Source organism: Cyrtonyx montezumae, unplaced genomic scaffold (assembly GCF_038088225.1).
Source record: "Cyrtonyx montezumae isolate F1298 unplaced genomic scaffold, pur_monq_1.0 scaffold_31, whole genome shotgun sequence".
NCBI lineage: Eukaryota > Metazoa > Chordata > Aves > Galliformes > Odontophoridae > Cyrtonyx > Cyrtonyx montezumae.
In genome coordinates, this window is record NW_027072036.1 from 4,076,414 (window position 1) to 4,219,822 (window position 143,409).

Consider the following 143,409-nt stretch of genomic DNA (forward strand, 5'->3'; position numbering starts at 1 on the left):
GGGAGTGACTCCAGGGCAGGCTGTGCTTGATGAGGAGGCTTTAATTAATCACCCCATTAGCATGGAGCTGAGGCAGGGCTTCAGGACCCCCTTGTGCTGCTGTGCTCACACTCCAGCCCCCACCACTGCCTCGGACCCCACTGTTCTGCCATGGGAATGAGCTGTTCATGTGTTTATTGCCATTTTTTATGTTGTTTCTTTTTTACTTTTCTTGTTATTTTATTTTTGCCTGCAAGTCTCTTTGATGAAGGGTGTTATTAGCGCAGCAATTAACCAACCCGGCTATCAAACTTGTGCAATGCGGTGTTAAATAAATCTCAGTGATGATTGCTTCCCAATTCTGAACTGTCTGTGTCTATGTGTGCATATATATATGCAGAATCTCTGTGCCTATGTGTGCCTGCTTGATTGTCAAGTGGGGATGAATCAACGAAAGCTTGATTTCACTCAGAGACACCCTGGAAAAGAAACACTCTTGGAGATCAATGATCTCACTTATGTGAAGTATTTCCTAGAAAAAATATCGTGTTCTTAGCACAGTGTGGGTTACATGTGGCCACAGCAACCCTGATCTACCCCGAGGGACATTGCAGGGCTGCAGCCCTCAGTGGGGATCTCTCAGGCATTAATAAAACCCATTCTCAGTTGGGATGCAGCATGGGATGCATCACTCAGCCAGGACCCTCGCATGTGATTTTCTCTCCTTGGAGTCATTCACAGGGAGTGTTTCAGGCCCATCTGTGTGGTGAGTGAGCAGAGCACGAGCACCAGTGTTTGTTTCCTGATGGACTTTGAGCCACGCGTGTTCTGAGCGCTCACCCACTGGGTCACAGCACCCACTGCTGTGTCTTAGATGGACTTATCCCACTCACGGCCCCAATTCCTGCACAGGGGAAAGTCCTGCAGCCTGAAGAAGATGAGGAGGATCTGCCCCACGCAGAGATGGTTTCCATGTCCCCTCTGCCTGTCCCCTGTGAGGCTGTGCTCAGAAGGAAAAGGACAGTGCAGCTTCACTGCTTTCAGGTGCATCCCAGCACCGCTCCAGGTCTGGGGCTGCTCTGTTGTGATCTGCAGCCGGTAGTGATCTTTCATCTTTGTGCTTTAATTTGTAAGTCAGACAAAGAGATCCTTCAGCCTTTCATGTGCTGAATGACACGCTCAGCTCCCTCCCCCAGCATTTCCTCGCTGACTCACTCATTAGAAGCTATATAAAAGCGTGCTAATGACAAAAAAATATGTTTTGATCTTTCCTTTTCCAGGCAAATACAGAAGCTCCCTTTGGGGTACATTGGTGGGTGTTGTCTCTTCCCACTCCACATCCACAGACCCCACAGTGATGGCCATGAACGGCACAGCCCTGGGGCTCTGGGATGCCAGGGAAGGGGCATCCCAGCATTATCCCTGCTCTCCATCAGCTCCCAGGAAGATGCAGGAGATATCTGCAGGCAGCTGAAAGCTGCAGTGGCAGCCTGTGGAGGGCCAGAGTCAGCTCGGAGCTATTCTGGATGGATCCACGCAGGTGTAAAGGAGAGCCAAGCATTGCCCAAAGTTTGCAGGATGCTTCAGATCCTCTGGAATGAAGGGGAGATATAAACTGCTGGGTGGATGCCAGCTGGTAGCGGTGAGCAGATGGCAGGGAGGCTGCTGAGAGAGGACTGCTTTATTTCTTTGCTTATTCCTTTACAGATCATATTCAGGAGGAAAGAAAAGTAAGCTGCCTTTTCTTTAACCTCACCTCCAACACTGGAGTCATCCTCCAAGAGCAGGACAGCCCAGAGAGCCCAGACAGAATTAAATCCCTGAGTGACACGGGGGCTGGAATTTGGACCCATCCCTGTCTGTTATTTGAGGAACAAACTCTGGAATTTGGGAGTGGAGGGAAAGCAGCCCTCCACCCCGACACGGACCCCTTCCCACCCTGCTTCTGCAAAGCACAATTCCCCTTCTTGATGAAAAGAAGTTCTTTTCTGATTGAACTAATTATCTTGATTGAATTTCCTCCTTCTCTCTGTCTACGAGTGTGAAAGGTGTCCTTAATTTGATGGGGGTAATTGTTATGCACACACTGTCAGATGTTAATGCAGTTCCTTGACTGACAGGTAATCAGCACATCAGCTGTACAAAAAGAGGGGATAAATCTGTAATTTCATTTCCCCTGATTCCACGGGGTGGGATGGCAGGAAAAGAGAGATGAGCACTTGGGGGGGGGGGGGGGCTGCAGGGTCCCACCCTGGGGCTCACTGCTCCTCCTGCAGGAGTGTGCTCAGAGGATGGATCTGCTCCCACCACTGCAGCATCACTGTGCTCTGGCCCACGAATGTGCTTCTAAGGTGGAGTCTCACCAACATCATGCAGTTTTGGAGCCCCCCCTGAGCAGTGTGAAGCTCCGTGGGCTGCACGAAGCTGGGGAGGGCTCCAGTGAGGATGCTCTCAGCCGTGCATCACAAAGAGCTTTCCTGGGCCATCCAGGGAGGAGGGATGGGAGCGGTGCTGGGGTCTGCTCTGCAGTCCCGTCAGTGCTGGCAGGGCTGAGTGATGCAAGGAACCGGGCCCGGTGCTCCTGCCAACAGCCGAGGACGCCCTCCCACCCCGTTCATTTACTTCTTGTCAGCTGCTGACAGGCAGGAGCCAGGAATGCCAAAACATACATTTCTCCAGAATGTTTTCTGAGGCTTCCCGTGTGCTTGCTTTTCTTTCTTTCACAAGACCCTGGTGTAATTTTATTTTATTTTTTGCCCATTTTCTAGTTTGCATCCCTGGGACGTCGCTGTGTGCAGGGCACAGCTGGCACAGACACTGCCCCGGAGGTGTGTAAGGCCGGGCTGCATGGGGCACTGGGCAGTCTGATCCAGCACTTGATCTAGCAGCTGGCAACCCTGACTGTGGCAGGAGGGCTGGAACTTGATGATGCTTGAGGTCCCTTCCAGCCTGAGCTATTCTGTGATTCCGTTCTCCAATTCAGGAACACCTGGACCTGAGCAATTCGCCCTCGCTGTGGAGATGGAGGTGCAGAGATGAAAGCAGGGACACCCCAGGGCCACCCCTAAGGTGAGGAGTGAGCCCCCAGCCGGGCAGCAGGAGCATCCCAGGTCCCTCAGGTGCTCAGGGCAGACAATGGGAAGAAACGGAGAGCAGTGCCAGCAGCATCCGCTGAGCACCGGCATTAACATAATAAAGGGCCAAATCCTATGTATGAAGAGCAGGGAGTGAATAGCCGGATTTACCATTAGTAAGGTTTATCTGAAATATTGAAAATCCCTTTTGGAAGGATTTCTGCCTTTCAGGAGAAGGTTCTGTTCCCCGCAGCCTATTCAGGGCACAGAAAGGCAGTGCTGCCACCGAGTTGGATGGAGCAGGGCATGAGGCAGCAGAGCTCTGCCCACAGTGATGATCCAGAGCTTCGATGAGCTTAGCAGCTGCAGGGAAAAGGACAGGGTGCGAGAGATTAGTGTTGAGTACCTGCTGTACTCAATAAATCCCATGGAAAAGAAGAGACCGCCGTGCTGGTGGAGCTCCCATCACATTGCACAGCTCACAAAACGTGGTCTCCAGCTGAAGGGATGTTTGACACGAGGGAAAATCGGATATTTTTTTAGTCACGTGCAAAAGAAATTGCAAGAGGCAGCAGCAGGAGCAGCTGGTAAAAACAGATTACAGATCAGGTTGAGACAAGCATCTCTAGGAAAAGGAAAAGGAAAAAAAAAAAAAAGAAGATGGGTTGGATTAGGCTGCTAATTCGCAGCCACAGATGGGGACAGGGCTGCCCAGGAGCTGTGTTTCCAGGCAGCACAAACAGGGGGAGAAGCAGGGCTGCAAACACCGTGCACGCTTCTGCTCCCACTGCACTGCACAGCACTCAGCGCGTGGGCCTTCGTTTCCTTTACAGCACATAATGAGTGATTAAACAGCAATTAAGCCTAACTCTGAAGTGCACCAAGGGCCTGAGTGTGGGGTCGAAGGTAATGTAAACACTTCGGAGCAATAGAGATCCACATAAATTCTTTTCCCTTACGACGAAAGTGATTTCCACTCCAGCACAGCTTTCAGCTGTTGTTTTTTTTTTTTTTTTTTTATGACCTAAATCAGATTTTTTCTGCTGATGTGTGCCCCAAATACTGCGGAATATTTGTGAACTCGGGGTCAGGGCACGTTAACCTAATTGTCTCTGAGTCTTCTGATTTCCCCCCTGGCTGTGGTTGCTCTGTCCCACTGCGGGCTGTGGGCAGCCACGGGGCTCTGTCTGTACTCAGATGCAATGTGGGTCACATGAGTCATCTCTACTTTAACCACCAGCACCAGAGGAGCTATGAGGGCTGCAGCAACACAAGCCAATGTGAAGAACAAACAGCAGTGAGGTCGCAGCAGCTCCAGGTCCCAGTGGGTGTCTGTACCCTGGGGTCCTGCAGGTGGATGTGACGCAGGTACTGTGCTCCCTGGCTCCTCTCTCCCACCAACCCTGATATTCCCCTAGGCTGAAAAGAATGAACCCATCAGGCTTTGCTTGGTTCTGATGGATTCACTGGCTCATTCCTCCCTTCCCCATCCCAGTTCCAGGGCATCCCAGTTCCCCCCCCCCCGGGCAGAGCACTGCCTCCAGCACCACTGCATCCCACAGCTCCATCCCATGCATCAGCCCAGCACACAGCTGCAGGCACACAGCTTGCAGCTCCAGGCACCTTTTCTCACAGCAGTGGCGAAATGCAGCTGCAGGGTCTGTAGGTGGCAATCACACCGTGTGGAGCAGCTGCAGACACACAGTGCCCCAGGGCAGAGAGCAGGGACACCTTTCCTCCCGCAGCCCTTGCACGCTGGGTGTTGCACCCAGAAGCCTTTCTCCCAGCCCAGGGCTGCTACAAAACCTGTGTGCCTCACACCGTGCTCACAGAGCTGTGCTGATCCCCTTCAGACATTGCTTTCCTGGTATGGCCCTCCCCAGACACAAGCACTGCCAAAATGTGGGTCACCACCCACCCTGCACCACGACCAGATGGTGGTCACAGCACTGAAAATAGAAGGACCGAGAGGCAGCGATGCCCGTAAGGTGTTTCTGTGTCAGCACCTGCCACGCAGCCCTCTGACAAATATTTGCAAATCAAAACATCTCCACAGCAAACGCTGCTCTCCTGCAAACAAATAAAACACAGAGAAAACACGGAGGTACTCAGAGATAAACCGCGGCGTTATTTACCAGCCATGCTACGACAGAAGGGAACTAAGGCATTAAAACAAAAGGGAAGTGCAAAGCATTGCCTACAGGATGCTGCCGGCAGCATGACCTGCAGATGTCCCATGACCTGTCCCATAGGGACAGCCCACAGCACAGCACTGCTCCTCACAGGTCAGGGGAGAAGCTCCGTGTCCTGGTTCCCATCCCTTTCCTAACATGAGAATTGCAACCCCTCCCTCCCAAGCTGGCACAGTGGGCACCCCAGTTCTCCACCCCACTCCCTTCTCCCAGAGAACAACTTGATGGGGAAAGCAAATCCCCATCCCCACACACTGGAGGCAGCTACTAAGGCGAACATCAAAGTGAAAAAGCACTGAAGGAACATCTGCTGAGAGCCCCCAAAGAGGAGCACCCCACGGCCGATGTCACACGTGGGGACAGAGTGCGTGCGCCTGCCATTCTGGGGGGCTGCCCCCTTCCTTCAAAATATTTAAGATCTTTGTCCAAAAATTGAATTAAAAAAGAGGCTGACAACACCCAGACGTGCTCTCTTGGACTCGCTTCTCACTCTCTGCAGCTTTCAGCCAACATTTTTTCAGTGGGTTTTGGCAGAGAACCTTCGGGTTTTGACAGTTGTTCTTTTCTCAGCGACGAGCTGACATCTCCCACTAAGTTTTGTGTTGGTTTCTGTTGGTTGGTTTTTGTTGTTGTTGTTGTTTTTGGGGTTTTTTTTTTGAGTTTGCTGGCTGAAATCTGACACGAGGAGATCTTCCCCGAGCTCTGCTATGGCAGAGGTGCCCTCGGGCTCACCTGGAGCCACCAGGTCACGGACCACTGCACAATGTCATCACTGCACTGAGGCTGCAGACCCTCCTGGCTGCAAACCTGTCCATCCTCTGTGCCCATGAGCATTCACACCATCCTGATGTGGGGTTCTGCTGTTATTGCATCTGGACAGACCCTGGATATGTGGATGTTTTAATTACAGCGGTGAGCTCGGCAAGATTGGGTATGCAAGCCAATAAATCACTCGGCTGCACTGATTAAACAGGAGTAATATTTTGAAGAAGTGACTGTCTCAGGAATGATCATTACTATATTACATTATCATTCCCCTCTACGTGTATATTGCAAACAAAATTAAATGAAGATGTCAAGTCGCAACAGAGACCAGACACTAATTAAAAGAAAACCTTCTTCAAAAGGGGAGAACCAGGCAGCAGCACAGACCATGGGATGGGCAGGAACATGGAGAGGGGAAAAGGCAGAGGGTGTTCTTGCACTACATGGGCACACGACCGTGGGGGGGCAGCTCTCCACACAGGAGGAGCCTCAGTTCTGCTTCAGGCACTGCACGAGAAGTTTGATGGCTGTGTTATAAATGAGGTGAGAGCTGATGAGCTAATGGTCCTCCCTTAAACACTCAGAAATTATGAGTTATGTCCCGGTATTCCAGGAGAACATTATTTATTTGATCTGATTTTCAGTGATAATGAATCTCCCTGAAAATAACCACCGGTGCCTTTAGGAAACATTGGCATTTCATTATATTTATAGCTTCTTCCCAGGTAATCACTAATACATGAAGGACCGACGGTCCCTGTGCTGAAAGGCATTGGTCTCCTGGGAGGGAGCAGATCACCCTCATCGGGTGGGAGAAAAGCCCACATCAAACCTTCCCAGAATAGAGCAGTAACAGTGCATCTCAGCCCACTGCCAGCAAGGATACAAGAGAACATCACAAAGGTGAATTTTCCTGATGAACACCTCTCATCCTGCAGAGCTCTGGTGCCAGAAAGCCTCACCCCAGTAAGGGCTGCCAGCAAGCAGCAGCCTTATTTATAGGGCTGGTGAGAGGGAACCTCTGTACAAGTCAACAAACATTTGGTGTCAATAAAAGATTCACAATTCTGATGAGGAATGCAGAGCAGTGGAACAGCAGAGGGTGGACACATCACTGTGGTTTGGCTTCCAGAGATGTGTTCTCGTCTTCGTTGTCTTTTTGGGCTCGTTCCTGATTCTGTTCATCTCTTCAGGAAAGCTGCTTTCTTGCCCATGTGCACGTTTACACCCAAGCAGCATTTGGCAGAGTGGGATCTGTTAAGAGCATCACAGGCATGGGGAGAAAATGTGGCACATACGGAGCACAGAAAGTGTTCTGGCTGAGAAAAGGGAGAGAAAAAGGAGAGTGTGCAGCACGGGGCTCCGGCTGTGGGACGGCAGCGCTCAGCACCACAGTGCAGGCTGCCAGCAGAGCCTGAACCACGATGAGCTGAGTGGCTGCAGCGATGCTGGCACTGTGCAGCAGCTTCTGTAATGGCTGTGACACAGCTGGGATCAAGGCAAGAGCAGGGCAAGGACAGGACCAGGCCAGGACTGGGGCAAGACCAGGATCAGGATCAGGACAGGATAAGGACCAGAGAAGGACAGGACCAGGGCAGGACCAGGACTAGGTCAGGACCTGAGCATGACAAGGACATCAGCACCAGGACCAGGGAAGGACAGGACCAGTTCAGGACCACAGCAGGACTAGGACCAGGACAGGACAGAGGCCTGACCAGGATCAGAACCAAGGCAGGATCAGAACCAGGACCAAGGTAGACCAGGGCAGGATCAGGACCAGGGCAGGATCAGCAACTGCACCAGCATCAGGACAGGAATAAGACAAGGACCATGGCAGGACAAGGACAGGACCAGAACAAGGGCAGGATCAGAACCGGGACCAGGACAGAACCAAGACCAGGATAAGAGCTGACTCCTCCTGCTGCCTCCAGCTTCAGATCTTCAATGGTTAAAACACAGATATTGCCTTTCTGCTCAGTGAACCAAGTGATAGGATTGCAGTTAATGGTAATTCGAGCATGTTTGGTCAACTAGAAATGCATAACTAGATTGAAACATGAAAATGCCCTATGAATTTATACAACTGATGTATTTGAACGCAGTCAGCTGTTAACTTCATTGCAAGAAGGATGGTAGAAATAATTTGCAACAACCCACACATTTTTTATTGAACCTTTGCAAATAGGAATAATGTATCAAACGTACATATATGTCTGCCTCACACCTACACACAGCATCACTGCTCAGATATTAGTAAGCTGCAGTGTTCAGGAGGAGCTAGAGGAGGTTTTCAGCTACAAAAGCTCTCTCCCATCTGACCTTGCTGCTCTGATTGCTGGTGCCGACAGTACACGCTCACAGCTTCTCTTCCCTCCTTCCTGAGCCAGGGAGCTCGCTCTGAAGCATAACTTTGGCTCTGTGACCACCAGGCAGTCCTGCCCATCAGTTCTGCCATCTAAAGAAGGCCCTGCTGGTGTCACGGATGCAAGCAGAACAAAGTACCCAAACCTTTTTCCATCTGCACCTGTTAGCGATGCTGGCTAGGATACCACTTGTTTTTTCTAAGAAAGGTCTGAGTGAAACATAAGCTGTGCTGCCTGCCCCCCAGCTCCCAGGAAAGCAGCTGGAAGCAGCTCGAGCTGGGAACTGCCCCACAGAAAGTGCTGCAGAGCTTGAGCCCTTGGTGCTCCAAAGACCTGGATGTTCCCATGGGGATGTGCTCGTGGTGGGGCTCCCAAACCTCCCCTCACCCCAATGGGTGCCCTGGTGCTCTGCTGGGCCTCGTCCCCCCCACTCTGTATGTCCCCTGAGATGGAGATGAAGCTCCCGGGTGGGGCACAGGGCATGCAGTCAGGCGATGCCATGCAGAGCCAAGCTGAAGCCCAATGAATTTCTGATAAGGGCTCCAGCTTTCCTTATTTAGACTTCACCATTTTCTTTTCTCGTCTTGTTAAAGGATGTAATTTATGTTGTATGTGTCCATTTATGAGCCATTATATCCTAAATGAAAGAAGAGACGAAACATATTCTCTATCTCAAGCTTCCAAAATAGGCCTGATTAATATGTCCAATTGATTGTTCAGCTGTTCTACTTGCTAATCTACAAAAACTAATTAGGCAAGTGGGAAACCAAAATACTGGGTCATTTCCATAGCGTGCTAATGAGTGTTCTTCAGTTTAGCAAATGTTTTGTTTCCACCATGGGAAAAGAGTAACACTGGAGACAGATCTGTGTGCACGTAGGGAAGGCTGTGCCAACAGTTCCCACTGTTATGGAGGGACCCAAATAGTGCCCTACAAGCAGTATATGCTGTGGGGGCCACATATCTGGGGCCACGATGCAAAGCTGTCTTTCTGGGTTAAATCCATCCCATAAAGGTTGCATTTTAATCAGATTCCTATCATAATTATTTCAGGGATCGTTTCCTTCAACTTCCCATTTGCAATCTGCTGCTGAAAAAGTGCATTTGTTCTCGGTGTTCAGAGCCGGAACATCTGTGCATCACATCCTTAATTACCCCAATTGCTAACGAAGCTGATGGGAGCTGCCCGACCTCGGGCCTGAGAATGGGCACCCGAAAATGTGGGCACTAACAATGGGCAGAGGAAGGGAAAGAAATGCAGGATATGGGGAGGAAGGGGGGGTCTGCCTTCCACCCAGCAGCACTGAGAAGCCGAGTGTGCATCTCCGGTCTCATTAAGCTGAGAAGAGCTGAGATGTAAATGTATGCACTTGGTAAACAACCTTTTTACTGCAGGTTAAAAGCCAGTTTGTGGAATTACACAGAGAGCAGACAACGAAAGCAGATCCTGGAGAAAAAAGAGCCTGGCCCAGATCGGCGTTATCCCCTCTTGTTTGATCTGGAACTCACAGTGAATACATAATGCTGGCGCAGACAGTGCTGGGGACTCCTTAAAATTGAATAACTGATTCCATTAAAAGGGCATTAGCGCTGCGCGTTCGTAATTAATCTCCTCGAGAGAACGAATAGTTCAAAAGACTTCTATGGAGCAAGGACGTTCCACACCGCACAGCTCGTTTTTCCTAATTGATTAATTTAAGGCAATCTCTGGAGCAGAGCTCGGTGGTGCTCCATGCTCGAGGACCACGAGTAGCCAGCAGATGCTGGCCCGTGTCCCCAACCCCAGGGACAAGCAGAGGTGCGACCAATGGAGCATGGGGACAGCGCAGAGCAGCAGTACCTCTTCTGCACAGCTCTGCTCCATCCCCCTCTGTCCAAGCAGAGAGCATTAGCAATACACTCACTGCAGCCTTTGCCCTTCCACAAGCGTGTTTTGGAGAGCAATGGCCCTTTCCTTGCAGGCACAACTCAGCCAGATGAGAGGAGAGTGCGAAGGTCGCAGCTGGAGCCTGTGTTATCGCTCCGCAGCACTTTCCAGGGAAAACTGCTCCTTTGTATCTCCTCTCCCAACGTTTCCAACCAGCACGCTGCTCCATCCTCACTGCCAGCCCCCCTGGGTCCCACCTCCCTGGTACCGTGGGGATGCGGCGTGCCATGGGGATGCTGCACACCGTGGGAATTTCTGCTGCACAGCCTGGAGATGCTCTCATTTTCTGCTTGGGTTTTACACCAGAGAAGTTAGCTCTGCCTTCATCTGAGCATCCCGATCCGGCAGCTTTGCAGGGCACCCTGGTTCAGGGCACATCACCCTCAGCAAAGCACAGCAAAGAGGGACTCTGTCCCCATGTTCCTTTCTGCTTCAGGGCAGAGCTCACATAACCCAATGGCACTTTGCTGCATCCCACAGCTTGCCAGAGAAAACTTTTATCATGAGCAGCGAGCTTCGTGCAGCTGATTATATCAATTACTTTTCAGAGCGTGATTTTGATCCCAATGCTGCTTCAGTGGATCAGTAAATAGAAAGTGCTCTCAGAGAAAAATGGCCTTTTTACAACCAGCAAAACGCTATTGCTGCTGATGAGAGAAACCACCCAGAGAGAGTGGTACAGCACGTATGATACATAGCTAACCAGAAGTATCATCTGCTAAATTGAAAACCGTAATGTTTGTGGCTAGAACTGAACGTTAACGTGGCTTTGTGCTGCGCTCACACTCCTGGGGGTGCTTACTTAGCGGGACGTTGCCATCATCTTTAAGTTATTTCATTATACTCTTATCATCAGAATTAAGAAACGCCATGTTTTATTGCAGAGTAAAGGCACGGGAGTGATGAGATGGGGGCTGCAGGGTCTGGGTCTGGCCCCACCACCCCCTCTTCCAGTGCCTTCCCACCTGACCCTGGCTCTTTCCTGCATCCCTCACCTCCTCCAGCTCTTCGGAATAGATCAAGTGCCTTAAAATGGCAATTGGCTCTTCCACAAAGAACTGAGGGGTTTAGATGTGAGACAGCATCATGCAGCAGCAGGGAAGGACGTGGCTGGGTGCATCAGAGTGCCCCTGCACTGATTCCCTCCATCACTGTCCCACTGTGCACACCCACCTCCAAACCACAGGGACACAGAGAACAGCAGGGAGGGGACGGCCTTCCCATCACCAAAATCACTTCATCAAATGGTAGACTCACTGAGGTCAGGAACGACCCCTAACATCACCACATCCCAGCCCAACCCATCCCACCACGCCCTCCCACGGCCCTCCATCTCACACAGAGCAGCTACGTGCAGGTGGGCTCTGTGCCACACAGCCTCATATCTACAGTGGTGGCGAGCAGGATGGTCAGGCATTAACAGCCAGCATCGGATGCTCCGTAATAATTCCCATTATTCAATTCTCCAGGAGGTTGGATGGCCTTCCATAAGTCAGGGTTTTATTTGCCTTCCCTTGGACGTCACATGTGATTCCTGGGGATATCTTTATTTGCCTAATGCAACTCTTAGTGTCCAGGTTATTTATCCCTTCTATTTATCAGCTGGGAGGAAGGCTGCCCAGAGCCCTGAGTCTGATTACTTAAAGTAATACAGCGGCTCCGGCTCTTTCATCTTCTCAGTGTGACTGAAATGCATTTACAGCTGAATGGCTTATAACAAAAATGTTATATATATATCTAATTTTAAAAAGTATGGTACATTTTAACACGCCTTGCATTGTGTAGAAGTAATCCATGTGCTGAAAACTGACCAGAAAGTGCTCGTTGTTAACGGGGAACGCAGACTGGAGCACAACTGATTCCCATTGCTGGTGTTTGCAGGTGGGACACGGCTGAGGAGCTGCCGACCAGCACCCACCTGGGAAGGAAAAGACAGAACGCCCTCTTAGAAGAAATTACTGCACGTCAGAAATCAAACTTTGCCTCCGGACTTTCTGCTCCCACTGATGATGAATCATCTCTCAGCATTAAGCAGCCGCCGTGTTATTATTAACCATCAGTGCCAACTCAGAGCACCTACAACTTGACAGAGCAGTGACAACACGGTGGTTGAGGACCATACAGAGCGTGGGGCTGTGGGGGGACACATGGATGGGAGCAGAGCCTGCGAGGGGCACACAGCTTAATTCAGACATCCAACGCCGCGGAATTAACTCGCTGCAAAACAGCAATTAGCATAACAATCCTTCCTGCAATTAAGTACAGAAGAGCTTTGTCCAAGAGGAAATTAGAGAGCAGAGTCTTCTGGCGTTGCTGCTGCGGTCCCATGTGCTGCCATGGGACGGGGACAGTGCTCTGTCTGTGGGCTCATTTGGATGTGTTATTTGTGCATACATTAAAAGCACCGCTTTGTGCACGGTGTGAAAACGGATCAGGCTTTGCAAGTGAGCTGTCACCTGCTCCGAGAGGTGTGAAAAAATTATGAGCTGCGCTGTACTGGAAACCACAAACAGTGCTTGCTCCCCAGAGTAAACACACACATCGGAGCTACGCAGTTGAAATTAAGTTGTACACAGGACGTAGACTCCTTGGCAAGGAATTGGCACATCGCAGGGTTCCACCCACAGCTCCTGGCTGTCACACAAAACCAGTCCCATCCACGACCCTCCTTCATGGCTCCAACTATTTTGCTCTCTCTTGGAGCCTCACCTCTGCAGCAGACTTTGAGGGACACCGTGTCCCCAAAGTCTTGGGGTCGTGGCACTGCCATGATGCCCTCAGAACCCACACAGCATGAAGACCACCCCCCAGTCCCTGCTGTGCCCATCCTCTGGGCCAGACCTGGGGCTGCTTCTCCCCTTCTCCTCTTCACCCCACCCTCAGCTGCATTCTGCCTCGTTTCTTCCTCTAATGCAAATGGCACAGATGGGGAAACGTGGCCTATTTTCATCCTCCTGCTCTGCACAGAATGTTTTCCTTCGGAGAAGTGACACAGCTCCGCTGCTCCCCGGGTCCTCACACCTCTCTAGGAGCAAATTTGGATGTGAACGCAGGGAGAGAGAGGTGCCCTGAGTGCTGCCAAGAGAGGAGAGCATGGCCAGAGGGACCGAACCCACATGTAGGAGCCTCACAGTTTGGGTTTAAGATATTCGTTGTTGGCTGGTCACGAAGGAGCACTTAACATCATTTCAAAACACTGAGTTCTTGTTTTGGGGTTTGTTTGGTGTTTGTTAGGTTTTCTTTTCCATGCCACAAACAAGCAAGGAATAGATGCCTGCGAATGTCCCAGTTCTGCTGTAATAGCAGAATTGCTGATCTCAATCAGCCAGTGGCAAATGTGTGTACCCAGGAGAGGCGTCAAGGCTGCCCAGTGCAAAGCATTATTATTTTTAAAAGAAGCATTAGAAAAAAGGACAGCACCATCTTAAGCATTAAAACTGTTTCCACAACCACACGCTTTGTGATGGGCTATTTGCCTTGTGGTCTGAACTGATCCCCTCAGGTCTGAAAATCACCTCTGAAAATCAATGTGCAAATGCCATCCTCGCTGCACGCAGATGGAAATCCCCATCCCAGCTCTGGGGCCACTCTGCAGGGGAAGGAGCAGACAGAGCAGGGAATGTGAGCCCGAAGAGCAGCCCTGCAGCACCACGAGCTGCCCAGCACACAGAGCCCACGCACTATTGCAGAGCATCAATGTACAAACCAAGGGAAAGGAGCTGAGGAGCCGTGGAGGGGCTACTATGTAATTAATCTTCAACCATTAAAACCTGAAATTACATCTTTCTTATTGGAAGCAGGCATTTAAGAGCTTGCAGTCCTGGAAGCATCTCAGAGGTAATGGCAGCCACTCATTAAAGCAGACAAAGGAAGCACAAACTCTAATTTGTCTTTAGTCAACTGTCTTGGGCTTGAAGGCCCCGGAGTTGGTTGGAAATGCAGTACGGTAATGAAGAAATTATGGGGGTTCTAAAATTAACCAAAAAGATTTTACCTCTGTGCGTGAGGTTGATCTAAATATAAGCAGAAAGGGAAGAAAACTCTGTGTTACTTATCTAAAGCACTCCCAAGTTATCAGAATCGATCCTTGCACTTTATTTCCTAATTGTTATTAAGTAAGGTCTAACCCATCATCGTGACCACAGTGCTGGATATTTTCTAAATTTTGCTTAGTTTTGAATATTTTGATAGAATGTTATTTAAATAGAGACCTCAATTCCCGTTCAGTGTACTACTAAACGGGTTAATGAAGGATGCCACTTAGCAGCTTCTTCCAAAAATGAAATCTGGCAAGGACGTGCATGTGGGACTTCTGATAGACTCTAAAGATAAGAAGAAAAACACCCATCCCATCCCATCCCATCCCATCCCACCCCATCCCATCCCATCCCATCCCACCCCATCCCATCCCATCCTACCCCATCCCATCCCATCCCATCCCATCCCACCCCATCCCATCCCATCCCATCCCATCCCATCTCATCCCACCCCATCCCATCCCATCCCATCCCATCCCATCCCATCCCATCCCATCCCACCCCATCCCATCCCATCCCATCCCATCCCATCCCATCCCATCCCACCCCTGTGATGGGTCCAGGGCCACTTTACTGCTCCGAAGGAAGGGGAGCTCCATCAGCTGAGTGCAGTGATGTCCCCGCTGCAGGCAGCCCCTGAGCCCTGCTTGCAGCAGGTGCCCAGCATTGTGCTCAGCACCCCAAGGAACAAAGCTTTTGAAATCTATAGGTTTTTAAGTGGCCTGTATGGATTTTCGATTTCCTTTGCATGTTAGAATGGAGATTACATGCTCATTTCTCAGAAGCTGAGGAGCTGCACACAAAAGCCTTAACAACGCCTATTGTCAGGGGAGAAAAACACTCCCCATCCATCTTCGATCAGCTTCATCTGAGCCCTTTCAGAGTGAGATTGTGCTCCAGCACAACGAGGAGTACGTGCTGATGGGGGGACGGCAGCAGGCAGAGAATCATGACGTGGGAACACAGCATTTCTCCACAGAACCCAGAGGGCAATTCACAGAAGCCATCCCTTCCCTTAAGCAATAACCTGTAGTGCATTTATAGGCAGGATCAGGGCTTTGCCATGGAACAGCTGCACCAGGACCTGCTCTGTGCTGCTCCCTTGCACACCAACCCTGTGTCCAGCCAGGACAGAGAGGTCCTGCAAGGGAATACTGCAATGATAGCACGGCTGTGGTTGGAAGAGACCTCCAAGACCATCAAGTCCAATCACCAACTGCGTTCCCCCCAAACCACGTCCCTGGAGAACCACAGAATCATTAAGTTTGGTAAGGGCCTCTACAATCATCCAGAATGTGCTGGAAACAACACCACATCGGTGCTGGGGCAGTAGGAAGTGCCTCTGTCCTTCACACAGATTTCAGTTGCTAGTGAAGCATTGCCATATGTAAGATGTGCTAATACAGAGCTGTTACTGCTATGTAAATCCTCCCTGCTAATCCCCCACATTTAGTGACTTGCACAGCACACTTGTGTGCCCACATTAATGGCTTATTGCCTTTGCATTAATGCTGAGTTCATTCTTCAGAATCAGCATTGAGAGGTTTGATGATTGGCTACTTACTCGAAAATAATGATTTTTATCATCTCTCTTATAAATCTAGCAAAATAATGAAGCATCAAGAGATTAGGCACCGGCAGCAACCAAACACACCGCAGGTGATCACGATGCAAACAAAGTCCAGGGAACAACACATGTGACTATTTCTTCCTGCACTTAAATGCAATGACCTTCACGAGGCAGACGGTGCACGGATGCGTTGCTCTGTGCATGGGCTGCGTTTGCTGTCTCGCTTTTTTTTCCCCACCGAGGAAGTCGTGGTGGCAGCAAGTGATGCTCCTGTCCTTGGTGCTGCTCCAGCCAGCCGCGCTCATTCATTCACCATTCAGCTCCACCTGTGCACGGGGAAATTAGCTGCCGAATTCATTTTCGCACGGCACGTCAGTTCAGATCTCGTGCTTGTTCCTGGGAAACAATTTTATCTCCGGCCACGCCGCTGAGAAGCAGCAGGAGAACATTGCTCCCCGGGGTGCAGCACCCAGCCCATGCACGGCTCCCATCCCGCAGCTTTGTGACCAAGCAAAGAGCAGCAGCCTCGTCTGCTGAGCCAAAAGGAGCATCCTGCTGGGGCTGGGCATGGTCTGCAGCACCAAAGGATGCCCAGCTCTGTGCACCACGCAGAGCTCCTTTGCAGAGTGCAGCCTGCACGATCCCCTGGGCCTCCTCCTGCTTTTGAGATGTTCTGACCTGTTCCAGCCCTGACAGCCCCATATATCGTCTCCTCATTTAATGAGAGTGACATCGCCGTGAGGAGCTGCCCCTCCTTTCATTGCAGTCCAAAGGGGTGAGAAAACTGCTGACCCTGGCAGTAAAATGTTCAAAATCCTCCGAGGCGGTTTGGTGGCAGATCATTACAAGTACATTTCTGCCCAGTGATTAATTTAATCACAGTAAGTGGCTCTGCTGTTCACTTTCTGGGAGCAGATGAAATAAGAGAATTCATATCCAGCTTATGTTCTTGAAAAGCAAAATTCTGGGCACAAAGAAGTTGTTTAATCTAATTACAAAATGAGATGCACTGGCAGAAGCACGACTTCCTCAGAAATGTCAGAAAGCAATGATGGAAGAAAAAGCCTCACAGCATGTGGATTGCCAGCCCAAGCCCAACTCTACAACTGCAAGCATCAGTACAAAGCAAAAACCTACAAGCATCCAAATAAGCAGGCCGCTCCTGCTGCCTGCTCATCAGTGAGACACGAGTGAGGGAAGGAATCAGGTTCTGTGCAGACATCTGCAGAGCACGACCCTGCTCTGAACTCAGGCTCTGGCCGTGGTACCCACACGGCAGCAGCTCTCATCATTTCCATCCCGAGTGCATTTCAAGCAATTTTCTTTCCTCAGAGCCATCCCAGCTCCCCTTCCTGAGCCAAGCAGGCTGCTGATGCTGAAAGCTCCGCGCTCCCACGGGCCAAGCAGGCTGCACTTCTCTGCAATGTGCCTCGGAGCCACCTAATGCCAGTCTGAGAAAAGAAAAAAAACCCCACAAACAATCATTTATTGACTCATAATTTAAGAAAATGTTTCGTCTCCCTGGCAGAACAAAGGAGAACCAGGCTCTAATGCTACTTCTCCCACTCTTCAATCAATAACTTCAACAATAACTCAGTCCTGCTCGGCCCATCCCACACACTCAGCCTCATTTCTTCGGATGAGCCTGGGAGGAAGAGGGGACATTGAATTACCCCAACTGTCTCATACATGAGCAGTGTGAAAGCTGCTGCCCAGCCCTCCCCACCTCACAGGCACTCACTGCAGCAGTCCCAGACACTCAGCTCCAGGATTCACCACTTTGCTCTGTGATGGAGCCAAGGATCCACAGGGGACAGCAGGGAGAAGCCCCCCTCCTCCTCCCCAGCAAAGCCCACATTTGAGGATCCATCAGGAGATCCACTGGGAGGATTTGGAAGCCAATCATTAATATTTCACATCTCAATAAATCCCTGAGCCCATCACAGTGCTGACAGCACCCCATGGCATCCTCCAACAAAAAGCACCCGGCAGTGCCACAGAGGTTTTGTTTCAGAGAGCCACGTCCCCCACCCCTATTAACATGATTAACAATTAGGGGAAAAGAAACACACCTCAGCTCGGAATAAAATAAATATTTGAGTTAAAGACAGATCTAATAAAGCTGGACAGAATTTATGATTTGTTCAGACATCGCTCTGCAAGAGATAATGTTGCACAGTAATGTTGATTTGCTGGATGAGAACCATATAATTTATCCTGTCACTGCTCATAAGAAATCTTATCTGTGTGAAGCAATGACTGATGGCCTCATGAAAACCGGCAGGGAAGCAAATAAAATAATTTTGTCCCTTTAAAAAATACCCAATTATCCCATCCTTGTTTATGACAATGCGTGAGGACTGTGCCAACACCCACAGTGCTGAGTTCCACTTTGAAGCCGAAAGTTTCCTCTCCTTTCAACCCCTTTTAGATTCGATAACCTTAGGTGGTCAGACCGTGTGGGTTTGGAAGCAGTGCAACTTCTCCTGGTGCCCAACCCAGGTGCAAAGTGTGGGTCAGGTCAGCCTGGGATGCACAGCTGTGGGAAGCAGTGAGGCATCCCACCCTGGGCAAAGCTGCACGGCAACAACAAACCTCTGTGCATCAGTGGCTGGGAGCTGGGGCAGAAATTCACGTTTTCTTTTGCTTTGGGAGTTTGGGAAGAAAACGAATCCTGCAATGTGTATTTGCTCCCCACATTTCCCCTCTGTTTGCTGCTGGAAGAATCCACTGCAACAAATGAGGCTGGAGAGAGGAAAAGGAGCTCCCCATCACTCCTTCCTTTCTCTGTTCAAATTCAGATGTTACTGAGCAGGAGAAAGTGATTATTCATTTCATGTGAGGCTGTGGCAACCGAGGGAAATCATCATCAACAAAATCCTGACAAATCCTAAAATAAAAGTGCCGTTTCTTTTTTAACTTTCCGAAATAGGGACAGTTTTTAAATTACAAATGTTTCCCCGTGCCGTAACGCTTCTGTTTTCCAGCGGTGCCATCTCCTTCTGCACTCAGAGCTGCAAAACGTCGGCCCCTGCCCCATCTCAACCGGGAGCAGCACCCACACGGGGCAGCCCCGGAGCAGCTCCACGCAGGAGGGGGCACTGAGCAGGCAGCAAAGGGAGCAGAAAGGCTGCGTGCACTGCAGAAATCACCCGGCGCTGAAACTCCAGGGGAGAAACGGGGACTGCTCCTCCCTCCCACAGTCCTGGAAGGTCACAGGTTTTGCATTTGTCTTGCTGCTGGAACGCTGCTAATCGCTATTTAAGCAGGGTTCGCTGGTGAGGAATGGTTTCGGTGGCAGGGCTCGTTCCTTGCTGGGAGGAGGAGAGCTGGGTTAATAACACCTTATTTTGCAGAAAATTCCACTTCACTGGAGCACGGTTGAGAAGGACTTTGATTGGAATGAGGATTGATATCAGCCCTGCAAAGCAGGGTGGCTAAAACAGCGACGAAATGAAGCATTTATCACTGGACTACCGGGTTGTGTGCTAAACTGTGACCGTATCCCCCGGCCTGAGTAGTGTGCAATAAGCACAGGAACAGCCCCGTGCTCCTCTGCCCACCACGGATACATTGCCAGGTCACAGAGCCTTCCTGGAGCCGCGTGCATGAGCTAATTAATTGACATAATTATGTCTGATTGATTGCTCAGAGCGAAGCCACCCCCAGGGATCAGAGGAGCGTCTTCATCCCGTGTCCCATGGCACTGCCATCATCCCAAGCAGCCCCAGCACCGAATGCAATGCAGAAATCCCTTCTGGCACAACCCAGGGGCAGAGAGCAGACTGTGGTGGCAGCATCTTTGTCCCCAGGGCTGCACCCATAGGGACATGGGAAACTGGGGGGTCCCACCACTGCTCGCCCATCACCACTGGGCCACGGGCACAGAGCTCTGCTCCAGGTGGATGTGCAGCACTATTTTTGGCAGACGTGTGCAGGTTTCGCGGTGTCTATTTTCTTTTTATTCTCTCTCTTACTTCCATATGAAAGCAGGGAATGACACGAGCACGCCTCACTGTCCTCACACGGAGGGTCTGATAGGATGGGAAGTGGCAGGTGCAGCGAGGGAAAGTGCTGGGAAGAAAAATTGGAAATAATAAACAGGTACAACAGCGCAATAAATAAAGGGGATTAAATCGGAACAAAATCAGGTGACATTTATGTAGAGCATCTTCTTTGCAGATTATTCATGTAAAAGATGTGCCCGTATCATCACACACATCACTTTAGCTCCACGATTAGATAATACTCCGGCAAACAGCTCTCATATTTCTGCATTTATGTGCCAGGAGTGAATCCTGAGGGGCTCAGCAGTGCAGCATGCAGCAGCAAGCCGTTGATCTTCAATGCCTGTGGCCCTCGTGGGTCACCCCCATGCTATGGGGCAGCAGCAGGCTTGGCATCCCATTGCAGTGAGGTGTTTGGAGCTGCTGCAAGTGAGCGATAAGGGCCATAACTTTCCTTTCTTTTTTTTTTGCCCATTCCTCTCCTGGCTGGCATCCTGCATGGCTCTGTGTGTCATTTTTATGGTGACTTACAATGGCCCCAGTGGAGTCGGCTGTGATTCACTTGGACAAGAGGTGCTTCTGTCTGCTTAGAGCTGAAGTGGAAACGTTGCCACCACTGAGACCTGTATGGCACTCAGCTAAAGAAAAACAACAAGTAGCCACCAATAGCTTCTTCTATGCTCCTGCAACAATAGCATAAGGACTGCAAAGTGCTCCTGAAATGCTCCAGATGCCTTCACAGGCATGAAGAACGAGCTGCAATCCCATTGGACCCACTGCATTGAGCCTGGCCGTGTCCTGCACCCCACAACAGCTAAGGCAGTGCCCCAAAGGCAGCAGTGCCCCATGCAGAACACTGCCCTGTGCAGCACAGCATCCATGCTGGCTCTTTGTCAAGGTTCATTTGCAAAGTCACCGAAGCCTGTGCTGTCCATCAAGTATAAATGTTTTTTTGCAAGAGAAGAGCGGGAGATTCCACCACTGTACCCTCTTTAAAAATTGATAAAAATCAGATTAACAGATGCCTCTGGCAGCGAGCCTCCATCACCGGTGAGTCACCATGGCAACTCTCACCGTGGCCTGAATCGAGGAGGTCAGGAATTTGGGTTCCCTCGCCCCACAGTGCCAGCCACGTGCAGGCACACTTGGGTGGAAGTGTGCTGATGGATGCTGTGCTTCTCAGCATCCCACTCATCGCTCTCATCTCACACCGTGGCCGGACCAACCCCTGACACCCATCTGCCATTGCCATGGCTTCACCTCCAGCCCCTGCTCAGCCCTGGGAAACCATCCAGAGCTTCCCTCCCGCTTCCAGCCAAGCTATCCACTTCATTCTGGCCTTGCCTAGCACTGTTTTTTCCTTCTTTAACATTCTCCTTCACCCAAACTGCCTTTACACCTTTTGACAGTTTTAACTTCTTCCTCTTGATAAATTACACTCAGAAATGCACGTGCTAATGAGCTGAGGTCCTTCATTTCACCCATGAAAAGATTCGTTATTGACAATAAGTACAGAGCAGGTCTGGAGCGGTGCAAGCTGAGTTAATTCTGTTACACAGAAGAACATTGATTTGTTGTCGCAAAGCATTTGTTAACCAAAAAGGCTTTTCCAGCTGAAAGGGGTGAAAAAATCCTGCTGGAGTTTAAACTTCTCACCAATTTAACACACTGCTTCACAACCAAGTGCACATTTCCCAAAGCAGCGAAGCCCAGAGACCGACGGACGCCGCCTCTCATGATGCTCCCATCCACCTGAGCACGTGCAAAGCAGCATCACCACACCGGGCACTGTCTCCTCTCCCACCCTTGCAAAACCCATTGCCACTGTCTGTCTGCCCACCCAGGCTCTGCCCCACCTCTGCTCTCATGCAGCAGCAGTGTACCCCTGCACGCAGCCTCCATTGCAGTGATGGAGGAGCCAATGCTGTGCCTCTTGAGTCCAGCACTGGTGGACACCGAGGGACACGGCCTGCAGGGTGGCACCAGTGTGAGCATCTCTGCTGGGATCCTGCAGGGACGTGGGGACACCCCTCACCTTCCCCTCTTTGTCATCCCTGCTCTCTGCGGGAGCATTAGCTTTGCTTTCCAGTTACATTTATTCAAATGTAAAATCCTCAGCTTAAATTGCAGCGGGTTTCGTGATATTTAATATCCAGAGCTAGGAAAGGTCATCTCTGCCTGAAAATAAAACGAGGTTTAATCTGGAGATTGTGTGTGGCAGGGTTTTTTTTTTATGAAAATTTGGTTTAGAAATAGATCTTAAATCCATAAGGTCACGAAGAAGAAGGTTTTCCTTTCTCAGAGACTTATCGTGCTGGGATCTCAGAGGAACTGAGGGCATTTCAAGGGAGGAAAACAAAACTCTGCACCTTCTGTTCACTCCTCACCTGCACGCAGAGCTGCCTCCTTCAAGACCTGCTCGGCTCTTTTATTTATTGGGATATTTGTGCTTAAGATGCACCAGATAAAAAATTTATGTTGCATTTTAATGCTGTTTTTCAGCACCCATATGTTAAGCCTGGGACATCCTTCAGTGACTGCCGGACAGCCCATGCTGAGCCTGAGAACTTCGTCACAAACCTCATTCTGCATCACACCCTGCAGAGAACACAACACTGCTCTGGTGGAGAAAGACACAGCAATGCCACCACAGCACTGCAGGGCTGCCCCGTGAGCCAGGCTCCCCTGCAAACCCCTCCTGCCTCGAAGATCAGCAGAGAGCTCCACGGAGCTGCACTACACAGCATCACAACAGCATCCCACGCGTGCAGGCAGCACTGGGTTTTGGTGCACAGATGCACTCAGCCCTCCGTCCCCGACCACCACTCCCTTGGCCTCGCACAGCCCCGTGCAAACACGCTCAGAAAAAAGCCCCTCTGCCCACATTTCCTTATCAGCATCAGCTCTGGAGGCGTTGTCTGATGCTGCAGAGCACTGCCCTGCAGCCAGTGCTGCTTTTAAGTGCGAGAGGCAGCCGCACCTCGTGGAACCTTCCGCTGAAATTCCCGTCGTCCTGTTTGATCTCGTCAAGAATCAAAGGAAGCGATTACATCCTTAATCTTGTTCTCTAAAACTGTAGCTACAGATGAAACCACCACGGGCGATGCATACCGTAGCATCAACACAAAACAAAAGAGCAAAACTGATAACGCCATCTTTGATGTCGGACTTGTGACACCTATAAAGGAGCTTCAGAACTTCCGACAACTTCAGATCCTCTGTGGCAGCTGAGCGTGATGTTTGTGCACTTGCAAGACGTCTTCTGGCACTTGTGCACCAACGACAGCAAACAGCAGCAAGGCCTGGAGATGAAGCCTCCTCCAGCAGTGGGTGAATTACATGGTACAGCCACGGATGCGTGGAAGGAAGAGAAAAGGAAAGGAAAACCCAATGAGGAGCGTGGGGACAAGAGTGGACTCAAAGAGCTGTGCGTGTCGCACGTGTTTTGGTGAAAAGGGACTTTTTTCTGTTCTTGTGAAGCTCTCAGTGCAGCTGAAGCACTGATGGGTTCTCAGCAGCGTGCAGGGATGGCACAGCCCTGCACGGACCTGTGGGGTGTCCTGGGCTGCTGTGCTCGCAGCAGCGCTCCTACGCTATTTGCTTTGCACAAAGCACCTGAATCCTCGAAAAATATCTGCTTTAAACCCAAGAATTACTGCTGGCAGGGTGCTCATTGATCCTGGTACTGCAGACACCTGGTGTCCTTGTGCAGGGGACCTCATGGCTGCTCCCCAGCAGAGAGCTCTTGGGCAGAAACCCTTTGGGAAAGCCACAGGGACCTGGTGGTACCCAGCACGGCCCCAAGCAACACCAGGTCTGTGGTCCCAACCATCCCCACTTCAGGCACATCCCGGGGCGATGGGTACAGGAGAATGGTGGCACCCAGCTCAGCAGAGAGGGCTGGGAAAGCATTAAGGCAGGGGCTGGGAGAGGAAATGTGACACCTGGATATTACACTGTGTAATGGAATCAGCCAAGTGGTAAATGTAGCTCTTAAATAGGTTTTGTGCTCCCCATTAGCTCCTGTGATGCTGATCAGTGCTGACGGGGAAGGGGATGACTGCAGTGCTCCCCCCCATCTCCAGGCAGCACCACGCTGCAGCAATGGGTCCTCGGGAGCAGCAGAGCCCATGGGAGAGCAGCAGGAAACTGATGGATGCAATTTGGGGGAAGATAGTGGAATTGTGTAATTGTTCATGAGTGCAGGTAAGCAACGGCTCTGAAGACTGCAGCCTGATAACAACACCACTCAGCCCCGAACCAGAAGTGCCTTCTGTTACGTTTAACACCTAAATGGTATTCCAGAGTGTTTCCAAACACAACCAGGAGGGCAAAGAGAGCACGGGAGGAGGGCACAGCACCCACACAGCACTGTCCCCAGGGGGGGAACCTGGCACCTCCCCACTGCAAGTTCACCAGGGGCTGTTAACTCCACACCCTGTTCCCTCCATCCGTGATTTGTGCAAAGGTTTTATCTTCATTCACAGTTTCGTGTCAGAGCAGAGCTAATGTTTCCTCATGGCTTTGCTTTTTGACTCCGTGCTTCCCAGCACTGAACAGATTTTCTGAGCGGTGCAGCAGCTGCCTTTATCCTCCTCACTCACAGTTAGTGCTCTCATGTTTTCCCAGGATAAAGCTAATTAGAAATGCGTGCAGAACAGAGGCTTACGGAGGAAACAACCCTATGAAAAACATCCAGTTAATTGGAATTTGGAGAGAGTTGTATGATCGCAGGTTGGAAACCCAAACCAGATTCCCCACCCCGAGCTGCTGGTTCGATTTGCGTTGGCCCCAACCCCCTTCAGAAGAAACGCATTCAATAAAGTGTTACAGGAGGTGTTGGAGTCCCTTAGAATTCTGTAGCAGGGATGTCCCAAGTGAGAAAGCCATTTGGATCCAACACCTCCCAGCTCTGAACACCGACATCTCCATGCAGCACCATGCCTGGGAGATGGGAATGCCCACTCAGGAGCACCACACTGCATCACTGCTTCCTTTTCTTAATAAACAGCACATGGTTTCTCACGTAAAAAAAACTGCTATTTGAATTGTGCTGCAAACATCTTTCAGAAGCATCGAATCCGCTGACTTATTTCCTTTTGAAATGAGAGCATTCATTCCAAGTAGGTAGAGCATCCTCTGCCCAATGCGATGCTGAGGAAAGAATTTTGCTTCTTTTATTTTTTCTTCTCTGGAACAATTCCTGCTATTTATGCAGACACCGATGTACTGCTGCTACGCTGGGAATTTGCATCATCTGTTTTATGAACTTGTGAAGCTTGAAATCTTCCCCATTTGATATAAGGCGAGCACTGCCTTACACGTGTGCACTGAGTTCCTAACCATGCTCTAAAACAATAGCTCAGAGAACTAATTAGAGTCCTTGTTAAGCAACAAACAGAACACAAGGCTCCAACTGCAGCGGGCTTCGGGAGCACGCCCAGCCAGGAGCTGGGTGGTGTATGGAGTCTGTGCTCTGAGACCTGGAAAGCACAGAGAGAGCTCCAGTTCTGTTTTCCATACCCGGCCCCACGTTCCCATGCTGTTGCCCTCACAGCACTGCAGAAAAGGCAGCAGAAGGACTCTGCCACGCAGCACAGCAGCTGGAAACAATGACATCCACTGGAACAAACCCAAATCCTTCTTTATGGGCTCAAGGGCCTCACGTCATCCATAAAACATCACTGCAGATGTACCTGTGCTGCAGCCCCATTGCCTTGGCTTTGTGCTTCAGCAGTATTTCAGGTTTCTGGCACCAGAACCCACTCTGCATTGCTCTGCCCACTGCAGGGGGCTCTGGTGGGCACGAGCCAGCCACGTGCCATGGAAACACACCCAGCTCCAGGGCTGAACGATGGACTGCTTTCTCCCCATTGCTTTCTGCCAGTAATATCATAAATAACATGTTCTCTGGCCTCGGGCCCACTTCAGGTGCATCTCTGCTGCTGCGCACCCAGGGCTGTGATGAGGCTGTTGTGGACCAGCCATCATCACCCCACTCTTCCCCACCATCCCATCCTCAGCCCAAACCACCCCACACTCCCGCAGTGAGGAAGCACTCCCTTGGGAACGGCTCTTTGCACAGCAGCAGTAAATTTGGGTAGGACAGTTACCTTTTATTAGGCTAATGAAATAACAGCCCTATAAAGCTCCCGGACCTTAAAGGTCACTCAGCCAAGCACAGGGCACAGCTGTGCCCCCCTGCACTGGGAGAGGGTGGGAATGAGAGTGATATGCTTCACAGCACAGAGGGGTCTGACACACTCCTGGGTGGCATCTCTCCCCTATGGGGCCGTCCTAATTCACCTGCCAAGCTTCTCATTTTCCCTATTTTTCCTTTCCCCTTTCCCTCCCTTGCAGGAGGGGCAAAGCTCATTCCCTACTTGCACAAAATCCCCCTCCCTCCATCACCCTGTTGATATTAACCACACATTGGCCGATTTCCCCTAACATGACACAACTCACATCAACGTGCCACATTTGGCTGAGACATCAAGCGCTCAAAATCTGGAACTGAAAAGTTATGGTTCCCACAGCAACCACAGGTAGCAATTATCCCAGTGCTGCACATTTCCAGAACAGAAGGACTATTTGCTCTGCCCGTACAGCCAGCAATGTGTTTGAGCACAGAATTCAATCTCAATGCGTTTTTCTTTCTCTGTGTTTTCAGCTGTTTGCACCTTGGAAGCCTTTTCTTTATCAACATTTTTTTTTGAACAGCTTTTTCTTTTTCTTTCCTTTATTTTTTACCCCAATACAGAACACAGAACGTCCTACAACACATCGTGTTTCATTTATTTCCACTTAGCCCCACTCTTTGCCACTCCTTCAAGAACAGCAGCTGCTCACAGAGCACTGTGGCCGTTGTGGATTTGCACACTCGTGTGTTTCCCAGCAGGGACACACAGCAGCACCAGCACATGGCAAAGCAGAAAAGTGCAATGTTTCCACCAGGATTTTTAGGAGCTGCTGGGGCTCCCTGAAGTGAGCTCATGGCATCGCTGTGGGTAACAGATCAGCAGCTTGCTGCAGGGTTAGTGCTTTAACTTGCCTTTAATTAGCCAAGCACTCCTAATGAATAGCCCCTTATCTTCACCACCGGCTCTCCTGATTGCAGATCCATCCCAGCAGCGCTCCATGCTGCTCCCTGCCCTACTTTGGAAGATGCTCTTTCATTTGGCAAAGTTCAGGAACGTTGCAGTCACTCCTGCCTTACTCCATGCCTCCAGCTTCAGAAGCAGTCACACGCTCTCTCTGCTTCTGCAAACTGCCTCTGGTTCCCTCCCTGCACTACCAGATATGCTGCAAAGATTGAGCCTTGCTTTCTAACCCAGCTCTGCTTTCTGCCTGCCTTGTTGGTGGCACTCCTTAGGACCAGGAGCATTCCCAGCACCTCCATCCTGCACAGCTCAGCTCGGCTCTTCCCATGGCACTCAGCTTGGTGGCAGAGGATGAATAATTAAAGCCCACAGCTCAGCAGCTCTCCTCTGTTTAACGTGTATTAATGTTGCAAACTGTCTCGCTGAGTTTAGTACATTCGTTATAGACTCAGTCCCTCTTACAGCCACGATGCAGCGACTGAATTAAATTTCTGCTGTCAGATTTGATTAAAAATTAAGCTGAACACAGTTGTAGGGAAATTAAATTAACATTCTTCTTGAATAATACCATATAATTTAGTGCAACAATTAATACAATTGAGTCACGCAAGAGCTGATGTATGTGTAGTGCAGCCCGGGCTCAGAGGCAGCAGAGAAACCTTGCCCAAAGGAGCCCAAAATGGAGAGTGGACCCAGTGCCACGTGAGCACCCCCAGCACAGAGCAGTGCTGCCATGGGGGCACAGCCATCCTGCAGGGTGGGCTTCTCCTGCCACACCATCACATCGGCCACTGAAACCAAAGCTGGAGGGAGGCAGGAGGGGTTCATCCTGGGGATGAGAGCAGGCACAAACACCCCATCACAGCCCAGCTCCCCGGGGCTGCCTGAGTCTCTTCAGCCCCCTGCACTTGGGATGGCTGCTACAGAGAGGAGAGAGCCTTTCCCTGCATGGCAGCCCCACACTGCCCCACACTACACCCCAGCAGCTCACCATGCCAAGCACCTCGCTCTGATGCTCCATGTGCCACAGCCCAGCAAAATACATGGGGATGGTGATAAGACCCAACACCCTTCACCTGATCACAAAGCCACAGAATCATCATGGCCCGGCAACAAGATGTCCATAGGGAAAGCACTGCCTCTCTCCAGGGGCTGAGCAATTCCGGATGGTTTCTATTTCTTTGCAGCTTTCACAGTGAATGGAGACAGCTCACACACCAGGCTTTCAATGCACGGCCCATTTAGGATTGAAAAATAGAGGTAGGTTTATATACAGAACGGGAAAGCTCTGCCTCTCACTATCTCTTCAAGAATTATTGTTCCTTATTATCCCCCGACAATAGCAGGATCTGCTTTCTTGCCAAGGTGAGCACGATCGCTTCTCCCATCACTCTGCAAAACGGAAAGGGAAAATAATGCCAACCCCAGGGCTGAACCATGGGCTGGGGCACAGCCCTACACTGCTCCCACCCCACACTGGGCACCCCAGTGCCACCGAGAGCAGCGGGCAGAGGGGCCCAGTGCTGCCCAGGCTGAGTCCCCCGCAGCAGGTCCGTGCCATGAGCTGCATTCAGCAAACATCACTCAGACTGCCCGTCATCCTGCGGGTATTTTTGGCTGCTGTGAGCTCTGAGGGCCGTCACACAACCCGCTCATTGCTGTGCCTCTGAGCATCTATTTATATCTGCATGCACAGAGGTCTGGCTCTTCAGGCGGCCGTGAATTAGCAAGCTGCTGGTCAGCCTGATTCCTATCGCTGCCTTCAGTGCTGTTTTCAGCCCTTCCACAAAGGCCTGGCTGGGCAGCTCTGCTCGCTCCCAGCTGGACAAGGTGTGCAGCTGGCAGTGCTATGTCTCCCTCGAGGTGACACCGCACAGCAATGCTGCCCTGGCAGCTCTGTGTTACAGACAGAGCTCACCACGCAGAGAGCAGCCGTGGCTGGGTGCATCCAAGGCAGTGCCCACACCTCCCCCCATGTCCCATGCTCAGTTTATGGGTCACAGCAGAGCATCCCCACACACTGAGAACTTCCTGAGCCCCTTCCCCTGACACCATTTCTCAGCAGGGCTCCCCTGCCCTCTGCCCAACCCATTGCTTACATCTTTCTTCCCTAAAATGAACACTGGGCTCCGAGCTTGTGTTCACAGCACCTCAGCCCACCTCTACCCTGCAGTGTCTCTGCTCCATCCTCCCTTTTTGCCTCAGGTCTTTAATAAGAGGAGTTTTGCCATAGCTTATTATCACTAACATTAAATGTCACCTTGGGTTTTCCTCGCTCACTTTGGCACACTCTGCTGCTGCCTGCTACTTCGAGAAAGGGAAATTTTATGGCTCTTTGCTCCCCACTTCTTAAACACTGCATGCAAAGAGGAAAACATCACCTTTCTTCTTTTTCTTTTGTGTTTTTAGATGTGCACAAATTGTGCAGCTGCACATTCACTGCCTGACACCTGGGGCTGTCTGTGCAGTTGATGGAGCTGCAATGACGTGGGGGTGCTGCTCTTTCAAGCCCGAAGAGAGATGGGTTTGGATGACGTAGGGTGTAAATCCCACATGGATGTGATGCAACGCTCTCAGCTGGAATCCCTTGCCTAATAATTAGCACCATTTCTGTAGCTTCACTTAAGGATAGAACAAACACAGAGCTAGACCAGCCCTGCTGTGTGCCACACCTGCACGCCAGCTCTGCAGGAGCCCATCGCAGACCTCCACACACAACCATTTCCCTTTGTGCTGCAGCAGCCGCCTCTGCAAGAGGTCAACGCATTCAAACTCTGCACTGGAAGAGCACTGCATTAAATATCACCACTCTCTCCTTCCTTCCTCAAAGCAGGCTCGGGGCTGGGTGAGCTCAGGGGCTGCACGTCTCAGCTCTGTGCAGCTCCATCACACCTGCAGGCAGATTTTCATCCGTTTGCTTGCAGGAGGATCCCCAGGCGGCCTTCCTGCTCCTGCCACCAACCCTTCCTTTAAACTATTCTCAATTGGATTCTTTCATCCTGGGAGAACACAGCTCCTCTCCCCCAAAATAACCGGGGTACGTTTGAAGTTGTTTTGCCAAGCATCAAGATCGAGCCGGGTTCATTTTTAATGATATCCTCCCGCTCCTGTTACACAGCTACAAAGATTGTTTTGATACTTCAAGAATATTTAACTCATCCCTCAAAATAAACTAGTGCAAATGAAATAAAAAACTGCCCCCGAATACAGAGATCACTGATCACCAGCACGAGCACATTCTGTTGGATGAGATCTGGCCTGACTTCCCAATTAGCCACGATGCTGGAGCCCTCCATTGGAACCAACTGCACGAAGTGGTGGGCTATTAATTAACAGTAGCAGTTTTCTTCAGTTTATGTCAGCTCCTAAATTGCTTTTTCTCGATGAGACAGAGTGTGTGAACCAAGCAGGCAGGTAGCAAGGAAGGCAGGAGAGAAGGAGGGTCCCCTGTGCCCCATCCCCATGGGGTACCCACAGCTCACAGAGCCTTCCCTGCCTGGCAGGGAGCTGGGGAGCACTGCATGGCTTTGCCTTCCCATTGCCAGCATGCTGTGAGCCCAGTGCATCCACAACCCAGCCCCTGGAAGATGGAGAGCACCATGTTCCTGCTGCACCTCTGCATTGCCAAGCCAGCCTGGCTTCAGCTTCTTTGTTATTATTATTGCTGAAAGGCATCAGAATTAGTTCTCTGGTGAGTTTGCACTCTAAGCTGGGTTTTCTTTCCAGAAACCTTATTTTGATGTAAATGCTGTTAACAGGGGAGTGGTTCGTTCAGATGCTGAGCACAAAAAGCTCATCCAAGGAACCAGATCCAGTGTGCAGTTGGCTCAAACAGAGTGACAGTTGTGTGGGGAAGTGTGCATGGGTGGTGGGGGAAGAGACAGCGTTAAGGGTTTCAATGGAAGGAGAAGTGCAAAACAGCAAAAAAAAAAAAGGATCTGGGGGATGAGTGCATTGTCATTTTTATCACCAAAGATGCCCTCCTGTGAAACAGCCATTCTTTGAGGCGGTACAAAATGGCTGCAACAAAGTGCCGAGGCAAACAGAGAACGCAGACCTTGAGAAGAACGGTTCAGTATTTAAAGTGTTTTCTTTGCCATCAGGTGTACCCATTCGGATTTCTTTTCAAGAGTTGTGCACCGAAATGACTTCCAGGGGATAATTGCAGCACTTTCCACAAATGAAGCATGGCCACGGAGCAGCAGCCGAGCTGTCGATAGCACCGCAGTGACGTGGAGGCTCTGTGTGGTGCTGAGCATCGATCCTATCTGCTCATGGCAAAAGGGCAGGGGGTGCTCTCAGCTGAGGCCTGAGCGTCCCCAAAGCTGCTGCCTCTGGGGGTTTTGATCCTCAAAACCCTAAGAAGATCCTCTAAAAACAGGGGGAAGGAGCTGACAGATGAGCAGATGAAGCATCACTACGTTTCACGCCGCACCGCATCCCAGAGCAAATCCAGGTGAAGCCCAGAGCCATGGGAGTGCTCTGCACTGAGCTCTGAGCCCTCATCTCTGGGGAAGGAGAAGCAAATGGTTAATGCTGGAAAGCAGAAAGCAAACAGCTTCTGCTTTTATCTAATCTTAGCTGGACACAGCAGATTATGCAGAACATCGAGAGAAGGAGTGCGAGATGGGCTGGCACTTGAAGTTATCCACATTATCTTGAGAATAGATCAGGCCTACTGCCCCTTTGAAGTGCTGTCACTGCTTCCAAGCGAGGGGTGGGAACACAGCTTTTTAGGTGACTCCATCAGTAATTTATGCTAATAGATTTCTGTGCTCATGCTCTGTGCCCATCTCCAGCTCCACCTCGGCACAGCGACGGCCGCAGAGCAGCAGTGGATGCAGATGTGTGTGGGCAGCACTGCTGCCCTATGGCTGCACCCCAGCACGCACCCAGGCCATGCCACGTGTCCCTCCTGCTAGACAACGTGGCACAGACACTGGGAAAAAAAAATATTTTCCTTCTTGACATACCAGCATCTCCCCGTTGCAGAGCAGTGGGGCTGAAGAGAGCAGCTCTGCTGTGTGCAGCCCATGGCAGCTGCTGTCAGTCTGTGTCTCACGGCCTCGTGTGACACCACTGCTGTTTTTTCTTTCACTGACACGCAGAAGGGCTCCCTATAAAACACACGTGTTAAAGTTATGGTGCTGAAAGGAGGACGTTTCAGCAAAAGCCTCTTGTGAGCAGCATAGCACAACCCAAGGGCACAGCATGCAAGCAGCGGGGGCTGCAGGTCGAGGGGAACCCAGGCAGGAATGCCAAAGGTCGGCCGTGGCACACCAGGGATTGCTTTGGCAGGAGCTCATCTCTGTTTAGCTGAGTTACTCAGCCCTGTGATGTATGCAGACCTCACCAACCTGCAGCAGCTTCGGGCCCTGCGGCATTTGCAGAGCGATCCCGCAGTTACGTTGCAGCTCTGCTAACACAGCAGCACCGCCCTGGCCCCGAACAAGGTGGGGGCTGCACCCACACAGAGCTCCCCCTGCATGCAGCCCCCCCAGCCCTGCCCCAGCCACACACTGCAGCAGCGATGGGTTAACCCCGGTCTGCAAAGCTCCCTCTCAGCGCTGCAGTCTTCTCCTGCACTTCCCCAAAGGAACAGCTCCAGACAGAGGAGAGGAATCACAGTGCTCTGCAAGCACTGCCCTTCTTTTAGCTGAAGCACTAAAATTTAAAGCGAGCCACTTTAATGTCGAGTAATGTGAAACAAATCCCCGCGGAATATCTCACCCGTGAAGGGTGATTACATCTCCTTCCTGCGTAAGGAGGAGCTTAAATAACAGTGAGTCTTACAGCTTTGGGGTGGGACAACAGGCACATCACCTCCACGGCTGAGGGGCTGAGGGGCAGGGAGTGAATGGGGCCGGTTAGGAGATGGTATGGGAAAGAGATCAGAGAGCTGGGAGCAGAGATGTGGTCACTGAGTGTGGGGATGAGAGGAGAGCACGGAGCTCCATCCCCAGGCTCTGCTCACACCAAGAGGCACAGGGGTGAGTGGGGTCTGAGGGGGACAAAGAATGGGTGAGAAACTGGGGGCAACACTGTGCTGACCTGCCCAACCCAGCAGCACCCACCCTGTGCCATTCCCATCGGGCTCTGAACTTGTATACGTAGATATTACATTACAGAGGGTCTGGGGAGTGTCCTGTTTTGAGGGAGTTTGTGCCCGTTGTCATCATTTCCCATGTTTCAGCTCAGCTCCCGCGTTCTCCCACCTCCTCTGTCGTATCAGAAGTGAAGGGGAAAGAAAAAGCATTCATAAAACCAAAATTAAAATCAAACCTCAAATTCTACTGGAATTTACTCAGAAGGAAAGAGAATCAATTGCAGCCTGTTCCCAGCTCTTTAAGGCGGCCTTAATATTGTCTCTAATGAAACAGAATCGATAAGAAATGCTTCTTGTGTTCTTGTTTTTGAAGCTCGATACCAGCTATGCAATTTGGTTGACAATTATGAATGATCTGTTATGTCATTCAGCCCTTTCGCTGCTGCCCAGCTTGCCAAAGCCTGCAATCATGTATTATTGCTTGCGGGTACATCTTTAAATATTGGTTTGCTTTCCACTTTTCTACAATGATCACTCAGAAATGAACCGAATTTGCTGATCAATTCCATTGACTTGAAAGCAACGGCTCTTAATGCCTTCAGCTTGATGCTGGCTCTAAACTCCTCTGATCCATGAGTTATGAGACACATTGACTGAGCACACACATCTCCCCGTGCCCTTTTTTTTTTTCCCCTTGATGAAACGAAGATCTTTTGAGAGCCGCGTTTCCCCAGGAGGTGCAGCTTGGTTCTAAAAACCAGCACGAGATGATGATGCCATTTCATCACAATAACCTCCTTTGTGGGTAAAAGTGACAAAGCTATTTTTGAAGTGCTTCATTAAAGATGATTTCATCTTCCTTCCGAGCCGTGTATCCTTCTCATTCATCTCCTGATTGCGTTTCTGTAGAGCTGCTCCCTCCACCGCCCCATGGGTCATCCCACAGTACCAAGCTAACAAGGAGCTGTGCTCCAGCCCCACACAGCCCCACGCTCCTCCAGCCACTCCCAATGGCCCCTCTGTTTCTCCCATGTCCAGAGGACATTTGGAATGTGAACATACCCCAAAAACGCACAGTGAAATGCTGCCCTCAGTGCAAACCATCCCCCTGCTCAGGAGGATTTGAGTGTAAGAGGGCAAGGGAGAGGAGAGCACAAACTAGAAGCCTGGTGCTGTCCCAGATCATTATATACATCGGTTTTATTTCTTCCCTTGCAAGAAAATTGCTCTGGAACTGAAGCATGCCTATTGCATCGGTGCAGAGCTGTGCAATGGGTTCACACGGTCGCCACACTGAAGTGGGACAAAGGAACTGCCTCAGCACTCCTTCAAATCCTCTAAATATCTCAAAAATCTAAGGGGGAACAAAAGGGGAAAAAATGGATCTACATCTCATTTGAAAACCACGTTGGCTGGGTACGATTCCACAAATCATTTAAGCATGCTCTTATCTCAAAGCTAATGAATCGGCTTACTGAAATCAAACGATACTTAAAGGCCTTTGAAGATCCAATGTGAAGCACTCAGTATCTGCTGGGGAAGTGGGAGGTGGGCTCGGGCAGTGGTCCCAGGGCTGGGATGGGGTCTGGTGGGCAGAAATAGCGACTGCTACATCTCAAATCGCAAGCATAGCCATGTCCAGTGCAATCGACAAGTGGTTAAGGTGATCGTTACGTCTCATTTAGAGAAGAAAAAATGGTCACTTATTAATTTTGTCATTTTGCTGCTAATAAATAATCAGCAATGTCAGGAAACCCTTGCACTTGGAGAACATCTAACACCGGGTGCCATCCCCTTCAGTAGAAGGTATGCCTGAAAACGTCCTATTGAACCTGAGAGCAGAGCCATTCATTCCCCTCAAGGCCGTGCTGGAGCCCATCAGCTCACTGACAAATGGAAAACTCAGCAGCTGATCAGCACCAAGGAGAGGTGAGACTGCATCCAGCTCCACGCCTGGGCCCCCCAGCACCACCCAAGAGCCCACCCAGGGGTCAGGGCCAAGAGAAGGGTTTGGAAAGCAGGTGGTGGTGGTCTGCAGTGCTGCCACATGGAGAGGACACCGACAGGACTGCCCCGCTGCTCTGTGATTTCAAACAGAGAAAGTCCAAGCCGAGAGCCTCAGTGTTTCTCCTCGGTGACAATCTGTGATCTGGAGCATGTGATGTGGGCTGCGGGAGGAGGAAGGAGAGGAAAAACTCCCTGAAGCCATTTTCACTTGTTCTCCTTCTGGCTGCTGCGGCACCCTTGGGATCGCCCTTCCCTCAGAGAGCAGTGGTTTGGAGGAGAAAGAGGGTGACACAATCTCAGGAGGTTATTTACAAGGGCTCTTGTGCTGGAGATCAATGTGCAGAGCCGGCTGAAGAATGATTTCAATTTTGCCCTTAAAACTTGGATCAAACACTGCTGACAATGCAAACGTCCCTGCCATCCAGAGATTAAACTTGTTCTGCTGTTTTTAATAGGGGGCCGAGCACACTGCCTGCCAGCGGGCGCTCACTCGGCGCCATTTATTTTTAAGCAGGATCAGAACATGCTGCAGGAACAACCCACTCTGCTCGGGATGCTCCTGAGGCATCAGCACGGACCCAACAGAAGGGACAGCCCATGAACCGGGTGCAAAGTGAGGGTTCCTCGAGGCAAACCTCCTCGGTTTACCAGCTCTGCTTTGCGATGTGCTCTTCCCACGACCTTGAACAGCTCCTGGTGATTGAGGGCAGTGTGAGGACATGAGCGGTCCTGCGCGGTGCTGGAGTCTATAAGAGGTCTATATTCACACATCCAAAGCAATTTGTAGTGAGAGGCACCCCCGGCCCCCTGGGACATGGCTGTCTGGCTGAGGCTGATCACCCTTGACTTCACCTACAGCTGTTTGCTCCCTGAGCCAGAAATTAATCCCAGGGCCTCCCCACCCTGGAGCCTCGGTTGTGAGAAGTGCACGTCCAATAAGAGCTGTGGGAAATGGCTGAAATGAGCCACAACCCCTGCCCAGTGCAACCAGCACCTGGTCCCACCACATCCCCCTTCCCAGCAGCATCATGCAGAGCAACAGAGACCACCAGCAGAAATCTCAGAGCTGTTGCAGAACCCACTGATGCCGTGGATTTGTGAGGAGCTCGACACGAGCAGCTCCTTGCCTGGGGAGGGCCGTGGCTCCAGGCTGCTCCCTGCAGCACCTCCCAGCTGCACTGCCACGGCACACAGGCACAAGCCAAGGTCAAAGCCTTCTCCTTCTGAAAAGCAAAGGTGTTCCTGCTGTCATCGTGTGCCTCGAGGAGGGATCGTGATCCTCCATGACGGCGCGTTTTCTGTTAGCTATAAAGTGATATCAAGTGATACAGGATGGTGTGAGCCGAGGAGCTGCCCTGTGGTACCCCCAGCAGGGCACACAGAACCTTCGCTGTGGGTTGCACACCCCAGCAGCAGCTTCCTCTCTCCGTGGCACATTCCCCAAATGTTTCCACTCATTAGTGGCCTTCAACTAACGAGTAATAGCAGCAAACAGTGAGAGGCATTTTGGCTTTTTTTTTTTTTCTAGAACAGCACCATTCCAAAAATCTCTTTAGGATTACCTCTAAGAGCAGATGGCAATGCCTTATTCTGAGTTACTCATCGCAACAGTACATTAATTCATTATTAATAAGAACAGTGTTCCTTCTATTCACAACACTTTGAGGGGGTGCAGAGCTTCACGTCAAGGATCTCAGCTCTCCTTTCCTACCTGCAGGAGAACACCGACAGGCTCACCCAAGCATTTCACCTTCCCAGGGCTTTCAGGCTTCAGAAGGAACAGTGTTTCCCCTTATGGCAGTCATCTCTTTGCATGAATTAATGATCCCCAGAGACACAGTGCTGCTCACACTGCTCGAGCACGGCGTAAAGGCGTTTTGCTGCAAGGTTCCAGTAGGATCCTTTCCTGCAAAGTGCAGAAGGGGCAGTTTGCATTTGCAGTTTCTCTGACCCAGCAGCATTTCAGCATTTCATCCCGCTCCTGGGATGTTTGCCCCCTTATCCCACCACAGCTGCAGAGCACAGCTGGTGCTACAGCACAGTGGTTTTGCGGAGAGGGATGTCCCTTCATCCTTGCTTTGAAATCCAGCCCCAGGAGATGGCCCATGCCAAAGAAGCCCTCTCTCCAAGCCGAGAAACTAAAATTACAACAGAAAATTACACATCCGTTGCCCTAATCCCTCACACATGGCAGTGAGCTCTTCCAGCAGCACACGGGCTGCTGCAGCATCGCCATCATTATCATCTGTATAACGAGAGGCCGTGGGCACACAGAGCTCCAGAGACCCCGCATCCCACCCTCCCACTACCCCCCAACCTCCAGGTCACCTCTCCCTCCCCTCTGCCTGGGGGTGTTCCCATAGCTGCCCACAGCAGTGCCCAGTGCTCAGCCCCGTCCCATTGCACTCTCACCACCCTCAGACAGTGCTCAAACATGACAACACAGCACAAAAATCGTGACTGCAATCCGGGAAGGACACACATCCCCTTCCCATCAGAGCACAAAGGCACCTGACGTGATGCAGACAAACACTAACCAATGGATTTCATGTGATTTCAGGCGTAATTTGTTAAAAGACACTCAATTCCATGCGATTTTGGCCTTAATTCATTAAGAGCCAAGGGCATGGGAAGGGGCTGAGCCAGGAGTGGCAGCACCCTGTGTGCCTCTGGGACAAGAGAAGTGGGTTGGAACCAATTAAAACTGGTGCAGAATGCCCAATTTCAGCCTCATTCCCCCTCCCCCCGACGAATGCTTATAATACAAAAACACAGCTATGCAGATTTATGCACTGTCTTCTTTTACACTTGAAAAAAGCCAACCCAAAGTACTTCTTTAAATATGACATTCTGCTTTAAATATCTGATGTTTACCGGACGTGCTTCTATTTTTTCCTTATGCTTGGGAAAAAAAAAGAACAACACACAAAAGCTCCCCACAGAAAATCATGAAAATTTGCTCTAAGGAGAGGCTCGCTGCTTTCCAATCAGGATTCCACGCGCAAATCGTGCTCCCACCATGAAGGGGAATCAACACATGGCACACGCAGCGCAGCACCGCTCTGCACACCCTGCCTGAACCACGGCCACGCCAGCTCTGTGCTGCCAGCGAGCAGAAGAGATGGGGCAGCTGGGAAAGGGGAAGCAAGGGGCTGTGCTCGGGTTGCACTCGATGACCTTAGAGGTGTTTTCCAACCTCAGTGAGACTCAGCTATGAACCTACAAAGCAAACGGAGTCACACAGATCCGGGAAGCTTCCCGCGCCGCGCTCCCAACTCGTGACCCATGCACCATCCCCTTCCAACGGGATAAAATGGGGCGTAGCTCATTGCTCACTAAGCTGGGATGTGCCACAGCAAATCCTGTGCCCAGGCACTGAGGGGGGTTCAGAACAGCCCCCCTTCCCTTGCCCTTTGCACACAGGGTGAGACGAAGCTACCCGTGACTCGTCCCAACCCTCTGCACGGGCAATTGGACACATGGGGGGTGACTGCCCGGCCCCACTATGGGGCTGAGAGATGGAAAAGAACACTGCTGGAGGGTTTATCAGAAAGCAGGGAGCGTGCCGAGGGTTTTTTTCTGTAAACTGGTTCCGTGTAAAGATAATTGCAAGCAGAGTCTAATTCTGCAGCCTCTAATTTTCTTGTCTGACTAAGCAGGCATAATTTACACCCATCAGTTGCAAATGGCTTCTCCCACCAATACTAAAGATAGGGATTTTTTTATTTTTTATATATTTTTTAAATAATAATAATTAAAAAAAAAAAAAAGGTTGTTTGCTTTCCTACCTCTGCAGAAAGAGGGTGAAATGCACACGGAGCACCTGGCACGGATCTGCAATCCCACCCGGCCTCGGCCAAACCATCTCACTGCAGCCCAGGAAAAGCAGAGCCTGGTGGAGCAGAGCAGCCACAACACCTTCCCCTGCCCGGGGACAGCGTGGGCTGCGGGAAGGACAGAAACTGAATACGGTCTCATTCATCCCCTCCTCTCTGCCCCCATCAGCCTGCGAGGTGCTGCACCCAGGCACTGGGCTGACCAGAGAGAGGGGACTGGGAGAGGTCTCCCAAGCAGGAGAACCTCCATCCCTGCCCAGCTCCCATCACAGCACGCACGGAGCTGCACTTGGAGCCCGAGCTGCAAGCAGGGCGGTTACACAGGAGCAGCCCCAGGGTGACGAGGAGCCGAGAGGATGAGGAGGAAGGTGTGGGCCTGGAGTGGGCGGCAGCACTCAGCCCTCAGCTCCCGGAGCCGGGGTGCTTTCAGCAGAGGGCACTCACGGCCCAGGAATGCGCTCCGTCGGTGCGCAGAGCTTCAGCCCACGGATCTCCGTAGGGCGATCTCTGGGCAGCATCACTCGCGGTGATCCAGCCCAGCAGATCGCACACGGACACCGCTGGGACGCATCGGCAGCTCCAGGCAGCGTTAGCAACGCAAAGGACCTCTTTATTTATTTATTATTTCATTAGCACGGAAAAGCGTGGCAGCCGCTGTCTGAGGTCTGCGTCTTTTCCAAAGCACGGATCCGACCGAAGGAGCCCTTTGTGGAGCAGTATTTTCCCAGGATATTAACGCAATCGGTTCAATATTTCCCCCCGCTTCTGCAAACAGTTCCCTTTCGGACCCAAAAATGGAGAAGCCCCGCACTAAACCCCTCCTCTCTGGAAAAACCGTGAGCCCTCAGCTCTGTCTGTGGGCGAGAGAACCGAGATTTCATGCGTATCAAAAATGTAAAGTGGAGATGAGTAACCCCCATGTGCGATGCATGGGGCTCCAAACCCGCGAACAGCCACTGCAGGGTGAGAAACCCAACAGATCGGAGCATCCTCATCCCCAAGGAGGATCGCCCGTATCCTCAGCGCTGCCCGGGGGGGGGTGAGGGGGGGGGAAACAGAGCCCGGGACAGGGACCTGCACTGAGCACAGCACTCTGAAACCTCTCTGTGTTACAGGATCAGAATTTCCCGTCCTGAGTTACTGCAAAAAACGAACTCCAAGTGCTACAGTCGGAAGGGTAAAGAAAGCCCTCTCCACGGTCTTCCTCCCCAAAGTATTTTTCTGACTCCAGGTGCACGGATTTCCCGGGCTGTGACATTTGATTTTACTCGAAGCCCACAACAGCAACAGCTGTCTTTTGTTTAAGCACCGAGTAAAGAAAATTCCTGGTGCTGAATCTTATCCCTTTCGGTGCCCCCGAGAGATTGAAGCGCCCTCCAAGCGACAGCTCCTGCCACTGCCGGGAGGTTTCCTGCGGGCACTCAGCCCCCCCAAAACCCCTTTTCCCAAGGCTCCACGACGACCACCAATGGCACAGGATCGGCCCCATAGCAGTGGGTACCCCACGGGGGAGGGGGGGGGGGGGAGATGGGGGGAGCCGCCTCGCTGTGCACTCTTCTGTCACACGCAGACCCCAGGAGCTGTGCTCCGACTTGCAGAGTGATGGATATTCCCCCCCCCCCCACCCCCCACCCTGGGGCACGGCGTCCAGGCGGAGCTGCGGCAGTGGGATGAGCTGCAGACAGAGCGAGGTCGGCTGCTCCTCCGGCACAGAGCGCTCCGGAGCCGGGCAGAATTAAAAGGATGAACAGATACGGACTAATAGTATGTTTTGCAAGAATATTAAAGATTTGCTCTCGAGATGTTCCAGGCGATGTAGTTAGCAGACAGCTCGCAAATGGGAGCGATTGGAAATGATGGAATAGATCGAATTATTTAAATAAGAAAAAAAAAGAAAGAAAGAAATTCGCCCTCGCCGAGCCCCGCCGGTTGGCGATGCCGCCTCCTCCCCCGGTGCTCCGTCTCTGTCACCGCAGTCATTCCTCTCCCCCATCGCGGGGTTCAGCGGTGGCACCGAAATGAAAGCGGCCCCCAGCCCGAGCCCCCACCCAACCGTGCTGCCGTGTGCTGCCCCGCGCCCCGTGGGGCTGCGGGGGATGCAGTGGGGACCGCTAGGGACATAAGGGACCCTGGGAATGTCGGGAGACATAGGGGACGGTGGGATTCCTGGGGGGACACAGGGGACAGTGCGGACCTCCAGGGACAGTGGCATCCTCAGGACCGCTGGGAATAGAGGGAACACCATCATCCCCAGCACAGCGGGGCCGTTGGGGACATAGGGATTCTGAGATTCCCAGGAGCTCTGGGGACACAGGGGACAGTGTGAGCCTTAGGAGACACCTGGGACACAGTTCTGGGGACGCAGGGTGCCAGCATCCCTGCGGCACGGGGACAGCGGGGACACAGCGGGGACGCTGGGGACAGCGGGACTCCGGGGGCCGGGGTGCGGGGCAGCCGTCGGGGCGGGCCGATCCCGCAGCCCCTCGGGGTGAGAGTGTCGATGCGGGTGTGTGAGTGTGTGCGTGTGCGTGTGTGCACGCTCCACTCCGGGGCTTTGTGCGAGCCGCGCGCATCAGTGGTAGGAGGGGACAGAGCCGCTCCTGCGGGCGCACCGACAGCCCGGCTCCGCAGGTGCCGCCCGCCCGGCTCGGCACGGCTCGGCTCGGCACTGCACGGGCACGGCACGGTTCTCTTTGGACCCGCACGGCTCTGCTGGGCACGGCTCGGCGCACTACGATGTGCCATGGGCGGCCGCTCCGGCTGAGCCCCGGGCCGCAGCCCCCCGCCCCGCTGCCCCTGGGGCCGTAGGGCCGCGGCCCCGAGCCCTGCCCGACGATGACCCAGCCGTGGCCGGCGCTCCGCGGCGTGCTCTGGGAATACTGCGCGGCTCTCCTGCTCGGCGGCTTTTGGGGGCAGTGCTCGCATGGGATGCCGCATGTCATCCGGATAGGTAAGGGGAGAGCGGAGGGGGGGGGGAATGCGGTGCGCTGCCCCGCCCGGGGATGGGATGCGGGGAGAGGGGATGGAGCCGGAGCATCCCAGCGCGGTGTCGGGGCACGGGGTGGTGGGGGGCTGTGCCCTGCCAGGGGGAGATGGGCACGGTGCTGGCGCGGAACGGTGATGCTGAGGATGGTATGAGGAGCGTCGCGGTGCCCGGTGCGAGGAGGGATGCTGTGCCCCGGAGTGGGGGATGTTTTGCTTTAGAGAGTGGGGTGCTCTGCCCACGAGAATGGGAAGCTGTGTCACCGGGAGAAAGGGATGATGTGCTTTCAAAGGGGGGAATGCTGTACCCCAAAGAAGGGGATGCTGTACCCCAAAGAAGGGGATGCTGTGCCCCGAAGAGGCTCTGCTCCTGGAGAAGGAGATGGTGCGCTCCTGAATGGGGGAATGCTGTGCCTTGGAGAGGAGGATGCTGTGGCTTCAAGTGTGGGATTCTGTGCCTCGAGAAAAAGGGGATTCTGTGTCCCAGATAAGAGGATTTTGTGCCCCAGAGAAGGGGATGCTGTGCCCCGGAAAAGGGGAACGCTGTGCCCCGGAGAGGGGGATGCTGTGCCGGTGCAAGGCGGGTGCTGCTGTGTGGCTGTGAGCAGAGGTGTGAGCCTGCTGCAGGAGGGGGGGATTGTTCGGAGGTGCTCTGACCACGGCCCGGAGAAGCAATCAGCTCAGCCCAGGCACGGGGTGCTGCCGTGGGGCTGCGTGGGGCAGGCAGTGCCGGGAGCCGTGCTGAGCCCGCAGCCTGCAAGGTGCTACGGCGCTGCTGGGGGCCGGGTGGTTTTCATTAAATAGCTGAGGTTCAGGGGGCAATTAATTTTTAATGATGTTACATAAAGTAATTGCACAGATAACAGCTTGGGAAAGAGGCGATGATCTTTCTCTTTCTAATTAAACTAGACGCAGAAGTGTGTCATGTAAAGAAAGTCTCCGATTCCCTGCTACATCCCATGCACTTCGCCATCAGTTCATATCCGCAGGGATTTGCTGTCTGCCCACAGCAGCGGTCAGGACAGGGTTACTGCCTCTCAGGGACCAGATTCCAAGCTGGAGAGAGGAGCAAAAAAATAAGAAACGAATAGATCTGTGGATATTTTTTAGTGAAAAACAAAACCAAAAACGGGACTTATTTATGCTGATGCGAGTGCCCAGCAGCCATGGGAAAGCCAGCAAGAGAAAAATGCCAGTCCTGAAGGGCAGCTGCGTTCTGAAACATTGCCACCTCCTGAAGGGCTGTGCGAGGGTGCACGGCTCTGACACGGAGCCGGGCTCCAGTCCCGTGGGGTCCACCGCCCTCCTGTGCTGCTGTGAGCAACCCACGCCACGCAGATGTGTCCTGAGAGTGCTGCAGCACCCCGAGCTGTGATGGGAAAGGTGGATACGGGAGATGCTCCGAGAGCATCTGTGGGGGTGTTCAGAACCAGGAGCATCCCTGGGGCAGCGCTTAGCTCCGTCGGGTTTTCCAGGGCTCAAAGCAGTCGCACAAAGGGGTACGGGAGCTTCCAGCAGGGAAACCGTGCCAGCCCTTCCTGAAACGCCGTGGTTGGGCTGCGGCTCTGCCCCCCATCACCGCAGGCACCGAGCTGAGCCGTGCCAGCACCGAGGCCGCCCCGAGCAGCAGAGCCATGCAGGGCTCCGTGCAGCCCCACCGCCGCTGCCAGCCACCGCCGACAGCTCAGCCCCTCGCTCAGCCCTCCCTCCACCTCCAAAACAGGAACAGAAAGCTCAGAAAGGAGCTGGATCGGCGCTGCAGGAAGATCTGCGTTCACCTGTGCTCTCAAAACGGGAGCAATTCCGGCCTCTTTCCCTGGGAAACCGCGGCTTCTCACCCCACCCCCACCCCCCGCATTCATTTGTGCAAAGCTGCTCTGGCTTTCAAGTAATTATTTTAATTATTAGGCGACGCCAAGAACCGGAGAACACTCTCATAGGTATTGTTTTAAAAGCGAAAATTAAAGCAGGGGAAACAGATAACTTTTCCAGGCTCCCCTGTTTTCCCCACGAAGCTGACAAAACAAATACAGCAGTGCTTCGGTTCTTCTCCAGGAGATATCGAGGAAAGGAAAGGAAGAGCTAAAAGTGCTCTTCCTCTCACATGTAAAACATAAATATTTAATCTACACATCTAAACATCATCTTCACAAATCCACGTACAAAGAAAGCCCAGTGCCTCGCTGCTGGCTTTTGCTGTTAATAGGTGGGAGTTGGGATCCAGCGCTTCCCCAGCAGCTGTTCAATTATTATGTGATGATAAATAAAAAACGTCGCATCCCAGAACAGTCCCAACATGTGCTCGGGGTGCTGCTGTGGCACTGGGATGTCCCAGCACACGGATGGGTGCCCAGGGATGGGAGTGCAGTGCTCCCATCAGGGCTGGGCTGGCAGCCAGGAGCTGAGGGGGTCAGCGTGGGGCAGCACTGATCTCTACGGCCTCCAGTCCTCGAAGCATCATCAGGATCCACTCGGGACGACTGTGCCGATGGATGGGCCATTAGCAAGGCTGAGATTAACAGGAAATGGTGCAAGCTGAAGTGTAGGAGCTCAGCCCGGCCCTGCTGCTCGTGTTGCTGGTGGCTGGTCCTGCATGCTCCCAGCTGCAGCACGGCCCTGCACGGGGCTGGCAGTGGGACTGCAACCCTGCAATGGAAAGCCACCCCCGCCCCACACCCTGCTTCCCTCTGCCCGGACACATTCCATTTTTCTCTCCTGTTTCAAAAGCAACCACCAGCACCGCTGCCTCTCGGCTCTTCTCCTGGTTTTGTATTTTCTTTTTTATGTACACATGTATTTCCCTGGGATGAGAGCCCTGTGCATGCAGCAGCAGTGCCCATGGGTTGGGTGGGGACAGTGCTGCTGTGGGAACATGGGCTCTGTTCTCAGAGCTACGTGCAGCCAGGGAAGGGCCGGGCACTGACTGCGTGCTGTGCAGAAAAGAGAGCCCAACAGGATCAAAATCAGCATGAAAAAACAAACAAACAAACAAAAAAAACCAAAAACCACCAGCATCGATTATTTTATATAAATACACAGAAAACAAATTCCGTGGATAATTACCCTCCTCTGTGTGATTGGCTTTTCGGAGGCTCATTACGCCCGCCTGGAATTTAATTCTGCAATCACCTTCCCACACACTGCAGGCAAAGTTGCCTTCAGAAACACAGCAGTGCTGGGGGGAACTGAGATGTGGGGGTGGGAGGGAGTGAGGGGCTCCTGGGGTCAGCACTGCACAGGGACCCCCAGGGCCGTGTTCCTTCGGGGCTCTGCTCCCACACCCCGCTGCCACTGAAGGGCTTTCTGATGTCTCCCCCTTTACTTTATCTTAAATAAATCTCTTTTGCCTCCGTGGCATTTTCTCCCGTGACCCCACCTGTATCTGTGTGGCCATGCACCCACTGCTGGAGCACCGTTGTGGGGGGGGGGGGGGAGATGCCCTGTGTGTGTCGGGGCAGCACAGCCCGGCGGTTTCAGTGTAAACTGTTTGGTGGTAAATTCATTCTGAATACATTTGAATAACAATGTTCCCTCTTTTATTGTGGAGCAGCCTAATTGTTTGATCTCGGCATCCTCGTGGGAGCACGATGCGGGAAAATTAAGATCAAACCACAAGAAATAAAAGGAAAAATAATCGGCCCTCATCCGTCATGGGGAAGGGGTACCCCGGGATGAGCAGAGCTGCACTGTGCCCGAAGTCACAGCTCTGAGTGGGAGACCTCAGAGGGGAAATGCACAGCGTGGGTCAGTGTGCAAGGAGGGGTTGGTGTGCACCGTGGGGTTTCCCTGCTCTGCTGCAGCACCCAGCTGTGCCGTGGGGCTGCCTGCTGGCCGTGCACCGCAGCCAGAATTCTGCTCTACCACCCTGAACTTGTTTCCCCCCCCTCCCCTTTTTCTGGATGCTCTTACTGACGAGAGCAAATGGAGGCTGGTGTTAGGAAAAGATTTTCCTAGAGCTTTCAAGACGCAGTCCAGCACAGAACGATACCAAAAGCAAAACCTGCACGCCTCTGGCACAGCACTGATGGGATGTGGCTGAGCTCCCACCCGGCCCCGCAGCAGCAGAGGGCACTGGTTCCTCGCCATCTCCCACTGCTGGGGGTGAAGCAGCAGCTCCAGCCACCTCCTCCCCCCCAGTGCTGCTCCAGTGCTGCATGGGACAGTGGTGCCTTGTGGGGAGGAGGCTCCAAACAAACCCAGCAGCACGCGTCGAAGCCTCCTAATCCGACATAGAGCATTTCTGTGCCGGTTTTGCTGCGCAGTCTTTATTCCCTCTTTTTGGCTAGAGGATTAATGCGGTGCCGTCTAGGCTGCCTTCCTCTCCCTTTGCACGTTCAGAAGGCTCTGGGGGAGGCAGGGAGCAAGCAGGGAGCACCTGAGCTCCGCAGAGGTGAAGGCTGCAGAGGGTGGGTGCAGGTGGGGGCTGCAGCTCTGGGCTCTGCAGGTGCTGCTGTTGGCAGTGGGACAATGCGTCACTGAGCACCGCAGCTTCCACGCCTCTAAAAACCCCGGGTCTGTGAGGCAGGACTGCCTCATTTCAGATGGATGGAGCGTGGTGGGGCTGCACAGCACTACTGATGTTCACTACCAATAAAAGCAGCTAATGTGCTTGCTTTTAGCACTCGTAAAGCCCCAAATAGGCTCAGGTCGTTACCAGAAGCAGCAGCTCGCAGAGCATCCCACAGGAAGGAGCCTTCCTCCTACCCCAGTGCTCAGCAGCATCTCCCTTCATGCACTGCATCTGCAGTGAGCACCGAGCACCACACAGCCATGGATGAGACCATTCTGCTATGGCTGGGAGAGCAGATAACCAGCAGCACATTGCTCTGAAACAGGCATTGCTTCCCAGAGCCACGCGAGGCTCAGTCCACACCTCTGCTCTGAACTTCACCAGACATACACCAAACAGCTCCAGAGTCAGAACAGCATCCCCGTTTAGGAAGTCTTTAAGCATACACACTGACCCGCCAGCACCGAGGGAACGAAACAAAGCCTTAAGATTCTGTAAGTGTTCACATGAATTCTTGAATTTGCACTTTGCTCATCGCTGGGAAGTGGGCACCAGGGAGCCCAGAACGGGGCGTGCAGAGCTGGTATGGACAGCATTACAAAGCTGGTGAGGCTGATGGATTGAAATGAGCCTTCCGTTCTTAACATCTGCAAACAGCAGCTTCGGGAGGAGTAGTTCAGTAGTTCACAGTGCTTCAGATGTCCAAGGCCACCGAGTGCTCTCACAGAAGCCACTGGATGCTCATTAGCTGGTAATGAGCTCTGATTGTGGAGGAGGGCTTCAAGGTGAGCAGGGCTGAGCCCCCCAGGGGAGCAGGGACATCTGCATCCCTAAACCAACAGCACCAGTACTGCAAAACCCAAACTCCATTGAAGATGGCCGTGGATGGTGAGAAACCAGAGAGAGCTGTGGGCGGCTTTGCTTTAATGAATAGATGGCTGTCATCTCCTCCTTATCTCCCAGGATGAAACAGTAAATAAAATCTGGTATAACCCACAAATTTAGCTGAGTTATGACTGTCTATTGGGACTGAAGTGTTAGACTGGGTGGTTGGTTTTGCAGCAGATGCAAAGCACTCAGACCTAAGTGATTCTAACAGCAGCGATCCCGATCCCACCCCTGTAGGGAGGAGGGCACAGCTCAGGTCACCCTGGGCTCAGCACACTGAGTTCAGGTGGGTTTGCCACCGATGGAGCAGTGGGCACTGAGCATAGGACCCAGAGATGGGGTGGGCACAGGGAGCTGCACCCAGTGCCGCAGGGGTCTGCATTCTTCCATTGTATCATGGCTTGAGTTGGAAAGGACCTCAACCATCATCTCATTCCAACCCCACAACAGCATAGCAGGGCTGCTCTGCTCAACCATCAGCCTGAGCATGGGCTGTGAAAGCTTCTGGGCTCCGTGCTCCCTGCAGTCCCTCCCAGCTCAGGGTTCCCTGACCCCATGAGCTCGAGGTCCTCCTGGGGACACCCCATGACCCTGGGATCCCCCCCAGCTCCCCAGCTCAGGAAGCTTTCCGTTCGCCTGCCCAAGACAGATCTATAATGTTTTCTCTTTCTTTCCTAACACTGCGTTCCTAGCACAGCTGGTGATTTATGGAATAATCCATTTAATACATTGAAGTGATCCATCAGTGGCGGATAATCAATCTGGCTCATGATTTTAAGTGTGCAAAGAGTGTATGTTGTGGACTTGTGTATATATTTTCACCCCGGATCACACCGTATCGTTGTCAGACCGAATAAAGTCTGCCTTGCCATCTTCCTTTCCCACTGACTTTTGTTTATGGTGTGTAAAAGGAAATCACAGCATTATATTACACCTTGTAAGTTTTACGGTGCTTGAGAGGTTTATGCAGTATGAATGTAAAGGGCAATGCAATAATGCAAAGGGCAGCGAGACATTTTTAAGCACAGAAGGATACACAAGGAGCTGCAGAGATAAATCTGGGTGGATAATCATCCCAAAGTGTCTCTCCTATTTATGAGATAAAAAGACATTCACTGCAAATCATGCTCCGGGTCACTTCTGCCCTGCTCTCTGGCTCTGCTTTGCATTACGGGCAGCTCAATTGTTCCTAATGGTGCTCCTGCCCTGGCACACAGCCCGGCTGTGCCGTGCCCGTGCTGGCTCACCCTGGAAGGATGCTGCAGCTCCCAGAGCTGCCAGGGCACGTTGGGCTTGCCCAGCTCAAGGACTTGTGTACAAGGACTGCTTTGTTGCCCTCTGGGAATCAGAAAGGGTTCATCCAGAGAATGAACTGTGGGAAGAAGCAGAAGGAATCCCAATTACCCAGACTGATGCTCGCAGATATATGTGGGGTGGGATCCTGCTCCTGGCTGGGCACAGAGCTGCCCACAGGAGTGGCTGTGACAACCCCCCCCACAGCACATCACCACTGTTAGGATTTTTAAATCATCAGGCCACAAATCGTGCTCAGATCTGAACACTCAGAATGCAGCATTCATAATTGGAAGCAGAGCTATAGACAAAACGCCATCAAAAACTCATCTGTTTTGGGAGCCCACGAGGACAGAAGTCCTGGGACCCCTCTGGGTCTGAATCCAGATCTGCATACCACCATACTGCAGCAGTGCTGTTACAGCTCTGAGCTGGGATGGGGACCTGTAAAAAGGAAATTCTTCATTTAAATTTCTGGTCTATAAATTCTTAAAGACTCGCTCTTCATTTATGGGGAAAGAAAACCATTTTCTTCCCCGTTTTATGCACTTACTCTCCTTAGGAATTTTTATTTCTGCAAGATCAGTTTTTGTCGTCTTTACTTTGAAGAAATTCAAAGTGAGTCCTTGGGTGCTCAGCTCCAGGGTCTGGTTCATCGTGTTTGAATGGAAATGGGCTCTTACATTTCTTTTTCCTATTCACCAACATCAAGGGGAAGGGGCTGTCCAGAAAGCATGCTGCATGACCTGGGATGAAGCTGGCAACACTTCACATTCACACAGAGCTCATCTCCACACCGTATCACCTTCCATTAGGACACAAGTTACAAACAGAAATGTCAACCAGAAACAATCCTCCACTCCTCCACCTTCATCCTGGCAATGCAGTAACCCCAGCAGTAATGACGTGGTTATCCCACCCTGACTTCATGTTTTAATTCCCACCCCCTTTCGTTCTCTCCCCATTCCTGCCTGGCTTTGATACCCCCTGCCCACCCGCAGCTCTCATCCATGCAAGGTTGCTTGAGACCTCACCTTGCCCCCTGCCCTTAGCACTGCTGTTGGGATTTCTGCTTATTCCAATGCTGGGAAGCAAAGCATTCACTCTGTGCCCTCATTTCCTACAGACCCAGACTAATGTGGGCAACGCAGCACAGCCTGAGCCTGAGTTTTTGGGGGAGATGATTCCCCAGTGCACACAGCCACGTCACCCAGCATTGACATCTGTGGGTCTGGGCACTCACACACTTCTCTGTGCCCTCTGAGTTCATGAGGAAACCAATTTCGGTGTGAAATATGGAAGTTTATGCCAACAGGACCATAATTCGTAAACTGTTCTGACAGCTGCAGTTTGAGAGAAAGCACAGAGAAAGCAGAGCAATAAACCTTGCCATGGAGGGAGCGGACTTGGGAGGCCTGGAAAGAATTCCTGTCCCAGGATTATTTGTGATCATTACAAAACAAAATGCATTTTTGCATTTTATCACTAGAATATGACTCGCAAACCCAGGAGGGAACGACTTGATTTTTCCTGTGTGACTGTGCTACTTCAACCTGATGTTCTTATATACATTTCCGTGACCAGTTCAGCCCTCGCTCATGATTCATAGCGACAATAATGATTTCTAAATAGTCGGGATGTTCTGGGGTTAACCACTGATTTCAGTGGGCAGAATGGAGGCACTGACAGTGATGGATTTCAAAGGGGATTGGCTGGCGGTGCGCCGCCGTTTTTCCTCTGGATTGCTTTAATGGTGCTAACAGCCTCTAATAGGGAGCACGGATTATTTATGTTCTTCAGTAGGTCCTCATTAATTTCACAGTGTACTTGGTTGGAGATTCCCAATTTCTTGGTTTCCTAATTAGCACTTCAGGTTCAACAAGGCAGAGCAGTGCAAACGAGTTCTGAACGTACGATGCGCTCCGAGACGCACTCGGGAGTGAGATGTTGCAGAGGTACTTTGTGCAGTCAGCACTTTGTCTGCTCAGAGTAACATCCCCAAGGGCAGACAGCCACGAGGGACAGGAGGACACGGGATAATGGTGGCACCTCTCCAACTGACCCACCTGGCACACATGGGCACCATTGGGGGATACAAAGCCATAAGCATTCCCTCGCCCCAGGTTGGACCCTTAGGGCTCACTGACTGCAAGGAGAAGGGCAGGAGGATGGGGGGTGGCAGCTCCATGGACAATTCTGTCCCCAAGGTGTGCTCCTAGCACCGTGCTCTGCCAGCACAGAGCATGCATCCAGCAGGGCAGCAGCACCCGCCCATTGCTTCACAGGATTGCTCCTCGTAGCAGCACCGTGGTGCAGAAAGCTGCAGGAGGAACAATCTTAACAAGAAGGTGAAGCCAATCCTGAATTATCCATCACCATGGTTACTGGGCTGGCTACACCTGTTGGTTCTGGTGTGCTGCTCCTGGTGGAGGCAAAGCCCCATCCCACGGCCTTCCCTTCTGCAGTGCCCCGGAGATGAGACACAGCCACCACAACGTTCATTAGGTACTACAATGTCAGCCTCAAAGCCAGCACATGACTAGCTGCTTTTTTTTGATTGTAACACGGCGATTTGTAAGAGCTGCGTTGCCTTTACAGACTTTCAAAGCTTTATTTTTAGAAAAGTATTTTTTGATCTTTCGCTAGCTCCCGTTCTGCCCCGTAACAGACTCCCCGCGTGGCTTTGAACAAATGACTTTGCTTTTTCATGCTTCAATTCCATACTTGCTGAACAGGTCCAAGCCCACCCCATGCTGCTCTGGGCTTAAGGGGGAGGGCTCTAAAGCATGGGAATAGCAGGGAGATAGATGGACAGTGGTCTGAAGCAGAGCAAAGAGGCAGAGCAAGCACAGCCCTACTGAAGAGACCACAGCCTGGGAGTATAGGCACTAACTTGAGTCATTTTGGGGGGAAAAAAACACATTATCCTAAATACACTTGACTGCTTATTTATTTTTAAAGTTATTTATTGAAATTTAACAACTGTTTACTCAACATGGGACTGGAAAGCCTGAAAACATACTCCTAATAATCCCTTGGTATTTAACTAACGTACAATAGTCTGTGCTATTACATCCTAATTATACAGCCCAGCATCACAGCCCAACTACTTGAGGCAGTAATTAGCAAGGAGCAGGCTCCCAGTGCCCAGCTCCTGCTCAGGTCCATGCAGTGCTCTGCCCCAGCTATGAACACAGAGGGACACCCACCCAAGGATGGCAGCTCCCACCAAAGGACAGCTCTGCCTCTCAGAAAAAGGGAAATCCCAAACCCTGCAGTGTCTGGAAGAGGAGGTGACAACAGCACGATGCGACGTTAATTCATATCAGAGACATATATATATATATATATTGCTTTTAATTATCAGCCTGAGAGTCAAAACTAAGAAATATGGAGACACGTGTGACTGCCTCAAGGATGGAGTGCGTTGGTTCATTCCAGGGCTTAAATACAGCTCTTAATTGTGTGGCTGATGACTCTGTGTGTTCCCAAACCACATCCATCTCACTCAGAGGTGGAGATCGGTGCTCCAGGGCCTGGGATTGAGGAGAGCAGAAGTTTCAAACTGAAAGGGGAACAGCAACATCCACTCCTTTGCTGTTCCAACCCCTCTGAAATAATGTCTGGACTTCATGTATTGCTAATTACATACACTGGTGTTCTGTGCTATTTAATGCCAGCCAGTGATGGATGGTCTATAATCTTATATAAGAGAGAGCACATTTGTTTTCTAAGGGTAACTGCACACAATCTGTTATTGTATAACGCTGAATACTTTGCGGGTTGGTGCCTTTCATTGCTGAGCATAGAGCCAGGCCTCCCCGACAATAACCCCCATTAATCAGGGCCTCCCCGGACCACGATGTCTTCTTTGCATGTCTAAGCTCGCCAGGATCACGCTCTGAAAAACCTCCCACCGTTCTTCCCCGCTTTTCTTTTGCTTTATTTGCTCTAAATGGGAAGCATCCTCCCGGTGCAGCTCTCATCGTTTCAGTCGTGGCTCCAATTTGTCAGAATTTCCACTGCTTTTAAACCGACAGCTCGAAGGGGTGGGGACAGCTGCAGCTCTCTGAGAGGAGAACTTCACCGAGGGAGGGTTTGACTTCCTTTGGTTTGCACGGGAGCTGCTGAGTGTCCAAAGCTTAAAAAAATGCAGCCCTTCATCCAGGCCCTGAGATGGATTTGGGGGAGAGGTGTTCTGAGGGCACCGAGGAGATGGAGAAGCGCGGGTGAAGGTGGCACCGAGCTGTGCCACGCGCTGCAGAGCACAGGGATGGATTCCTGTAAGGTCTGCTGCTTCAGCTCAAGGGTCCATCACTGCACTTTGATACAGCTCAAACTCACAGCTGCTCTATGCAGGTGGAAATAGGGTCCCCTGAGGAAGTTGGAGGCTGTGGTGGAGTTGGAGTCAGCCTTTGTTCCCAGGTCGCAGCTATAGGGTGAGAGGCGATGGCCTCGAGCTGCTCCAGGGGAGGGCCATGTTGGGTACTTGAGGAGGGTAAGCCCTGGATGCTGTGCTTATCCCACAGGGAGCATCACCCAGTGCCCCTTGTCATGCTCTTACGATTTTTCATTACTGATCTTCCACATCCTACAAAGAAGCAGTGACTTCACCCAGCAGCACTGCACTCCCAAGGCAGACCCAGCTGCTCGTCCACCCTCGGAGGGCAGCTCCTTCATGGCAGGCTGACAGCCAACACAGAACCGAGCACCAGATCGTGTCCGAGCAGCTCAGAGCTGTGCCAGCATCGCTTCAGCTCCAGCTGCTACACACTGCTTCAGAGGAGCGGTGCCACCCCAGGTTACACCACGCAGTGAAAGTTTTTGGGTGTCCTCTATTTATTTATTTCTTTATTTTTGCCCGCTACGTTTCAAACGCTTCATTGTCGAACCGCTTTAAAAGCCCTTATTTATAAAATGTGTGCGTCTCTTTCAGCTTAACTGAAAAGGCATTAAAATAACTGCAGCTGTGGAAAGAATAATTACAGCGAGTTTTGTCAAGGACTCTCTTGTCTGATGTTGCCATCTGTGACATGGTGAATGCAAAGATCATTCGAAACATAGGCAGTTAATGTAGAGAATGACTTGGGAGCTTTCGATATTTATGGTAAATTATTTAACTTTCTCGTTCGGTTTTATGGCCTCATTATTCCACGTACGGAGGGGCTCTGCTTTCTGTGTGGTTCTGCACTTTGATTTTCACTTTGCTGCTGCAGAAGTAGCACTTCACACATTGCAGTATTGTTTCAAGGGGACACTGCGCTGATCAGGTTATTTCCGTGCCCTCTGCCACCATCCTTGGTGCTTTTGGAAGAGTATTTGGAGAGAAATGTTGCTACTGGCCACAGGTGTTAATAGGCAGCCCTTCAAGCACGGGCACCACTGGGGGCTTGCTGCCCCACATCTCCCATCTCTTAGAAATTTGTTTTTAAGACTCCCACTATGAGGACATTGCCGCATTATGCCCTCCACCAGCCCTCTAACCACCAAATTAAGAGCAGGGAATGCCAGAAAGAAGAGGGGAACTTGGTTTCCCAGGGGCCAGCTCCTGCTGGCTCTGTATCCCCGCAGTGTGCTCAGCAGAAGGGGGCTCCTACTGACACCCAAGTCTGCACAGAAGCACTTTGGCAGATGTGAACTGCACAGCAGAACTCAGAGCATCGTTCTGACAGCCAAAGCTGCATCCGTCCCCGTTTGGAATATGCAAAATATCAATGGGAAGGGAGAAGGACCTCCCCCTTGTTCTGACAGCCCCTTCCCAGCCTCCGCCTCCTGCAGCCTGTGGCCCTGCCTGCTCCAGCTGCTCAACATCTGGCCATGCCCATGAGCTGCAGTGCGTCCCCACCAGCAGCACGCTGTCTGAGGGCACGAGGAGCAATGTCTGGAGAGCACCGTCTGCGCAGCCCTGCGAGTTTGGCACTGCCAGGTGCACGAGCAGGAACAACTCCACGCAGCAAAACATAATCACAAAGCGTTTCCCTTGCTTGGCATCCCCCTGTGCACGCAGAACATCACCCCTTGCCAGCTGGGAGCCTCCCTGGGTACATCCACACTGCACACTTCTCTGATGGACGCACAGAGAAGCCAGGAGCCAGCAGTTGTTCCTCAGTTCAAAGGGCTCTTCTCTGCACCCTCCCACATTTTATATATGGGGAAGAAAACTGTGGAGCACTTGCTCTGCTCAGAGGGAGGTGGGCAGTGCCAATGGGGTGCAAACATCCCCAGCCCCATGCTGACGTCATTTCCCAGCTCATGGAGGGAAGACTCCCTCAGCTGTTGGTAACACAATGCTGCTTAAGGATCTGTCGGATGGGGAAAGCCCTCCTCTGAAGACCATAGAAGTCTGTGCCAGCAGCGTAGGCTCCTTTTGTCCATACGTTCCCTTCCTGTGCACATAAAGGAGCAGATGGCCGTGCCCTGCAGGCGGGCGTGCAGCCGGGAGGACACGTGTGTGCTTGCATGTGAATGCACACTTCTCTGAGGGGTGTGGGGGCACACACAGCTCTGCGGTGTTGGTACCTCCGAAGGAAGAAGACACACAATTCCGGGGTGTGCTGTTGACCTGGGCATTGATTTTTCTTGGTACATCTGCAGTGTAAGGGTATGCACAGAGGTATTGGGCACAGTGTGGCCACACACCTCTGACACTGCGAGGCTCACTCACCAAGTGATCAGATCACTTGAGCCCTTGGATGTGCACTGAAATGCCACCAGGCCGAAGAGCCCTGCATGACATCCATCCAAATGCAGTGGATGGCAATGGGAGATGGGCTCAGGGGCCACGCTCGGTGCCATGAGTCCTTGCACTCTTTGGCTTCTTTTCCTCGTTAACTCAAATTAACATTCATACTACCAGATCTACTGGGACGTGCCTTCCAGAATCACAGACATTTCTGTTATGGTCAGGATTAATCACAAGGGATAATTAGAGTATTAAATGAAATAATTAGAACATTATGACTCTAATAACCAAATTCATGGATATTAGCTCCTGAGAGAAGACAAATACGGCAGAAGTTCTGATGGATGCCTCTAGCTGCACTCATTGCTCTTTGCATTTTCCATTTCAACACTCCCAAACATCATCCACACTGCAGCAACTCCCCGTCTGAGGGGACAGGGGGGTTGCAAGAAGCACTGACGGAGCAGCAATGCTTTGTAGCCCCAGCACGTGCTGGGCCTTAACATGCAATGGAGCTTACAGCACAGAATGAGCAGAGAGGTTGTGGATGCCCCATCCCTGGAAGCACTCAAGGCAAGGCTGGACGCGGATATGGGCAGCGTGGTCTAGTGGTTGGCAACCCTGCCCTGGCAATGAGGTTGAAACTACATGACATTTGAGGTCCTTTTCAACCCAGGCCATTCTATGGTTCTGTGATTATCACCTTCTCACAGTGACGGGCACGCAGAGCTCTGTGCCACACGCACCATGCTGTCCCAATGCAGCCCCCTGCAGCAGCTCTGCACTCCACTCCTCTGCACAGAGAATACATGGCAGCACTTCAGGTCCCCGAATTCCTTCACAATACGCAGTGATAAGAAAAATTCTGCGTCACTCCAACAAAGCAGTCAAAATCCAGTTGCAAATGCTGTGCTGTTTATTGATAGCTCCATAATACAGGCGAGCTAGGTTGCCAGACAGCTGCATTTCCTGGCATTTAAAAGGAATTCACTGTAATGTATTGTAATACATTAGCATAATAATTGGTAAGCATTCGCAGATGAATAGTTTACTGACTGATAGATTTTGTACAGAAACTGTGAAGGTTACATGGAGGGTGAAAACATTTCACTGTGTCAATGAACATACTTAATTTTTCTGGAAGTGCTATTTAAATTGTGCAGCGCTGGGGCATTAGCATAACAAAGACATAATGCATGAGTCTGTGCCGTAATGGGGGGCACTGCCCCGTGGTCCCTCCATCGGGTGACCCACGAAACAAGGGGTTGGTGCTGCTCGTAGTGGAGCAGGGATGGCTGCTCCCTGTGTGTGCTCAGTGTGAGCATCCCTGTGGGCAGCTCACAGTGACTACGTGGGCTTTAGAGGACCGCAAGCGATGCAGAGATGAATAATTCCATATGTATCAGCTTTCTGCACTTAGCATAGAATTAGAGAATGGTTTGAGATGGATGGAGCCCTAAAAGGGCACATGGATACCCACAGCTCCACCCGTGTTCAGGACCCCCTCCCCTGACCTGTGCACCCTGTGCCTCACTGCCCTCATCACAAACAACTTCCCCCTTACACCCAGTCTAAATCTCCAGTCTATACCCAGCCTATATCAGACATGTCTGTGCTTCACCAGACTTCCACCACAGCTCGGGACACGATGTCACCCCCAGCTGGGGCAGCCTGGCAAGGTTTAGCTTGCTGCTTTATGTCTGCTCCCAGTTACACCCTGGATCTGATGCACTGCCACCACTGGGTCCCCCAGAGACTCATGCGATGCAGCTGAGCCCTCATCCTCCTCGGTCTGAAGCAGAACAACAACTTTTCCATTATCTCAGAGGAACCAGAGAAGTGGATTGAAAGGGGCAGAGCTGAATCTTTTGGACAGAAAGCCTTTTCATTTTTAAAAGCATTTTAAGCCAGATTCTTGCTTGCCATTATATATGTTAATTCCACAGTCCCTCGGCATAAACTGGGGAAAACAGATGTGAGGAGGAATGTGATGTTCCTGAGGATGAGAAGACAAAGCTTTCATCTCCACTGTGACCACATGGAGAAGATCAGAGGGATGCAGAGGCTTTGCTGGTGGAGGGATCCCCAGTCGCTGTACCACATGGCCAACACTCATCTCCACATCAGGAATGGGTTTTAAAAATAAATCAAAGGACCAAAACCACTTCCCTTCAGCACCATTATCTTACCTGCTGTTTCTCCCAGAAATGTACACAATTTATGTGTTCCAAGCTTTCATCTGAACAGCAAACTCTGGGGTTCGATGCATTTCTTCCAGGGATGGTGGAAGGATGAGATCAGACCACATTTAATCTTCGATGGCATCTGTGCTTCTGCTTTTCAGAAGGTTCCTATGCACAGAGAGGTGAGGTACCAGCAGGGTTTGTGCCCAGCTTTGGATCTGGTAGCACAACTCCCTATGGTCCTCCTAATCAATGAGTAACACAGGACAGACCCTGCAGATTAAGAAAAGCTTCCTGAAGGCAAAAGCATTTCACTGCCAGAAGGGATGCTCCGGGTAAGGATGGAGACACTTAGGACTGCAGGTAAAGAAATCCACTGGTGGAAATCCCCCACAGACAGACAGACAGACCAACCTGAGCAGAGCTGTTCCTGCTGCAGCCTCACCGGAGGCTGAATGAACACAGCAGATCTCCTGCTCCTGACATTTCAGCCCTTTTTAGCCCTTTGGGGTTAACCTAACACTGCCTGTGGCTGTACACAGACGTGACCTGCCTGGCATTCCTCATCTAATTGATAACAAGGAAACTGAAATGCAATTTATGGTAACAGATTCCTTCCTGCTTTACAGTTGCAACGTGTTTCATTAACACTTCTACGGCAATTTGCACTATTAGGGAAACATTTGCTTCCAGTGAGAAGGGAGAAAATTGAACAATACGGAGTGTAATTACAGAGTCAGTGTGACACGTGTTGGTCCTGCCACCATGCTGTGGGTTCCCAGCAGGGAAAGCTGCAGGGAAAGCTGCAGGAATTGCATCACTGCTCCCTTGCAGTGTCCCTGTGCTCTCTGAGAAGTACAGAGTGAGCTCGGCAGGACTGCCGTCACGGGCCCTGCTGGTTTTAGGAAGGTTTTGCTAATCTACACGTGCTTGACTTCACTGTAAGAATCACACAGACTCCTCATTCTGTTTGAAATGAGTGTGACAGTGATAAAACTGGCTGATTTTAGGCACGGCACTGACTACAGATCCACTGACTAAGAAGATGCACCAATTCCTAAAACCTTATGTTCAAAAGGAGGGATTTGACAGCGCGCTCCTCTGCTCAGAGGTAGAAGGTCTCTCCTGAGCAAGAACAGCCCCATACAGAGCTTGGTACACCTCTATAGCACCACATCTATGGTACCTCAGGTCATGGTTTAGTGGTGGCTTCACAGTGTTAGGCTGAGTTGGACCTTAATAACACCACGGTTCTACTTAATCCTACACCCTGTATGTTAGGAGCACCAAGAAAGGGCATCCCACGGTGAGATGCTCTGCGAACCCAACATCATCAGTGGCCCTGAACAGAGCTCCCTGCAAAGGCATGAGGTCAGCTCAGCACAAGGACTGCAGTACCCAGAGTGCTGATGGGTGCACTGGAAACACTGGGGGAAGCCCCAAATCCACCCCGACCAACCCCACAGTGAGCAGCCACCAAAGCCAAAGGAGCAGCACAAGGACCTGAGCAGATGAGCTCTGCAAATGCAGCTGCACCACTCTCCTGCAGCCCAGGGTGCACTGGGCTCCTGCAACTTGAAAGGGAACGGCACCGCCAAACACCAAACACTCATTAATTTTTACTTCTGCTGCTTTAAAAGATATCTATTATTTATTCCTGCTCAGATATATTTGATAATTAGCACGAAAGAGAAATCTAGCGGCAGATGGGGACATTCCTGGGGAAAATTTCAGCGCTGAATATTTCATAAAGTACAAATGTAACGTTCAGCCCTTTGCTTCGGATCGAGCGCGGTTTGCAGACAATTGGTGAAGCTGCAAAATAAAAACACAGAAAGAAAACGACAAAAAAAAAGGTTATTTGCCTAACAAATAAAAGGCGCTTTATTAAAAACATCACTTCTTAAGCAGTCCTGAGGACTACGTGGAAATGCGTTCTCATGCTTTGATGCTTTGTGCCAGATGGAGGTGGATCACTGCTGTCCATCCTGAGGAGGTGAGCATCCCCTGGGGGTGGAGGGCTTTGGGAAGTGGATGCCATGCAAGGAGCTGCCAGCAGGAGGTTGTCCTCCACCCAATGGCCAACGTCATCATTCTAAACACAACTGGAGGAGCACAGCCACCCCCAGAGCCCACAGTGTGTGTGGGGCCAACACTGCCAACCCCCCCGGTGCCGGCACCACGTAACAGCAGCCAATACCTGGGCAGTCCATCAGTGTGCTTGCTGGTGCTGTTCCTCCTCGACATTCCTCCCACTGATAAAAAACTGCAGCAAATTGAAGTTAAATTTCAGCTCTGTAAATAGACTTCACCAAACATATTGACGGTCTGTCACTGCAAATTCCACGAACGCTAAAAATTACATCACTAAAAGCATTCTTTTCCCCTCGCAGCTTGCCAGCAGCTGATGGCTCCCAAACCACACTGGTGCCTTTCCTGATGCTCTCCATAGGAGCACCGGTGGCTCTGGAGCCCTGCAGCAGCCCTGAGCCAACCCCTGGCCTCGTCCCGGAGCTGGAGCTGCAGAGATCTCTTTGGGGAAAAGCCCACAATTATGTCATCAGCTCAAACCTCTGCTGAGCAGCATCCTCACAGCACCTCCAGAGCACCCATCGTGTCACCCTGGGGATGCCCTGGAGCAGTGCAGGGCTGCCATAAACCCATGCCCCGGCGTGGGGTATTCACAACACTGCCACATCTATACGGGGCAACAGATGCCCCTGGGGTAGGAGGAGAGAGTATTTCACTGCAAAAGTGAAAAATAATAATGGGGGGAAGTGCTATCTCAGCTTTCTGCATAAGCAGCTCCACCGAGCAGTGCGCTGGCATATCGTTGGGAACAGAGATTAATAATTCCTGCGCTGAGTGGCGGTACCGCCTGATTTATGGCACGGATGGTATTATGGTCCCAGACTTTATTGTCCTCTAAATTATACTGCAGTCTATACAGGAGGCAGACAGGGATCTAAATCAAGGATTATTGCCTGTAAATTTGGAAACAAATAGTAGTTTTCCTCCCTCTAAATCACGGGGTTTGTGGCTTTTATAAGGTGAGCATTACGACTGTTCTGTGACCGTGGCTCTTGTTTCCTCCTGGCTTTTTCCTCCCTGCTCCCATCCCCACTCCCATTCCTGTCCCCATTCCCGCTCCCATTCCTGATCCCATTCCCACTCCCATCGCTGCTCCCATTCTTGCTGCTTGCTGTAGGGTCTGTGACTTTTTCTGCTGTCTCAGTGCAGTCCACTTTGCAGCAGTAATTGAAAAGGAGATAAGAGGAGCTGTCACCACCAGCCCTGCTCGCTCCGCTCTGCTCGCAGCACATTTGCAGGCGCCTGCACACTGTTTGTGCACTGTCATCCCGTGTCTGGATGCCTGGATCCTGCTCCTTTATTCCTGCCCTGCCCTCTGTGCTGCTCGGGATGCTCTCAGCCTTCCTGACAGGTCCCTGCTCTGACGGCACCACGCAGTGATGGTGATGGCAGCACAGAGCCCACCATCCCTGTGGGTCCCTTCCCAGCCCAGTATTCTTTGATTCTATAGAGCACAGCTGCAAAGCGCGGTGTCATAGAGAGGAGGCAAGGGCAGGATCCTGCACCCGCTGCTCCCGGCCCCATCCCTCCCCCAGGGGTCTGCAGGCACCCACCTGCACTGTGTGCTGCTGCCCTAACCATGGCCATAGTGCTGCCTCACAGTGCTGCCCTCCACTCAGTGCAGTGAAACACAAAGGACTGCGTGTGAACAGCTACCAGAAATGGCACTATCACATATGCACCTTTTTGCTGAGCACAAGGCTGAGTAGCAAGCAACGGCCTCATCTGGAACAGCAAGATAAATCCCAGCCCAGCAGCCCCTTTCTCGTTCCTTAAGTGCACAGTGCCCTCTCAGCACAAACCTCAGTGACAATTGAGCACTCAGCACTCCTAACAGCCCTCCCAGCATCCATCGTTCCTCCTGCTCTTCACAGTTCTGCTTTGTGCTGAAGTGGGGATCTGCACTTGAGAGATGCAAAAGAGGTGTAAAGTGCCACTTGACAGAGGTATGGGCATCTGCAGTGCCCTCGCACAGGGAATGGCACCGGGAAGAGCCCCAGCCCTGATGCACTGCCCTGTGCCCCTGCTCTGCTTTGCTTGGTCTCTGAGTGCTGACCCAGACACGATCCAGGCCCACACCAGGTGACAGAGCTGAGCTTTGAGCCCTGCTCCTCGAGTGGGCCCATCAGTGAGCCATCACATGCTTCTTTCTGGTGGGTTTTTTTACCCTTTTGTGATCTATAAAAAGCAGTGAAAGTGCTCTAGTGGAGCACCAGCACCAACGTCACCGCTGTGAGAGCCACTTCCCTCTGGCTCCTATTTTTAACCAACCTCCCGGCGTCCCCGCTGCCCACACGCTGCTGAGAGCTCTCCAAAGCTTAACAGCTTTGACATTTTCCTTTCTGTTTTCCTTCAAACCCATAACATCACCCGACTGAGCACTACAGCCTGTTTGCATCCTACTGCCTGCACGTACACATCCTGAACCCTAAGGCATCAGCGGGCACCGAGACATCCTGCTTCTGATGGTTGCAGATGAGCCAAACCCCATCCCACCCCCCTGTGCCCTCTGACCATGCCCCCCAAGTGCCACATCCCCCCTGGTTCTGAACACCTGCAGGGATGATGACCCACCACTGCTCCCTGGGCATCAATACATCATCCGAATTGTTCCCAACACCCAACCTGACTGAAGGCCTCGAAGACATTTGGAGGGTTCATTCCTCATGCACACACCCACCCCTCTCGTGGCTGCAGGGCTGGCACTGCCATGGCCACACTTTCCCTCCTCTGGAGCCCAAAGCTCTGTGGGGTTCAAAGGCCCTTGGCAGCATGCTATCATCTCCGGGTGGAAGATTATAGGCAGTACTGAAAATTGCACAAAATGCCTTCCCAATGACGGAGATTGCAGGGAGCCTGGGAAAATTACCTTTTTCATTACGGCTTAAAAACACCGCAATCTCAGCCTGTGCCTGAGATTCCAGGAACTGCTGCACTGCTCAGAACAGCACTGCTTGCAGAGAGCAGGGAAAATGGAGCCAGGTGCTCCAGGACCCCGCGACCGCTGCTCTTAAATCCCCACACTGTGGCTGCTGGAGAGCTTCCCGCAGCTCCCAGACAGCAGGGAGAGCTGCACGAGGGCTGTGCAAGGACTTCGTGGGCTGCCCGGGCTCCAGTCTTGTCTGGGTAAGGGAAAAGCTGCTCAGAAGTGCTGGGGCAGGAGCACAGCAGCAGGTGGCAGAGCCTGGGGCTCCAAAAGCAACATGTCTTGTCCCCAAAAACCTTTGGGGAAAAAATGTAGAAGGCGAAGCGTGCAAGAAATGTGGGAGATCCGAGAATTTACTCGACTGTGGAAATACATTTTCTTTGGCAAATCAGAGAAGTCAGATTTGGCCCAGAGCCCGTCCCGCTTTATTGCTGAACTGAAGCCAGTAATAAAATTAAAGAAACAGAAAGAAAAAAAGAAAATACAGCACCCAAAGCATAAAGAAATGGAAAAGGATACGAAACGGGTAACAATGGACATAAAGCAGAAGTGAGGCAAGGTAGAAAATGTATACAAAATGCTGAATCTGTCCTGGTCAGATGCTCATGGTCAGCACTGCAGATGGGCAGAGCTGCCATCCCACCACGAGCCAACGCATCAATGGGATACCAGGAGATGAACACAGTGCAGCTGCTCGCTGCAGAAGCAAAAGGCAGAATGGACTCTGCTACATATTTTCTGGTCTTCACATGAAAAACAACGTGCTGTCCCTGCTAAATGGGGACAGAACACAGCTCAGCATGTCTTAAAGCACGCCGTGCTGCTGCTGGAGAAAGGTGTTCAGGGGAAACGCACCGGTGTGGCACAGCTGCTCCAGTTCCCACTGCTGCTCTGTACATGTTTCCTCCACCCGGGTCAATTTCTTCCCCCATATTTATCAGGCAGCGCATCTTATTTCTTGAAGCAGTATAATAGTGGGGTGCTGGATAATATCATTAAGGTCGGTGGGAACAGATGCATCCTGGCTTTGAAAGCATTACTTCCAATTGAATCACCCGCGTGCATTCACTCTCGGGCAGCCCATGCTGTAGGGACACTTAATAACAACAGCTCCTCTCCTCCGCTCGCTCTCCCAGGGCACAAATCTAATACACTGCTTTCTGGCTGCACTCCCTGTTGCGTTTGAACTGAGTTTTTCCCAGCAGCTCCTTGCTGCTGATGGAGCCCAGTGCAGGCATTCAGTGTCGGCCACACAGTGCTGCTGTCCTGCTCAGCACCGTGCAACCAGCTGCTGGGTACCCGACACCTGCAGCCAGCATCGTCCCCAAACAAAAGTGGGAAGTGCACACAGGCACGGCGCCCATCAATACAGATTCATTGCAAGGAGCCCTCTCCCCTCGAAGCGTTGCCATTAAGAAAGATGTGCAAAGAGCTCTTCTGCTGCCACCTGACCTGTATGCATGCGGGCTGTCCCTTTTTATGGCACACCTGTAAGAACAGATTTCACGCCCCGTCGCTTTGCTGACAGCTGCATTTCCTGAGCTGTGCCTGGCGAGCACGTTGCCACCTTCAGCTGCTCCCCAAGGCGTGGGGCAGGGAGGTGCAGGGGCTCCAGGTCCTGCCCCGAGCTCTCCAGCATGCTGCAACTGCAGACAAGCAGCAGTGGGGCTGAGGAGTCCTGGGAACCTGCTTTGTATGGAAAAGCTTTGCTCTTCCTTTATCTGCTTGCTTTGTCAGAACAGGGAGTGCCAGCTCTGTGCAGGACTGTGTCTGCAGAGGTCTGAACGCTGCCACCATCGGTGCAGCAGCAATGGGAGGGCTGCTCCTACAAGGCACAGCAATGCCAGGCTTCCACAGCCCTCAGAACACATTAATTATTAAAACAATTAATAACAAACGCAATCATCAGAACGCACTCGTGTGGATAAAAAGGAGCAGTGTGTAAAAGTCCAACCCCAACCCAGCCCACCATGCCCACAGCCACATCCCCAGTGCCACATCTCCATGCTCCCTGGCAGCAGAAGACACGAGAGGCCCTTCCTGCTGACTTTCTGAGGACACTGCATCTGATGTTTGCATCTCCTCTAAGTCCAGTGGCAGCAGAATACCCACGGTGGCACATCCTCATTAGATTTTGGTGCTAATTGCAAACGCTGTTGAAAGCTGAGGTGTGCTGTTGTGCTGTAGCCTATGTGACCTCAGCAGGGGACGACAAAAGGAGCGTTCATCCTTTGAGGAGCTCAGGGAAGAGATGTGCATCACCACGGTGCTTTGGAAACTTTGCTGTGTGGTTATTTCAGGAGCAGAACAAAGACGGATTTGGGATCATTTCTGCAGTCAGTATTATTTCAGCCCCCAGCTCAGGCACGTGTGATTCCTCTTCCAAGCACTTTCTGTTCCCTTCCTCTTCAGCCCGATGTACCTTTGAAAGCCATCTGATCCAAGTGCCCTGAAGTGAACGAGGACACCTACATCAGGTGCTCAGGGCCCCACCCAGCCTGCCCATGGCTGTCTCCATCCATGCACATCCACCATACCTCCACACTGCAGAAGAAAACCATCAGAGCCAGGAGGGCCCACAGCGAAGTTTCTCCTTCCTTGAGACAAATCCCTGAGCACCAGCAGGGAGGGCTGTGAGACAAGCTCCTTCTGCTTCGCATAGAGGTGGGATGGATGCTCTTTTGTGGCAAACAAAGCTCCTGCAGCCTCAGGTTGCTGCTGAGTGCGCTGGGGGAGAAGCAGCAGCAGGCAGCACGCAGGGTGCATCTGTTAGGGCACTTTCAAGGGTACACTTGAAAAATTAAGACAACAAGAGAGCGTCTGCAAATCTGAAATACCACGGACACGTCTGCAGATTTGGAGAGCAGGCTCAACAGACAATGGAGCATCTGGTTGCAAAGCGCAGACAAAGCCAATAATCAGCCTGATGCTTATTTTTATATCATCGCTCGCTGCCGTGGCCGTGCCCTGCCTGCTGACAGGCAACCAGCGTGGGGGGGAAAGCGGCCACGACGTCGGGCAGCACGGGGAGCACGCAGCAAAATGCAGCTCAGAGGGAGAGGCAGGGAGCAGGTCCGTGCTGCACAACCCGTGGGGCAGCCCCATGGCACGCAGGGTGCCCGCAGTGTGGTGCCACGGGGGCAGGGGAAGCAAAACCAAGCCGAACGTAAAGTGACAAGTGGTGCTCGAGCAGGAAACGGTGCCTCGCTGAACTCTGCACATAAAATGAGTGGAGAGAGTGGAAAACGTCTGAAGCAATTTGAAGGAGTTTATTGAATCCCCGCAGGGAGCTCCAGATGGTCTGTGTGGCCAGCACGGCGCTTGTTGCTCATGCAGAAGCTGCCCTGAGTTTTCAGGAGCGTTTCTGACAGCAGTGGTGTGCAAAGCCCCACGGCCACACGCATTTCCCCTCTTTCCCCACCACAGCACTGCCGTGGGACCCCTCCCCTGCAGCCCCACGGTGCCATGCTCTGCTCACAGCCTCCCTCCTTCTCTGGGAATCAGACCTGCTCTCAGCCCTGTGCTGCTGCTTTACGATGGCAATCTGTTGTCATTGAGCTGTAGGCTGTTCCGTTCGGTTTTTCAGCCTCGTTTGGGCTGTGGCAGCAGATCCTCCAGCATTCTCCCTGTGTTCTCCCTAAAGTAGGAAGAAAAGTATCCGGGGTTGTCTTTCTCCTATTTGTGCATTTTTAATTGGACTGTAAATCCCACTTTGTTGTGTTTTAGAAGGTTATTTCCCAGTAGAACCATCTCTTCTTTGATGAGGGCAGAGATTTATCACCCAATTTCTGAGCTTTATGTTTCCCTTTCGGTGTGTTGCTTTAGCAGCTCCCTAGTTACACAGACAGCCCCTTTCCCCCCATCATTTCACAGCTGAATGTCCTCCAGCTCCTCCTCGCAGCGTGGCTCTCTCAGCACCTCCCCAGGACACACCTTGGCCCTCCCATGCCCCATTCCCACTTTCTCTCTCCCTGAGGATGCCCATAACCACTGTGCTGCAACATCATGGTGCCTTTATGGCTCTGCCCTGGGCACTTTGCACAACACCTCAAGGAAAGGACATCCGAGGGTTCATTTTCATACCCCCACGGAGAACATGGGGGTGACCTTCAATCCATCTGGTGCTCATTAATCAGTGGGCACAGCCCTACAGGAGCTGCCAGAAGCCCGCACTATTCAGTGCTGTTTAATGAGGAGCAAGCAGAGCCACAGCTGATTGTGGTACGAGCATCTCATACCCTGGGGATGAAGCCAGGTCCCCAGGTGTCCTCATGGCTGGCACGGTCCCTTCTGGGAGCTGAGATGCCCACGGACCCCTCTGCACACTCTGGTGGTGCTTAAGGAAACTCTTTGCTGACTCACAGCCAAGAAGCCACATCCTGCACTGTTATTTCAGACTGTTTATATATGAAGTATCTCAAGCGCAGACTTCAAAGGTGGCAGGAGAGCCCCAGGAGCTAATTGGCCCCGTTGTTTCCAGCACTGCTCCTGGCACCAGCACGGATCTGTAATCAGAGCAGGAGCAGCAGCAGCTATCAGTGTCTGATACTGCTCAAAAGGAGGAGAGCTCACAGAACGGTTCAGCACAGCTGAGAAAAATGGGTTTTTTTCCCCTCTTGTGAAAAAGGCAGCGCTGTTTCCGCTGGTGGTGAGTGAGCACTGGGAGGATCACGGGATCGCTGAGGTTGCAGAACCCTGCCAAGATCCCCCAGCCCACTGCCCACGACCCCAAGTGTCACACCCCCACGGCTCTGACCACCTCAGGGGACAGTGACCCCACAGCTCTGTGTTTCCCAATATCCAACTTTTTTCCCCTGGTACTTGAGGCCATCCCCTCTCATCCCACTGCTGTTACCCAGGAGCAGAAGCCGACCCCCCCTCACCACAACCACCTTTCAGGGCATTGCACCACAGACCCTGCCTGCTCCGAGGGTTTACTGCCTGATGCTCCCGTAACCAACCCAAAGCCCAAATCTATGCTCCAGACCCAGATACTTGTTTCAGCAGCAAGCCATGGAGCTCAGACAGGATCCCATGGGCTCAGAGGACTCAGCCAGAATGAAGAGCACGGCGTGCTAATCCCGTTAGGGTTTCCACACTCCTCCCGGAGCGTATTGCAGTGTCATTACTGCATTAAGGCTCAGCTACACAAAGCAGGAGCAGGGGCTGAACCAGCAGGATTTGGGGTTTCACGAAGCCTGCTGTCTCCGAGATAATGCATTATTTTCATCTCCGTTTGAAAGCGTGAACAAAAAAATGTGTTAGCTCAGTGTGAACGCTTCGGGAAGAGCCGACCGAATGCAGAAAGCCGAGCGCACAAGCTTGAGTGCACCCAAATTGACTCACGTTTTTGGGGAAGCACACACTTAATTACTACAATATAGAGGATGATTATGGCTATCAGAAGCGTGAGAGGTGAGCGTGGAAGGACACGGCCACGGGTATGCTGGGAGATGGCAGAGGAGGGGACAGGGATGGGGGCTGCTGCCCACCCAGGCTGGGGGGGATGGATGCACAGCAGCAGCCCCACAGGTGTAGAAATCCAGCAGTAGCCTTGAAATACTGCATCCCATGAAAAGGGCAAGTTTGGATTTAAAAAGTACATATGGGTTTCTCCTACCACCTCAGTCAGTAACCCTTTACCTGTGCTTCAGTTCGTGCTCCTCAGTAATCTCAATATCAGGTTGGATATCAGGAGAAATGTCTTCTCAAAGAGCAGTGATGCAGCAGCACGGGCTGCCCAGGGAGTGGTGAATCAATGTCCCCAGAGGTGTTCAGAACTGTGGGGATGTGTGTGGCACTTGGGGACATGGTGAGTGGGAACAGGGAGGTGGCTTGAGCTGGAGTTGGGGATCTGAGAGGGCCTTTCTGAGCTCACTGACTGTGTCCCCAGTGGACAGGCTGCACCTGAGAGCAGCAGGCAGGAAGGCACAAGAAATTCTCATCTCTGCTGCCCTGTGCACTTCTGTCTGATCTGAGAGTTCGGCTCTTGGCCTGGGTCTAAGCTCCAGAAGTACTGATGCATTTGCTGGAGCTCTGAGCTACGAGCAGAGCCACCTCCCCCACTGCCCTGCTGCCTTCCAGCTCCCTGGCCGTGCTCGCAAAGCAGCTGCTGCCTGAGCTCACACACCTGGAAGGACACACAGGCATTTGAAAACGTTGTTGGAGAGAAAAGCTAAAAGGAGCTCAGTAGCAGAGGGCTCTGCTTCACCAGTCAGGCCAATAATTCCCCCTCTTACCCTTTGCTCAATGCCTTCAACGCCTGCCTGAAACCAGGGGCTCAATATCAAGCACCACTTCTTCCCTGCTCGGCTCCACACTGCTCAGGGACAACAAACACCCAAAGCTGCAGAAGCTGTTGTCTAAAACTAAAAGTGGCTGCAAGCAGAAGCCGAGCACCCCCAGCACAGCCCCTCACCCCAATCCCCAGCTGCATTTTAGGAGCAATAAGCGATCCCCCCCGGGGCTGAAGTGCTAACATGGCAGCAGTTTCATTCCCTGTTCCCATTGCCATTCCACCTGAGAAAAGCAATTACAGCCCAGGGTGTGCTGCACTGTGCCTGGTGCCGTGGCCCCGGGGAGCTGGCACAGTGCTCAGCCCAGTGGTGTTGCAGGTGATGGTGCCCTGGATGGAGCCCAGGAGGAGCAGCCCACCCGCAGCACGTGGATGCCAGTTGGATTTTTAGTTGCTGCTGGCAGTTAATGCACAGAAGAGAGCTAGATGCTGGCTGATAAGGATAACAGGAACAGATTTCTACCCTGGGAATATCTGTCCTTTCGTCGGCTGAAGGCTTTCAGTGTCTAAAGATGCTCACGGGAGCTCAAAGGCAGCATAAACCCACGGTTCCTGCAGAGTGGACCTGAGACCTTTTCCTCCCCCTGAATTTCCAAGTGCTTTCCTGGTGGCACGGCACCACGAGACCATACTGTGCAGCTCTGTGCTTCTTGTTCCATTCACTCTGCAGCCCACCAGGAGAGCAAGTAACAGCAGTTTCCTTTCTTTTGAAAGGACAAATGGGAGGGGATGGCCCCGAGGAGGAGCACTGCCCCGGTCCTGCCATGGGCTGTGGGACAGCAGCAGAGCTCACATGGAGCCCACGCTGAGCCGGGCTCAGATCTGTGATCCTGAGCAGAGACCCCATCCTTCTGAGCCTCGATTCAACCACCTGCAAACAGATTTCAAACCCACTCCTTCCCCCCCTTGCCGTCGATAGCTGGTGTCGTTTTGCCTCTTTCAACTATAAAGCCACAGCGTTCTCTTTATAGTACAAAGCCCAGCGAAACGCTGAGCAGTGGGGTTATTCCGACTCATTGTCTGGTGAGATGAGATTGAGGTCAGGCCTTGAAGTATTTCCACAAACAGCATTTAAGAAGCAAAATAATTCACACCGTGCTTCCTGTGAGCTGCTGTCTGAGAGGGAACCACGTCCCTGCCCACCCCTCCCTGCATGAGAAGCAGGGGCCAAGGGGGCACCCGCAGGAGGAGCCCTCTGTCTGCTGAGCATCCGAGCTCCAGCTCCCACATAGCACTGGGCTGGGAGGTGCCAGAAGCCCCTTCTCCTAACAACCTTTAAATATATGGCACACATCAAGAATAAAGATGCTCTGCGTGACAGCAGAACCTTATCTCTCCAGATTTGCTTTCACGTGGACCGCTCTGTGCAGTCATGTCACGCTCTCTTGCTCAGTGCTATGGGACTGATGGCATCGTGGGGTTTCTGGGGTGATCTGCATGAGGGGATAAGAGGGGTTCAGGTCTCTGGGCTCAGCCCATATGGAGGAGGAGGAAGAGGAGGAGGAGGAGGAAGAGGAGGAGGAGGAAGAGGAGGAGGAGGAGCAAGAGGAGAAGGAGGAGGAGGAGTGTTTTGCCCAACACTGTGTGCTTCCCACGCAGCCCACCCACTCTCCACAGACGCACAATGGGGAGGAGAAGACCCCTGGGCACTGCACGTGGATGGGTTGGGCAGTGGGCAGCCTTCACTCCCAGCTTTCCTGCATCCCTCTCCCTTGAATGCTGTTTAATTGAAGCCAAATTCAGCTTGCTGCACCCCACGCTCCCTCTGCACCTCCCACCCACATGCAGCCCTTCCTCCAGAGTTCACCCAACTCCCAGCAATCCTCTTTTCCATCCAACTCAGACCATTCTCAACTCATCACTTCCCTCTTACCCTTTATGCCCAACAGAGGAAACAGTGATTCCTCTAAAAGGAAGGAAACTGCAGGGAAAAAAAAGCCACTCTGGGAAAAGCAGGAGGTGGTCACTTCAGTGCCAAGGCAGCTCTGCTCTCACAGCCCCATCTGCGATGTCCGACCCCATGTGCACTGTGCAGAGCAGTGCAGACCCTGGGTGGGCAGTGCAGACCTCCACATACAGCAGCTGTAACACAGCATGTGGCCCTCACCCCATTAACCCACCCCCAGCACTGCCCAGCCCCCTGCAGCAGTGTTTGCCTCACGACGCTCATTACAGTAGTGCATTGCATCTCGTTAATTAGCTCTGCATGGATCCATACCATCCCTGGGGAGCCATCATGCAGCAACACAGCACCAAGTGCCCACACAGCCCCCAAGCTTTGGGCTGGGGTCAGCTCAGAGCAGCTCTCCCACCACCACAGGGGGCACAGATTTGTTCTGGGCACTGCCACGTGCTCTGTTCTCCTCTCTCAGAGGGAAAGGGCCTTTTTTGGCCCATTCTGATCGTTTGTGGGATGCTCGAGTTCTGCTGCAGCTCCTGGCACATCCCTCTGCTCCGTGTGAGGTCTGCAAACAGAGAGCGCAGGACGGGGAAACGATGAAAACATTTACCAGCTCAGACCCTTCCGTCGCTCCCTTTTCTTTCTTTCATTCCCCAGAATCAAGTGCTGCTTTTAAGTCTGCAAATCTTCCGGCCGTAATTACCCTGGGCGTTCAGAATCAACAGTTAAGAAATGGAAAAGAAAAAAAGATATATAGATATATATAAAGGATAAGAAAATCACCATTGGTAAAAACATCTGCACACGGCGAGCTCACAGAGCAGCCTGGTGGGATCCGTGGGTCACCATCCCAAGCGGGGCAGCCCCACAACCTATGGGGACACACACAGCCTGTTTTGTTTTTAGCCTCTCCCTCTGTTTAACCCCATTAAAGCAGAAGATGGAAAGGCTGAAATAGGGCCCTAAATCAGCCCGATACACCTCTGCCCGCCCCGAGCACCGCAGCTCCATCACAGAGAGACCTGCTGAAATCTATTATAGAGCTTTCATCTCTTCCCTCATAGAGAGGTTTGGGCAGAGAGCAGAGGGGATGCAGCAGAAACCATCTTTCAAGAGTGCTCTGGCTTTTTTTCCCCTGTCACAACATTTTCTTTTAAAACGAGGGGGGTCAGGGGAGAGGACAAGGCACCAACCTGGAGAGCCCCACTATGGGTTTGGGACTTTCAGCTCCGCAACGGAGCTCAGTTTGTCAATCAGACTCCGTATCTATCGGGAGCAAATCCTCAGCAGGTGGCACAACAATCTTGCAAAACCGAACTGTTAAATATTTAGGGCAGATGACAAACAATATGTCATAATATTTGCAGAACCGCCGAACGAGCAGAGCCCGTTTTTGGAGGCATCCACGGGAGAATCAGAAACAATTGACTGCCGTTATTTGGTTACACTGTGAATGAAGTGTAGGATTTAATTTGGATTCCTTAAGCCTCGTATTGCATGCTACATGCCAGGTGGGTTTCAACATTTATTAGCTGGGGCCTCGCGATGAATATTTAAGAGGAATTTAATTAACATGCAGTTACTCTGATTTTAATTGGGTTTGGGTTTTATTTCAGACTTCTCTGCAGTATGGGACATCTCTGTGTCCCACTCCCACTTCCAGGCAGTGCTGCTCAGACCCCGATCTGTGCCCAGCTCTGCTCCCATCTCTTCTGCCCCCCTGCACCCAGCTGCGGTGCCACACTGTGCACTGAGTAAACCTGATGCTTCCTGGCATTTCCATCTCCTTTACTTTGATGGAATCTACTCCCAGGAGACCAAGATGACACCTTTCTCTTTTTAATTAATTAATTGAGCCTGCTTAAGAAACAAAAATGCCCATTTCATTTTAAGCATGTACTATGCAAATGAGAAATGTAAATATCATTAGGAAATCTGTTGCTCACTTAATTCCTTTCTGCTGTAGCACTGCAGAAGGTCTTTGATCTCCGCTCGCTGCTTTGATCCACTCTTGGCCGCGGCTGCTGTGAGGGCACAGAGCTCACCCCATGCAAACGAGGAGCAGTGCCAGGAGCTGCAGCAGACCCCAAACAACCCACAGTGTCCCTGCAGTGCCCTGGTCCACCAGGAGCCCCCCACCTCTTCTGTCCCCCCATCACAGCCCGGTGCTGGGGACACGGAGCTGGATGCATCCCCATAGTTCCCTGTGGGTGTCCCGTTGGGCACAGCCCCTCATCCTGCCTGGATCTACTCCTCGTTACAGAACGAGCCGCCAAATTTCATTAATTTCTCATTTAGTGAGGCTAAAGTGCTGATACATACATTTTACTACAGTGCCCTTAATCAGTTAATTTAACCAGAAACATTAATAATGTATTTCTTTGCCACTTGACTGCTCATCCGTTAAACGGCTTATCCATAGGAGAAGGATGTCACCCCTTGTGACATGGAGTACCTAATACAGTGCAAATGAAATAAGATTGTGCATATTTAATAGCAGAAAGAAGAAAGGGAGAGACGCTGCCTCCTGGGAGCTGTGCTGTGCGGCTCGGCGCCGAGCTGGGCGCGTTGCCCTGGCAGGAGGAAATCCCTCCTTGTGGGACACCAATTGCACACACTTTGTTTTCTGCTCCAATTCGTCTCCCCGGCGTTACTCAGCAGATACCTGGCTGTCCCTGCACTGCACAATGAGGGTAGCCCCGATGCTGGCATCACCTCCGGGTCCCACAGAGGGGATTGGAGGGGGGTGGGCTCTTTTTAGTGATGCTGCCTTTGCATTTTGTTGCTCTCATCATGTTTGGTACTATTGCAGCCGCCACGTGCTGAGTGGGCAGTCCTGGTAGTGGCCTCCAGCTGCACCAGGGGAGGGGCTGATCAGACAGCAGTGGAAATTCCTTCTCAAAGAGAGGTTATGTGTTGGCACAGGCTGTGCAGAGAGTGCTGGGGTCACCATCCCTGGAGGTGATCAGAACCGCAGGGATGTGGCATTGAGGGGATATGTGGACATGGGGGGGTTGGACTTGGGGTTCTGAGAGGGCTTCTCCAGCCTGAATGATGCTGTGACTCCATGACTGGGGAGCGCTCACTCCATCCTCAGTGCACAGCCTCGGAGAGCACCCCTTTACTTCCCACGGGTGCTTTCCCATTTCTCCCTCAGGGCTCAGACACAGCCCTGGGGATGCATGGAGCAGGGCACTGCTGTCCTCTCACTGCACAGTTCCCAGCAGCAGGAGCCAAGTGCCAAACCTCCCCCAGTGGAAGCACAGCCAGGAGGTGTGCAAGTCCCGGCCCTGCACTCACGTCATCCCCAAACAGAGCACAGCAGAAAGGGATGAAGTGCTGGTCCAGCACACACAGCCCTCGGCGCAGGGCGAGGGGATGCAGCAGCTCCTGCACTGCTCCCAGAGAGAGCGATTTCAAACCGAGCTCTTCTGCCAGGATGTCACACGGAAAGGCTGTCAGAAAGCTGTCTAAATGTGTTAACAACACTGTCAGCGGGGGAGAGAGAAGTGTTATCAGAATGGTTGTTCTTCAGAGCTAAATAACTGCACGATTTTGTACGGTGTAGAAGACGAGATCGCACCCCGCACCGAGGGCTGGAGGAAGATCTTGCTGAGGATGGAGCTGTTTGTTTTGTTAAAAAGGGGGAAAGGGGAGAAAGTGAAAATCTGAACCACTCTGACTTTCCTGACCCGGCTTCCTGCAAAGCTGAAAACAGCTCTGACTGCATCCAGCCCATGCAGTGCTGAGATGGTGAAGCAGAGATGGGGCCTGGGTTCCCACCATCCCCAGTCGTGGGCTCAGCTCAGTTTGGGCTCAGCTCTGGAGCTCCACAGGTTCAGCATTTTGCTTTGGGTTCTGGTTACGAGTTGCTGCTCAGCTCCCACCCCAGCAGCAGTGTCGGTGGCCATTCACTCAGATCGAGTAACACAAAATAATAAAGACACGAAGCAGATCCTAATTAGTGTGCTTTCTCATTTGCTGATTGACGTTCTCAGGAGAGCAATTAGCCTACTCTAAAGGGAAAAGACAAACATTTACTTAACCTGACTGGTGATTGATACCTGAACTCCAAGAAGTCAGAAGTTAACAGTGGGAACAGCCATCACTCCTTGTGCCTCCCCCCAGACGGTGCAGAAAAGCACAGAGCTGCAGTGCCTGGAGCCCACCCAGCATCCTGCACTGCCACCCATCCCCCGTCCTGCACTCCCCATTCTGCTCCACTACCAACTGCTCACAGCGAGCGCTGAGGATGGAGAGGCATCTCCCATCAGAGCTGGTTCCCACTGTACCAAAGGTGGCACAAAAAGAAGGTTTTTGGGGAAAAAAAAAAGACGTGAAAACAAGCACAGACTGAACCACAGTGTGCACCAACAGCCTACAGCACTGCAAGGTGGACCTGTGTGCCATTGCCTGGGAGCAGCCTGGTGCCTTCCTGGGTAAACTGTGTGGCAAATGCCTTCCAAACCTCTGTGGGACACTGCGCAGTGGCACTGGGTGCTGCCAGCATCCCCAAACTCAGCACAGTGCTGTGATCTGCAGAGACAAAGAGCTCTGGGAAAAGGCCACCAGCCCCAGACTGGGGAGCAGGAGCCACAGATCTCCCCGATGTTGGAAATAACTCCACAGGTGGAGGCAGAAGTGGTTTGGTGAGAGGCGGCCACACCAGAGGGCCTTTAGTTTTACAGTCTCTGATAAAAGTGCTTTATAAGTATATAAAAGTGGAAGCTGATTTGCTGTCGGCTCTTCACAGCCCGCTGGCTCTCTGTGCTCCACTGCAGCTCCTTTCCCCCTGCAGCCATCTCACCCCACGGAGGTGACCGTCCCCTCCGAGCTCCCTCTGCTCTCAGCACTCTGGTGTGGACGTGCAACCTTGGGAGAGGCCACTTTGCATTCATTTTGAGGGTGAATGTGCAGTTTCCAGAACTTGTGCTGACTTCCCTGTGCTGCTCAGTGCGAGACTGCTCGCTGGAGCCCTGCAGCACGTTGCCCAGCTCTGCACTGAGGGGCACAGGGGGTCCCCCATCACCCCGTGATCTCCAAGCCGACGCCGCAGCACAAATCATCTCCACTTCGCTCAAATGGAAAAGCTGCAACAATTATTTTCATAATTAGCTGCCTTTTCAAATTAATGCCAGTTATGCTATGTAATCATGATGAAGATTATGCATTAATCAGCTGTTCCAAGCCGGTTATTAGGCTCTTTAAATAATGATTGCAATGAATGTATCTGAAGGAGAGACCCGGAGCCAGGAGAGAGGCAGCGTGCAGTGCAGTGCACCTCTGCCAGCAGCGACTCCACCACGTCCCAGTTTGCAGCACCCAGCAGGGCAGCCAGAAATATATGGCCCCTGCCTGCCCGCTCTCTCTGCCTGGTACTAAATTCAAGCTATTGGGTGGTTGCACGGAAAATCTGTTTCTGTCAAAAAACCTATTATATCCAATTGGATGTCTGGAATGGGAATTTATTTGGGCTCAAGCAGCAGTAATCCACATAGCCAGACCTGCTGTACTCTGCCCTAATAAGACGTGCTGCAGAGGAACTCTGAAAGCTCTGGGCCTCGTGTCAGCTGCTCGGTGATCGATGTTACACAAACCCAGTTATCATTCCGGGATGATGCTGGAAAACAAAAAATCCTTTGCTACAACGTTCTGGGCAGTAAATCTTTGAACAGAAACGATGAACCTCGTGCTCACTTTATTCCTGTTTATTGTTTCTGGTGTAATACTGAGTAAGAACCTTCTCTACCCTGCTGAAACCTGGATGAGCTGCCAGTGAGTTCAGGCTGATGGGGATGAACCCATCTCCATGCACCAGTCAGTAAGCAGAGAGATCAGTGAGCATGAGGTGCTGGGACAGCCACCAGCCCACACTGCTGGGTGTTCCAGACTGGTTATCCGTGACTCCTTGGAGATCACATGGGATTGAAATGGGTCTCCAGAACCTTCTCCTTATTCCTTCCCCCGCTGCCCATGTTACTACTGCGATCCAAAATATTTTTTCCCACTGGAGCCATTCAGTGAACGACTCAAATGTCTGTCATGAAATCCTTTAGATCCACCTTAAATTGCAAAGGAAGATTTTCTTTCCACTAACGAACCCAGAGCCCATCTGTTACCAGTTGCACTTGCTTATCTCGCTCATCCATTAATTATTTTGGTTTACTTTTTAATAAGACAGAGCGGGGTTTGTGCGTGGGGCCATGCCCACAACGATGTACAAGTGCATCATTTATGGCCACCCCGAGTCGCATCCATTAGGTTGGCTGTCTGTCAGCAGGGAATTGAGGACAAGACTTAGAGATACAGAACCAAGGAGCCCGGCGATGCCACGACATGAGCTCGCTGCCCTTGGGGAGGTGTAACAGCACGAACGACTCCTGAGCACGGGGAAGCACGCAGCACAGACGTGCATTATTGAGCAGATATGCTGTGGGGTAGGCAGATCTCTGCTGGTCTGAATTAAGGACGTGGATGAGCAAACATGAGGAACGATGGAAGGGCACTCCTACCCACCCTGCTCCCACGGTGTGCCCCACTCTGATATTCCAAGACTTCAGACTTGTCCCCTGCTGCCCTGAGAAGCTGACGCTGAGCGCTGCCCTGGGCCGGAGCCTAACAAACCCGCAATGATCAGAATCACCCCATGGTTCTGCTGCAGCCTGTGCAATGCCGACGGCACAGCCCCGTCTGTGTTTTCTCACCCTTGCTGCAACACCACCCCAATGGCGTGGCTCCATCCCGCTCCTTTTGTCTTCCAGGGGGAATCTTTGAGTACACCGATGGCCCCAACACGCAGGTGATGAGCGCCGAGGAGCAAGCCTTCCGATTTTCTGCCAACATCATCAACAGGAACAGGACGCTGCTGCCCAACACGACGCTGACCTACGACATCCAGAGGATACACTTCCACGACAGCTTTGAAGCCACCAAGAAAGGTGAGCGGGCGACGTGCTCTCTGCAGCCATGGGCTCAGTGTCCGGATCCAAAGGCACTGCCACGAGGCAGCCACTCCTCCTCTTGTCCTCACGAAGCTCCTTTCGGGAGCTGGTTTATTTCACTGTATCCCCAGCAATTCAAACATCCCCAGTGCAGAATGTCAGCTTTCTTTTTTCCAGGGCAGCAGCTGCTTTGCTAACACCGTGCAATGAAACAGAGCTGCCCACAAAGCCCCGCGCTGCCCTTTGATTTGGAGGGAGGCTGCAGAGGCAACTGAGGAATAATCTGTTCCTGTGAACAACTACAGCAGCTTTTCCCCCCCCCAAAAAATGCCTGCAGCCCTAAATGCAGTTGTTTCTGCTTTAATTTCCCAGTGAAAGCTTCAGCAGAGCTAAGGGAAGCATTATTTCGCAGAAAAGAAACTCTATTAAAATTGATGGGAAAACAAATTTTCAGGGCAATTTTGATCATTTCTGCGCTCATACCCAACACGGCCCTAACAGCCCCTGTCCCCACTCCCATTAAGCAGTCATTACCCTCCGGAGCATATTCAGCTCAGATCAATGGAAATCCTTTTTCTGAGCGGGTGTCAGCCCCAAAGCACAGCCCATCCCCGCAGCAGAAAGGAAGCCAAAGAGGCAGGAGTGCTCGAGTGGCCTTCTGGCCACAGGTAGGCAAAATCTTCAGCATCTCCACGGCTCAGCCTGGCTGTCCCCCCCAGTACCCCCCACCCCACTCCTGACCTCCTGTCCCCCCCCTTTGCAGCCTGTGACCAGCTGGCTCTGGGCGTCGTAGCAATATTTGGACCATCCCAAGGCTCCTGCACCAACGCCGTGCAGTCCATCTGCAATGCCCTGGAGGTGCCACACATCCAGCTCCGGTGGAAGCACCACCCGTTGGATAACAAGGACACTTTCTATGTCAACCTGTATCCTGACTATGCTTCCCTTAGCCACGCCATTCTGGACCTGGTGCAGTACTTGAAGTGGAGGTCAGCCACTGTGGTTTACGATGACAGCACAGGTAGGTGAAGGAGGTGCTTTGAAAGGAGGAATCCGGGACGTGTCTTGTTGTGGGGCACAGTTAGGATCTCTTCTAAGGAACCCTTGTGGAAGCCAAATGTTATGGTGTGCAGAGCACCCTGGGGTCCCTTCTGGAGCTTTCCATCCTAGGGTGCATGGAAGCTGGGGGACGAGGGGGATCAGTGCTCTGGGGCAGTGCCCAGCCTGGCAACGTGGCTGCCATTGGGGATGCACTTTCCCAGCTAATAGCAAAGGCAGTTCTGCAAAGTTTTTTTTGTTTTCTGGCTAATTCTGTACAAAAACAGCTGACAAAGTTTTTCACTTAAAAGAATGCTGCTGATGGTTAAACAAAGCAAAGCACTGCACAGCGCTATGGATTAAAAGGAAAAAAAAAGAGCAGAAACAAAAGACACATTGGAGAGCCTGTCCAACCTCATTCCACTAAACCAAATGGTTTCTTTAGGGGAGGGCTGATGAGAACACAGTTTGACATTCCTGTTTTGCAAATGTGGGTCACAGTATGTTCCCTTCGTGGCATATTCTAATGCACTAAGCACGAGGACTTGCTTTGCTTTTCCTGCCTGCGATAGGCATCTGCTGAACTCCTCCTTGCAGCATGAGATACCAACAGCTCCCGCTCGGCTGCATTCAGCACAGCTTTGTACCTTCCACATAAGACAGGGATGAATTCTAAGGACAATGAGACTGTTACAAGTTGTGATTAAGTGCCCACTACGAGCCACGCTATTCATAAATCTAAGTGCATTTCCTTTTTTTTTTTTCTTTTGCTGTTGTGCATTGATAAATACTGTGGATTTTAATTTGTCATGTAGATCATTATCACTGCCTGTCCTTTCTCAAGGGCATATTTGCTTAAGGAAAAAGCGATGTGACAACAGAGATGATACAGGTGACCAACAGAGATGGGAGCATTCCCGTTCCCCTCTTCCCACCCAACTCTGTGGGAAAGCACCAGGAGAAGCCATTCTGCCCCACAAGAACCGCTCTGTGCTACTCTGTGGGCTTTTTTTGTTTGTTCATTTGGGTTTTTTAAGTGATGGGTGCACACCTTTAGTTTGATAGACCTTTAGCAGTCAGGGCGGGGAGGAAAGGCTTGACCGCGCACCATAGTTACCGGAAGGAAACGACTGATGCCCGCCTGCAGGGCAGGGGCAGCCTGTCCCGTAACGCTCTGGGTTTGTCTTTGTGCAATGCCTGAAGGCCTCATCCGGCTGCAGGAGCTCATCATGGCCCCGTCACGCTACAACATCCGCCTGAAGATCCGCCAGCTGCCGCTGGACACGGACGACGCGCGGCCGCTGCTGAAGGAGATGAAGCGGGGCAGGGAGTTCCGCATCATCTTCGACTGCAGCCACCTGATGGCAGCCCAGATCCTCAGGCAGGTGAGCGGGGGGACGTGGGGACACGGGGGGGACGTGGGGACACGGGGGGGACGTGGGGACACGGGGGGACGGAGACTCAGCCCTGCCTACAGCAGAAGGCACAATGCGTACACTCCCTGCTAGCTCTCCTGAGGCATCGTTTGGGCCTCAGATGTGAAGGTGGCATCACCGAGGAAGGTGTCAGCTCTCACTCAGCCCCACTCCTCGCTGCGGGACCGCAGCAGTGTCCTCCAGGGCGCTGTGTGCAGTTCTTGCACTCTAAGCCTGATGTCAATGATCTGCCATCACCGGGTCCCTCCATCCTCGCCTGTCTCCTGGCACTGTCGCAGCTGCTGGCCCAGCTCCCCTCACCCGAGCACCATTACATGGCAGGGTCAGCATCAGACAGAGGGAAACGGTCTGAGGAAGAGTGCTGCTCAGATCAGCCCAGCAAGACGCTGCCACACAGATTAAATAGATGCCCTGAAGGGCCAGGAAAGCAAGCAGAGAAAGAGACTTCTCCTGCAACCTGCTTGCTGCAAAATGAAGAGAAATCAGAAAGCCTAGGAGGGATTATTAAAGAAAGCAATAGAAGGGACTCATCGTCTCCTGCCTATTATTTTAGCATGCTGGCTGTGCTCGGTGCTGTTCACTTATCATGTGCTTTATTATAGTTTATTGTGCCATCTGCTCCGCTCGTCACTGCGAGTGCAGTGTGAGGAAGATGGAGGCAGGGGGAGGGGGGGGTTCAGGGAAGGAACTTCTCCTGAGCCCTTCCGTGTGGCTGGGGGGTTTGCTTTTTTTGTCAGGAGCAGCAGTCACTCCACTCCTCACCCTCCAGGACAAACAAGTCACTGCAGGACCCTATGGGAGAGCTCTGCCCGCTCACGGGCATTATCTGTGCTCTCCAGCCTTGCCCGTTTCTGGTCCCTTTGTAACGCTGTACGCTCACTCTCTGGCCTCCCAGCCCCACTGCTCCCCTTGGCAGCTGTCTCTGAACAGTTGCAGCTCTCCACAGAGTGCAGATGTGCTGCCTTCACTTTGATGGAGCTCCCATCCCGTCCCGGAGCTCTCCCGCAGCTCCCGCTCCACATTTATCACGGATTTATTTCCCCACCAACCCAGACAGCAGCTGTGCTGTGGGGGCAGGGCTGCCATCCACCACCACCTCCTGGACCTGAACCCCTGTGTGCTCTGCTGATTTTGGGAACACCTCACATCCCCTATTCCTGCACCCAGGTGTGCAGCTCTGAAAGCCCCACAGACTGCAGGCACAATGTCAGAGAGACAGGAATCCTGGGGTGAAGACCCACCCCAGAGGTACAATTTCAAGGCTTGTGCTCTCCATCCTTTCCTTTACCCGTGTTTTTTTGACATCCTGCTCCTTTCCAAACTGTCACTTCTTTCCTCGGAGCGAAATTCTGCCCTAGTAATTTCAGCAGAAAACAAGGCAAGTAAACATCTCCTGGGGGACCTGAAGTTGCTTTCCCATCAGTGGAGATCTTAAAGTGCTCCTGCATGTGTTTTCTGCAGAAAGCACACTCACAGTCAGCACCACAGGGAGAGCCACCACTGTCTCCTTCCTTTATTCAATCAGAGAATCACAAAATCATTGGAGAAACTCTCCAAGATCCAACCTCAGCCTCCCCCCCCTCCAGTGCCCACTGACCATGTCCCCATGGTTCTGAACACCTCCGAGGACGGTGACCCACTGCTCCCCAGGCAGTGTGTGCCATCCATCACCACTCTTTGGAGAAGAGTTTTCCTCCTGCCTTTCCCCCACTAACCACCTGTCCCTCCTCTCCCCAAGGCCATGGCAATGGGAATGATGACGGAGTACTACCACTTCATCTTCACCACGCTGGTAACGTATCCGCTCTGCAAGACCATCCCTGCAGAGCCCAAGTGGGAATGGGGGGACGGGGGTGGGACACCGGGGGGGACCTCCCAGCAGAGCCAGCAGCAGCCACAGCTCTGTGCTCCGTGTGCTCTGCAAAGCACAGACTGAGCACGAGATGATCTCTGCTCTCATTATCCATGGGCCACTTCTTCCCGACACCGGAGCCATTCTGGTCTGGGCTTTTGTTCCCACTTAGGATGCTATTGTCTACTCTACTGTTGGATGTTGCGTGATTCTGAGAATCCAATTTATCTCTCTGCCTTTAGGAAAGCAGCAGACAGAACTAACCCTTAAAAACGGCAAAATTTATTTTTCAAATGCAAAAGACATTTTAATTACCCCTGCTACTATTATCTATTCCAGGCAGCTTTGAGCATTTCCCAGATAACCTCCTATTAATCAGCCCCAGCTGAGCCTAGAGTACATTTCATGTGTAGGTACAGCCTGGAGGCGGGAAAAGAAGAATTATAATAAATTAATAGATAAGCAATCACAATTAATGCCACTTTCCTGAAATAACAGTTATATCATGGGAAAGATATTTTAATCTGTCATTCCTTAAGGCAATGTTTTCCTAGCTTGCAACGCGTGTGCTTCGGCGTCTACAGTACTAGACCCATGGGGTGCTAATGAATTAGTCTATTATGTTATACTGAATGTTTCTAAAAGGTCCCCAGTCAATACCGAGTGCAGTGCATCAACACTTGGCACGAAATGCAGCAGCAGTGTGCTCGGCAGCGCGGCTCTGCTCAGTGCTCCGGCAGCAGCAGCCCCAGCTCTGCTTCCCCTATCGGAGCAGAGCCCTCTGCGCAGCTCTGCCATCCCATAATGTCCTGAGCACGGATGGCCCCCTGAGCCCAACGCTGTTTTCGCAGAGGCTTCAGAAAGCAGCTCCTTGCAAACGTGCTGCGAGTCACAAAGGAAGCAAGCATCCTCCCGTGCTTTGTGCGGAGGGAAACAGAAATCACAGCCCCTGAGCACAGGACGGGGAGTGGGGACACGGGGACGTCACACACTCGTGGTGCTCCCACGGGGAACGGTGTTGCGTGGGGAGGGACCCCCAGAGCCCCGGGAGCAGAGCTGTCCTGAAGGCAGCGGGATGGAGGGGACAACAAATCTGCAGTAGAAAAAAAAAATGTGGCAAAGGAGAACGCTGATGAGGTGGAAAATAGAACCAGATGTTCCAATTTGTGGCTGTACAGGAGCGGAAAACGCAGGAGAAATTGATAGGGCAATTCCCCCCCCTTCTCCCCCCTCTGCCTGCTCTGCTCGGCTGCAGCTCTGCACTGCCCACTGTGCTGGAGCGAGCCTGGGGTGCAGGGGCAGGGGCAGCACGGAGGGAAAGATCAAACCCCTAAAGCTTATTAAAGCAAAACAACTGTAGGAACTCTGAGGTCTCCCACCGAGCACAAAGTGTTGGCTGCTGGTGAGCGCTGATTGCGTTCTGCTTTGCTCAGGGCGGTGTGTTTTAGGGCCAGTGTTTCTGCAGCTGCCCACAGGCAGAGCAGAGCTCGCTGCTGTGCCTGGGTGAGCCCAAAGCAGCCCAAAAATCTCCAGCTGCCATGTAACCTGTTGTGCCCGTGCAGCTCTCCACTCCCATCCTGGCTGTGTCCCGGGCTCAGCACTCAGCCCCACAGCAGTGATGGGGCAGCAGGGCTGGTCCCTGAGCTGGAGTTCATCTCGAGCTGAGTGCCGGAGCCAGGAGATGCATTAAGGAGTGCCCATCCCTGCTGCATGCCAAGCCATGTCCGCGGGCCGGCTGCCAGCAGCTCAGGGCCGCCTGGCTGGGGGAGTTTCTTTTAATTGAATAAAGGGAGCTCTCATTCACTTGCAGACTGTGTAGGCTGGTTGGAACGTCAAGAGATGCGTCTCCGCTCCTCTTTGATAGCTGTCTGCAAACTGGCACTCTGGATTCCCAATCCCCAGCACCCAGTGGGCTTCGGTGCTCACAGCAAATTCTCTCCCAGCACCTCCCAGCCCCACCAGCACGCGGCAGCATCACTGCCTCCCACCCATGGGCTCTGCCACGGCACACAGACACACCCCAGCACGAAAGAGACGAACACCCCACAGCTAACCCCAATGTTTAACCTGATTTCTCTCTTTTAAGGATCTTTATGCGTTAGATCTAGAACCATATCGCTATTCCGGAGTGAACCTGACCGGCTTCCGGATCCTCAACGTGGAGAACCCACACGTGTCCTCCATCATCGACAAGTGGGCGATGGAGCGGCTGCAGTCAGCACCCAAAGCAGAGCTGGGGCTGCTCGACGGCGTGATGATGGTACGGGGCATTGTGTGGGGTGTGATGGGGGTACAGGCTGTGATAGGGCATGGTATAGTGGGGTGGGGCATGGGGATGTGGGGCGTGATGGTGTGGGACACGGTGGTGCAGGGTGTCATGGTGGTACAAGGCATGGTCATGGCACAAGGGGCGATGATGGTACAGAGCATGAGGACGGCACAGGGCATTCAAATGCAAAGCTTTCACCTCCACCGAGGGCAGAGCACAATGGGGATCTGTCTCCCCGAGCAGCCCCCCAAAGAAGCAGAGCACAGGGCTGAATTTGGCCAGGCCGTTTGCTGAGATTGATGCAGGGAAGAAGAGCCACAGCTATGCCCAGAGACAGCTTCTGCCGCAGCTTTGATGACTCCTTTTAGGGCCTGATGGCAGCTCTGCTCCACTGAGTTACGGCTCGGAAGGTGCAGCACCTGCTCACCCATCTGTCTTCCCTGCTAGGCTCTCTGGCCCTGTAACTGCTGACTGCCTGCCTCCTGGCCTCTGCTCAGGATCCTTCCCACAGGTAGCACAGCTCCCAGACTTTCACCTTGAGAGGACTCCTGGTATCCCACTATTCTGCTTTATTTCCCCTCGGAGGATGATCCCATCACTCTTCTCCTTTTACTGTGTGCAGAAGTGCAGGAGGGTCTCAGCACTACAGTAATTCCCCACGAAATTGCCTGACCACGTCCTCGTGCCCCTCTTCTGGCCCCAACCATACAACAGGATCTGTCCCCACTGCCATGCCAGGAGCCCACAGGACACGCACTGCCCACTTGTCACACTCGGGCACTGCAGCCACAAGGATAGTGCCAGTGCTGGAGGATTTTCTCCATGGCCACGTCCTGATGGATATTCCCCCTTTGTTTGCCATGGTATTTATTCCATCATGTTGTTGTACACCATTCTGCAGCTTTGGGAAGCCAGCAAACTATATTCTCATCAGCAGGACTCACTGCTCCGGGGTGTAAAATTAACCTGGCACCCTTGAGTGGTGTTCTGAGGAGAGGGAAGGGACACCTTATGGTACCAAAACCCATCACCAACCCATTCTCCCTGGTTCACACCACAGCTGTGCTGGTTACCCCTCCGGTGGGGTCACTTTGGAAAGCTCTGCACATGCAGGGACACTTCTGCTTTTCTGGTTCTTCTTTCCCCTTGTCCACAAGAGCACGGCAGGGACCCGCGTGGCTGCGGCTGTGCCCTGTGTGCGTGGACATCTCCTGCAGAGCTGCAGCTGCCACCAGTGCTGTTCCCTTCCCTTTAGACAGACGCGGCCCTGCTGTACGACGCGGTGCACGTGGTGTCCGTGTGCTACCAGCGTGCCCCGCAGATGACGGTGAACTCCCTGCAGTGCCACCGCCACAAGGCCTGGCGCTTCGGCGGCCGCTTCATGAACTTCATCAAGGAGGTGAGAGCCCGATTTGCAGCTCTGATCGCTTCCCATGACTGCAACAGCTCTGCAGCAGCAGCCGCAGAGGGTTTGGTGCTTCCAGTGTTAGGAAAACCCCTCCCCTACCCCCACCCCCCCTCATCTCGAGCCCCTACACCTGCACCCCATGTGTTGCTCTGTCTGCAAAAGGAGCCCCAAAATGAAGGCAGAGATGCAGGGGGATGGCACAAACCTGCCAGCGTGGCTCTGCAGAAAAGTCACCTTGTTTTCCCCCAGGCCTTTGGGAGCTTCTGAGGTGGTGGCTTTTCACATGGGAAGTCAGGGAAGCGGCTGGCACAGGATGCCATAAGGTCCTTAAACACAAAGATAGAAGCAAGCTGCTGCTGGTGGCAGGGTGCTGCAGCATGCCCTGCACCCAGCCCAGGCAGCACGGCTGTGGGAGCAGCGAGAGGGATTGCTCCCATTGCAGCCAGAGAACGAACGTCGCTCTGAAGATTATATCTCCTCTCTCTCTGCCACTCTCTCTCTCCCCTTTTTCATCTTTTGTTCCCTTCTGTGGAAAGCAGCTCCAGCTGGCTGCCGAAACACAGTGTAAATAATTTGTTTGGCTCCTTTTGCAAATTACCCTGAGCTCACACGCCAGCGCCCTCATGTTGTTTCCCACCCTGGCAGCAGCACGGTGCAGGGACAAGTGTGCCCCTACTGCACCCCTATTGCAGCACTGCTCCCACAGCTGCCCCATGCTCGGCACATTCAGGCTCCCACTCCCCTCGGGAGCATCAGCATCCTGCCAGGAACAACTCTTAATTGATGAGCTCAACCAGAGCGGTCCCAGACGCGGGCTCCCCGCAGCCCAGCATTTATCAGCACCGTGAGGATAAACGCAGCCCCCGAGGACGGTGTGATGAATGCGGGTGTTTTGTACTGAGTCATCACGGCCCCAGCAGCTGTCGGACACAAAAGGTGCCCACAAAACCAGCACAGGGACTGCAGAGCACTCCGAACACCTCCGTCTGCAGAATGCACGGCCACGGAGGTGGTCATTAATTAATCATGCTCTTTGGGGAGAAAGAACCGGGAAAGGGACTAATTAAAAGATAGCAGAGTGGAGGGCAAGGAGCTTATTTACGATGCCAACTGACAGCGCTGTGTTCCTCCTTCCCACTCCAGGCCCAGTGGGAAGGACTCACCGGACGCATTGTCTTTAACAAGAGCAGTGGTCTGCGCACAGATTTTGATTTGGACATCATCAGCCTGAAAGAAGACGGCCTTGAAAAGGTAGGCAGGGTTTGTTTTGTCCCAGCACAGCTCTGATGTGGAGGCCATGGCTGGTGGTTGAGTTGTTTCCCTGTTTTCTGGGTTTTTATATGAAAGCACATTTCTTCTGCAAGATTTCTCTGATCCCTCTCCATGCCTCCGCTGTGACTCACGGCCCCGGAGCGATGCGTGGCGGATTACAGATCCCAGCTGAGCTGCAGGAGTGCTCGTGGCACTTCTCAGGGAGATGGAAGAGCAGGGAGCAGAAGGATGCTCGGATCAGCCATTAACCTCTGCTCTCCCAGCCCAGGGGGGGATAAAACCATCGCGCCCCGCTCCTGAAAGCTCTTGAAAAGCATCATCTCAGTGTGATTTCCACAAGGAAAATTGCTTGGAAATGGCACCGACTTATTACAGGAGAGGTTTTGGAGGGTGTGCTCCATAGTTTCATTTGCCTCTGTGTTTGTTATTAAAGGGATGATAAGGAGAAAACAAAGCGTGTTTTCTTGCTGTCCCAGGAGCTAGGCCACAGCCTCGGCCCCTCTCATTGCTGCAGGTCTCAGGGGCACAGACACCATGCTGGTCCTTGGGTGCTCATGGGGATTTCATTCCCTTTTCTCCAATTACTTTTCAAAAGAAAAGCACCAAAGCCTCTAACACAGAGCTTCAAGGTGAGGTCTGTTTGTTTAAGGCAAAGCAAAGCAGCCTGGAGCTGCCTCGTGGCCACCACTGACCCCCCAGTGCTCCAACCAGCACACGAGGACAGTGAGGGCTCCTAGAGCCCTTTGCAGAGTGATGCCGAGTGCTGGCCCTGCTGAGGGCTGTGCTGCAGGTCTGTGCACTCCGGGGCAGCCATCCATCCCCTCTTTGGAGCCGTCTGCTTTCAGACACACACAAGGTGCTGGGCTGGCAGCAGGGACCAGGCGCTGAGCCCTGTGCCCGTGGGCATGGACAGGGGATGGATCCCACAGGAACGCCAGCTGGGAGCAGACAGGAGCAGCCTGCAAGCTGCCGAGGGGAGCAGATGCCTCCTTCAGTTGGGGCTGGGGATCAATCACAGTGCTCACAGGGTGTTTCCATCCCAGCTCCCAGCTCCTAACCCATCCCATCCCAGCTCTATCCCAGCTCCTATCCCATCTCATTCCAGCTCCCATCCCATCCCATCCCAGCTCCCTTCTCTCCAGCAGTTGCTGTCACCATGCTTTCACACCACCGTAGTAGCTCTGTGCTTCATGGAACAAATCTCAAGGTCAGCAGAGCCCTCCCTTAGCAGTGCATTCGTTGGTGCCAAGAGCAGAATAAAGAAAACATTACTTCAGATAAACCCGGTGACCCCCAATCCTGGCTGCTCAGAGCCCATCTCACACAAACAGAGCACACACGGATCTCTGTACCTCGATTGCTTTTTTTTCCCCCAAAGAGTCCAAATTAAAAGAAGCAGCAGCACCACCCAGCACACGGCTTCGTGGGGCAGTGGGGCAGCACAGAGGTGTGTGAGGCACTGCACAGCGCATCGCCACGTCCATCTGCCTGTTGGGCTGATGCTCCTTGGGTGCTCCACAGGACCACCCGCAGCCCCATGCACATTCTGTGCATCTTTTATCTGCAGCAATCCCGAGATTTCACAGCTCACCCTACCCCTGTCTGAAAGCTTCTCGTTGGCTCCGGAGGGGCTCTCGAGTATCGATGTCAAATCTCCGCCGCCGCCGGGCCGCTGTCAATAGTTAATCTGAAATAACAGAATGCTGAACGGCAAACAAATCCTGCTCGGGTTCTGCATTATGTAGAGCAGCTTATGTCTGTTGAGCTTTAGGATTGCACTCCTGATCCCGATACCTCCTGGATGTTCCAGGGATTACCGGAGCATTAACTAAACCTAATTACAAGCGCTCTGACTATCTGAGCCGCGCAGCTCTCTTAAGGCACTTTGTTTTCTTTTTTTCTTTTCTTTCTCTCTCTCTCTTTTTTTTTTTTTTTAAACTGATTACTTCAGCCTCAAGTTCTGCAGATTTCCTTTATCCTAAAAATGCCTCATCCCACAGAGCTGTGAGCAGAGGGATGTACTCGGAGCCCCCATGCCCATGAGCAATGCAGACCTTCGCATTGCAGATGCTGGGATGGAAGGGAGGCAGGGGGTGGAGGGCTTCACCTGAAGCACTCAGAGCCCTTCACATGGCTCATGGAAACTCCTCTGGAGTTGGTGAGGTTTCTTTGCCAGGCAGCATCACCCACTGCAAAGCCTGCTGACCCCACACTGCACCGTCACGCTCCTCCAGCCTCCAGTGCTGTGTGGTCTGGGTTAACAGGCTTAGAGCTGCCCGGACAGATTCTCTAAATAGAGACACGTTTTGCTATTTCTGGGTCAATAGACACCTTCAAAGCCTAACGACTTATTAAAATTGACAGCTGGAGAAAAGCAGAGCACCTGGAGGAGCTGGGGAGGTGCAGCAGATGATCCCTTCCCCGCTCAGGGAATTAAAACTGAATTTTGGTGTATTTTTGCTCCCTTTGGTTCTGCTCTGCCCCGGCCCAGAGCTGACAGTCAGTGTGTTCTGACTGCAGCTCACCTCCTGTCCACTCCCTTCCTTTCAGGTGGGCACATGGAACCCCTCCAATGGTCTGAACATCACCGAGATCTCCAAGGGACGAGGGCCCAACGTCACGGACTCGCTGAGCAACAGATCTCTGATTGTCACCACTGTGCTGGTAAGAGACCACAACCCTTCTCTTGCTCTGCCCTGAGCACCCCCTGCCTCCTCTCCACGTACACCCCCAGAGAACTGGGACACCCCATGGAGACCCACACAGCCCCACTGTGGGCTCCCATAGCTGGGCTGCCCAGTGCTCCCCACTAGGGATGCTGACGTTCTGCACAGGGATGCCAGGAACAGGCCCAGTCCTGGGCTGAGCCGTGACAATCACATTTCTTTCCCTCTCCTAAGCACGTATTTGATAAGCCAGCTCTGAGTAATGCCATTACCCAGCAAAGCATGGCTGCTTAGCGGGCCCCTCCGCTGCCAGCTGTCACGCTGCATTTTGTTCGCACGTTCACTATTGGATTTGATGGCAGGCATCAGATCAGAATGGATTTTTATTTCCTACCTAATGAGTTATGACGAGTGGCATTGGTTTGGATATGGCCGTACCGCACGGGGTGGGTTTGTGGAGAACCACTACGAAGGAACAAAGAGCACCAGCCCCACGCAGCCACACCGTCCTGCTGTGTTTATGGGGAGGAAGGACAGAGCTTTAGGCTGTACAATCCATGAGGCTGAGGGCTGTGTATGGGGCAGCAGCAGCGGGGGCAGCCACAGCTCCCCAGCAGATAGGGATACGGAAAGCAACTGAGCTATGGCACAAGCACAAGTGAAGTGGCAAAGCAAAGGGCACAAGGGGGGGCAGGGAGGATGTGTGGGGGCACTGGGAGGTGCAGGAGCCCCCAGGGGTGAGGTGAGGCAGGAAGGATGGAGATAGATTGAACTGAGAGCTGAGCTGGAGCTGGGGAAGGCGTCTACCAGGGACAGGATGCACTGTGGGGCCTGGAAACGTCTGGGTCCGTGCCTCTGTCCTGCTGTGCCCGAAAGCCAGAGGAGGAACCTCAGAAGGGAAAGCACAGAAGGTTATTTTTTCCCCTTTTTGTTCATATCGCAGCAACTTGTTGGAAGAGAAATATTACCCCAGCAGCCAGCACCGCTCTCCCCAAGCAATATGGGAACTGTGAAGTTATGAAATTGAGGGCACCTTCACTGAGAAATCGATTAGCAAACCGAGAGAGCTTGTGAATTGGATGTCTGGCCATTTTCAGTAATAAATTGTGAAATAGTCCGTGAATAAGTGGTTCACAGAGTTCAGAATTACCCCCTAGGAAATGTTTGAGACCTGCAGATGCATTACTGAAGCGGGCGCCGTCCTAATGTTCAGTGCTTCGGCTGTTAAATATGTATGTAATCCCTACAGCGCTTCCCAAAATTAATAGTGCTTTACGGCTGCTCTGGAGCTGCTGTATTTATATCCAGACCCATCGATTCCTCCGATCCACAAACAAAGCACTAATTCTAGAGAGAGAGGAAAAAAAAAGAAAGCCGGGGAGGAGGCGTGGGGGAGCGGGGTGTCCAAACTCAGCCCTCTCCCAGCAGTGCTCCTGCATTGCTCTGTGCCACAGGCAGACACCGGCCCCATCCCTGCTCCCCAGCACGGTGCTGGAGCCCAGACCCGCCGGCAAGGACACCAGCCTTGTGTGCAGCCCTCACTGCGGCCATCTATCAGCTGCTGCCCAGCTCCTGCCCGCTGCTTCCCAGCCCTTGCCATTCCCATCTGTCCCCTCCACATTTTCCCCCTCGGGCTGCCCCTGTGCCCCCATCCCCTGCCCTCGGTGGCTGCCCATGCTTGATGCCACCCAAGGCCGTGCTGCTCGCTGCTCCAGGGGTATGGTGCACCAACCTCCACACTGTGGACGTGGAGCAGAAGGCAGCAGAGGACCCTGCATCCCATAGGGAGCACTGTGAAGAGGAGCAGAACCAAAGCTGGGGAACACTGGGCTGCAGCAGCCATGCACAGAGCCTGCGGGGCTCAGCCCCAGCCCAGCACCGCAAGGGCACCCAACCGTGCAGGGCTGGAGCTCCTATTCATCCCCCTGACCTTGCACTGCCCCTCAGCAATTCATTTCAGAGCATGAAATGGATATTTTTGTCCCTGAAATCCCACCAAATGGAAAACAGTTGGCCGCTCAGAAGAGACAAAATTAAATTTTGTGGGGTAAACAAGGTTGCTAATTAGCTGCTGCGCTGTGCAAAGTTAATTTACTCCCAGCATGTCCCCGTGCCAGCACAGCCTGGCAAGCTGACCCTGGAGCAGAGCTGAGCTGTAACGGGGTCTGTGCTGCCCGTGCCCAGGAGGAACCCTTCGTCATGTTCCGCAAATCCGACACGGCCCTGTTCGGGAACGACCGCTTCGAGGGCTACTGCATCGACCTGCTGAAGGAGCTGGCCATCATCCTGGGCTTCACCTACGAGATCCGCCTGGTGGAGGATGGCAAGTACGGCGCACAGGACGACAAGGGCCAGTGGAACGGGATGATCAAGGAGCTCATCGACCACGTAAGTGGGGCGTGGGGTCACAGTGGGGCCGGGGCACAGCGTGGCCACCAATGGGGGGCACGGCCAGAGGGGCACAGGCAGTGTGTGGGGCACAGCTCTCTCTCCTTGTACCTGCACTTTTATTAAGGTGGCTTACAAAAGCCCACTGATACCAGTGCAACTCCTGGGGCAGCTCCACTCTTGTAGCTATCCCGAAGCCAAGACACATGGCCAGGGGATGCTGAGCTCCCAGTCAGGATCTGCCTCCAGCACATCCCGTGACCCCCAAGACCCACTCAGAACCGTGGCATTTGTACAAAGCTCTCCTTCCTGGAAAAGGTTCTCTGGAAGAAGAGATGAGGACAGAATTCACCTCTGGTCTCCATCTCCCAAGCAGCATCCGCATCCCTACAGCTACAGCACATCCCTCCCTCCTTCACATCATGTCCAAGCAGTGCAGCCTTCAGACCCCCTCCCAGCCCCACTGACACCTCCCAGCTTCACTGGCTGCATTTGCAGAAAAGAGACAAAAATAATCTCTTGTACGTAGCAGCCGTGATGCTCTTCCAGGCCGTGTGAGAAGGATGTGTTTGCTGGGTGAGTCACTTTGGTAAATGAGCTTTGCTGTGAGCAGATAACAGAGCATTGTCTCGCGGTGAGATGGCAGAGCTGGGGCTCAGGGATCTAGGCTGTGTTTCCAGATTCGGCTTGTCTGCCTCAAATGACATTGGACAAGTTGCTTCTGTGCAGTACTCGCTCCATCTGTAAAATGCAGATGATAATGATTATGTCCCTTAGAGGGACACAGTGATGCTCCATCAGTTTGAGAAGCACACGGCAGTCCTTAGATGGCTCATCCAGGAGAGGCAGGAGGATGGCAAGGGCGCACGAGGACAGCCCTGGGGACCAGGACACGTTGTCTCACAGGGGAATGCGCCGCAGGCTGTGCAAATCTGCCTTTGTGCTTCTGCTTCCAGAAAGGTCCGTGCAGCTCCAAGTGCAGGTTGAAGGGTCTCTTACACAACAGCCCCACTGTCAGAACGGCAGGAGGGGCTGCTGTGTGCGGTGTAAGTGACATAGATGTGTGACACAGGCTGTGTCCCCTGGTAGCATGCTGGATTGCAGCATCCCACAGCACTGAGCAGGTCCCCACTCCCAGCACAGCATCCCTGCAGCGGGTCACTGGGGAACAGCTCTGAACAGGAGATGAGATATGGGGAACAGCAGCCGTGCTGTCACTTAGCCTGACCCATGTCACTTCCAATGTCCTGCAAGACACTGCAGGGCTCTCAGGGGCTTTTCTGATCTTCCCAGGGCTGAAAGCGACAGGCTGAGAAGATACGGGGAACAACCTCATTAAGTCATGCCCTGAATTCACGGTCAGTCTGCACGGAAGCATTTCTTGGCCACTTAATAAAACAGTACATTAACATTCAGCAACAGCAAAGGGCCAAACCCCTCTTCCTGCAGGTTTCCTTGCAAGCAAGCATCACGTTTGCACTCTGCCTCTGACAGGTGCAGCTGGGCAGTGATTTACAGCCACTGCCCAGACCCTGTCTGAAGCCACTCTTTTCCTTATCTACACGTCACTGCTTTTTACAGCAGTGTTTATGTTAAGCACTAAAAAGTGCAACCGCAACCAGATGCGTCCCCTCCCGAGCATCAGAGCTCGTTCCCACCATGCGAAGAGAAAAAGCAACACCTGGTGGGGGCTCTGAAACAGGAGAGTTCAAACCCATTTCATACCTCTTAGGAAAAGTGGAATTCAGACACGGCGTAGTGATGAGAACAGCTCTGCCCACACTGCAAGGCCGACAGTGGGGGCTCTGGGAGGTCCCAGCATGTGGGCAGGGGCAGCTATGGGCCCTTCTGCTGGTGCTGCCAGGTGCTGGGGCAGCTCAGGAGGTGTAATGCATGAGTTTTGGGTGCTGCTGCCCAGTTCACGGCGGTGCACACTGCAGCACACGGCGAGGACCGGCTGCAGCACAGCACACAGCCTCCTCCTTCCACCGTCCCTTCTGATCCAGACATGCCTGCCCACGGGCAGCAATGCCTGGGGCTATCCTCCTTTGTGCAACTGCTTTGTTTCGCTCTGGCCTTAAGCATAAACAGGAAAAGCAACAGCAGTCCCAGCCGCTCACAGCCTGACCCCATCCCGGCCCTCAGGAGCACATCAGCCCCAAGCAAGCATCCCTCTGCCCTGCACCCTCCCGCTGTCCTCCTGCACATCCAGGTGCTGTCCTCATCTGATCCGCAGGCAGTGAGCAGCGAGCTGCCAACATCCCCACCCCACACCGGTGGTGAGCTATTACTGCTGCTTATTCATAGGAATTATTATTGATACGAGCAGAGCTGCGCTGCGTGCCGGAGCCCATCCATCCCGGTTCTAAATCGTGGCTGTCTGCCGACAGCACGGCTGCAAATCTTCCGTGTTGTTTGTGGGCAGAGCCACATTTTGCACAAAGTCGTTCACAAATAAAACTTGTCTTCTGCTGAGACAGTACAGATCAAATTTCCATTCAGCCCGAAACTTCTCGCGGGAATAAGAAAGGCGTGAAAAATAATAGGGTTTCTAATGGAAATCCCTGCCAATGGTAACTATAGAGAAGATGTAATGTCTATCCTTAGGGACGATTTATGACAGCTGATTTAACACTTTCACAATAAATGGGCATTTATTGACAGTACATTCTGGCAGAAATACATATTGCAGCACATTGCTGTGTTCCCATTAGCGCTCTGCACTGGTGGGTGTTTATCTCAAGTGGGGATTCATCTGGGAGCCACTGGGCCAGCAACAGGAGAACCAATGGCTGTCAGATGAGGCACCTCTTGTTTTGCCTCTTCGTTATGCCCTGTAGGAAGTCGGCATCAGGAGATGGCAGTGGGCTGCAGCCCCTCCTTAGAGCCCAGTGCTGATAGTTGGCTGCGCTCTGATCTGAGCGGTGATGGGAGCGCCCTGCAGTGTGTGGAGCAGTTCCTGCTCTCTGCCAGCTCCTGCTCTCCCCTCCCTGGTGCATCTGTAGGACCTCAGTCGCTGCCACTGGGATCCCAGAGCCCTCTCACGAGTGGTTGTTCCCTCTCCGGGGACTTCCCCTAAGGAAAAGATTGGAGGAGCCCCCAGTGCCCCCCACTTTGGCCCAGCTCCCCGCTGTGTTTCCCCACCAGCATTCCCAGTGTGGGCAGAGCTGTGCCCAGCAGTGCAGCCAGACCTGGGGATGCCCTGAAAGGAGATGAGTGTCTGGGTGCTGCCAGACAGAGCCCGGATAACAAACCAGCAGAGCACGCACTATTTACCTGTCTCTCAGGCAACACACACGTAATTAGTTTATGTAAACACTGAGCTCAGATTGGCAAAATAAGCACCGAGGAGGCTTGCTTTCTTGAATAAATATATGTCCCGGTGCTCAGCTCCAGTGGCTGCAGAGCTGCAGCCCAACACGGCCCCACGGAGCAGAGCTGCAGGTGGGGCTGTGTGGTCCATGGCAGCAGTGCAGAGCTCTGCAGTGAGCGTGGTTCCCCTGCACAGAGCAGCAGGGCTGCCCCACTGAGCCCCACCGTGCTGGGAACATTGGCTCTCTGGCCTCGGTTCAGAGCAGCACTTGAGGAGATCTGTAGCACTCAGAGGGTGTGCAGGCTCCGAGAAGGCAGAAGTATGTGCTTAAGTGGCTTTGCTGGATAAGGGCCTTCAAGCTGTTGGCACTCACAGTAATTCCTCATTTCGAATAAAAGCTATCTAACTGTGCAGAGCAGCAAAGCTGGGAGAAAGGTCCTGGGCCCGGTATGTGACACCCAGATCGTGGTGGCACAGCGTGACACCCCTCGCAGGGGCTGATCCACAGCAAAGCCTCCATCAGAGCCACCTTCAGAAAAATCTGCATGGAGAAAAAGGGCACAAAGCACCCCGTCCTGCCCTGAAAGCACAGCACGGATGGGTTCCCGCTTCCTTCTGGCTGTGCAGGACACGTGCTGCTGAGGACGTGGGGCTGCCATCAGGATCACAGGAACTGCTGAAATGACACAGTAAAATTTTATTCCTGTGCTAAAAACGTTTTGGTCCTCGGGCATCCATGCAGATTTTTCTCCTCTCGTTTTCTGTGGCAAAGCACAAGCTCCTGGCTGCCACTCTGCTTGCTCCATCATTCTGACAGTTCTGGCTTGCAGGATCTCACGCAGGTGGCTGCTGGCCCTGGCCACAGCACTGCTCATTTCCTCCCTCTCTCAGAAATATCAGGAGCCAAATCCTCCACTATCTCCACCAGCTTCCCCTGCTCGTGCTGGGACACACACAGCACTGCTGCTGAAGGCAGCGAAGGCAGAACCTCTGCACCACTGCAGTGTGAGCTCTGCTGTGGCTCCCGAGCCACCCCAGCAGTGTGGGCTGAGCATGACGTTAGCTTTCAGCAGACCAGAACGAGCTGAACCCAGGCTTCCTGCAGCCCAGAAAACCCAACCCCCAGCTCTGTGCCTGGGGCTGCTCTGCCCTGTGGCCCAGGAGCAGAGCAGGCAGCGGACACAGCTCCATGTGCTGGGGACCGGGGCTGGAGGGACGGGGATGCTCACTGTCTAATGGTGCTTCTTTCTCTCTCTCTCCCTCTGTGTCTCTCCCCGTGCCGTGCACAGAAAGCTGACCTGGCTGTTGCTCCTCTCACCATCACCCACGTACGGGAAAAAGCGATAGACTTCTCCAAGCCCTTTATGACCCTGGGGGTCAGCATTCTGTACAGGAAGCCCAACGGGACCAACCCCAGTGTGTTTTCCTTCCTCAACCCTTTGTCTCCCGACATTTGGATGTACATTCTCCTCGCCTACCTGGGGGTCAGCTGCGTGCTCTTTGTCATAGCCAGGTAAGGGGATGCCCCCAGGGCCCAGCAGCGTCCTGCAGGGATCCAACCACACCACGGGAGCCGCTGCATTAATCCTTTTTCATTAATGAGATTACCCCCGGCCCATTACCCATCGCTCCACTCCACTCCTGCCCTTCCCACAGAGGGGGACCCCAGCATCAGCTGCAGCACGGCGTCTTCAGGCACCCGTGGCTTTGCAGAGTGCAAATGGCTTTGTGCTGAACTGAGGCATTGCTCTGTGTTAAGCTAAAAAAGACCCAACTTTCCTCTTCCCCGTAGTGACCCCACATCAGTGCATCCCCCCCCTCTGCACAGCCCACTTCCAGCAAGGGCACAGCCAGCCCCACAGCAAAAGAACGGAGAGCTCGTTGCTACGGACCCGACAGTGTGTCTGTTTACAGAAATTAATATGCATCTAATTAACATGTTTAAAACCTCTATATTTAAAAGCAGTGGAATTTGCATACATTTGCATGTGTTATTAATTTCACAGCGTCTTTGATGAGATTCACAGTCCAGGGCTGCTCTGCATACGTGATGCAACCTCCCCCAAAGCAGAACAAAGCCTTTGCTTGCTCTTGGCCGTATCCCTGGCCATGCACTCTCCTTAGGTGCTCAGATACATGGGGTGAGCCCCTGGGAAGCCCCCTGTGCACCTCCAGCCACACAGTGGTGCTCCAGGAGCCCCTGCTGCCCCCCAGGGCTGTGTCCCTCTGCAGCACGGTGCAGAAGGCAGCCCTTGCCTCAGCCCCTGCCATCCATCAGGCCGTCAGAGCAGAGATTAAACATGAAACTGCAGTAACTAGAACCCATTAACCCTCATGTTCCGACAAATCTGCAATTTTCAACCTCCCTCCGGTCCTTGGAGGCTTTTAGAGATGATTTCCTGAGTTTACTATGTAATATCCTAATTACACATCACAGCAGCCGTCAGAGGAATCCCTGCCTGGCAGACAGCACCAGCGCTCCCCAGCCCACCTGGGGGGGTCAAAGCTGCTCCATCCCTAACCCCCCACCACAATGTGCCAGGACATGGGGCCACGTGTCCCCCGATGGCACCAAGGTCCCCCAGGCTACAATGGGAAGGGTTCTCCCTCCTGGTCCTTGAGATGCATCTCTGCCACACGGACTATGGCTGCAGGCACAGCACTGGGGCAGGGCAGAAAGCACTCAACACCCCCAGTGATGGTGCTCAGCAGGCAGGTACTCACCCGGGGCTGAGAACCCTGGTAATTACAGAAAGGAGAAATACTGTGATGATTAATGGAATTTCTTCACTTTATGTCTCCGTCAGCCATGCAGAGCACAGCTAGATGGACTCTGCTGCCATAACGTCTTTAGCTCGAATGCCATCAATTATAGGGAAGCTCGCACAGCTTGGAATTAAAATTCAAATACAGTTTTAACTGTTATGAGTTTACTTCTCCCTACTCATCTGAGTACCAGACCCGGATCCCGCATCCAAAGCGTGTCTGAAGTGTTCTCTGGACCCACACAAGGCACTGCAGTACAGGACAGTGCTGGCAGCCCCACAGCCCCCACTGTGCTGGGACCCTGCACTGCCCGACCCCAAACACAGCACTGCACTGCACTGCGTGGGCTACACAGAGCCGAAATCTGCTTCAGATTTTTCACATCTCAGAGCCTTAACTCAGAGCTGTGAGCTCCAAACCAGGCACAGGGTCCTGTGCTGCTGCTACAGCCGTAGGTCAGTGCCACAGCCAACACAGGGACTGCTTAGAGGCAGGAAAGGATGGATATGATCCTGTCCCCCTTTAATCGGCCTTGCTGCTCCCAGCCCTGGAGAACCACAGTGCCAATGGCTCTGTGGGGTCTCCTACATGTGGATACAGCATGAGGTCACAGCCCCCACCCAGCACCTCTGGCACAGAGGGGTGGGGATCAATGCTCATCTTAATTACAACCAGGACTGGGTCATCTGTGGGAGATCTCTCTGGAGATGTAATTTAGACTCAGAAGCATTTCGTGTTAGATCTCATCTTTAACTAAGCCGCCTTTGAAATGCTCCCCTGCTCCCCTCCAAAAAGAGACAAGAAAGCGAGCAGGGGTTTTGATGAAATATTTCTCAGCACCAAAGGAAGAGCCATGTCGGTCCAAGGCACATCCCGAGCAGCCCGGGCTGTGAGGGCTGCAGCTACATGGGGTCACCAAGCAGTGCTCACCACTTTCTTCCTCACCCCCCTTCCTTTAATGTTCCTGCTGCTTCTCAAGCACTGAAGGCAGTTGCTGCTTCATGGTTTTCTGAATATTTCCCTGTCATCTGAGCAGCACTTACAGGTTCTCACTTGGAGACCCAGCAGCCGTCCTGCTGGGCTCACCTGATCTCAGCAATTCCATCTCACAGCCCGACACGTGCAGCCCCGAACTCCACCTCTACCCAACAGCCAGGGCTTAGGGAGCATGGCTCGCACTGCTCACCCTTACAGCAGCTCCAAAAGATGGGCCAGAACACAGCTCAGCCCAACGTTTGCTTTTCCTCTCTGATTTGCACCGCTCAGAGGGAGGTGGGCAGTGGGGGCGGCCCCAAAGACCTCCCCACACAGCTCCATCCCACTCTGTGTTTGGGTTTTGTGAGAGGTAAGGCAGCTCCTCGGTTTGGGAGCTCTTGGTGCCTGGAGAGAGATGTTCTGTGCTCCGAGTACATCCCACTGTGTGCCAGAGGACATGGGAAGAGGAGCACCAAACCTCAGCACATCCAGCACGGGGTGATGGGGGGATGCTTGCAGGCTGGGCTCTGTCAGAGGGGCTGCTGTGAAGCTATAGGGATTTCAGGAGGAAGAGGAGATGGTAATTAATGCCCGGTTCAAAAACAATCATGTCAATTATGGTTTTAATTTAATCTCTGCAAAATCTGGGGCTCTAAGAAAATGTAAACGAGCAGCTGTATAAACTTCAGCATCCCTCCCATGGGGCATCCTCCCCAGCTCCTGGCTAACAGAGGTGGGATGTGTGCAGAGATGATCTGCTCTCCCCAGCAATAGAGAGCTGTGCATGGAGATTCCCCCTGGAGGAGTGCTCTCCCATGGTCTGAGCATCACAGCAGCCCCCAGTGCACCCACACTGACTGCTGAGTGCTGACACACAGGACTGCTGCTTGTGGGGGTCTGAGGAGCTCTGCTGGGTGAAATCCCACAGGCAAAATCCGAGTCCCCAGCAGCAGAGCCCCATCCCAACCACCTGCAGGGTCAGTGCTGCACCTCTGCTCAGTCATGGGACTGCAGCTGCTCCCATGTCTGTCACGTCCCATTTCCAAAGCAGTGTGGGACAGGGAGCTCACAGCCGTGCCAGTCACTGTCCAAAACCCAGCTCTGAATTTGCTTTTTTCTTTTAGGCAAAGCGAGCAGCAGCCCTGCACAGCACTGGGTGTGCCCAGTCCATGTCCTGTGCCTCTGGCCATGCCACATCCCAGCTAACGAGCTCTCACTCTGTGTCCCCACAGGTTCAGCCCATACGAGTGGTACGATGCACACCCCTGCAACCCCGGCTCAGACATCGTGGAGAACAACTTCACCCTGTTCAACAGCTTCTGGTTCGGGATGGGCGCACTGATGCAGCAAGGTACAGGGCTCCCTGCTGCTTCTCCCACACCAAAAGCCTTTTGGTGAGGCTTCTCAGACATACAGCTTCATTTCTGTGTGACAGGAACAAGATAACATCGCTGTGTCTGTCAGATCCAAGCAGCCACCACAAAGGGACACGGGCAGCCCCAGGCACAGCTGTCAGGGTGAGGGGAGTGGGGCTGCTCTGATCAGACACAGCCCATAATGGAGCTCCTCCATCCGTGTGCCCACAGAGCCCTGAGATTTCTTGTGGGTGAGGTTGATCTGTGCACTGGGAAATGGCCAGGAGCCCTCCAGAGCACTCCCAGGGCTGCTGGTGTGGGGTACTGGTGTGGCAGGGAGCTTAGAAACGGGCACGGATGGGATTACAGCTGTATCTATGGATGCAGCAGAGCAAACAGAATGTATAGAGATGGAATGAATAGAGTAAAACCCATTAGGAAGACAGCACAGAGCGAGCTGGAGAGCGGAGCTGAATGAGGAGCAAAATACAGCTGTGGTCTAATTGCAGAAAATCCAGGAATAGGAATCAGTGGAAAACATCAAACGCCCATCCCGTTTTAATTATCCCACACTGGTGAGTGGTGGCAGACCCACAGCACTGCCCCACAGCAGTGGGGCTCCTGCCCACACCTGCCCCCGTGGGCAGCGGCAGACTCACCCTCTTAACAGACACGGATACATGAGAAGAGCTGTGTTCTTTTTAACTCCGTTCCACATCTCAGAAGAAAAGCATTTCAAAGGCAGACTGATGTCACACCTCCCCGTGCATCAAAGGGCAAAAGATGGAACGGAGAGGAGCAGCACCTTGAGAAGAACTAAAGCCAACTCGAAACCCAACGCTTCGCTTCCCGCTGCCTCCACGCTGCACTCAGACAGGAGGAAGGCTGCACTCCACACCAGGCTTTGATGCTGCTGCACAAAATTGCTCTGCAAAGCCAAAATTGCTCTTAGTTGCAAATTCCAGGTTGGATGTATCCTCTGAATGCAGCTGCTTCAAACCCACAGCTCATTCCTGGCTCTAAAAGGTGTCGTGGGTGATTACAGAAATAGCACAGCTCATTTAGTCCTTCATGTTTGCTCGGTAAAAGTCATTCCAGACCTGTTACACCTTTCATGCAGCATCATCTCCAGCTCCCCTACATCCAAGAGCTATTCAAAGCACCGGACCCTCATAGTTCCTTTCTGTCACTGCTGGATTTTTGTTTAAACCGTGTGTATTTGAACACACTCCCTGGAGTGAGCCCTTTGAAAAGTGATCCGTCTAAAAGCAAAGCACTCCGTAAATGGCAGAACAAAACACTCACACAAAGTTCATAAACGGCTTGCTGTTTAAATCTCATAAAAGCTGCCTCGTTAATTACTTCGTTTTCAATGCTTCCTGTAAACTGTGCACTGTACCCAAGGTCAGCAAGGAAGGGACAGAGGAACCCAGTGCTCTCCTTGCATGCATCGGACAGCAAAACCGAATTCTTCATGTGCAAACACGTGCACATGTGTAAATATTAATAAATATATAAATATAAATAAAACGAGTACCTTCTCTCCTCCCCTCCCCCCCACCCCCACCCCATCCCCCCAGGCTCCGAGCTGATGCCCAAGGCGCTCTCCACGCGGATCATCGGTGGCATCTGGTGGTTCTTCACCCTGATCATCATCTCATCCTACACGGCCAACCTCGCTGCCTTCCTGACGGTGGAGAGGATGGAGTCCCCCATCGACTCAGCAGACGACCTGGCAAAGCAGACCAAAATCGAGTACGGGGCCGTGAAGGACGGAGCGACCATGACCTTCTTCAAGGTGAGAGCTGGCTCGGGCCATCAGCTGCCACCCCCCTCGAGCAGGTTGTTCCTGCCTGCCACCTTCATTAAGACATTAACCCTGTCCGTTTAGCTTACCTAGATTCACATCACGCCTAAATCCCTCTCTCCCCGTTGCTAATTGAGGTCGCAATTATAAAATTACAGCCATCTGACAGCTTTGGGGGCTGTACCCAGCACAGGCTCAGACGCAGCAGGCAACAGGATGGATGCACCTCACACTAAAGCCTGCAGAGAACTCATTCATTCCCTGAGGTTCCCTATTTTCTCATCTCACCCACTGCCATTCCCCAGCCTGGGCCACGCTGAAATGCCCCTCCTGTGCCCAGGAGCCCCTGCTCACATCCTCATGGTCTGTGCCCTTCTGAAGCCACATGTAGTGCTATGGCACCAACCCTCTGGAGCCAAAGGACGTTTATTTCTCATGTTAGCCAACACTGCAGGGAGAGTGCTGAGAGCATTCATATTTCACCGCTGCCTCGAAATGGAAAGGATCCGAGAGATTTAAAATGACCTTTGGAACCACAGCTGGCCTTTAAAAACACACTTTTAGAAAAGAGCGAGAGAATAAGGGAATCAAAATGAGGGGTGATTAACCTCAGCAACGAGCACCCCGGCCTGGAGAGGAATTTATATGTAATGGTGACCTTAAAAAGCTGTCTGGCAAGAAAAGGCCATGGCACAGGGTGTGTGAGCTGCACGGGGAGGGTTTGGTGCCAGGGAGCAGCCATGCTTTATTTCAGCACCTCGTGCACGAGGGGATCCTTCCACGCAACCACGTGTGCCTTGCACAAAAGATCATCAGCTAACTCACATTGCTTGTGTGCAGAGGTTTGCCCAGGCAGTACCTGGTCAGCAGTTCCCCTAAAATCAGGAACGTGGGGCTCTTGGCACACACCCCGTCTGTGTGGTGGGGGTCTCTGGTGGTCAGCAGTGCTTTTCTCCCCATGGCTGAGCCTGGAGCAGCACAGTGCTGCCTTGCAAAGGTGCTGCAACCCCAGAGCAGCCATTGGGAGACGCAGACTTTTACTGTTGTGCTTTAACTACTCTTTCCGATAAGAGTTTTATACGGAAATAAAAGGAAACTATCTTTTTTTTTTAAACTGAGGACACAGCATCTTTACAGCCTCCCATCATTATGCATCAGGATCGTTCCCTGCGCTTCTAATGGGCACTTGGCAGAGCTCATTGCTGCAGCATATTTCCCCTTCACTGTGTTCTGCCATTGCTGTTTGGAGATGAATACCAGCACTGCCCCTCTGACACACACCCAGGCACAGCGTGGGGGATGCTGTGCTTGCTCAGTCCTCGTGCACAGGCAGCAGAGCAGAGCTCTTCACTGCCCCCCCAGCCCCCCAAGACCCCCACCCCATCCCAGCCCACAGCACACAGCAGCACCGAGAGCTTCGCAGGCAGCGACTCCATGAGAGGAACCTTGGAGCAGCTATTTATTTCCTGGCGATGCAGATTGAGTTACAGGAGTAAACAGATCAATTAATTTGGGAGCAGCATCTAGCTTTCACTGCGGATCATGCCAGGAATCCTTCATATCGTGCAGGAGATGCTGTCTTGCTCTGAACTGGGGTTTAATGTGCACTCAGCGCACAGCACGAGGGTGTGCAGATGTGTGTACACATACATTCACTTGTACAGAAATGTTAAATCCTCCGCAGTAAGTATCTTCAGTTGGGGAAAATCAATTTATTTTTTTCATACAGGCTGGAATTGAAAATCGTCAGCCTGAAAGTTACTTTCTCGCCAATTTCTCTGATAAAAAAGCATATACGTCTTGGCAAGATGCCTCATATTGCCTCCTCTAAACTATTCCATTAATTTATTTGGGTGACTGCTCTTGAAGCATCGGTTATTAAAGGCGGCTCCTGAGCTGTGACTCTAAAGAATGAGCTCAGAGGCGTTCTCGGAGTTCCTGCTCTCCCTGCACGCAGTGGAGCTGCTGCCCACCTCTGCACGCCCCTCACTCAGCACCAGGGCAGGAGCTGCCTGTGATCACAGTCATCGAGCAGCTCGGGCTGCTGTAGGGACCCCAAGGATCGTTACGTTTCATCCCCTCCACTACAGGCAGGGCCACCAACCTCCAGAGCTGCTCCTGGACCACGCTGCCCAAAGCTCCACCCAATCTGGTCTTGAACACCTCCAGGGATGGGGCAGTGCTGGAGCCCAAGGGCTGGTGCTGGTGGTACCCACCCCAACCAAACCTCACCTGTGTGAGTGGGAGAGGGGACTCAGACCCTGCTGCAGAGCACAGCCACACCTGCAGCCTGCATCCCTCACAACGACCTCCACCATCCTGTAGCTAAGCCCAGAAAAGGGTTTTAAAGGTAAAGGACTAAACTTATAAAATCCGAGCTCCAGCCAACGTCCTGACCCGTGAATACAACGCATGTACTTGCTGAGTACTAATTTACTGCTAATGAATGACTGCACACAACAAAGACGGGTTTACTTACGGGAACAATGTGCTCTCAGGGGACACCACCCCCATCCCACAGATGAATGAGACCCTCTGAAGTGCGGCCGGAGTGCTCAGAGAGGACAAGGGGAGGAAGGGGCTCTGTGCGGGGTGTGAGCACAGCTCGTCCTCCCGCAATGTGTGATTGATGGCTGCTCTCACCGTGACCGACAATCGCTTCTAAATTGGACTTTGAACAAACAGCCAGCTCCATCAAACCGCCGGTGCTGTGCTGAGAATTACAGCTGGTGGATTTTTGCTCAGAAAGGGACTGCTCTTATCTCCTGTTAGCCGAGTTAAAGAACCTAACTGGGAATAAATTCCCGGTGGGGAGGTGGAGGGAGGCAGAATGCAGCTCACTCAAAGCAGAGCAGTGCTGAGCTGTGCTGAACTGCACCAAGCTGTGCTGAGCTGCCTCCCCAACCACAGCTCACCCCCGGGCTGTCCATGGGGAGGATGAGGCCGCTGCAGCTGGCAGCACCTTGCTGGGCAGCCACCAGGCTGGGGCTGCAGCAAGCACGGTGGTCTACAGCCCAGGACCTCGTGCCAGAGCCACGCAGCATCCATCCTCCTATTCCCAAACACAATGAAGTCCCTGCAGCAGGTCAAAAGGAGGGATTTAAGAAGAGCAGAGAAGAGAAAAGTGGGTTTTTTTTTCTGTTCCAGAGAGCCCTGTCTCATGTAATTTAAGCCGCCTGAAGAGCTACAATGCCTCATGCAAGTCCTATTAGCTTCACTAAATGCAGCCTATTGATTTTTTGCCAGTTTATTTTGCTGTGTGCTTTAAACTGGGAGAACACTGATGTTGTTTAAGAGCCCTGTGTCAACACCCAAGGAGCATTAAATGCAGGAAGAGAAAGAGCAAAAGGGAGAGCCAGTGAACCCAGAGGCCTCTGATCTGAACTATATAAATGTTAAACAAGTCGTTATCAGCAACTCGAGTGCGCTGTTCATTTCAATTACCCATCGTAATGCGCAGATATTTAATAATCCTTTTGGAGGCGACATTTCTTGCTGCTCTTTGAGGCTTGATAGATGCCACAAATCTAGCTCACGGGCACTGGACCGGATTTTCAGGCGAGGGAGATTATCCTGCCTCCTGAATGCAGTTTGCTCCTGCACCACAGGTTCATCAGGGGATTATAACGAGTATGAATTCGTCTCTGGGTCTGTGCCTGATCCAGCAGCCATGAGCCCATGGGGTTGGCAGAGGAATGGCCTTTGTCGCCACGTGGCCGAGTGACCACAGCCACAAACCCACGTGCTGGGAAAAGGAGGTGGACAGGCCAAGCATGTGAAATACAGAGCACAAAGGGACTACCTGGCTCAGCTCGTTTACCCCTGTGTGCACATATATATGGGTAGCAGCAGTCAGAACCGTGCACAGTGTGAACCCAGAGTGTGATCACAGACAAAGGCTGCATTTCAAATGCTACGCAAAGACCGAAAAGAGCCGTATTTCTTCTCACCCAACACATTTCCTAGAAGCAGAAAGTGTTTGTACAAAGAGCAAGCTAGACAGCACGCTCCTCCCTCCTAACAGAGTGCCTGCTGGTCGTGGAAGAATACCCGTGCCTATTTTTAGCCATAAGACAATCTTCTTGAATATTTCCAAGCTCCTGTTTACGTGGGTACGTTAAATTTGTTTGTCAGTTGCACATACCTCAGAGGAGACATGTTTCCTAGCGGCGCTTGGGGAAAGACAGAAATACAACAGAGTGTGAGAGAGAGGAAAACATATCCTCTGAAATGCTCTCTGTCTTCTCTCGTTGCACAGAGCTACGGCGACGTAAACCAAGTCCTGCTTCAGACACACATCCCATGCAGCAGGCACATGGACAGGATGGCACTGCAGCAGCTCTACAGGCACCAGAGCAATGAGCATCCCAGGGCTCCACACACACAGCTCTGCAGGGCAGGGAATGGTTTTGCTGAGTGCTGGCACATCCCATGCGTGCTGGATCTGCCCTTTGTTGGGGTGAGAAGCGTTGAGCTGTGGAAGTAGAGGGAGACTGAAGACGTGGCAGACCTGGTTCTGCCCTCAGACTGGTGTAAAGACACTTTATTTCCTTCTCATCAAATAGAATATTAATTCTCATTTTGGTGTCATCTCTCCAGAAATCCAAAATCTCTACCTTTGAAAAAATGTGGGCTTTCATGAGCAGCAAACCCACAGCTCTCGTTAAGAACAACGAGGAAGGAATCCAACGGACCCTGACGGCCGACTACGCCCTGCTGATGGAGTCCACCACCATCGAGTACATCACCCAGAGGAACTGCAACCTCACCCAGGTCGGGGGGCTCATCGACTCCAAGGGCTACGGGATTGGGACCCCCATGGGTAAGTGGCAGTAGGGAGCCCAGGAGAGACAATCCTCTCCCAAACTCCAAAGGTCACACAGACCACCTCTCAAAGAAAGGTCTGGAGGTCCTCTTCACCAAAAAGGACTTCCCCACTTTGTGCTGTTTGCCCCCAGGCTCACCGTACCGGGACAAGATCACCATCGCCATCCTGCAGCTGCAGGAGGAGGACAAGCTGCACGTCATGAAGGAGAAATGGTGGCGGGGGAACGGCTGCCCTGAGGATGAGAACAAGGAGGCCAGTGCCCTGGGCATCCAGAACATCGGCGGCATCTTCATCGTGCTGGCAGCGGGCTTGGTGCTGTCAGTCTTTGTGGCCATGGTGGAGTTCATCTACAAGCTGCGGAAGACGGCAGAGCGTGAGCAGGTACCGATCCCCCCCACCTCTCTGCTAACCCAGCACTGAGGATTTCCCCTTCCCTGAGCCCCCAACGTGGGGCAGAGCTGCAGCACTCCTGGGTGCCCTCCCCAAGCTCCCCGCTCATCCCATGGGCGATGAGCACCTGTGGCCCCAGAGGGCAGCGTGTAGAATTGTGCCCCGTGTGCTGCAGTGCAGTGATGAGAACTGCATCTGTGTGCACAACCAGGCAGCAGCGCACACAGCCTGTGTGCTGGGGCTGACGGGTGCAGAGATCTGCTCACTGGAAAGAGCAGCAGGACTCTCTGGTTCACAACCAGCAGGGATCACACAACGAGCTCTGCCTTCCTGCAGGAGCCGCCTCACCCAATGCGCAACCTCACCAAAGCACAGGGGGTCAAACCTTGCAGAGCACAGCTGACCACAGAATCACCGAGCTCAGAAAAGCCCTCTCACACCTCCATGCACAACCCCAGCCCACCCCCCTTCCCATGCCCACACACCCCTCAATCCCACAGTGGTGGCTCCACCGCTCCCTGGGCAGCTGTGCCAGTGCATCACCACTCTTCAGAGAAGGAATCCCAACCCGACGCCTTCAGCACACCCCAAACCTCTTGCTGCTGCAGAGACGAGCTCCAACGCGGGGCGGTAACGCTCTGTCCCTCCTCTCCGCAGCGCTCCTTCTGCAGCGCGGTGGCCGATGAGATCCGGCTGTCCCTCACCTGCCAGCGCCGGGTCAAGCACAAACCGCCGCCGCCCGTCGTGGTGAAGGCGGACGCCGTGATCAACATGCACACCTTCAACGACCGGCGGCTGCCGGGGAAGGACAGCATGAGCTGCAACACCGGCATGACGCCCGTGTTTCCATAGGCGGCGGGACATGGCGGGGGGAGGGGGGCGGGGAGGGAAGGACGTGAGAAGGATGCGCTCCGAAGGAGGGAAGAAAAAAAGGAGTTGAAAAAGCAAAAGGGAAAAAAAGAAAGAAAGAAAGAAAGAAAAAAAAAAAGCAAAGCTCGGTTTGGTTCATTTCGAGAACAAGGCCTTCCAGCACGTCCACATCCACCACCGGCGCTGAAGCAGCAGCTTCAAAGCACAGACTGCACTGTGGGTCTCGGGGCTTTCCCATTTTGTTTCCGTTGTTTTTCATTCCTTATTTTTTTACAGCTTTGCAGCCCAGCATGCCCCACCTGGACTCTGATGTTTACACACCACGAACACGCGGAGGCACAACTGAATTGAGCCAAACTGAGCCCAGGGGGGCAGCGAGGAGCCCCCGAGCATGGCTCCTCCAGCATGGCAATAAAGAGACACGTTGTCCATTGGGTGTGCGTGGCACACCTGGGAGAAAGGGACAGGAGAAGCTCCCCGATGCGCTGCAGCTGCCAGCACTGTGCCCAACCCCAGCACGGAGCAGTGTGCAGGAGGAGCCACCACTGCAGCCATCAGCAGAGCCAAGGCAGCCCACAACGGACACGGCAAGCTGGAGTGGAACTGCACCCGTGCAGGAGGGGCTGGCACGGGGTGTGTGGGGACTGCAAGGAGCTGCTGCCAGCCCTGGGGCTGTCCCCAGTGCCCCACAGCACGCAGTCCGGTTCGTCCCCGTGCTGCCAGGCAGTGGAGCCCGGGGGCTGCAGCACAGATGGGAGGAGAGCTGTCTCCCAGAGGCAGACAGGATGGGTGCCGTGAAGCTGGCCGCAGCTCGGCCCTCACCCGCCTGCAGCTCCGTGCAAACACGCTGAAATGTTTTTGAGGAATCTTCCATGCACTGTGTTCTTCTTTTCAGGTCGCTAACCCAGAAGGCTGGTCCTGTCCTGAGCACCAATCGAGTCACAATTACCAAAGACCCCTCTGCTAACCAGAAGGAACGCTGAGCAGCGCCGCAGGACACAGCCAGTTCTCCCCAGCAAAAGGAAGCAAGCAGATGCAGTGCTGCCCGCTGTCACCCCCAGCACCACGAGGAGAGCACTGCAGAGAGTGCTTTACAGCTCCAGCGCAGACACTGGTGTTGAAGGAAAGCACAGCCCCTGCCCAGCACCCCACAGCACCACGTGGGGCTTCTTCCCACCCTCCATCAGGAGGGTTTCCTTGGAGCTGATCCCAATTAGCAACCTAGAACGAGGGGAGATAACTCCTCCCCACCCCTGATCTGTCTTCACTTCGTCCTCCCCTGATGTAAAGAAGTAACGTAGAGACCCGAAACGAAAAACGGATTTGTCATAGTTTGACTCAAGTAGAGATATGCAAAGATTTCTTTCCAACTTTTTTGTACAAATAGTGAAAAATCCGAGCTGAAAGCTGCCACCCCAGTGCTCGCCACCACGGTCCCAGTTTGCTGAGGATGCCCTGTGAGCACTGCTCTGCTCCCCGAGCTGATGGGCACCACCAGTGCTCCTCACCACCCCAGGGCTGCGTGGGGCAGCAGAGCTGATGTTCCCCTTGCACATTTGTAAGCCATTAGACAGAGATTTTTACAACCACGACAAAGATAAAAAACAAAGCCTGAAACTGGCTTTACGTGTGCTGAGAGCAAACCACCCCCAAAGCAGCTTTGCTTCCCCGCAGACCTCTATTTTTTCAACACTGAGCAAAATATCACTAAGGCCGTGAGCGCCCGTTATTCATCTCTGACATCAGTTCCATTTCCTTTGACTCACAAATGCCCCGGAGTGACAGGTGATGAGCACCAGCACTGCTCGTGATGTGGGACAGCAAGACAAACCACTGCAGCTCTGCCTTCTCCCTTCGACCACACACCAGCACTGCACATGCCACGCCGTGCTTCGGTCACCACAATCCTGCTCACTCGCAGCAAGCTCTGCTGACAGCACCGTGCCCCAGGCAGGGAGATCACAGCGGGGACACCACCAGCCCCACATCCTCCCCCCCCCCCCCCCCAGCCCTGCTCATGTGCTGGGCAGCTCCGACCTCAGCCTCGCTGCTGTATGCTGGAGAAGGCTGGGATGCAGCTGGGACACAGATGGGATGCAGAGGGAACGCAGCTGGGATGCAGATGGGATGCACCTGGGGCTGGGCCGTGCAGTGCTGTGCAGGCAGCAGAGAGGAACCCGGCAGCTGGCAGAGGGCACACCCCAGAAGGCACAGATGTGACGAAAGCCTTGTGCAAGCTGCTCTGTGACCTGTGACTCACGTCTTAGGAATCTGACTTCCAGCTTTCAAGCAGGTTCATCCCTTGTGTGGCGGGCAGAGGGACTGAAGAAGTGAGGAGGAAACAAAGGAAACCACCCTGGGGCTACTGAGCCATACCCAAAGCGCTGCCATTCCCGTTCACCGTCCCTTTCTCAGCTGCTTTCTCCTTCCAGGTCTCCTGTGAGACACAGCAGGGATGCAGCAGGCAGCTTCCTCTGGGATGCTCTTCCATTTGGGCCGAACTGATGGGAGTTGGCTACAGATGCCATCAGCACACAGAGGGACACTGCTCCGCCCCACAGCCACTGCCCGTGGGGGTCCCCGACCCACAGCACTGTGGGGGTGCACCACGCTGCCCACACCTCTGTCCAACAACAACAAAAAAAGGATGAACAGAGATTAAAAAAAAGGCAAAACAAAACACAAAAAGTAAAAGCCAACGACAGACAGTGGAAAAGAGTGCATAAAAAAAAAAAAAAAGGAAAAATAGAATAATAAAAACTGGTCTCCTTGACATTCAGGGGATTTTCCTTTGTGGACATGCAGAATTTCTATGAATATAGTTTTTTGTAAACATTTTGTAATGATTTTGGTTTCATAGTAACTGTGTTACTTGCTGATCATTCTAGGCTGATGTAAATACGATTTCCAAAAAAAGAAAAAGAAAAAAAGAAAAAATTCCGATTATTTTCCTTTTTAAGACACTGTGATATATCGAAGTGCACAGTTTGCTGTATGAGGTAATATGGTTTTAAATTTTAAATAAAACATGATTTCTAGAAAACAGCGCCAGTCTGTGCATGATGCCTCCATCTCTGTTAGCTGCAACGTGGCTCCTAAATGTCCAGTCCATCACAGCCGACCCCACAGCAGTTGCCCAAAGACCCCAGAGAGGGACAGAGCTGCACGGCACAGCAGAGCCCCTTCCCAGCTCTGTGCCCACCTTAAACAGACCCCGAAAGCCGCCGTTCCCCACAAGTTGGTTAAAATAATTCCTCCCCACTGTAATTATTTCTAAGGGTCATCTCATAAATCGTTCTCATCTCCATTCACTCCAGCTCAGGAAAGCCACGGATTCAACGTCCCCTCCGGAGCTCCTCTTTTTGTTCTGAGCCCTGATCAATATGCAGAGGATACGGCAAAAAGAAGAAGGGGGAAAAATGGTAAAAGCAGCTGATGCCTCTGCACGGCTCCTGCAGCACTGGGGCACGTGGGGCTGCTCGTGGGAGCTCCCACCGCTCCTCACCGTGCTGGCTGCCTCTGTGAATCCTGATCAGCGGGCAGCAATTAACCCTGTCACTCAGCCTGCACTGCACTGCCAATCATGTGCGATGAATATTGAATCGGACAGCAGATTTCACTCAAAAAAAGGCACCCCTCCATCCCACCCCGGGCTGAGCAGGGTGAGCACGGGTGCTCGCTGCCTGCACATCCCACTGCCCTGCGCCTGCATGGAGGATTCCCAACCTGCAGCTCTTCCTGCAGAGCCCACATCACAGTGGAACTGCTTCATCCTCAGAGTGTTCTCTGATCCCAGAGCACAGAGCTTCGACCCCAAGGCACGAGGACAGTGGACACCGACAGCAGCCCTACAACCAACAAACCCCATCCCCAGGCCTGGACTGAACATTCCCATGAGCAGAACCTTGAAGATTCAGAGGTGGAACAGATAAAACGAGGACACCTTATTGAAGAAGAGGATGTGGGCTTTCCTATGCACTCCTTGACACTGAAAACAAATTCTAAGGCCCAAACAACTGCCTGGTGCTGCCGTGCCTGGAGCACTGCCTGCATGGAGCATCTCCCAGGCACCGGGAGTGGGGCAGGGCCATGGAGAGGGGCTTCCAAACACTGCAGAGCAGTGTCACCGCAGTGGGATGCAGCACTGATGAAGCCAGGAGGAGCACTGAGCACACAGGCACACAGGGTGCTGACACCCCTCACTCGGAGCCGTGTATCGATGGTGCTATGCCACACGCTCCTAACGCAGAGCAGAAGTGTGATCTCAGTAAACAAGAGTTCTTCTGGCAGCACTGAAGCAACATATGGGCTCCAGCTCACGCGCCTCGAAAGGGGTTCGTAGGGCAGGGAAGCGACGGCACACGGCCAACACACACAGCCCTGGAGGAGCTCTGAGATGACTGAAGTGAGCAGGTTCCTTCCGTGGGCAGTGGGGGTCGTTAAATGAAGGAGGGGCACGGCACGGGGTCAGGGGAACCACGAGGGGACGAGAAGAGGAATATCTCACACGGAGGCTCCGGGTTTCTCTGCAAGAACTTCTCTCATGCTGCCTCGTGGCCCAGAGGAAACTGCTCGGAGAGACACGAGCGAAGCGTTTAAGAAGCATCTGTCATTATTAAAACAAAGTTGCTTTGCGATTTTACTATTTTGCTGCAGTTTCATTATCTTATGCAAATGAGCTGTCTATTCCCTTCTGCAGCGTGGGCTGCAGCGGGACGGGAGCCCCAGAGAGACTATTTATTACAGCCTCTCACTCTCGAGATTATCAATTGCAAATGAAGGAGCATAAATACATCTTCTTTAGCTGCTTATGCCACATTAAGGAACACGCTCGCAGCTAATGGCTTTGCTGCTCTCATCTGCTCAGATGGGAGCAGAGCACGGAGGCACTGCTTTGGTTGGCAGCAGCATTGGGCTCGTGGGGCTCTGTGCTCAGCAGTGTGCTGTGCCAACAGCACTGAGCCCAGCCCAGCCCACGGGTGACCATGACACCATCAGAACGGTTTGTCTTTCAGGATGAATTCTGGTCCTCCCAGAGCACTGCAGCACTCACAATGCAAAGCTCTGCCCATGGCTCTGGCTGCTGTATGTGGCACAAGATCCATACCCATCTCAGTGCTGTCCCCGAAAATATGGCACTACCATGAGTGGGGCCACTGGTGTGCGTCTGATCCAAATGGTTTTGGGTCTGCAAAAACTGAATGTGGCTGCTGCCTTTTCTCCTCCGTGGAGAAGTCTACAAGAACACCAAGGTGCCTACACCACCAAAATGGACCACACAGTCAGTGGAGACACGGCAGGGTGGCTCAGAGGTGGCACAGCTCAGCTGCAGCCCAAGTCCTGGTGATGCCACCCGCCAGCACTGCCCCCAGCCCTGCAGAGATGCCACCATGTGCTCTGCCATCCACTGCCACGTGCTCCTATCTCTGCCACCCAGCAGCCTCCAGCCCCAGCAGCCACTGAGGGACACGAGAGAAGAGGCAGCTAGAGAGGGAGGCCAGCCACAGCCAGCCAGGCTGTCATCAATATGCAGTCTCACAAGCTGCCAAAGCAGTCGTCTTCTGCAATGGGAATGCCACCACGCCCGGTCCCCAGCCCTCAGCACTGCGAGCCCCACTGCAGGCTGAGGGATGCTGGGTGCAGTGCATTCCCTGAGGGCAGGAATGGTGCAGTGCTAGCAGCCAGCACGCAGACATCCCCCACAAGTGGGTAATTGATGCTATCCAGGGCCAGGTTCTTGCAATCAGCGTCGCTCTCTTTACATCAGCATTCGCCACAGCCGAACCCTCTTGTGTTCCAGAGGGTTAGAAAATGTTATTATCCAGACAAACCCTCTAATTCCAACAAATTCGATTAACCAGGCAAATGAAAATGACACAAAGCTGTCTGAGATGCGGGTGGCTTGATGGCTTGCTGCTGCTTTGATTTATTCCTAACTGGATTTACAGAGCACACCCCGGGCACCTCAGCTCCACCAGCACCAGCACTGCCACGGCCCCTCTGCAGCCCCAGGACTGCACATCAGCATCTCCCAGTCCTCATCACCCACCTCGTGCTCCCCAGATCCAAGCTGTGCTCTGAGATCATCACTTTGCTCCGTTATGTCCTGGAATATGTAAAAGTCTCCCAGAGTCTGGTGGCAGGCCTAAGGCAGCACTCTAATTAGGCCATCAATAACCCAGAGCAGCTGCTCAGAAAGAATTCAGCTGTTCAAAGATGGAAAAGTCCATTAAGTTTATTGCATGAAATGTTGGACATGGTTTAGACAGGGGATCACAGCCAAATTATATAAACTACCAAAAAACCTGCCAAATGGAGGAAGTGCAGGCAGGATGGGGCATTTTTAAACTGTCACTGCCCCGAAGGGAGAAGCAAACCCATTTGTCTGGTGCTGCTGTCCAGAAGACAACTGCAGAGCCAACGCTGAGCTCACACGGCTCCAGCAGAAGGACAGGAATAGAAGGCAATTATCCGAGTATTTCAGTAACTGTGGCAATTAAGTATTGTGGAAACACTTTGAAAGCACAGCAATACAACAAGAAACGCAAGGAGCTTAAACGTTCTGCAGTTGTGACGAGGGGAAGCGCATCCTGCCGGCACCTCCCCAACCTCAGTGCGGTGTGGGTGCACATTCCCAGCCAGCAACCTTTGGAAGTTGTGCTGCTGAGAGCAACGAGCAGCTGAGCAGCAAGGCCACAGCGAGGGACATGACAAGGGACACAGGGCATGGGATCGATGTGGAAGTGGCAGCTGGGGACACAACGTCTCGTTGGCCCGGGAGCTGGCTGCAGGACTGGCAGAGCGGTGCTGGAGCTGAAAGCAGTGCACAGCAAATCAAAGGGCAGCCACCAGGGAGGCATTAGAGCACAGCACACGGCTGGCCCCGGCGGCTGCTGAAGGATGGGATAAAAAGAGGAACAAAAGAAGAGACTCAAAGAGTCCTATTTTTAGGCAGAGCTGTGCTCGACTGCTGCAGCTCGGGCACCACCAGTGTTCCCAAACTGTGCTGGGGGGCCCGGCCACACTCCAAGACAGCTCCTCCACGGGGAATCAGGAGGATTAATTTGCGGGGGTAAAGATTCCCATCAAGACCAATAAATAAAGACCGAGGTCACGTCTTATCAAAAAAAAATCCTTTTCTTCCCTCTCCGTGTGCCAGAAATTCCCACAACGCTGAGAAAATAAGAGAACAATTTTTAAGCACTGCTCTAGCAATAAAATACTGATCTCCTGCAAATGGAATTCGGAACATACAACAGTGGGCTATACATTACCCTGCCTGAGCCTCCCCCGAGGGAAATGAGGTTATCAAAACTTTGGAGGACTGAATGCAAACGTTGCTCCTTCTCCTGCACAAACGGCCACGATGGGGGGGTTGGCACCGTGCTCCCCCTCTGCAGAGCCTGCCCCCATTGAGCTCTGAGCTGTTTACCCAGCTGCAGCCCAGCTCACAACCTGCTTGGCTGCTACCTGTCTGCAGTCTGCTTTCAACATCCCGCATCTCTCTGGGGTGCCACAAGACACTGATCCACTGAATCCAGGCTGAGTGTGTGTTTTGTGCTGCTGAGACACAGCTCCGTCGCGTTTCACAAGAGGAGACCTTGAGAAGTGTAATTGAATTAGAGGGATCCAACTGCTCTGCAGGAGGAGGAGTCACCCCACTGCTGCTGCTTGGCTGCTCCAGGACCGTGGCAATGGGGGCTGCTGTGGGCGCACCCGCTGCTCACAGCCTCTTCACGATGTCTACAGAGAGAGATCTGATCATCACAGACACTCACTCGATGAGAACTGTCACCAAAGTCATGGATTTTAAGACAGAAATTATTTTTCCCTTTCCCCTGAAAAATACTGCATTAATTCAGAGAGGAGATCGTCCCTGGAAGGGGACGGCAGCGCTGAGCTGGAGGACAGATGCTGGCAGCAGCACCAGCACACATTTCCTGAGCAGCAGAACTGCCCTCAGGGTCCCAGCAATACTGGGACAGAAGGATCAAAGAGTGATGAGAACGTCCTGCTGCACTGTGGGCAGCCCACGGAGGGGAACACCAACAAAACCATGCTGCCCGGGTCGAGAAATTGATAGCAAAATAATACTCATCCATTTTTTCCCTCTTTCTTGCTCTTCCCAATGAACAAGGGCCTCACATTGTCCCTAAAATGCAGAACGGTTTCTTCTACGCTCCCACGAGAGACATTAGGCTGCCAGAATACCAATCCAGCTCAGGCCTTCCTGAGATTTCAAATTAATCGCGTTGATTGCAGCTTTATTTACTCACCGAGGTCTACTTAGTGCTTCCTTTGTTGCTGTAAAAAGCTCGTTATTCTCTTTAATTGAACCGCTTTCATAAACCGCGTGCATTCTCACTAATTATTTTCCTTGATGAAAGTGGAGCTCCTCATCGCTAATGCTCTCCTGAAATCTGTCATCTGGCAGGGAGCATCGGGGCCAGGCAGGAGGGCTCAGGACCCGGCTGCACTGTGGGGACAGGATGATGGGAAACGTGAGCTGTGTGCTGCTTTAGTGAACCACGAGTGATAAAGTGTTCTGTGTGCATCAAAACTATTCAAGCACTCGGGCTTGTTGAAGGCGTTTGCCTTTGAAACACAGAGTCAAAACACAGCGACTTTTTAACGAACCTTCTCTCTCCCGATGAGATAATTTCCCTCGCCCTAGCTCCAATTCAGCATTTAAAAAATCAGAAACGTTTCCTTCACCTCACAGACAATCAGAGTGCCATTTGATCATGAAACGTGCAGCGATTTTGGCTGTCATTCGGGCTGCACTCAGCGCATGGGGAAGAAGAGCTCATCCTCAGCTGCAGTGAGTGGGGCACTGGGTAGGGAACGGGGATCTAAGCACGGCAGGGAGAGGTCAGGGTCAGGATCAGGATTAGGGTTAGGGTCAGGGTCAGGATTAGGGTTAGGGTCAGGGTCAGAATTAGGGTTAGGGTCAGGGTCAGGATTAGGGTTAGGGTCAGGGTCAGGATTAGGGTTAGGGTCAGGGTCAGGATTAGGGTTAGGGTCCGGATCAGGATTAGGGCTAGGGTTAGGGTTAGGGTCAGGGTTAGGGTTAGGGTTAGGGTCAGGGTGATGGTCCAGGTTAGGTTCAAGGTCAGGACTGCACTGTCCAGCCCAAAACAGCAGCACAAGACTGCTGCCAGGACTCCCTGGGGCATGGGCTCAGCCTGGCCTTACTTCACTCACAGACCAGAGGAGCTCCGTTTGCAGAGAAGCTGCAGGCACCTCCAGGAGCTGTAAATACACACAAATACCTCTTCACACGTGTGTGTGTTTTCTCTTCTTCCCACAATGACACGGGTTCAGGTCCGTGAGGCCACGACAGCACTCAGTGATGGTGACAGGACCACTTCCACCTCCGTCGGAACGCAGGAAGCATCAGTGCTGAGTGTGACACGGGTCGTGGGCAGAACGATCTGCTAACCAGATTAGATGCCACTCGCAATCTCTGGAGAGCACTCCTAAATACATTACTGGATTTGCATAACAACAGGCAGCTTAAGCAGCGCACAGAAGGAACAGACCATGATCCGCTGAACAAATGTGAACACGGCAGCCATCCCCCAGCGGGACACAGCAGCTCCCACTGCACAGCTCACAGTGGAGATGGGGCCGAGGAGGAACTCGTGTGCCCTACACACAGGAGATATGGGGCAGAACGGCTGCGTGGGAAGCCAGGCAGGCACAGGAGATCCGCGTGGGGATGCTGGGCTGGAAAGGAGCAGGGCTGCAGCAGAGCTGGGGGAAGAGCCCGAGGTTACTGCTGACTTTGTCGCTCAGCTGCACAAACACTAGAATTATCTCCTCTCATCCAAAGGTACACTCTTCTTTTTTTTCAAAGAAAATCCTACTGGAAATGACATCCTTTGCTGTGACAGAGGGCTATTTGCATTCCATTACACATCTTCCCCTCCCCAGATGTGGATAGAAAATTATACACTCAGCTCGGAGGCGCAGCTGGATGCCAGCCCCAGCCTCACCTCTCCCAGGACTAATGAGACGCTATCAAGAGAGAGGCTTTGATAGCTCAGCACATTACAACAAAAAACCTCGGGTCACGCCTGCATCTGGGAACACTGAAATGAGACGACCCCAGTTTTAGAGCAGGGCTGCTAAGTGGAGAGCTTGCTATTTTGGGTAGGTACAGAAGAGTCCCCGGCGTATTTAGAGCTCTAGGAGGACTGTGGTGATGGGCAGTTCTAATGAAACCTCAGCTGCAGAGCTATTTACACGGATGTTTTACCAGCACACAGTGTGGCAAGCTCTGCATCGAGACCTTCTGATGGACCCAGGCCCAATTATCTCCCAAATGTTCTTCAGCTTTCCTCTGACTAGCACTAATGGACCCACTTAGAGCTACAAATAAAAATTGCTTAGCTCTAAATTGGACAAAATACTTCTCTGCGTGTTCATGTAGGGGGCAGGGTTGGACTGGAATAGCAGAGGGACAAAGAAGAGCAGCAGGACTCGGCTGGTTTGTCAGAACAGAAAGAAATGAAATAGGGGAATTACAGCAAAAGCCCCACTTGAAGTGACTATCAAATCGTGTTTACCAAGGAGAGCTGTGCATCAGCTCCGAAACGCCCTTCTTCCAACCAGCACCCACACAGCACCGCAGGCGAACAAAGCAGAACCACAAAGCACGGAGAAATTAGCAAAGAAAGGGAAGATTTCTGTCTGCACCACGTTGTTTCCTCCCAGCGTGAATGAGCACCCACGTGGACACTGCTCTCTGCGTGGATGTTGTGGTTTTGTGGTTTTGATGCCGGTATTCCACATCAGAGCATCATGCAGCAGTTAAGGAGTTAATGCTGGGGGAGCAGCAGAGGGGAGGGGCGGAGCTCCGCACCGGATGCAGGCGGCGCTCGGTCTGGGCGCGTTGCTCTGGGCTGCCGTGGAGGTTCAGCACGTGTGCTTCCCCTGCGGGTCCTCCTTAGCGTAAGCTCATAGCTTTTGGTTTGGAAATTTTTCTCTCTCTTTCAATTGTTCAATTTTATTAGATTTAGTAAAGTTACCGTTCCTTCTCAGATCGTGCCGTTGTTTTCTTGTAGACCCATCTCTTCCCGCCGTTTCCCCCTCCCCCTCCCGGAGCGCGGCTCTGCTCGGGCGGCCGCGCGGCCACTGACGCAGTTTCTTTTTCTCTCCCCTCTCCCTTCTCGGTTTCCTTTGGGTCACTGTCACGGACAACACCGTGACAATTATTGGTGGAGAATGCGGGCAGTGCAGTATTGGCACTCCATTGTAAATCTGGTGCAGAGTGGACTAAGGTTTTTCATGTACCTTATAGCATGCTGGCGTCTTTTTAAGCTCCTCGCGTTCAGCACCGGAGTAGTGTGGATATACAGCTACTTTAGTGTGCTGAGGGGGTTACATGCCTCCTACCTAAACACCCTGGCTAATGTGACAGATTATGCGGCATTTGGAATGGTTTCCAGTTACTCTTTTCAGGTCTTTACCTATATTCAGGATGTCAACCTGACAACTGTGTTATCTATTTTCCTGAATGCTCTCTTGGCAATTTATATCATATGGAGGAAGCCTTCCTCAAAACCAGAGAGTGTTGAATGGCAGGGAAGGTGGAAAAAATTAGGAAAGAAATTAGAAGCGTGGGGACCCCCGGTGTTATGCAATTTTGATCTTGAGCACCTGTGGGACCCTGAGAAATTCAGTGAGTGTTTAGGTAAGGAGTCATGTGACTCAGGACGGTCTGAGAAGGAATGTATTGTTTGGGGTCTGGCTTGTGCTTATCGAGCCATAATTGATATTCTGGAGAGAAATGGTTTCCAAACCAAGGTCCAAAGCAAAAATGAAAACCTCCAAGTTAGACCTGACCAATCACAGGAAGCACCGGTATCAGTGTCGGTTGCCCCTGTGGAAGGCCAGAAATGGACACGGCCGTCCTCGCGCCTAGAACGGAAAGAAGAAGAAGCAGAGAAAAAAAAGGAAGATCCAGGCGAGGGGCCCTCCTCAGCACCACCACCACCACCACCACCTAAAAAGGCCACTAAGAAAAGTGAGAGACATGGAGAAGACAGCGATGATGATGGAGTCACTGTTACCACTACTCGTCGGCCCCTAAAGATGACTGAAATACAAGGTTCAAGAAAGGAGTTTGTACGGCGCTCGGGTGAATCTATTGTCACCTGGTTGCTGCGGTGTTGGGACAGCGGTGCCAGCAGCGTGTCCCTAGATGGCAGCGAAGCCCGCCAACTGGCAAGCATTGCCCGAGACCCAGCTATCGACAGAGGAATTGGCAGATGTCTGAATGGAGTCGCTACCCTCTGGGAACGAGTCCTAGTGGCTGTAAAGGATAGATACCCTTACAAAGATGATCTGGAGCCTAAGGTGGAAAGATGGAACACCGTGGAGAAAGGCATCCAATTTTTGAGAGAAACAGCCGTAGTAGAGATGCTGTATGATCCCAATTTCGTCCCTAACAATCCACACCAGGACCGTGATCCTGATAGAGTAAGGTGCACACCTGATGTATATCGCAAGCTCTCAAAAACAGCACCAGAGAGGTACGCAAGTACACTGGTAGCAATGTTCCATAGATTCGAGGGTCAAGACAGAAGACTCCCAGTTTATGAATTGACTATTACTCTCCAAAACTTTGAACAACAGTTTCCACCATCACGTGCTTCCATTGCAGCTATAGTAGCAGAAGAAGTAGGTGAGATAAAGAAAACTATACTGGACGAACTGTCATTACTGATGAATAGGGATGAACCTGTGTCAGTATTGGAAACACCTGATGAAGACGAGCATGACGCAAAGAATCTGATGAAGCAATTTATCAAACTGTTGAAAGTCTCGGCCACTAAAGGCAACCGCCCCTCTGCACGAGCAAATGACGGCAGTAACATCATGTCACGTGTGGCCATGTGGAGCTTCTTACGAGAAAACGGAGAGGACATGAGGAAGTGGCATAAAAAACCCACTCCTGTACTGCGAGCACGGGTGAGAGAACTACAGCAGAGATCAGCCACCAATGAAATTGCTCCCGTCACTGCAGGTAACCAATAGAGGGGCCCTGCCCTCAGCCAGGGGAGGGAAAGGGATAACAGAGTGTATTGGACTGTGTGGATTAGATGGCCTGGCACATTAGAGCCACAAAGATATAAGGCACTGGTGGACACTGGTGCACAGTGCACTCTGATGCCCTCGAGTTATAAAGGGACAGAATTGATTCATATTTCTGGAGTGACTGGGGGTTCTCAGGAACTGTCTGTGTTGGAGGCAGAAATAAGCCTCACCGGTAAAACCTGGCAGAAGCATCCCATAGTGACTGGACAGGGGGCTCCATGCATACTTGGTATTGACTATCTCAGAAGGGGACATTTCAAGGATCCCAAGGGGTACCGATGGGCTTTTGGAATAGCTGCTGTAGATGCAGACAACATTCAGCAGCTGTCTGTTTTACCTGGCCTGTCAGAAGATCCGTCTGTTGTGGGGGTACTGAAAGTGAAAGAGCAGCAGGTACCTATCGCTACAAAAACAGTGCACAGACGGCAGTACCGCACCAACAGGGATTCCTTGCTCCCCATTCATGACTTGATCCGTCAGCTAGAGAGCCAGGGAGTGATCAGCAAGACTCACTCACCTTTTAACAGCCCCATATGGCCGGTGCGTAAAGCCAGTGGAGAATGGAGGCTGACGGTAGATTACCGTGGCCTGAATGAAGTCACACCCCCACTGAGTGCTGCTGTGCCAGATATGTTGGAGCTGCAGTATGAACTGGAGTCAAAAGCAGCCAAGTGGTATGCCACTATAGACATTGCCAATGCATTCTTTTCTATTCCTTTGGCCACAGAGTGCAGACCACAGTTTGCTTTCACCTGGAGGGGCGTTCAGTACACCTGGAACCGTTTGCCCCAGGGGTGGAAACACAGCCCAACCATCTGCCATGGGCTGATTCAAACCACACTGGAACAGGGTGGGGCACCTGAGCACCTCCAGTATATTGATGACATTGTTGTGTGGGGTGATACAGCAGAGGAAGTTTTTAAAAAAGGAGAGCAAATAATCCAAATTCTTCTGGGTGCTGGTTTTGCTATTAAACGGAACAAAGTGAAGGGACCTGCCCAAGAAATTCAATTCCTAGGAGTAAAATGGCAAGATGGACGTCGTCACATTCCAGGAGATGTGATTGACAAAATCACCAGTATGTCACCACCCACTAGCAAGAAAGAGACACAGTCTTTTCTGGGTGTAGTAGGTTTTTGGAGGATGCACATCCCAAACTACAGCCTCATAGTAAGCCCCCTCTATCAAGTGACTCGGAAAAAGAATAATTTTGCATGGGGTCCTGAACAGCAGCAGGCCTTTGAGCAAATCAAGCAGGAGATAGCCCGTGCTGTGGCCCTGGGGCCAGTTCGGTTGGGACAGGATGTGAAAAACATCCTCTACACTGCTGCTGGAGAGAAAGGTCCCACTTGGAGTCTGTGGCAAAGAGCCTCTGGGGAGACCCGAGGCCGACCCCTTGGATTTTGGAGCAGAGCGTACAGGGGTTCAGAGGAGTGCTACACTCCAACTGAGAAGGAGATTTTGGCCGCATACGAGGGGGTTCGGGCTGCCTCTGAAGTAATTGGTACTGAGACACAGCTCCTCCTGGCACCTCGACTGCCAGTGCTGAATTGGATGTTCAAAGGAAAGGTTCCCCCCACCCATCATGCTACCGATGCCACCTGGAGTAAGTGGATTGCACTGATTACACAGCGAGCTCGGATGGGGAACCTCAACCGTCCAGGAATCCTGGAGGTGATCATGGACTGGCCTGAAGGCAAGAAATTTGGAACATCCCCATCAGAGGAGATACCACGTGCTAAAGAGGCCCCACCATATAACGAACTACTAGAGAATGAAAAGACGTATGCCCTCTTCACTGATGGATCGTGTCGTATTGTTGGGAAGCATCGCAGATGGAAGGCTGCTGTGTGGAGCCCCACACGACGAGTTGCAGAGGCCACCGAAGGAGAAGGAGAGTCAAGCCAATTTGCGGAGGTAAAGGCCGTCCAGCTGGCCTTAGATGTGGCTGAACGGGAGAGGTGGCCCATGCTATATCTTTATACTGACTCTTGGATGGTGGCAAATGCTTTATGGGGGTGGTTGCAGCAGTGGGAACAGGACAACTGGCAACGGAAGGGTAAACCTATTTGGGCTGCTGAACTGTGGAAAGACATTGCTGCCCGAACAAAAAGGTTGGGTGTAAAGGTGCGCCATGTAGATGCTCATGTGCCCAAGAATCGAGCTACTGAAGAGCAGAAAAATAACCATCAGGTAGATCGAGCTGCCAGAATTGAGGTGTCTCAGATCGATTTGGACTGGCAGAACAAAGGAGAGCTGTTTTTAGCTCGGTGGGCCCATGAGACCTCTGGCCATCAAGGAAGGGATGCGACCTATAAGTGGGCTAGAGACCGAGGGGTGGACTTAACTATGGATGCCGTTGCACAGGTTATCCATGACTGTGACACATGTGCCATAATTAAACAGGCCAAGAGGATGAAACCCCTCTGGCAGGAAGGGCGATGGGAAAAGTATAAATATGGGGAGGCGTGGCAGGTTGATTATATCACCTTGCCACGAACTCGCGATGGTAAGCGTTACGTGCTCACCATGGTGGAGGCGACCACTGGGTGGCTTGAGACATACGCAGTACCCCATGCTACCGCCCGAAACACCATCTTAGGGCTCGAGAGACAAGTCCTATGGAGACATGGCACTCCAGAGAGAATTGAGTCCGATAATGGGACTCATTTCAAAAATTCTCTTGTGGATATCTGGGCCAAAGAACACGGCATTGAATGGATCTACCATATCCCCTACCATGCACCAGCTGCTGGTAAGATCGAGCGCTACAACGGGTTGTTAAAAACCACGTTGAGAGCAATGGGTGGTGGGACATTCAAGCACTGGGAGAAGCATCTGGCAGAAGCCACCTGGCTGGTCAACACTAGGGGATCAGTCAACCGAGAGGGTCCTACACAGTCCGGCTCCCTACAGACCATAGAGGGAGATAAGGTCCCTGTGGTACATGTGAGGAGCATGTTGGGAAAAGCGGTGTGGGTCCTTCCAGCCTCTGGAAAGGGCAAACCCCTCCGTGGAACCGTTTTTGCGCAGGGACCTGGGTGCACCTGGTGGGTAATGGATAAAAATGGGGACGTCCAGTGTGTCCCACAAGGGAATTTGATGCTGGGGGAATGTAGTCTGTAATTACGTGTGTATGTATGTATATATATATATATATATATGTTTCTATGTAACTCATGTTATTACTGTTTGGTTATGTATAGATGTGTGTTAAGCATGATGTGATGATGTGGAATAAGGGGTGGAATGTTGTGGTTTTGTGGTTTTGATGCCGGTATTCCACATCAGAGCATCATGCAGCAGTTAAGGAGTTAATGCTGGGGGAGCAGCAGAGGGGAGGGGCGGAGCTCCGCACCGGATGCAGGCGGCGCTCGGTCTGGGCGCGTTGCTCTGGGCTGCCGTGGAGGTTCAGCACGTGTGCTTCCCCTGCGGGTCCTCCTTAGCGTAAGCTCATAGCTTTTGGTTTGGAAATTTTTCTCTCTCTTTCAATTGTTCAATTTTATTAGATTTAGTAAAGTTACCGTTCCTTCTCAGATCGTGCCGTTGTTTTCTTGTAGACCCATCTCTTCCCGCCGTTTCCCCCTCCCCCTCCCGGAGCGCGGCTCTGCTCGGGCGGCCGCGCGGCCACTGACGCAGTTTCTTTTTCTCTCCCCTCTCCCTTCTCGGTTTCCTTTGGGTCACTGTCACGGACAACACCGTGACAGTGGAGCAGCTCGAAGTGAGGTTAAAACCCAGCAGTGCTCCGTGACCGCTGCCCGAGGCGAGCTGCAAGGAACGCAGCCGCAGCACTCACAGCTGCTGCACAAAGCAGCTCTGCTGCAGCCCACAGGCACTGCCAGCGGTTGCTGACCTTCATCCGCACAGCACATTTCAGACCCCACTCCAAATGCTTCTTTTCCTTTCTCTGAATTTTGTTCCATTTCTCCTTCTTTGCTCGGATACGTTGCTCAGCTCTCACCTTGCGCTGATCTTCACTGCTGCTTTCTCTTCCTCCTTTCCTCATCTCGGCACTGAACTCTGACTTTTCCTCTCTGCTGAAGTTTCAGATTTCCTCAACCACATCCACTGGAGTGTTTCTTCAACAGTAGGTCAAACTCAGCACCACCCATGACACAGCAGGGACTTCCCTTGCGTTCCATGCACGTCATGGAGGGACCACATGTGGTCCACAGAAGGACCACGTGTCACGTGAAATGACCACACTTTCAATGTGACAGCGTAACTCTGGGGCTGGCACAGAGGGCTTGTGCTTCCCCCATCCCTGCACTTCCACCCCGGACACGTGGAAGAGACGTCAGCTCCCAACTGCTCTGAATGCAGCCGCCCAAAGCCAACCCCAAAGCCAAATCCAAGGTCAACCCCAAAGCCAAATCCAAGGTCAACCCCAAAGACAAACCCAAGGTCAACCCCAAAGACAAACCCAAGGTCAACCCCAAAGACAAATCCAAGGTCAACCCCGAAGACAAACCCAAGGTCAACCCCAAAGACAAACCCAAGGTCAACCCCAAAGACAAATCCAAGGTCAACCCCAAAGACAAATCCAAGGTCAACCCCAAAGACAAACCCAAGGTCAACCCCAAAGACAAACCCAAGGTCAACCCCAAAGACAAATCCAAGGTCAACCCCGAAGACAAACCCAAGGTCAACCCCAAAGACAAACCCAAGGTCAACCCCAAAGACAAATCCAAGGTCAACCCCAAAGACAAATCCAAGGTCAACCCCAAAGACAAACCCAAGGTCAACCCCAAAGACAAATCCAAGGTCAACCCCAAAGACAAACCCAAAGCCAACCCCAAAGCCAGCCCCAAAGTTAATCCCAAGCAATGCTCAGCTTGGGGACGTCAGGATTTGAGCACGCTGTTTGCGCTGAGCCTGGCACAAAGTCAGCACAACAATCCCAGTAGGAGCTGCAATGGGGAGGAAAGAGGTTGCCACAAAGAAAGTGCTTGTTCTGACGATAATCCTACGCCGTTTTTCCTGAAGTGCTTTTAAAACCGAAATAACATCAAGTTAGAAAGCTCACAAAGCATATTTGAGGTGCAAAGGGGTGAAAATTAACAGCTGATAGGAATTTTCCACAAGCGGTTCTCAAAATCAGCTTTGACAGAACTTGCAATTCCAAAGAATGTTTCCTGACCATTTCATCTGTCACACCGGGTCACGCAGGGAGATGGAAACGCAGCCGGGTTTGAAAGGAGCCAGCTTTTGTGGAGGAATCGGGACGAGTGCACAGAGCAACAAGAGCGGAGTGAATAATGCATCATTTATTCACGAACTGTCAGCTCGCTCTCCTCGCTGAATTGTCCCGGCTTCCTCTGCTTTATCCTTCAGCCGAATAACGCGTGTGATGAAATACCAGCTGTAATTCATTTCGGAGCACTACCCTGACATTACCAACAGCTGCAGTTGGGCTCAGAGGCCACGAGATACATCGTGTTTCTGGCTGAGTGAACACAACCTCGCGGCCCTCGGTCTCGAGCCTGGGAAGGAGTGCTGCGCTCCGGGGAAGGCTGCCTCGCTGTGCCCACTGCCACACTGTGCACAGAGCACACGGAGAGGGATGGGGGACACCAAGGAGCCCCCTCCCGTGGCAGAGCCTTAGGGCAGCAGCACTGTGGTGCAGCCGTGGGGATGGGGCCACGGCAAGCAGCGTGCCCTCGTGCGGCAGCAGCATCACCTTGGGTGCCCCCTGTGTTATCTGCAGGAGCCCTCAGAGCGAAATGTCGTATTCAAAACCATGTATTCATAGCTGGCTAATCACAGCTTAATTACAACAGCTCAGCAGGCTCTTGTAGGAACACCGCGTCTGAGGCGGTTCCACTAGGAAACTTTTTATGAGATAAGCAGAAGCATCAAATTGCTTCAGATGTGTGAGGGGAAAAAAAAATAAAAACCTATTTAGTGTTAATTGGGGCAATTACCTTTCTGCTAATCTGCATGTCTCATGAATATTAAATCCGTAATAAAAAGAAAATGCTCTGACTGGCCAACAGCTGTCCAGAGCTGTGCGTGGGGAGGAGGGAACAGCACAAGGCTTCAATGCAACCCAGGGAGGGAATCCTCAGCAGAGAGCAGCCAAAGCAGCACAGCCCTGCAGATGCTCACCGGGCACCAAGGCACTCTGTGCATTCCTGCTGCTCCTCCTCTGCTATCAGCCTTGCTCTCACTGGTGCTGTTGCACTCAGACAAGGGCACGGAGCACAGAAGTTGGGTTTGTCTTCTTTCATAGTTGAGTGCTGGAGAACGGCAGCCCTTCCCTGGCAGCTGCTGAGGAGGACTGAGGGTTAGAGGATCGCAGATGGAAGCTGTGCCATTTTCTCTCCCAAGAATGCATGCTGCTCCTGCTTAAAACTCCTTTCAGAGCCTGCAGGGAGCAGATTTCAGCTCTGCGGTATCTATTTGAACGCAGTTTAGGTCGTTGCCTCCTTCCCAGCCCTGCAGGTTGTACAGGGCTGGATCCAGCCCCCAGCTGAGCAGGAGGGACACATCTCAGCAGGGGAAAGCACCGAATATCCAGAAGATCTGGAGCCCAAACCCTCATTCCTGGCCCATTCCGTCCCCTTGGAGCAAGCAGCTACACAGACAATTCATCATCATCCAAGAACAGCATGCTGTCATTGCTCCCTGTTTGCAGTAAATACCAGTGCTCTGCCCCACTGAGCCCCCCAGCCCACCACGAGCTGTGCTTCCCAGCTCGGGGAGGTGTGCAGCCCAGCACAGGGCATCCCACCGACCCCTCCTCTGCTTTCATCATTTACTGCTACTAAAGAATCATAACAGAGCTATTTACAGCAGCCATTAAATAAGGCAATATTTCAGCATTGATTTTGTGTCTCTCCTGGCAGCGCTCACATCTTTTGATAACTCAAAGCCTATTGATTTTTCTATAAACAAAAAATTAATACCCGCAGCAGCAGAGCACAGGGCCGGTCACAGCGGTGACAATCCAGGACCTGGTGGGCACTGCGGGAGGACAGAAAGGGGAAGGGGGGGGGGGGGGGGAAGCAAACACACTTGTGGCTGTCTGCCTGGGATTAACTACAGGCAGGAAGGGATGCCTGAAGAGCAGCACGTGGCACCACCTGCTTCATTTCCTTTATTTATATTAAATTCCAGCACTTATCAGCAGACCAGGAGCCAGCCCTGGGGAAGAGGCACAGCGAGAGCCCCACAGGCTGCCAGGATCCAACCCAGAGCTGCAAACCCAGCACGTCACCAAGAACTCACACCCAGCTTGGTTCTGGATTCGGCCGAGTCCTCCGCTCTCATTCTCCGTGCAACACCAAACAAACTGGGAGGGAAAAGTGGGATCTGCTGCAGCACGGGGACAACATGAGACAGAGTGCTTCTCCACATCCAGCTGGCATCCAACCACCTCCACACCGGAGCCGTGAGCCTTGCTGTGTGCTCACGGGTGGCAGCGAGCAGCTCCTGGTCCACCAGCACTGCAGCAGAAAACGATGGCCAACTGTGGCTTCCCCGCATCTCAGAGGAGGGGAATGGGGACAGTGCGCCTGCGTGCGTGATGTTGCTGCTTATTTGTGCTCTGCTGGGTTGTTTGCAAACGGCCGCTGGGTTTTGGCGGGCAGCTCTGGATCGCACACATCCCGGTTTGACAGGGATGATTGCTGGGGGAGCTGTGAGATTAATAAAACAAAAGCAAATGATAGGGCAGCCGTGCCATCTGCTTTTGTAGAGACAAAAGGGTCAGGGAAAGCTGCTCTGCTAATGACAATAAATGGTTTTCTCTGTGCCATGATATTCGTATGCCAAATTTACTGTAAAACAAAAATTACCCTCTTATTTTTTTTGAGCAAAAGGAGTGAGCTCACGGGATCAGCCACTAAGCAAGCCAATCTGCAAGTTAATTCAGACCTCGGGCTCCTTAAGGATGCTGAGCAGGGCAATGCAGCTCGTACCACTCCCCTGGTTCGGGTGTCTTTTTTGATCTTTTGTCATTTTGCATTATTAGAGTCAGAGGAAAAGCAAGGGGCAGATAAAGGAATCCAACCAAACCCTAATGGAGAAACCCATTTCCTTCCAGCAGCCAAGTGGTGTGACAGACAGTAATGGATTTCATACCCGCCTGATGCAAAGCTTACGTTGGGCTCAGGAAAATTTAGTGATAACAGTTTATCAACATATTGATGGAAGATAATGGGCTCCCATCAGACCTGTCAGCTATTCCAGGCCCGTACCACGTTGCTCTCTGCCTCATGTTAATCCCCACTGGCACTGTGTGCCGCAGGCAGAAGCCATGACACGGGATTAGCATAACACCTTCAGCTTTCCATGCACAGCAGAGGCTGTAAACCCACGGCAGAGACCTGAAGGACACAACCCCTCGGCTGCCACAGCTTTCTGTTTCAGGAAGCACCAAGGATTGAGGCTCCACGCCAGCTCTCTGCTGGGAAACCTGGCCCAAGTGGCAAAAAGTCAACCCCAGTGCTGAGCTGTGCTCTTCACAAGTCATACAAATAATACAGACGTCATTACAAACACGAAAACTAACCCAGGTAAGCTGCACAAACTGCAGCAAGGCCAGTGCAGGACCCGGATTAGCAGTTCATGCCTTTGTAAAGGGATTAGTGGGACTGTGCAGAGCTGAGGGATGAGTTGAAAACAAACCTGCATCGATGGAGATGCAAATTCCAAGTGTGTGATGCTCCCAGGCTCACCCGCCCTGCGCCTTCATGGCTGCTGCAGTCAGACACTGCTGCAGAGCACGAGCATCAGCAGCACCAGCACCAGATCTCCGTGCAATTACAGACTTCAATCTTCTCACTGCTGTGGGCCTTGGGAGCACAAAGACAAATGTGACAAATCCAGCAAGCATCAGGCAGCCTCCTGCAGTCCCTCCCAGCCCACCCATGAGCCGGGTGATGCTCCGGGCTCTGCTGCCCCATAGTCACAGCCAGAAAGCTGCTGGGCACCAGCAGGATGAGACCCCAGTGCCGTCTGCATCCACAAATGAGACAGTGAGCTGCAGGAAAGCGATCTGCACAAGAGGAGCTTTCTTGCTCAGGTGTGAGACACACCAACGCTCACTCTCACCCCTCACCCCCACCCTTTGCAGCAGCGATCACATACGTGACACCGTGCTGCTTCTGCTCATACCCATATGCATCCCCAGCACAGCATGTAAATAAACAGCCAGTGGCACACAATTTATCTTCATTTGTCAGCAGTGACAGGATAACTCACTTGTGACTGCCCCGCTCCATCCTCTCCTCACTCACAAAGATTGATGCTCTCACAGACATCCCCACCGCAGTTGCCAGCCATCCACACTCTGGTTTGCTCTGTGGCCCTACCCACGGCCCTGCCCCACGGCCTTGCCCCACGGCCCTGCCCCACGGCCCCTTCCAGGCCACAGGAAAAGAACAGAAACCCCAAATGCACTTCTCAGACTTCCTCTGCTCTGCAGCACGGGGCTCTCGCTGCTCAGCTGTTTGGTCCAGTGGGTTTGGAGATGAGTCACCAGAGCTGCTTATTTCCAACACAGTCGGTGGTACAGAAGTGCCTCTCAGAGCTCACGGACCATGGGCAGCCAGGAGCCATCCACACCCGGAGTTACAATTATGGGGAAACGTGTAATGGAATGAGCAAACTGTTTAATAACACACACCTGTAGAACGACAGCAGCAGCAGTTGCCATGCAGCATAACGAGCACAGCCCTTTTCCTGGCTACACAGGAGCTCCCCAGGTTTTAAATAAGATTGTTTGTGCCCTGTAATCACAGCAGTGATGGTGCACTGGTGTGTGACACAGCCCAGTGCTGCTGCCTGGCACGGAGCATCTTGCACTCCCCAGAGAGCAGATTATCCTTTATGCCATCTTTAAGGTAATGACAAGATTACAATTCTCACGGTGAAATAATACAGAATTAAGGTGATGGTATTTCCCAATCCTGCTTCTAGCTGGAACAGACTGACTCTGTCCCAACCCCTCCTGCTGCTGCTCACCTGCTCAGTGCTGCTGGATGGACCACAGACGGAGCTGCACGGAAGACTGCAATCCCTACAGCACAAGTTTGGCTAGAGCATCCTTGAGATCATCAAAAGGTCAAGTGCCACTGCTGCAAGCACCAACAAGGCTTATCCACCTGACCTTCAGGAAAATAAGAACCAACTTTCCTTCCTTCAGGGTTTGGCCTTGGCATGGATCGCTGCACGCCTCCATCGTGACGGCCGCTGCCCGCGCTCCTCCCGCAGACGTTCAGTGTTAATTTGTAAGTGAGAATTGATGCACATTAACACAGCCTAAGGAACATGCTGTGAACATTTAGAGCTGGAGCTCCCATACTGCGAGGCTGACAAAACCAAGCCCGGCGGCGCGTTATTCTTGCCAACATATGCTAATAGCAAAACACGTTAAAACTATTTTTATTTCAATACCACCGTGGACCGATTCAAAATTAAACCTCAATTCACTCAGCAAAACACAGAGAAGAGGGCTGGCCCCGGGCTGCCCAGGCCCTGCTGCTGTGACAGCAGCGATGTATGCTGCAGTGCCTGCTTCATTTTCTCAGCCCAGAGCACCAGCCGAGCCCCCACCCTGCAGAGCTACAGTCCATGATGCTGCTCCTCACTGCTCACAGCTGCATCTCGGGATGCAGGAGGTGGCAGAGCTCCTTTGGAAGGAAAGAAGGCATTCCCCTTATAAACAGAAAACTGGTGAGGGTCAACTGCAGACCGACAGCAGTGTGGATGGGAACCAAAGACCCCACTTCGTTTCCCCCAACAGCTGGAGGAGCAGAACGAGCCCAGCACGGCCCCAGCCCTGTGCTCATTCACATTCCTCTGCACCCGGCTGCAGATTGCATTCAATCACATCCACACCTACAGCCATTCTGCTCCTGAGTGCTCTGATTGCGGTTTATACAGCCACTTGCAGCTGAAATTACACTGCCTACAGCCCTTATTGATGGGCTGGCAAGGTAATTAAAAAGGAGGCTTTCCCAAAAAAGCTTGTATAAACATTGGGGGAATAAATCCATACGATTACTCTTTAAACTCCAAGAAGGACAGAAGAGAACAATCCCCACTTACAATGATGTTCTAAAAAAATCTATTAAAACCAATAGTGCCACATATATCTTACGTATTATGAATGTATTAATATATAATCATATTTTATACATATTAATGGGAGCTCACATCTGAAGGAGTCTGAAGCCTACGTTCTTAATTAATCCAAAACTCACTTCTCCTCTAAAAATACACAGCACGGCATGATTTGGGGCTAGTGCCTGGAAGCACACATCTGCAGGACATCTGCCAGAACAGAAGTCCTCCATCACCCATCTTTGTCTTTGCAGTGGTCAGGAAGCAGATGCAGCAGCACAGCCCAGGGGCTCCCGGTCCTCCCAGTGCCACATGCTGCAGCCAGAAGGGCAGCATCGCCCACCATGAGGAGTGGAGGTGTGGTGGAGAAAAGGCCCTCAGTGCTGGAGGAGGCTGCCATGGGAGGCAGTCTGGCACTGCTGTGCTCTGGGAAGTGAAGGGGAGCATCTGCCCGAGGACTGGCTAACACACAGCAGATGGCTTTCGTTGGAAAGGTGCAAACGAGAAGCTGCCTGCATGCAAAATTGTTTGAAGGATTTCATGAAGAGCGTCTCCGCTCTTGTTTAAAATATTCTCCTGGTTCCCAATGCATTCCTTTCCTGCTCAAGTATTTGCAAATACTTCTCCTTCACCAGCCCTCCTCAAAGCTCGACGAGCTCCAGCCTCCTCTCCACAAACACTTCCCAGACACAAACCAGCTTGCTGGATTCCTTTCACCATCCAAACTGCTTCTCGCAGCTTCAGCAGTCCAAGCTGGTCTGCACGGGGCAGAGGACAGAGCACAGCAGCAAGAACCACATCTTCAGTGCTGGGAACTCAGCAGCTTGGAGGAGCTGTTTCGACTCCGCCAGCACGCAGCTCCACGTGGGCACTTTATATTCTGTTCAAAAGGGATTGATGCAAGCTTACCTCGACCTGGGAGCAGGGAATGGCATTGCCTCTCTGCTCCTGCTGTGGGTTCAGGCAGCTGCTGCTCCAGCACAGCCAGGCCTGCAGAAAAAAAATGGCTCCAGCCCCAAAAACTGAAGGAGGGCTTCATGAAGGGCTGAGCTGGGTGAGCTCTGCTGGACGGGGATGCCTGAGCTTCCCCCATTACAACAAACACAGCACGGACCTCTGAGGAGGAAGACTAAATTCCACATCATTATTAAAAATATTACCAGGACGCTATTATTGCAGTGTTTTATTGTTAAATGATTTCAAGACACGCCTTCCTCCGTCAGTCAATCAGATAAAATACTAATTATAGACACAGAAAGGGTTTCACCGGGCTTTGGGTGAACACAGAACAGTTCTCAGAGCAAAAGCAATACATTACCCCACTGACTGCTCACACATGACCCAGAATTCAGGTCAGTGTTTTCCTAAGGTGCCATTTCAGTCATACTTTCTACATCCTTCAGGCCGTGCAAAGCATGAACGAATGGAGGTGATGCTGCATCCCCTCTTCTGGTGATACGTCCCTTGTTCCACACGTTGCACTTTGCACAGAGCTCCAGGGGGAGGACAGCAGCAGCTCTGAGCCCGCACACGTCACCGCGGCCGAAACGTGACGTTATTAAAGCATCGCTTCAGCCAACACAATAAGAAACTTCAAACAGTCGAATGAAACGGAAACAAACCGCGTGTTTCAATCTCGTTCGACCGGCTGCTGAATTCATATGTACCTTTCCTTTCAAGCAAACTCAGGACTCGGTGTTGAAAAATTAAATTCTCCCTCTCTGCGTGAGTCACTGCCTCGTTAAGTGCTGACCTACTTCGCTGCCGGGCTCTGCATTGTTTCGCGTTCTGTCGGCGATTGATCAGGTTTTTGCTGCAAGCACAATCCTCAGCACCTTCCTCCTGGGTTCACATCTCACTCATCTCTTGCCTTTTCCGTGGGTTATTCTGAGAGGCACTTTCACGCTGTCATCCCATACAGAACCCCACGGCTTTTAGGTGCCAATTGGAAGGTCTCCTTTCTGCTATACCTATCCCATTACGCCTGACGCGGTCCCTCGTTAGATGCGCAGTCAAAGCCATCTGTAAGTCGAGGATACGAAGACCAACCCATACACAGCCACTGCAGTGCTCTCCTTTCTAGCAAAAACTGTCACATAATTAAGCACGCACACCACACGCACATGCTCCATGGCAGAGCTTTAATTCACTCTTCCCACAGATGCTGGCCATTCCTCAGTGATGAAGGGGCATTCGTCTTTGTATGGCTCTGCTTACACCCCGCGGAGCAGGAGGAGCTGTGCAGCTCTGCCAGGACCCCCATGAGCACCCCCACTTCCACACAGCCTGAGCCACCTGTGGCTCGCTGCCCCTTTTGTCTCTGTGTTATGGGCAGGTTTTACTCTTTTTCCTGGCAATGAACCTGTTAGAGACCCGCAGTGCCTGCAGCTCCTGCTGCTCAGGACCAAAGAGATGTCCATGTGTCAGTGGGACATGCTGCCCTTGGTAAAGCCACAGCAGAGCCACACTGTCTCCCTGTGATCTCCACGAACACTCCTGGTGACCTTCAGGAGCTGCAATTAGCACAAAGGGCAGCACTGCAGCCCACGCCGGCCCGTTATGCTCACCAAATGCCACTTTCTTAATTTGTTCTAATGACCTTTTACGTGCCTCTGCTTTTCTCTTCGTGGTATTTCAACGAAACGCCCGGAGTCTCTGGGGAGAAGAGAACGTTGAACACTTACACCGTGCTACTTCACAGAAACAGTCCCCAGAATATCCAACACCTCCCACCTCTGGAGACAGTTAAATGTCACCCAGGAATTTCTCCTCTCTTGAGACAAATTAACCAGAGATGGGTCTCAGGTGCACGCTTGACAGCTGCCATTCAATCCTCCACGACGTCTCTTTTTCCCCCTGCACTTGACAATTCATGCCACGTTCCCAGCAGTCACAGCCACCTGTGCCACGGCTGCACAGTGCAGTGAGGTCTGCATCCCAGACCGCTGCTGGTTGTGCTGGGATGTGGTGTGGGAGCAGAGGGGGAACCCCTGAGCACAGCTCAGTGGGGCTGCAGGGACAGCAGTGCAGCCCTCCATGTGAATTCTGCTTCTGCTCCTTCACAGCACCGTTCGTTTCTCTGAGTGTTGGAACCCGTCCGTTTTAAAGCTCTAATTGCTATTTATCATTTCTCCTTTTGCGGGTGCTTAACTCTTCTCACGATTTTCCTCCTTTTTTTTTTTCTGCGTGCAGTGACAATGAAGCAAAACAAGCGAGAGCACCCACCAGCCCAACGCTGCGCTCTCACCAAGGTCCATTACCCTACACCTAGGGCTGATTAAAGCCTTGCCATTTGGCAGATGGGATTGCTGACCAGACCCTGGAGCTAGCAGTGCTTCCCTGGGGGGAAAGCAGAAGCAGAGCACTGAGCACTGTGCCTGGCAGCACCGTGCCTCCTGCCCGCCCTGCTGAGGAGCTCCCGCAGCCCTGACTAAAAGGAATGATCATACCCTGCTCAGTTCTCCTTCTGCAAAGCATCCTCATCACCTCTGTATTAATTCTTTAAAAATAATTTCAGGAATGATTACTAAACAGAGCTCACAGCACATCCCCTCGTGCGCTTGCGCTGCGTGTCCTTATAGATCTGTTGAAGCAGCATTAGTGGAGGTTTGTAAGCAGCTGGCTGATAACACCTCTGAGAAGCTAATGTAAATTGACAAGAAGATGCTAAGTGATGTGACTCGGGTTGCAAACTGCGAGAGCAGCTTGTCCGTGCTCCACCGTCCTTGAAAGCAATTTCTCTCACGGATATTTTGCTCTCGTTATTTTAGAAACCGAATTCATATGTTTGCAAATGATGCGAAGGTTTCTATTGGTGATTACTCCATCCTAGGAGTGCCCTTGGTAATCTCCCACTCGGTCACCTCCCCGTGCAGAGCACAGCACAGCATCGTGGTGACAAAGCTGAAGCTCGCACTAATGCAGTAGATCAATCACTTGACTGAAAGATACACAGACACAGAAAACATGTTTTATACTTGTCATATTCAAGGGTAAACTTCCAGCACTCGAGAAAGCTGCTCAGATAATTCTGAAAAGCAGACAGTTGTGCTAGCCTCGGTGTCTAATCAAAAGAAAAATATGTTGTCTGTTTAACAATACCAACACCTCGAGCCTCCTCCGAGCAGTTAACCCATGGACTCAGATCAAAGGCATCTGGAGTTTGGCTAAGAATGCACATGATTGAAAACCCATGATGTAAATTTTAGTCATTGAAAAGTCAAGCCGAGCCATCAAACAAAAGCCAGTGTCTATATCCTGACATATCTGGGAATAGACGCTGTACTTTTCAGGTGATAAACAGCCGGGCAGCAGGAGCTCCCATCACGAGCAGTCCTCCCGCTCTGTGCTGCTGCCTGCTTCCATCCATCGGAAAGTTCTGCCCAACTTTATTTGGGCACTAAGAGCTGAAGGTCACACTGCACATCACCGGGATGACAGATCTTATTTCTCACTGAAGTGCTGGAGTAATCCCTTCCGACCGGCGCTGCCATCACGTGCACGGGATTAAAAGACATCCAATGGTGTGGAATGGTGATGAGGTCCTCTGAGCATCCACTTCTGCTGCTGAGGGTTGGCAATGCTGTGAACAGCAGCCACGGAGTGCCCATCAATGCTGCTTTCAGACAGGAGCAGTTTGAGTAGTAGCACTAATGGAAGTTCTATGGGGAGGGATGTAAACCCTCACACTGTACCCATGGCCACGCTCAGGCCTCCCATCCCATTCCTGGTTCAAGCAAAGCCTTTCATCTGGCTCTGCCAGGGAAATGAGACCCAGTAATGCTGCATGGGAATCCTTTCATTCCCGGCTCCTCCAGGAACCACCCAATTCATCAGCCTGCTTCAGTCAACCTGGAAGAGAGACCAGAATTCCACATAACTGAGCTCTGGAGAAGAGAGACAACACGACGACATCAGCCCGAGCTCCAAGCTTCACCTCCTGCTGCACAACCTGTACGGACGAGGGATGGAGAGCGAGGAGGGATGCTCCAGGCAGAGACAAGTCTGCACATCAGAGCTCACGCCTCATTAGACCGCAGAGGATCCAAACACAAGATGTACCTCTGCAAACAGGATCGATGCACAGACCTCGTTACTTCAGCTACGTGTGGAACAACATGTTTTCCTCACACCCAGGCAGAAGGGTGAGCTTCCAGAACACAATTATGTCAAAAGCAAAGCAATGGCCAGAGGAACACTGCCAACGCCATGAAGACTGGGGTCTGGAAGAGCAGTGCTGATGGGTGTGATGGGAGCTGCCTGCCATGCTGCTTGCAGCTCCTGGAGCACTCTGCACCAAAGAGATGAAATGCCACGACGGTCTGGATGTTTTCTGGTTTGTTGGGTGCTACGAAGAACAATTGGCAGGTGCTGCAATTTGTCAACACCTCTTCACTTTATTAGGAAGGATCGATTGATACCTCAGTGGCACACACTGGGTTGGCCGCTGCCTTGCCTTCACTTGCCTCAGGTCTTTGCCATTTGAAACCACGTCTCCTAGGAAATCAAAGTTGCAGCTCTCTGGCCTCAGCGTAAGAAGCGCTGAACATAATCATTTCATCACATCCTAACTCTCCAGGGAAAGATCTGGGATTCCGGGGGGTTTCACACGGAGCAGCACACATTACACCACTGAAGGCAAGACACAGCGTGCTATGGCAGGGCTTCCATTTCTAACCAGTGTGAAAAAGCCCTTCAGACCAGGGCAGGCACATTTCAATTCAAAAAGGGGAGCTTTCCCCTTTACCTTCACAGAGATCACAGCCCAGACACCTCATCTTAAACCTCTAGGAGAGGAGGCTTTCCAAGCAGCCAGGAACCAAAGGCACAGCCTTAAAAGCACTCAGACTCCTGGTGCCCTGTGCAGGCACCCTGCCTGCCCCAACAGCACAGCAAAACTAGGTGGAGAAGCAAGGGCAGCCTGTGCTGTTTTTAACCACAAGTGCAGCAAGCAGGTCAAGGTCTCCTAGGATGATGACCTCGGTATACAAATGCTGTCTTTAAAACACACAGAATGGGCCTTTAACACAGCAAAAATACCTTGAGTGCAAGCGGCCAAATGAGACAACCTCCAGCATCTGCACTTTTGTCTTTGTTACAGTGACCTCCAGAGGCACGAGGGAACAACTGAAGCTCCAACTGAAGCTCCCAAGCAGCTCACCCACATCTACCGGGCTGCACACGAGGAGCACGGGATGGAAATTACACCGAAGGAAAATAAAGGATTCCCGGAATGAAACCACAGCCCCAACCACGCAGCCTGCCCACCAAGCCTAGCTCTGTGATTAAGGATGCTGGTGGTCTGAACGGTGCTCCCACCCATGGCACTGCTGTGAGCAGCTCTGACACACACATCCTAACGATCCGAGAGTAGAAAAGCAAACCATACAAAGCCACCATCTCCCTCTTAATAAACGCTGCACGTGGTGAAGGATTGGAACAAGGAACGTGGATCCTGCAGCTTCAGCTGCACCGGAGCAGCTTGCAGTGGCACTGGGCAGCACTGGGGGAAGGGAGAGAGCCCTGTGTTGCATTTACCAACCTTGTTTTTATTTCCTAATAGAATTTCCCATCTCTGATGGTGTTTAGAAAGAACATTACGCAACAACTCATTAAATCCTTCATCACTGCAGTACTTTATTCCAGTTTAAATTGCAGACATAGCCTATTTTTATGCAAACAAATACTTTCTGAACAACTTTGAGCTCCCATGTACACTAATTAAATCTGTCACATGCACAGTGGAACCTTAAATTATATTTGTTCAATCCTTCGGCAGTAAATGGTGCTTTGAACTGAGTACACGATGAATGAAATTGCATTTCTTGTCCTGCTCAGGGGAAGGGATGGGGAGTTGCTCCAAAGCAGCTTAAATTCAGTTCTTGGCAGTTTTGTGCTGGGGCAGGAGTCAGCCCCTCGACTGTCGCCATCCCTTCAACTCAACGTATTTTTAGACACACCATTAATATTTAAGGAGACAGCCCACAGCAAGTTAGATAGCATAGCAATTAATTTTTAACTGGTGACATTTATAACAGCATGTAACTGCTACCTAGCTTGCTTTGGGCTATCTGGATAAATGTCAGTTAAATATCTAATAATTCCTTACAACTTAGTATGAACATTAAAAAAAAAAAGTGCCCAGTAATTCTCCATTATTTCCAAAATTTAATTGAGATTTTAATTTTGGTATTTGGGTTTCCTCACCTGCTCCAGCCTCAGAGGCCAAGAGATCTTTGGTCATTTATACATTGATTTGTTAAGTTCCATCTCATTTTAAACCCATGCCAGCAAGGTCTGACATACATCAGGGAAAGCCCCAGTGACACTGCAGCAGCATGCAGCAACACATGCAGCATGAGCTACACCAGCAGCACGAGCAACATCAGCACCATGAGCAACACCCTGCATCAGCCCAAGGCCTGGAGTTTGGCTTCTAACCCTCCCCACGTGCCAATTTCTCACTCTCTGCCTTCACATAAAGCCATTCTGAGCAGAGCATTTTTGCTTCCACAATAAGATTTAACAAAAAAAAATCCCACTCTGCAGAAGTCAAACTTCCTCGTGAGATCCTGCATGAAGAGCTTCTCTGCTTAAGCACGCAGCGAATCTGCACCTAATACCCTCAAACTGCTCTTTCCAAAAGTGTCATTGTGTGCAAAAGCCTGTCCATTCGGGTGGCCTTTCAGGACCTGAAATCATTGCAGTTAAGAGTTGAAAACATCCGTCAGAGACAGCTGCAAACGGGCCCAGCTCGTGGCAGGCTTATCCCCACCAAAAAGGCAGAGGGGTGAGCACAGTCATCACCCATCTGCTACAGAAGTGCCACAGGAGCTGTAATCAGAGCAGAGGGGAAGCCATGCAGCAGTGGCACGGTGCACACTATTGCAGCCATGCTGCAGCTGGGAAGTGCTGAGCCACCCTGGAGCCTCCGTCAGCTGCAGCCAGGTTTATTCACCCTGGATTTACCCAAACGGCGACTTAAAGACTTCAGTGAAACGAAACAAAAGCCACCACAGGATCCATTCATCTTCCCCTGCAATAAAAATGATGCATACTCGCAGCACTTGGTGAGATGGAGTTTACTGTGATTATTCCCCTTCTCCTGCAGCCCCCCCCCCACACACACACACACAGATGCCATTCGGAAAGCAATCATTAGCTCAGGCAGCAGGGAATGCTTCCCATCCCACCATTTATCAGCTGCCTACAGAGAAGCAAGCTGACTGCTGCAGATCATCTCCAAACACCGACGGCACCCGCAGCCCCCGAAGGAAAGTCCAGGCCAAGTGCTGCATCCCCAGTGCTGCAACCATGCATCCCCAGCTCTGTAGGCACGTCTCTTTATTCGTGTGCAAACTGAGAAGAAATACGGTGGAGGGAGTCATGCCTTGGCCTTAAAAACGCGCTGGCAGTGAGATGGTGGAGCAGGAGTTGAAGTCTTTCTGGCTAATTAATTAGTGCTGACAAAGGGTAGTCCAAGTCAGTGCTAAATACGTGCTACGTGCAGGAGCTGTTCTCCTCTTGGTAGCCCTAAGTAACGGCTGCCTGAATTGAAGCCTACACCTGCAGCCCAAAAGGTTAGGGGTAAGCAAAGCAAAGCAAAGCCTGGGCAAAGCTCAGCACCCATCAGGGATTTGATTTGGGGCTCCTTCTCTTCTCCCCTGCAGACCCCACTCCCCATCCCTAAGGGGTCTTCCCCCATCTCAGCACAGCAGGGGGGGAATTCCTGCACGGCCTGATCCCACTTCATGCTTTGTTGCTAACATGGCCCACTGTATAAAAAGCTATTGAGGCTTCATGGAAACACACTGCTTTGGAAACAATTCTGCTTGTACATCATACATTTTCCTGTCATTTTTATTCCCTTGGTATTTTATTACTGAGGGATATTTGCATGAAAATAGAATCTTTGTTTCATAAGAATTCATCTGCTCCTGCTACCCTGGTCCTGGAGGAATTTACGGTGAATGAACACTCTGTATTTCTCATGTTCTCACACACACAAAAAAATGCCAATTATTTAAATTATTGTATCTTCTGGAGGCTTAATTTCCCACCATGAATCTCCCGTTCAATCAATGTCACAGCAGCCTCGAGAAGGAGAGCTAGGGAAGCTGAAGCCCCAGAAATGCTGCACATCCATCCTACAAGGCAACAGCCACGGGACTGGGGCAGACAGAAGCACCAGGAGCTGTGAGATGGGGCACCACGAGGATGGGGAGCGTGGGATTAGCATCAGCACCAGGCAGTGCCCTTCCCCGAGGACACATCTGTGCCCCTGAGGGCAATGGGTGGAAATGAGCACGTTTGTGTTTTTCATAAGAACAAATTACTTTGGGGAGCCCGCCTGCACCAGCGCGCTCCTCACGGTTCAGTCCTTAGAGCCTTAATCAAAATTTGCTTTGAGATGCTTTTCAAAACGTTCACAGAAATATTGTATTTTCCAGGGGCTATAGGAAGAATATTTGCAATTGAAAAAAGCAATAATGGCTTTGGAAAGTGACGTGATACAACTTCCAATTAAAACCTTTGACTTAAAACCCAAGGACTTCATGAAGAGGATTCCAGGCTTCGTGGAGAGGAAATGAGGGTTTGGTTCCTGGAGTACATCTGTACCACAGGGCAGGGCTCCACACTGCGCGGCCTCAGACCTCCTCCTCCTCCTCTTCCTCCTCCTCCAGGAGCTGCATAGCTGCAGGGGAGCAGCACTGGCACTGTGTTAGTTAACTGAAACAAATGCATCCATTTAAATCTACACATCTTCCAAACTTCCTAATGCCTCCTGTAATTCATGCCAATCTTATATCACTTGAAAAACAATCAGGTTCTTTACTTGCCTAATTCTGTTTTGCTTGCTCCCAGGCAATTCAGATCCTGAACCACCAGCTCGTGCACATGTTCATTAGCCTCAGCCATTTAGCTGCTCGGGCAGCTGTGCTTTTTAACAGAGCTGAAAAAGCTGCACCAACGCTCCCTTCCAGTGCAAGCTGTAGCAGAACCTGCAGGGTTTGCTCTGGCAAAAGCAGCTCTCCTCGAGGCAGGGAATGAGCAACAAAATGAGCTCTTGTTGGAGGCTACAAATTCTTGGGCTTCCTCTTTGCATTTCCCCATCTCCTCGTGTCAGCTGACAGGGAGGAAATCTCACTGCTGGCTCGAAACAAGTGCAATCTCGCTGCTCTGGAACAGGAACAAAGAGTAATCCAGGAGTACTTACAAAGGGCTTTTAGAACAGTTGCAAAATTCTGGCAAATATTAAGTCGAGCGTGTTGAAAATCATCAGCAAAACAAGCCTCCCTCCAACCACAAAGCAGAGGGATGAGCTCTGCCCCCAGCACGTGGGGACCTGGCTCCGTGCTGCCCTTCCTGCACAGCTGTGCTCCCATGGTCCAGTGGACCTCACTGGCATCACTGGCTTTAAAAGAACCCAGCTTCAGTGTGCTGGGAGGAACGAAGAGCCAGGAAACACGTGGAGCAGCCTGCAACTTCTTGCTGACTTGCAGATGGAATCAAAGAGCCGAGCAGTCCCGCGAGGCCGCCTCCAGATCTCCACTTGAATGAGACGGTGCAAAGAGAAGGGCTAACAAACCCCAATTAGTGCTCAGGAGCATCTCTCGGCGTGGCACAACACGCACTGCTTACGGTGCTGTGGTGTAAACTGATAGTTAAAAGTCTCAGGCTCAGTCCAGCACGGAGCCGGGCCGCACTGCCCAGCCCAGAGTGCAGAGGTGAGCTGGCAGCATCCTTCACTTTCCTAAAGGCATTCCCTCATCACACATCATTTCCTCCATTTCTGGAGGACTGGGACACCACGCTGCCCTGGGACTGCTCAGAAGGACCATGGGGATGGAGCAGAGCTCTGCTCGGCAGCCAGAGCATCCCAGGGCCAGCGGGACCACCCCGGCTGTGCCATAATGAGGGGCTTAACATGAACCCCAGAGGGACCCAGACGTGGTGCTCAGTGCTGGGGCAGCAGGAAGGCTTTGTCAGAGCTCCTCTCTGCAGGGAG

General features: G+C 52.2%; 2 protein-coding genes across 2 annotated transcripts; both read left to right on the forward strand.

The window, feature by feature from the left end:
• The first annotated feature begins 41,738 nt into the window (after positions 1 to 41,738).
• On the forward strand, positions 41,739 to 108,227 carry GRIK3 (glutamate ionotropic receptor kainate type subunit 3). Its single transcript, XM_065744580.1, has 16 exons — positions 41,739 to 41,853; positions 77,415 to 77,591; positions 78,358 to 78,615; positions 79,836 to 80,017; positions 81,807 to 81,860; positions 84,007 to 84,180; positions 85,445 to 85,588; positions 86,741 to 86,848; positions 89,420 to 89,533; positions 91,720 to 91,923; positions 96,526 to 96,749; positions 100,210 to 100,328; positions 101,913 to 102,130; positions 106,739 to 106,961; positions 107,098 to 107,348; positions 108,015 to 108,227. Exons 1-16 carry the CDS (start codon positions 41,739 to 41,741, stop codon positions 108,207 to 108,209), a joined length of 2,760 nt encoding a protein of 919 aa, XP_065600652.1. The 3' UTR covers positions 108,210 to 108,227.
• A 17,421-nt stretch (positions 108,228 to 125,648) lies between these two features.
• Positions 125,649 to 126,326, forward strand: LOC136053834 (circumsporozoite protein-like). The gene has a single exon (XM_065744791.1). It carries the CDS (start codon positions 125,649 to 125,651, stop codon positions 126,324 to 126,326), a length of 678 nt encoding a protein of 225 aa, XP_065600863.1.
• The last annotated feature ends 17,083 nt before the right edge of the window (positions 126,327 to 143,409 follow it).

Coding starts and splice junctions, on each gene's coding strand:
- GRIK3 (XM_065744580.1), top strand. CDS start 41,739: ATGACCCAGCCGTGGCCGGCGCTCCGCGGCGTGCTCTGGGAATACTGC. Junction 85,589..86,740: donor TCATGAACTTCATCAAGGAG/GTGAGAGCCCGA, acceptor TTCCCACTCCAG/GCCCAGTGGGAAGGACTCAC. Junction 91,924..96,525: donor TCAAGGAGCTCATCGACCAC/GTAAGTGGGGCG, acceptor TGCCGTGCACAG/AAAGCTGACCTGGCTGTTGC.
- LOC136053834 (XM_065744791.1), top strand. CDS start 125,649: ATGCAGCCGCCCAAAGCCAACCCCAAAGCCAAATCCAAGGTCAACCCC.